Source organism: Scyliorhinus canicula, chromosome 14, assembly GCF_902713615.1.
Source record: "Scyliorhinus canicula chromosome 14, sScyCan1.1, whole genome shotgun sequence".
NCBI classification, from domain to species: Eukaryota; Metazoa; Chordata; class Chondrichthyes; order Carcharhiniformes; family Scyliorhinidae; genus Scyliorhinus; species Scyliorhinus canicula.
In genome coordinates, this window is record NC_052159.1 from 124738514 (window position 1) to 124882692 (window position 144179).

Consider the following 144179-nt stretch of genomic DNA (forward strand, 5'->3'; position numbering starts at 1 on the left):
GCACTGTGTGGCTGGGGTCTGGGCAGGGTAGTACCCTAGCACCCCATGATACCACCTTGACATCTGGATGCCACCCTAGCAATGCCAGGGTGCCCAGGTGATACTGCCAGCCTGGCAGGAGCATTGACAGGAGGCACGCTGGCACTGCCTGTGTGGCATTTTCAGTGCACCTGGGATTGACCATGGTGATGCCCTGCACTTATTCGGTCTGGTGCGGGGGGGCTTGATGACCCCTGTATACTAATAATCTTTATTGTCACAGGTAGGCTTCCATCAACACTGCAATGAAGTTACTGTGAAAAGCCCCTAGTTGCCATATTCCGGCGCCTGTTCGGGTTCACAGAGGGAGAGTTCAGAATATCCAAGGTGAGTTGGGGGGCTCTGGGGTCGTATTTGGGGCCTTGAGATTGGGGCACAATTTTAAAATGGCTCTTTGATCTCTTCCAGCACCTCATGAGATTCAATGCAGCCTTGACAGGTCATTCGCCGCTGAGGCCCCGAAATAAAACAGAGTCCTGTTTAATAGCGGGGTGTCGGTGCTGCGAGTGCCGGGAAACACCCAGCTAAACACTCTTGACACAGGACTCATTTCCATTAGATCGCACCCAGAGTTAACGTTTCAAGTCCAATATGACTCTTCAGATTTTTTAAAAATCTGATCAAGGATTTCACATGTTCGTTTTTGACTCCTACGTCAAGAGTTTATCTCTGGCAGCAATTTGCAATTGAAATTTTTCCTTCAGTTCCTCTAACTTATTTATGCAGAGAGTAACACGGGCGGCATGGTAGCACAGTGGTTATCACAGTTGCTTCACTGCATCAGGGTCCCAGGTTCAATTCCTGGCTTGGGTCACTGTCTGTGCGGAGTCTGCACGTTCTCCCTGTGTATGCTTGGGTTTCCTCCGGGTGCTCCGGTTTCCACCCTCAAATCCAGAACGACGTGTTGTTAGGTGACTTGGATATTCAGAATTGCCCCTCTGTGTACACGAACAGGCGTCGGTACATGGCGACTTGGGGCTTTTCACAGTAACTTCATTGCCGTGTTAAGGCAAGCCTACCTGTGACGATGAAGACTGTTATTATTATTATTAACACAAAGGCTTCTCATGCAACAAGTGAAAATTGTGTAGGAGCAGAGCGATACTTCAGTCGGCTGCCATGAGCGAGAGGCTATGTGCGCCCGCTTGTAGGTTGTTGCATGGGAAATGTGGCCAGACGGCCAATCCACTTTTGACAAATTGTCAGCCAAAGGTGGGATTACGGGCAGCACATTAGCATAGTAATTAGCACAATTGCTTCACAGCTCCAGGGTCCCAGGTTTGATTCCCAGCTTGGCTCACTGTCTGTGCGGAGTGTGCATGTTCTCCCCGTGTGTGCGTGGGTTTCCTCCGGGTGCTCCGGTTTCCTCCCACAGTCCAAAGATATGCAGGTTAGATGGATTGGCCATGCTAAATTGCCCTTAGTGTCCAAAATTGCCCTTAGTATTGGGTGGGATTGCTGGGTTATGGGGATGGGGTGGAGGTGTGGACTTGGGTCGTGTACTCTTTCCAAGAGCCGGTGCAGACTCGATGGGCTGAATGGCCTCCTTCTGCACTGTAAATTCTATGATTCTATGATGTGGAGATGCCGGTGTTGGACTGGGGTGGGCACAGTAAGAAGTCTTACAACACCAGGTTAAAGTCCAACAGGTTTGTCCTGAAGTGATTTGAAACAAACCTGTTGGACTTTAACCTGGTATTGTAAGACGTCTGACAGGATCAACAGAGGCAGAAGTACAGGCGCGGTGAGTTGATAGGAGTCGGTGAGAGTTTGGTGTAGAGTTATTGTACAGATTTCTAACAATTCTCTGTACTATCTTGTCAGCTGTTTGCAGAAATAAACTTGTTCTTGGGACTCACTGGTTTGGTAAGATATCTTTGAGCATTTCAACCCATTGGCATGTGCCACGGACAGGTCAGCCTCATCTGCAGTTCAGCAGATGGGAATGTTTATTCAGCAGGGGGCATCTCCTCTAAGAAGGAAGAGATGGACTGAAGGGATAGGAGGCCCGGTGTCTGCAGGTCTTATCCCTAGGGGAGACCTTCAGGAGGAGAGGCCGAGGGTATACAGCACCAGCAGAAAGGGCAAGGAGGACCTGTCTGCAGAAGATGCCACTATCCAGCTGGCTGGGTGTACAGGCAGTGATCCAGTTACCTCAACATGACAGAGGTCATGACAGAGTGCCACATCTCCAGGGAAACAATCACTTCATTATGCTGGATGATTGAGCTGGAGATTGCCTTGAGCTGTGTAGGTGGACAAATGTCCATGGCTCTATAGGTATCAGTAGCCCTGACATTTTATACACCAGATCTTTCCAAATGTCAGTAGGTGATCTTTGTGGAGCATCCCAGTCAACTGTGTTTAGCTGCTTCAAGCTGGTGACTGATCCTCTGTTCAGGCAGATAGTGATGTTCATCCATTTCAGGATGGATCAAGCCAGCCAAGAGCCAGAGGCTTCACAGCTATTGGCCAGTCAGGCACCTTTATCAATAGGAAGGGGTATCAATCCATGAATGTACAGATTGTCTGCAACCACAGGACCCAGGCTCTACATAACCTTTGTTATGATGAAACAGGTTGGTGCAAGGTTCCCTGTCAGTTCCCACAATGTCTACCTACTGAGACACTCACAAGTGCTAAGGCTTGATGGGTGGTTGCTGGGCGACAAGGAATATCTATTGAAAAGGTACTGGGAGTGCAGGTCTACAGATCCCCAAAAGTGTCAGCACAGGTGAAAATGGTGGTAAAGAAAGCATATGTCATGCTTGCCTTCATAGGATGGGGTATTGAGTATAAAAGCTCACAGATTATGTAACAATTATATAGAACATTGGTTAGGCCACGTTTGGAATACTGTCTCCAATTCTGGTCACTACACTATCAGAAGGGCATGGAGGCTTTGGAGAGAATACAGAAAAGGTTTACCGCGATGTTGCCTGGTATAGAGTGTATTAGCTATGAGGAGAGATTGAATGAACTGGGATTGTTCTCCCGAGAGAGACGGAGGCTGAGGGGCAAACAGAAGTTTATAAAATTATTAGGGGTATAGATAGAATGAACAGTGGAAGGCTGTTTCCCAGGGCGGAAATTACAATTACAAGGGGGCCCAAGTTCAAGGTGAGGGAGGAAAGATTTAGCGGAGATGGACGGGGGAACTTTTTTACATAGAGGGTGGTCGTGGCCTGGAATGCACTGCCAAGTGAGGTGGTTGAGGCAGATACGTTAGCGACCTTTAAGACTTATCTGGATAGACACATGAACAGAATAGAAGAATATAGGCGGTTGGTCTAGATAGGACACGTGATCGGCACAGGCATGGAGGGCCGAAGGGCACGTTCATGTACTGTACGTTCTTTGTTCTTTGTTCTTTGTTCACACTATGAGCCTAACTGATATTGTTAAATTGTTTGTCAGTGTAATTCGCAGCACACTCAGGATTGTTATCAAATGTTATCCGATCATGGAATCGCATCTATTTATAGAAGCATAGAATCACTACAGTGCAGAAGGAGGCCATTCGGCCCATAGAGTCTGCACTGACCCTCTAAAAAACACCCTACCTCGGCTCACTCCCCCACCCTACCCCTATAACCCTCGCTAAGGGACAACTTAGCATGGTCAATCAACCTAACCTGCACATCTTTGGACTATGGGAGGAAACTGGAGCACCCAGAGAAAAGCTACACAGCCACGGAGAGAAAGTGCAAACTCCACACAGTCACCAAGGCCAGAATTGAAACCGCATCCTTGGCGCTGAGGCAGCAGTGCTAACCACTGTGCCACCTAATCTTGAACACAATGGGCTGGATTCTCCCACAATGGGGCTATGTCCCCACGTCGGTGTAAAAATGCAGGCGTTGCACTCCTGACTTTCCTGAACATAATACCAACCGATTCGCTTACCTTCAGGGGGCTAGCAGGGACCCGGAGTGCTTCATGCAGCTTTGGCTGCGGATATGTGCCCCCGTACTTCTGGTTTTGAGCCCGCGCATGCACACAGCGGCGGCCTCCAGTGGCCGCGCCGAGCACCATGGTGGACTCAGACCGCGGAGACAGCTGCAAGATGTAGGCCCTCCCGATCGGCCGCGTGCCCGAGGATCCGTCCGGCCCGATCTCTCCCACAGCCGACCATAAGGCCCCTTCCCCCACAAGGTGCGCGATCTCCCCGTCCCCCCACCAGGGCGACCGCGGTTTTGGTGCGGGGCTGCAAAGAATCCAGCCCTATGTTTTGAGTTTTGTAAACACGGGCTGGTTGGGTATGAACAGTACTTTGTCTATTGCGACTCCTGAAGGGATGTATTATTTGATACGATCCGCCTGTAATTGGAATCGACGTCCGCTCAAGAATTGACAAAGCAGCATAAGTCTTCCATTGGCCCACACACTCACGGCACCAAATACCATCAACACAGCCATGAAGCTGCGTCTCCACATGCCCGCCGTAAGTACTATGCTAACACAGCATGGAAGAAAACTGCAAACGTTCAAATAAATGGGATATATTTCACCAGTATTGCCAATGTAAAATCCTGGGCATCATATAGAGAGATAACAACACCATCGGGGCCTCACGGTAGCATGGTGGTTAGCATCAATGCTTCACAGCTCCAGTGGTCCCAGGTTCGATTCCCGGCTGGGTCACTGTCTGTGTGGAGTCTGCACGTCCTCCCCGTGTGTGCGTGGGTTTCCTCCGGGTGCTCCGGTTTCCTCCCACAGTCCAAAGATGTGCGGGTTAGGTGGATTGGCCATGCTAAATTGCCCGTAGTGTAAGGTTAATGGGGGGATTGTTGGGTTACGGGTATACGGGTTACGTGGGTTTAGGTAGGGTGATCATTGCTCAGCACAACATTGAGGGCCGAAGGGCCTGTTCTGTGCTGTACTGTTCTATCTATCAATAAAGTATGACAGAGAACTGGTCAGAGGTGCTTGCGGGACATCATGACAAAGGAGACTGAGGCTGTAGAACATGCATTTCACCATCCGGACGACTGACCAGAGTGACAGTAAAATGGACACCAGCAGATGGAAGAAGAAGATGAGGTCGGACAAAGACAACCTGGGAAAGTACATTTAAGGAGGATCTTCAAGAGCAGGACACCACCTGGACTGGAACAAAAGAGATTGTGATGGATGGACCATGGCTGGTGGCGGAGTCTTGCTACTCATTGTCCTACACAAATCCAGAGGAATTACTTCTCAGTCTTCCCCCCCCCCATGATGCAGCGCTTCGAGGAAGTAGTTCCATTGATGGTACACTTTACATTTGTGAAGAAGCCTAGATTGAAAGGCCCAGCCAGAAATGTGGAGTTCTGGTGTGGTGCAGTAAAATAGGAGCAGAGTGGTAACATGACAGTGATTTCTGCTCCTCGGAAGACTCAAGCTTATCAGGAATATTCTCTCAAAAAGAGAAAGGTTGGAAGAATCATCTGAGCAGTTCTTACCAATTTTATCTGTAGTATATTTAGGAATGTGTCCTTTTCTGACGAACTACAGTGAGGTTTGATCTTTAGAAACTAAATTAATTAGTTTATTAGTAATTGATGCTGCTCTTACAAAAAAAAAATATATGCGCATTACTGCCTAGGGGCTGATATACCTGAGGTAACAAATAGATATGGTTCATTGGATAATTTCAACACAGAAGCCAAACTGCAAATGTGATCTTCTCCTGTATCTATTCTCATTTTAATACATTACGTCTCTAACCATCACAATGCCTTTAGGCTACCCTCTTACCTCTTGGATGTTGAAATTTTTTTGAAGATCATAGCATTAGATCCCTTAAACCTCTGAAGTAATGTGACGGCGGATGTGAATAGCAATAAAAACAGGTTTCTTAACCTATCTGATGAAACAGAATTAATACTTGTATAAAAATAGATTCTGTGCATATGGGCACAAATATTGCAGTGAAGAAATTTAACTTCATTTAATTAGAAAATGTTAGATAGTCTCGTGAAATATATCTTGGTTATTTAGGATTCAAATTGTGGATCAATGCTTTTTTGTAATATTTAAACATTTTAATGTTTGATTACAGCAGACAATATTCAACTCTTATTCACTGAATGTGAAAGTGGAGCTGCATTTTTGCTGAATAGCCTCAAGGAATTCCAATGTTTCCTTCTATGCCAGATGTCTCTGAGTTCTTAATTTTACATTCTCTGAGTGAAAAATGTTATAAATAATTTTTGCTGCTTGTTAAATGTCGGTTTTAAACTTTTGGTTAGCAAAATGGTTGGAAGTAAAGTAGATGTTTTCCTCCTCTGTTTAATTATGGTGTTCTGGAGACCCATTCATTTTAAATTACAAGTTTGTTTTAGAGATTTCTCTTTGTTTTTTCTAAGAATTTTAAAGGAAGCAATGAATCATTGTATTTTCCTCCTGATTAATGGTGTGTCAATGCAAAACCACTGTGTTGAACCAAGTAATGTTAAAACACAAGCATGTTCATATCAACAAGTTAGTGCATTGATTGATTATTATTGACATTTAACATTTGTAGGTAAACATTGCTGAAGTTTGTCTTCATCTGTTATTGTACAATGTGCCAAAATGCCCATGAATGATTCTTTTCAATCAGCAAGGACTAGAAGTTCAGTTGTCATGTTTCCTCAAGTGAGAAGCTGTAAGGCAATTTTGAAGAAAATAATAAGGTTTTTCTTTGTTTCAGTTACAGTAAATAGTTAACTTGAAACCTTGGGTTTCCTATCTGTGTAACTCTTAATTAGATGGTTCCATAGAATGGCAAATTCAATTTGATTTGAAATAAAGCATGGCCCTTTTGAACAGATTCAAGTTGTAAATCTACAAATCTGTTTACATTAATTGTGACTTTACACTAAACCTCGCATACACACATCATGGAAATGCTTTTGAGCGCCTGTGTAAGTAATAAGTGAAGGATAGTTGCGATGCCATTTAAAATAGAAAATCAGTCTCTGGAATTCTTCCCTTATAATTCTCAAGCATTAAATATTTTCTCAGCTGCAGTAACTGAACACTTTGGCTCATTGCGTAGTCAGTAAACATCTCAAAATGCCCTGCCTAAAACTTGACATTCAAAACCAGGTCCTGATGATTTCCATGTAGAAAATCACTTTCTGTTGCTTCCCAATTTATAAATCTTCCAGTGAAGTAAAAAACGCTTTTTTCCCAGTAATCTGAACCAATTTATTTATTTCATTGTAGCAGTTCTACCTATTCGGGCAAATCTTACATTCCTAACTCCACCATTTTGAGTCCACCGCTGTCTTTCCACAATTAATTCTGGCCATATTGTCATGGCAAGACTCCTGAACATGAGCTGATTTTCTAGAAAAATGTTTTGGGTGGGGTCAGGGAATGGTGGCTTGTCACTTGCATAATTTTAAAAACCAGCTGGAAAGTATTACAATTAGTATGAACATGTTGGGACGGTACGTTGGCACAGTGGTTAGCATTGTTGTCTCATAGCGCCAAGGATCCAAATTCGATTCTGACCTAGGGTGACTGTCTGTTCGTTTCGAGTGCACGGGGAGACGGTAGAGCGGGAGGAGAGGGCAAGGCTGGTGGATGAGATTTTGAGGGTGGACAGGAGGTACTCGGAGGCGCCGGAGGGAGGGTTTTTGGTGAGGAAGGGACTTCAGTTGGAGTTTGGGCTAGTTTCCATGGGGAAGCTGGTGTGACAATTGCAGAGGGCCAGAGGGACAGTGTATTAGTATGGGATAAAGGTGGGCAGGATGTTGGCATCAGTTGAGGAAACAGATGGCGGTGAGGGAGATTGGTAGAGTTAGGGATGATAAGGGTAAGGTGGTGGTGGACCTGGAGGTGATGAATGGCATGTTTCAGGCCTTTTATAGGAGGCTGTATGAGTTGGAACCCCAAACGGGGAGGAGGGGATGTGGCGGTTCCTGGATGGGATGGAGTTTCCCAAAGTTGAAGTGGTTCAGGACCTGGGGGCCCCAACTGGGCTGAGAGAGGTGATGGATCGTATGGGGGTGATGCAAGCAGGGAAGGCCCCAGGGCCGGAAGGGTTCCCGGTGGTGTTTTGTGGTGGACCTGGGGTCACTGCTGGTGAGGGCGTATAATGAAGCGAGGGAGGGGGGGAACTCCCCCCTACATTATCGCAGGTTTCTATTTCCCTGATTTTAAAGAAAGATAAGGATCTGGAGCCAGTTTGGATTGTACTGCCCGATATCATTATTGAATGTAGATGCCAGGTTGTAGGCGAAGGTGCTTGCATGGCGGATTGAAAGCTGCGAGCCAATCAAACATGGTTTTGTTGAGTTAAAGAAGGAGCAAATTTATGAACCGCTAAACCCAAGAAAAAAAATGAAAATGTGACACAGGTATCAGAAATAAGGGAAGGGAGAGTCTAATAAAAAAAGTTAAAAGAATATACACTTTGGTATCCTTTGCTTGTTCTTGAAGCATAGGTTGTTAAACGTTCTGGCCAATTTGGGTTTGCTGGTTTAATTGATCCAGCCAGATGTAGACGATGTTGCAATTATTAAGAGGTCTCAGTTCGCTAGTAGATTTAGACATAGACATAGAACAGTACAGCACAGAACAGGCCCTTCGGCCCTCGATGTTGTGCCGAACAATGATCACCCTACTCAAACCCACGTATCCACCCTATACCCGTATCCCAACAACCCCCCCCCCCCCCCCTTAACCTTACTTTTTAGGACACTACGGGCAATTTAGCATGGCCAATCCACCTAACCCGCACATCTTTGGACTGTGGGAGGAAACCGGAGCACCCGGAGGAAACCCACGCACACACGGGGAGGACGTGCAGACTCCGCACAGACAGTGACCCAGCCGGGAACTGAACCTGGGACCCTGGAGCTGTGAAGCATTTATGCTAACCACCATGCTACCGTGCTGCCCTTTTTTCTAGCAATTCTAGCAAAGTTGCCAACCAAACTGGTTAATACCTGTTCCAAAAGAGTGAGGGGGAGAGATTACACATCTTTGGCCTGTTTTCTCTGCTGAAAACTTTTTTTTTTTAATAGACAATTTTATTCCGGTATTTTTGGCATATAAAACAATGACATTGTCTATTGATGCACAAAAGTAAAAGCAAATAGCGCATAGTGCAAACCACGACTCCATTCTCGCAAGGACCTGCCGAAACCACCCCCTACTCTACACTACTCTAGCCACCCCCCTCCCCAGCCCCCCCTGCTGACGATTAATTCTCCGCGAAGAAGTCAATGAATGGCTGCGACCTCCGGGTGAACCCCGATAGTGAACCTCTCAAGGCGAACTTAACCTTTTCTAGACCAAGAAAGCTTGCCATGTCCGATGGCCATGCTTCGGTCTTCGGGGGCTTTGAGTCCCTCCATGCCAACAGTATTCGTCACCAGGCTACCAGGGAAGCAAAGGCCAAGACGTCGACCTCCTTATCCTCCTGGACTCCCGGGTCCTCCGACACCCCAAAGATTGCCACCTCAGGACTTATTACCACCCCAGTTTTCAAAACCCAGGACATGATGTCCGCGAATCCCTGCCAGTACCCCCGAGTCTGGGGCATGACCAGAACATGTGCACGTGATTGGCCGGCCCACCGTCGCATCTGACACACTTGTCCTCCAGCCTGAAGAATTTACTCATCCGGGCCACCGTCATGTGGGCCCGGTGCCCGGTAAACTGGATCAGACTGAGCCTGGCACATGTTGTGGTCGTGTTTACTCTGCTCAGAGCTTCTGCCCAAATACCATCCTCCATCTCCCCCCCCCAAGCTCCTCTTCCCATTTAAGCTTCAGGTCCTCAGTCTGTGTATCCTCTGCTCCCATTAGTTCTTTGTAAATATCTGAGACTCTACTCTCACCTACCTCTCCTCTCGATACCACCCTGTCCTGCCTCCCCTTTGGCGGGAGGCGTGGGAAGGACGCCACCAGTCTGCGCACAAAATCCCGCATCTGTAAGTATCCAGTCATTCCCTCCAGGAACAGATCACCCAACCTCACAATCCCCGCCCTCCGCCACAGTCGATACCCACCGTCCATGTTCCCGGGGCAAATCGGTGATTGCCGCAGATTGGGGTCCACACCGATGCTCTCACTTCCCCTATATACCTCCTCCATTGGCCCCAGATCCGCAAAGCCGCCACCACTATAGGGCTGGTGGAGTACCATGCCGGCGGGAGCGGCAGGAGCGCCGTAACCAGGGCTGCCAAACTGGTGCCCCTGCATGAAGCAGCCTCCACCTGCTCCCAAACCGACCCCGTGCCCACCATCCATTTCCTTATCATTACTATGTTGGCCGCCCAGTAGTAGTTGCTAAGTTCGACAAGGCCAGCCCCTTCCCTCCCCTCTGTTCCTTTCGAGCATCACCTTCCTCACCCGTGGGGACTTCCCCACCCAGACAAATCCCAGGATAATTTTGTTCAGCCTCTTAAAGAAGGACCTCGGGATGAAAATGGGGAGACACTGAAATATGAACAAGAATCTCGGGAGAATCGTCATCTTAACAGTCTGCACCCTCCCCGCTAGTGACAGCGGGAGCGCATCCCAACTCCGAACTTCCTCCCTCACTCATTCCACCAATCGGGACAGGTTGAGCTTATGCAACCTGCCCCAGTCCCTGTATCGCCAAGTATCTGAAGCTTTCTCCTACCTGCCTGAATGGCAACCCCTTCAGCCTACTCTCCTGCCCCCTTGCCTGAATTACGAACAACTTGCTCTTAGCCATGTTCAATTTATATCCTGAAAACTGGCCAAATTCCCTCAGGGTTTCCATGATACTGTCCATCCCCGCCATTGGGTCCGATACGTATAACAGCAGGTCATCCGCGTATAATGAGACTTTTATGTTCCACTTTCCCCGGTCCAGCCCTTTCCAGTCATTTGAAGCTCTCACAGCAATTGCCAGCAGCTCTATGGCCAGCGCGAACAGCAGTGGGGAGTGAGGCCAACGCTGGCTTGTCCCGCGGTGCAGTCTGAAGTAATCTGATGTTGTCCTGTTCATCCTTACACTAGCCTCTGGGGCCTGATATAACAGCTTAACTCAGTCAATGAACCCCTCCCCGAACACAAACCTTCCCAGCATCTCCTACAGATAGTCCCACTCGACCCGGTCAAAAGCCTTTTCTGCATCCATAGCTGCCACTATCTCTGCCTCCCTGCACTCCGGGGGCATCATGATCACATTAAGCAGCCTTCTTAGATTGGCCGCCAGCCTTTACGAACGCAGTTTGGTCCTCCGCAATTATGCCTGGTACACGGTTATCAATTCTAGTAGCCAAGATCTTGGCCAATAATTTAGCTTCTGCGTTGATCAAAGAGATCGGCCAATAAGGCCTACAAGCCTCTGGGTCTTTGTCCCGTTTCAGAATAAGCGAAATAGTGACCTGCGACATTGTCGGGGTAGGATCCCTCTTTCTTTTGCATCGTTAAAAACCCTGACCAGCACCGGTCCCACTATGTCGGAAAACGTTTTGTAAAACTCCACCAGATACCCATCCGGCCCCGGGGCTTTACCCGACTGCATGACCTTCAGGCCCCACGATACCTCTTCGATCCTAACGAGGGCCCCCAGTCCATCTACCAACCCCCTACCCACTCTTGGGAAGGTCAGTCCGTCCAGGAATCGTCTCATCCGCTCCGGTCCCCTGGGGGGTTCCGAAGTGTACAGCTTTCTATAAAAGTCCCGAAACACCTTGTTCAGCCCTGCCGGGTCCCCCACCAGATTTCCCTCCCGATCCACTATCCTTCCTGTCTCCCTAGCTGCTTTTCTCTTCCATCGTTGTTGCGTGAGCATTCTGCTGGCTTTCTCTCCATGCTCCTATATCGCGCTTTTACCTTTCTAAGCTGCTCTACAGCCTTGCCTGTAGTCAGCACCCTGAACTTGGCCTGCAGCCTCTGTCGTTTCCTGAGTAACTCTGGCCTCAGGGACCCTGCGTAGCTCCTGTCCGTCCGTAAAATTTCCTGAACCAGTCGCTCTGTTTCTGCCCTATCTGTCCTGTCCCTATGGGCTCGGATTGAGATCAGCTCCCCTCTCACCACCGCCTGCAGTGCCTCCCAGAGCACCGCTGCTGAGACTTCTCCTGTATCATTTACCTGCAGGTAATTCTGCATCTATCTCCTGAGTCTCTCACACACTGCCTCGTCCGCAAGCAATCCAACTTCCAGCCTCCACTGTGGGCACTGAAAGCCGTCCTTTCAATTCGGGAATACACATTATGGACGTGGGAATAGTACGAAAACTCCCTCGCCGACGGCCGGCTAAATCTCCACAGATCAGCTCCCCCCATTTGCTCCATGAACCCTCTCAGTTCCTTTGCCATCGCTGGCAACCTGTCCGTTTTTGAACATGACCGATCCAGGCTCGGGTCCAGGACTGTGTTAAAGTCCCCAGCCATGATCAGTTTGCGTGTGTCCAAGTTGAGGATCTTACCTTGCAACCTCCTGATAAAATCCACATCGTCCCATTTAGGGGCATACACACTAACCAAGACTACTCTCACCCCTTCGAGCTTACCCCTAACCATAACAAATCTGCCACCCTCATCCGCAACTGTACCCTCCGCCTCAAATTGAACCCTTTTATTAATCAGGATCGCAACCCCCGTAGTCTTAGTGTCGAGCCCCGAATGAAAGACCTGACTAACCCAGCCCTTCCTTAGCAAAACCTGGTCTGCCACTTTCAGGTGCGTCTCCTGCAGCATGACTACGTCCGCCTTCAGAACCTGCAACTACGCGAACACACACGCCCTCTTCACTGGCCCGTTTAGCCCTCTAACATTCCAGGTGATTAGCCTGTTTGGGGGGCACTTCGCCCTGCCCCGTTGGCCGATCAGCCATTCCCTTTCTTTGGCCAGCCCCCCAGCCATGCGTTGCGCTTCCTCTGGCCCGCCTCCTGGCCGGCTCCACCCATAACCTCCTCACTGTTGCCATGTCCAGTTTCCACCCTCGTCAGCAGATCAACTTTCCCTCTCCCCATCCCACCACCATCCCACCACCTAACCCCTGCTCTAGTCTAACTATATGCACCCCCCCCCCAAACCTGGCTTCCGTTGACTAGCCCACCCAGCCAGCCTGGTGGCTCCCAGTTTCGGCGCCAGCGCATCTCTCACCCATTGTTCCCTGACTCCCCTTCCCCTGGCCCATCCATACCACTTCCCCAAACCAGCCCTGCTTAAACACATACCCTATACAAGTCTGCAGAGTTACCCAGTGCTTTTCAAACTTTTTATCCAGGGACCCACTTTTGCCAACCCACTGACCTTTGGGACCTTTGCGACCCAGGCCGGCTAACCTTAATATGAATGGGAAGCCTGCTTGATCCTCATGATCTCACTCCAATCAAGTTTACAGGGGGAGAAGGCAATGCGCATATCAGATGCAGAGCTTAGGCAGTTCCTTTGTGCCGTCTTCTTCTTTGTGAGAACAGGAAACCCAACCTCGCACATTTAGGTCGTCGTGATGGGCGATAGCAACAAAATGCTTGTTTTACTCAGCACTGCATACTCCTGGGAGATACTACTCCAGAATGCTGACAGCCTCATGGACTTTTGCTGTGTTTTTAATGTGCGTCACACGTCAGCTACAGAAACTTAGTCTTTTCATTTGGAGTCAGCTGTGACTCTGGGCTCTCAACCTCAAAAGGAATTTTTCACCCACACAAAAGGTTGCTGCATAAGATAAAGATGCATGGCATTAAGGGTAAAGTAGTAGCATGGATAGAGGATTGGTTAATTAATAGAAAGCAAAGAGTGGGGATTAATGGGTGTTTCTCTGGTTGGCAATCAGTAGCTAGTGATGTCCCTCAGGGATCCGTGTTGGGCCCACAATTGTTCACAATTTACATAGATGATTTGGAGTTGGGGACCAAGGGCAATGTGTCCAAGTTTGCAGATGACACTAAGATGAGTGGCAAAGCGAAAAGTGCAGAGGATACTGGAAGTCTGCAGAGGGATTTGGATAGGTTAAGTGAATGGGCTAGGGTGTGGCAGATGGAATACAATGTTGACAAATGTGAGGTTATCCATTTTGGTAGGAATAACAGCAAACGGGATTATTATTTAAACGATAAAATATTAAAGCATGCCGCTGTGCAGAGAGACCTGGGTGTGCTAGTGCATGAGTCACAGAAAGTTGGTTTACAGGTGCAACAGGTGATTAAGGCGGCAAATGGAATTTTGTCCTTCATTGCTAGAGGGATGGAGTTTAAGACTAGGGAGGTTATATTGCAATTGTATAAGGTGTTAGTGAGGCCACACTTGGAGTATTGTGTTCAGTTTTGGTCTCCTTACTTGAGAAAGGACATACTGGCACTGGAGGGTGTGCAGAGGAGATTCACTAGGTTAATCCTAGAGCTGAAGGGGTTGGATTATGAGGAGAGGTTGAGTAGACTGGGACTGTACTCGTTGGAATTTAGAAGGATGAGGGGGGATCTTATAGAAACATTTAAAATTATGAAGGGAATTGATAGGATAGATGCGGGCAGGTTGTTTCCACTGGCGGGTGAAAGCAGAACTAGGGGACATAGCCTCAAAATAAGGGGAAGTAGAAATAAGGGGTTGTGAATCTATGGAATTCCTTGCCCAGTGAAGCAGTTGAGGCTCCTTCATTAAATGTTTTTAAGGTAAAGATAGATAGTTTTTTGAAGAATAAAGAGATTAAGGGTTATGGTGTTCGGGCCGGAAAGTGGAGCTGAGTCCACAAAAGATCAGCCATGATCTCATTGAATGGCGGAGCAGGCTCGAGGGGCCAGAAGGCCTACTCCTGCTCCTAGTTCTTATGTTCTTATGTTCTCTTTCAAAATTGGAAACTTCTCTCATTTGCTTGTACTTCTCTGCATTTAACACAAATGGGCTTTGCATCCTTATTTGCGCTGGCACGATTAGAAAAACCATACCTTAAGAAATGATCTTTGCACTGTTTTTTTCCCTCTCGTTAAGTTTCTTCTTTGTAGGTTGTTCACCAGAGGCCCTGGAGCTCAGTACTAGCACTGCTCTGTCTTGCCCTGGATTCTCCTTAGCAGCCCTCTCCAGTAGATTCAGCTGTGAGGTTCTGGCCTGCAGGAACACTGCCTATTTGTGTCCCTGGCCATCTGTTCCTTGTAACAAAATGACCCATCTTCAGTCAGAAAATGGAAGAATATCTCCTCTGTGATTTTGCACCGAAAGCATGTACATCCAGGGTGCTTGATGGCAAGTGTATGTACAGGGTATGTACAGGGCATGTGACCTGCTCACTGCTGCCACTTATGGTCGGAAGACTGCACACGGCCTCATTTTGTTCTCATTTAAAAGCTGGTAGCGGCTGCCATTCTCAAGTTAATTGCTGGTGGCGATCTTGGGGTGCTTCTCCCAGGGTCTGGACCACCATGGGATCGACTCTCCCAAACCCCACCCATGACTCGCACTTTCCGACCCACCAGAGCCGCTTTCTGGTGTGGCAGCCGGCCAAAGGGCTTTCCCATTGTGGCCATGCCATTGGGAAATCCGCGAGCATGAGTGTGCTGCCGGCAAAGGGGAGGATCCCACTGCCGGACAATCCCGTCCCATGAGTGTGCTGCCGGCAAAGGGGAGTATCCCACTGCCGGACAATCCCGCCCCATGAGTGTGCTGCCGGCAAAGGGGAGGATCCCACTGCCGGACAATCCCGCCCCATGAGTGTGCTGCCGGCAAAGGGGAGGATCCCACTGCCGGACAATCCCGTCCCATGAGTGTGTTGCCGGCAAAGGGGAGGATCCCACTGCCGGACAATCCCGTCCCATATGTTAGCCTACCATTAATAACAAACTGAAAGAAGAAACTGTATTTATATAATAACTTTCATATCCTTAAGATGACCCAAAAAGCAATAACAACTTGGAGTGTCACAGTACCTTTAACATAATAAAACATTGCCAAGTAATTCACTGGAGCCAGGAGCATATAAACTAAAATATGACACTGAGACACACAAGAAGATAGTGACTTTGATCTTCCCAACAGGGAACAAAGTCCTCGAGCGAGCTAGTTTATCCACGTGATTTCTGGCCCTCGCAGTGCCGAGAAACACGTGGCTATTCAACACGACCCGTGTTGATTAAGAGGCCTAAACGAGGAATGCACAGCCATGACCGCACATAACCAATTTTGTTACAACAGGGAACACCCCATATAGCACACCATTTTTAAATGGCATCCCGATCTCCAACACCCCACCCCCACCCAATCACACATGCACAAAATTACCAGCTTTGCACCTTGGTAGTGCCAGGCTGCCACCCAGGTGGTAGTGCCAGGGCACCACCGTGCCCAAAGGACATGCAACTGGGGGCCTCTGATCCCCTTGGAGACCACCACAAGTGCCAACCCATCTTGTTCACATTTGTGGGGACCAGTACCACATCACGCTCACCTGAGGTCCCCAAGGCAAAGGGATTGAGTCCCAAAGCCTCAGGTACCTTTGGAACCTGCACATTAGAGTAAGGCTTACTGCCTCGCTCTAATATGCAGATTTGCCAAAATGTGATCCAGCCTATTATGGGAGGGATTTCCTTTGCAACATCTCGCGAGATTGCATTGAATCTCGCACGGCGTTAGAGCTGGGTGGATCCCAGGAGCGGAGTCTCCTGGCTTTCACTGGCCATGTTGCACCGCAGCAAGCTGCTTTTCCTCTGCAACCTGGCCCACTGGGCTAAATCGCTGGCTTTGAAAGCAGACCAAGGCAGGCCAGCAGCACGGTTCAATTCCCGTACCAGCCTCCCAAACAGGCGCCAGAATGTGGTGACTAGGGGCTTTTTACAGTAACTTCATTGAAGCCAACTCGTGACAATAAGCGATTTTCATTTCATTTCATTAGGTTAAATGATCAAAGGCTTCGTCAAAGAGGTAGGATTTAAGGTGTATCTTAGATAAGGAAAGGGAGGTAATCTCAGTTTAGAATCTTGAAGGTATGGCCACCAGTGGTGAGGTAATTAAAATCACAGATGCTGGCTGGAATTCTCTGGCCATTGTGATTCACTTTTCCCACCGGCAGCGCGCCCCCACCCATGGATTTCCCAACAGCATGGGGTGGTTTCAGTGAGAAATCCCATTGACAAGCAGCGGGAAGACGGCATCCCGCCACCAGTGAACGGCGTGCCACTGACAAACACACGGCTGGGGAAGCGGAGAATCAGTCCGCTGAAAATAAATACGGGTCTATAAAGTCAAGACGTTGCTTCTTTGGGATCCATTGTGGGTCAGGGAGCACGGGAATGATGGGTAATGGTAGTTGACGCGAGTTGGGACATGGGCCGCAGAGCTTTTGGATGACCTCCAACATGCGGTGAGTAGAATGTGGGAGATCAGCTAGGTGTGCTTTGGAATAGCCAAGTCCGGAAGTAATGACTGAGAGTTTCAGCAGCAGATGGGCTGAGGCAGGGCCAGAGCTGGTCAATGTTACAAAGGTGGAAATAGGAAGTTTTAGTGATGGTGCGAACATGTGGTTGGGAGTACACCTCGAGGTCACATATGATCCCAAGATTGTGAATATGAGCAAGAGCAATTAAGGATGGGAAATAAATGTTGGACTAGCCAGTGATGCCTGTTTCCCATGAGCAAATATATATAAAAAAAAGAAACTCCCATTAAATACCCATGTGCATTAAAGTCTCTGCACTTCTCCAGTGGAAGGTTAACAACATCATAGTTGTGGTAATTGGAAACAATTCCACTGCGATTTTATGATGGTTGTCATTTGGTTGAACGCGCAAAAGGAAAATGAGATGAAAACTCTGCTACTGTGTTTGTTTCAAATATTTTTAATACAAATTGAATGACTTTGGTTTGCACAATTTCTGATTTGTTACTGCTAAATATTTGATCTATTCACTACATGAATGTTATCTATAATAACTTTTATTATCATTTTAATAATAAATGGTGCTGAGAAAAGACACGTATTCAAAGCTCTTGGGGGGGTGGGGGATGTTGGTTGAGGGTTGGGGTGGGGGAGGGTGGGGGTTGCAGTGCGAAGGTCTTTCTAGATATAGTAAGGCGGCGGCGGGGGTTTGGGGGGGGGGCAGGGTAACGAACCGGCCTAGAGTAGGGGACCTTTAGATACTTGCCACTTACCACTGCTTCATAGATCAGTTATTTCTTTTGTTGCAGAATAAGAGGGCAGAGAACATGAGGAAGATGTGCAAATCTGGAAGGTCATCCACAGAGTTGGAGCTCATAAATGCAGTGGAGGAGCTTTGACATCTGGATTCGAAATGTTAGCTCTTTCCTCTCCCTACCAGACCTGCTGAGATTTTCCAGCATCTGCAGTTTGCTTTTAACCGAGACACAGATGTTGGACCCTTGGAACTATCGATGGGAAAGTGAATCATTGAGCAGTAGCTGAGAATGTATGATGCACTCTTGACCATTGAAGCACCTTGAGCTTGATTGCAAATAGAATGAAGAAGTTCACTTCAAACATAAGGGAATGTGATGCTGTCCACTTTAGCAGGAAGAATAGAAAAAAAATGTTATTTAAATGAGAATGACTGCAGAATGCTGTGGTCAGAGATGTCCTTGCACATGAATTATAAAAAGTTAGTATGCAGATACAACAGGTAATTGAGAAAGCAAATGGAATGTTGGTCTCTGTTGAAATGGGGATGGAGTTAAAAGTAAGGGAGTCTCCCTACAACTGCACTGACATTGGTGAGACCACACCAGAAGTATAAAGTTTTGGTCTCAATTAAGGAGAGTTGGAGACAGTTCAGAGAAGGTTCACTGGATTGATTCCTGGGATCAAGGATTTGTCTTATGAGAAATGGTTGAACAAGTTGGGCCTTTACTCACTGTCTTTTAGCATAATAAGAAGTGATCCTATTGGAACAAGTAAGATTCTGAGGAGACTTGACAGGATAGATGCTGAGAGGATATTTCCCCTCATGGGGTAAATCTAGAATGAGGGTGCACAGTTTAAAATAATAATAATAATCTTTATTAGTGTCACAAGTAGGCTTACATTAACACTGCAATAAAGTTACTGTGAAAAGCCCCTAGTCGCCACATTCCGGCACCTGTTTTGGGTACACCGAGGGAGAGTTCAGAATGTCCAAATTACCGAACAGCACGTCTTCCCAGAGCACCCAGAGGACACCCCACGCAGACACAGGGAGGACGTGCAGACTCCGCACTGATAGTGACCCAAGCTGGGAATCAAACCTGCGACCCTGGAGATGTGAAGCAACAGTGCTAACCACTGTGCTACCGGAGACTCCTATTTGAACAGATGAGGAGAACTGTCTTGCAACAGAGGATGATTAGACTTTAAAATTCTCGTCGGCAGAGAGCTGTGGAGGCTGGATCACTCAGTATATTCAAAGTTGAGTTTGGCAGATTTTTGATTTTCAAGGCAGTCAAGCATGTAGCATATTGGGTGCATAGAATAGCTATGCAGACTATGGTGTATCTGTGACATCAGCTGTCATGTTCTGAAGACTCAGTACAGCAGAGAAGATGTGCCGACTCAGGAATCCGCCTTGTTCATACTGTACTACAGTAGTTTTAAGTAAATACCTGAATCTGGCTAGAGTCCCTCTTCCCAAAGTACAAGGCCTAACATGTCCATCAAACAAAGGGTAATGGATGGCTTTGCAGGAAAGTGGTGTTGAGGCCAAAATCAGATCAGCCATAAGACCATCAGACAAAGGAGCAGAATTAGGCCATTCGGCCCATCGAGTCTGCTCTGCCATTCAATCATGGCTGATATTTTCTCATCCCCATTCTCCTGCTTTCTCCCCATAACCCCCAGTCCCCTTGTTAATCAAAAATCTATCTATCTCTGTCTTTTTAAAAAAATAATTTTTATTGGAATTGTTTACAGAAAATATAACAACAAACAATGAAAAGCAACAATAAAACACCATAATAACTGTAACACCCCCAAGACCGTATCAACGCATGTATCACACCCCCTCCACCCCCACCAAACCCAGTAAACAACAAGAGAACTTAAAAATAAATTAAAATTAAATAAGCAAACATAGTCAACGTCGACGTCCCCCTTCCCCTCACCCCCCCCCCCCGTGTTGCTGCTGCTACTGACCCAGTACCCTATCGTTGAAAGGTTGTCACTGCCTAAAGAACCCTTGTACCGATCCTCTCAGGGAGAACTTGACCTTCTCTAGCTTAATAAAATCCGCCATGCCATTGATCCAGGTCTCCACGCATCCTTCCACTGTAGCAAGATCCTCCGCCAGGCTACTAGGGACGCAAAGGCCAGCACACCGGCCTCTTTCGCCTCCTGTACTCCCGGCTCCACCCCAACCCCAAAAATCGTGAGTCCCCAGCCTGTCTTGTCCCTGGATCCTACCACCCTCGACACCGTCCTCGCCACCCCCTTCCAGAACTCCTCCAGTGCCGGGCATGCCCAGAACATATGGGCATGGTTCGCTGGACTCCCCGAACACCTGACACACCTGTCTTCGCCCCCAAAGAACTTACTCATCCTAGACCCGGACATGTGGGCCCGGTGCAGCACCTTGAATTGGATGAGGCTAAGCCGCGCACATGAGGAGGAAGAGTTAACTCTCTCCAGGGCATCAGGCCATGTCCCATCTTCGATCTGTTCCCCCAGTTCCCCCTCCCACTTAGCTTTCAGCTCCTCTACTGACGCCTCCTCCACCTCCTGCATTAACTTGTAGATATCAGATATCTTCCCCTCCCCGACCCAGACCCCCAAAAGCACCCTGTCACTCACCCCCATCACGGGGAGCGAAGGGAATCCCTCCACCTGCCGCCTAGCAAACGCCTTTACCTGCAGATACCTGAACATGTTCCCCAGGGGGAGCCTAAATTTCTCCTCCAACTCCCCCAGGCTCGCAAACCTCCCATCAATGAACAGGTCCCTCAGCTGTCTGATGCCCGCTCTGTGCCAACCCTGGAACCCCCATCAATGTTCCCCGGGATGAACCGATGGTTCCCCCTTAATGGAGCCTTCATCGAGCCCCCCCACTTCCCCCCTATGTCGCTTCCACTGCCCCCAAATCTTGAGGGTAGCCGCCACCACCGGACTCGTGGTATATCTCGTAGGAGGGAGCGGCCACGGTGCCGTTACCAAGGCCCCCAGGCTTGTATCTCCACAGGACGCCCTCTCCATCTGTTTCCATGCTGCCCCCTCCCCCTCCATCACCCACTTGCGCACCATCGGCACATTGGCCGCCCAATAATACCCCGAGAGATTGGGTAACGCCAGCCCCACACCATCTCTACCCCGCTCCAAGAAGACCCTCTTCACCCTCGGGGTCCCATGCGCCCAGACAAAGCTCATGATGCTGCTAGTCACCCTCCTAAAAAAGGCCCTAGGGATAAAGATGGGCAAACACTGAAAGAGGAACAAGAACCTCGGGAGAACCGTCATTTTGACGGACTGCACTCTACCCGCCAGTGATAGCGGCACCATGTCCCACCTTTTGAATTCCTCCTCCATCTGCTCCACCAGCCTGGTAAAATTAAGCTTATGGAGAGTCCCCCAACTCCTGGCCACCTGCACCCCCAGGTATCTGAAACTCTTCACTGCCCTCCTGAAGCGGAGCCTCCCAATTCCCTCCTCCTGATCACCCGGGTGTACTACAAATACCTCACTCTTGCCTAGATTTAACTTATAGCCCGAGAAGCTCCTACTGATCTCCGATCTCCTTCCATTGATAACTACACTCGCCATCGGGGCCTCATAGAGCAACCTCACCCATTTGATAAACCCCTCCCCGAATCCGAACCGATCCAGCACCTCCCACAGGTACCCCCACTCAACTCTATCAAACGCCTTCTCTGCATCCAGCGCCACCACTATCTCCGCCTCCCCCTCCACCGCCGACATCATAATAACATTTAACAATCTCCGCACATTCGTGTTGAGCTGCTGTCCCTTGACAAATCCTGTCTGATCCTCGTGTATCACCCCTGGCACACAGTCCTCTATCCTGGTGGCCAGGATCTTCGCCAACAACTTAGCGTCAACAGTGAGAAGCGAGATTGGCCTGTATGATCCACACTGCAAGGGGTCCTTATCCCGCTTCAGGATCAGAGAGATCAGTGCCCGTGACATCGTCGGGGGCAAAGCCCCCCCCTCCCATGCCTCATTGAAGGCTCACACCAACAGGGGGCCCACCAGATCCGCATACTTTTTATAGAATTCCACCGGGAACCCGTCCGGCCCCAGGGCCTTACCTGACTGCATTTGTCCAATCCCCCTGACTAGCTCCTCCAACTCTATCGGCGCCCCCAACCCCTCCACCAGCTCCTCTTACACCTTTGGGAAACGTAGCTCATTCATGAAGCTCTCCATCAACACCCCCCCCCATCCCCCACCCCATCGGTGGCTCCGACCGGTACAGTTCCTCGTAGAAGTCCCTAAAGACCCCTTCACCTCTGCCCCCTTCTGCACCACATTCCCACCCTTATCCGTCACTCCACTAATTTCCCTAGCCGCATCTTGCCTACGGAGCTGATGCGCCAACATCCTGCTCGCCTTCTCCCCATACTCATATACCGCGCCCTGCGACCTCCTCCACTGTGCCTCCGCCTTTCTGGTGGTCAACAAGTCGAACTTGGCCTGCAAACTACGCCGTTCCCCCAGCAACCCCTCCTCCGGTGCCTCCGCGTATCTCCTATCCACATCCAGGAGCTCCCCCACCAGTCTCTTCCTCTCCTTCCTCTCCTTCCTTTCCCTATGGGCCCGGATGGAAAACAGCTCCCCCCGGATCACTGCTTTCAGAGCCTCCCAGACCACCCCCACCCGGACCTCCCCCGTGTCGTTGATCTCAAGATACCCCTTAATACTTCCCCGGACCCTCCTACACACCTCCTCATCAGCCAGCATCCTCACATCCAGGCGCCACAGCGGGCGCTGGTCCCGCGCCTCCCCCATCTCCAGATCGACCCAGTGCGGAGCATGGTCTGAAATTGCTATGGCCGAATACTCGGCATCCTGCACCCTCGGGATCAATCCCCTGCTCAGGACGAAAAAATCTATTCGGGCGTAAACCCTATGGACATGGGAGAAAAAGGAATACTCCCGCGCTCTCGGCCTCCCAAACCTCCAGGGATCCACCCCTCCCATCTGGTCCATGAATCCCCTCAGTACTTTGGCCGCCGCCGGTCTCCTACCAGTCCTTGAACTGGACCGGTCCAGTGGGGGATCCAGCACTGTGTTAAAGTCTCCCCCCATGATCAGGCCCCCTGCCTCCAGGTCCGGAATGCGGCCCAACATGCGCCTCATAAAGCCAGCATCATCCCAATTCGGGGCATAAACATGAACCAGCACCACCTTCTCTCCCTGCAGTCTACCCTTCACCATAATATATCTGCCCTCCTTGTCCGACACCACCTCAGACGCCTCGAACGCCACCCTCTTCCCCACCAGAATCGCCACCCCCCGATTCTTCGCGTCCAATCCTGAGTGGAAAACCTGCCCCACCCACTCCTTCCTCAGACGAACCTGGTCCGCCACCTTTAAGTCGGTCTCCTGGAGCATAGCCACGTCCGCCTTCAGCCCCTTCAGATGAGAAAATACCCTAGTTCTCTTAACCGGCCCATTCAGCCCCCTCACGTTCCAGGTGATCAGCCGGATCAGAGGGCAACCCACCCCCCCTCCCCCCGCCGACTAGCCATAGCTTATTGACTGCTCGCCCCAGGCCAGCACACCCCGCCTGACCCTTTCCCCATGGCGATAACGCCTCTCCTCTACCCCCCCGGCCCACACCAGCAGCAACCCGGTATCCCCCCTCACCCCCCCCCCCCCCCCCACCCCCCAGGCTTGGGCCCCTCCTAGCCACGACGCACCCTCCATGGTACTTCCGTGAGTCAGCTGACTTCTGCTGACCCCGGCAAATCCCGCCAAAACCCGGCCCCTCCCAGCATGGGGTCATCCCCCTCTTGCCACACCTCCTTGGCACCGCTTCAGCGCGGGAAAAAAACCAGTAGAGGCCACGCCCCCACCGCCAGCTCCACCCCCCCCCCTGCCCTGCAGCACGGGAAACCAGAGGAAAGCCAGCGTTTTCACACTGGCCCACCCCACCCTTCTGACGCAGCTCCCCCAAATTCCAGCTCCACCCCATCCCCCAGCCCCGTACAGAAGAGAAAATTTAAAAAACCACAAACCCCCAACATTCCCCACATAACCCAAAACCATACCCAACAGACCCACCCGGAAACAGAGCAAAAAACCAGCATAAAAAACACATGTCAAAGTTACAAAAACAGCAACAGCAAAAACAGCAACGACCATAGTGTACCGGACCCCGCAGCCCCCAGACCCTAGTTCGAGTCCAGCTTCTCTGCCTGTACAGAGGCCCACGCCTCCTCCGGGGACTCGAAGTAGTGGTGCCGGTCCTTGTATGTCACCCACAGACGCGCAGGCTGCAGCATTCCAAATTTGACCTGCTTCGCATGCAGCACCGCCTTCGTCCGGTTAAACCCGGCCCGCCGCTTAGCCACCTCAGCACTCCAGTCCTGGTAGATTCGCACTACCGAATTCTCCCACTTGCTGCTCCTCTCTTTCTTGGCCCAGCGCAGCACACACTCCCGGTCGCTGAATCGATGGAACCGTACCAGCCCCGCCCGCGGGGGTTCATTTGTCTTGGGTCTCCCGGCCAGCACTCTGTGAGCTCCCTCAAGCTCCAGTGGCAAATGGAAGGACCCCGCTCCCATCAACGAGCTCAGCATCGTGGTCACATAAGACGGAAGATCCGACCCCTCCAGCCCCTCCGCCAGGCCCAGGATCCTCAAATTATTTCACCTCGTGCGAACATCCAGCTCCTCCAAGCGGTCTTGCCACTTTTTGTGAAGTGCCTCGTGCAACTCCACTTTCCCCACGAGGACCACGGCCTCCTCCTCCCGCTCAGCGGCCTGCTGCTGCAACTCCCGAATAGACACCTCCTGGGCCGCCTGGGTCTCAAGCAGCCTGTTGGTAGTCACATTCAGGGAGTCCAGCAACTCAGCCTTCAGCTCCGCAAAACAGTGCAGAAGAGCAGCTTGCTGCTCCTGCGCCCACTTCCACCAGTTGAATGCAGCAGGGCCTTGTCGATGATGTGTTCTTCCATGTATATAGTTTCCACCTCTGTAGAATGTCACGTGTTCCAGTCAAATGAGGCCATGCCACCTTGACCATGGCTGTGCAGACTCTGGGCGTGGTTCTCCCAAAAAGGAACAAAGTCCCTGAGCGAGCCCGTTTAGCTGTTTGACTCCCGGCGCTCGCAGTGTTGAGAATACATGGCTATGCAATGTGCCTCGCACTGAATGAGGAACGCACGGCCGAGGCTGTACATAACCCTGTTTTGTGCAGTAGGGAGCTCCATTCGCCGGGACTCCCCAATGTAGCAAGAGATCGGGACTCCATTTTTAAATGGCATCCCAATCGCTAAGGCCCCCGAAACGATTCCAAACTTCCCCCTTACCCTGACTGCACTACGGAAGGATCCCCTCCCCTCCATTCACACCCACACCAGGCACCCCAGCCCAATCACACATGCCCAAAAATGCCACCTGGGCACCTCAGCAGTGCCAGGCTGGCACCCAAGTGGCACTGCCACAATGCCAGCCTACCCAGATGGCAGCAGCAGGGTAAGAGACACCAGCCTGCCCAAAGGGCATGCAGCCAGAGGCCTCCGATCCTCTAGGAGACCCCCACAAGTGCCATTCCATCTGATCCCTGTTTGTGGGGACCAGTGCTGAACACTTGCCTGAGATTTCTGAGGCAAAGGGTTGAATCCCAAAGCCTCAGGTACCTTGGGAACCTGTACATTATAGTGAGGATTCCTGCATCGCTCTAATATGCAGATTTGCAAAAACTCATTGTAGGCGGGATTTACATCACAATATCTTGCGAGATCGCGTTAGATCTTGGAAGGAGTGGCGAGCCGGGTAAGTGCCGGGGGCAGGGTGTCCTGGCTTTCATTGGCCGCACTGCACTGTGGAGAGCTGCTTTTCCGGCGCAGCGTGGCCATTGGATCCCGCCCTCTGAATAACAAGTCTGACATGTTAAAGAAGATGGCAGATACTTTAGTCTTCGCCTTACAAAGTGCCACACTAATCGGCAATAAAGTGCTCACCGGCATGATGAGATGTATGGGCATGGGTTTGGAAACGCCACATCTCAGTCATTTCCCCCATCCCTGTGGTTAGTATCTGGCATGCTGCCTCGTCTCCAAGTGGTTGAGCCTGTTCCTGCACTGGTCGATTTAGAGCTATTTTTGATGGGACCCTTATGGGCTTCTATAGCAAGACATTGTCAGTCAAGAGCGCCTCACTGATTAGAGCAGAGACTTGTACAGCCTGCTACCTCTTCTCAAACCACAGGGGTTGCACCACACGGAAATACTCAGAAACTTTATAATTTCATAAGAGAATGCCGATGTGTGTTGGAGAAACTTTAATGTTGTTATATTTCTGTTTAATAAAAGCAGATTTCTGTTTAATAATTGTAAATCGAGTTAGCCCATCAACTCTACGCCCATCCTGAGCAGACCCCCATAATATCGTGGATCAGTAAGACATTGTGGCACTAACAATTGCACACAAAAGACTCGATGAGGTACAAGAGAGGCTTTATTACAGTGAGATGCTATTCCTCTGGCTGCAGCTGTAGAATCGCATCTCAGGGAAACTCATGCATATTTATACGGCTCCCTGGGGGTGGAGCAAGCCGGCAGGGGCTTACCAGCAAACCTGTAATACAGGTACTGTCATACATCCCCTGATGCAAGCACACACATATATACAGCGGTAGAGATCACCACAGACATCAAGCAATAAACTTATTTAGGCCTGTTGAGGATATTGAGGAGCTTATCTGGCCAATAACATGTTAGGCCAGGGTAGACGGAACAAAGGAGGTCAGCCAGTCCATCTCAGGCAAAACAGGTAGGAGGGTATTATCTCCTTTGGGGTTGCCCTGTGCTTATTGGGCACCCCTTTGTGATTCTGCCCCTCTGGACTCCAACATCTGACCACTGCATACCCTGCTCCCCCACTATGGTCTCCTACCATGATGGGCGGCAGGCTGGCATAGTAGTTTGCACTGATGCCTCACAGTGTCAGGGACCCAGGTCCGATTCCGACCTCGGGTCACTGTCTGTGTGGAGTTTGCACGTTCTTCATGTCTGCGTGGGTTTCCTCCAGGTGCTCCAGTTTCCTCCCACAGTTCAAAGAAGTGCAGGTTAGGTTGATTGGCAGGTGGATTGGCTATGCTAAATTGCCCCTGGATTGAATTATGTGGATATGGTGGCGGATTGGGCCGAGCTGGGGTGCTCTTTCAGACGCTTACTCGATGGACCAAATGGCCCCCTTCTGCATTCTAGGGATTCTCCAGTATCCATCGATCTTCTTGGGACTTCTTGCTGTATGAGTGGTACTGCAGAGTCGTGGTTATGCTGGGTCTACTCATTTGCTGGCCAATCAGATTGCCTGGCAGCTCTAGTGGGTGGGATTTCCTTTCACTGAGATTTAGAAATCTCACAATTACCTCACAATTCATAGGCAAATGCCAATGAATTGTCACTGGGGAAAATTGTTTTAATGTTAGTCAAGTCACTGACGAGCAATATGTCCCCTTAAAATTCAGTCCAATCACATTGTGAGATGGATGGGGGCTGTAGGAAGACTACCCATTTTATGTGCCTATGACTTGGATCCAGAGAAGCAATCAAAGTGAATCTTACATTAATGAAAGGAAAGAAGGGGGGCACAGTGACACAGTGGTTAGCACTGCTGCCTCAAGGCATCGAGGACCTGGGTTCGATCCCGGCCCTGGGTCTCTGTCTGTGTGGAGTTTGCACATTCTTCCCCTGTCTGCGTGGGTCTCACCTCCACAATCCAAAGATGTACAGGGTAGGTGGGTTGGCCACGTTAAATTGCCCCTTAATTGGATTTTGTTTTAACATAAAAGAAAGGAAAGAGATTTCCAGTGGTGGCTATATGGTGAACAGCCGCACACACAATGGCTCCCACCAGGATACTTAGATTTTGGCCCTTTTTTCCCAGTTTCTAGGCAATATTTGGGAGGAATTTAGTTTAGTTCGACTGGATAAGATCCCTTCATGTAAGTAGTGTCCGATAAATAGAATACAAGGCAGAAGTCGGGCAAGTGATTGTCATCAGGCTAAGAGGTTCCTCGAGCCATAGGAGGGGGAATACGGCAGAGGCCTCTGCTGTGTTGTTCAGCCCTCTGCAGTCAACTGTGACATTGGCTAGCCTCTTGACAAACTAATTTAAGAAGCAGCGGCAGGCGGTCGCTGAGGACCTGGAGAAGGCAATGGAGGGGGGTTTGGCCCCTATTCGGGTGGCTTTGGAAAAGATGGACTGGTGGATAGAGGTACAAAGTGCATCAGAAGGTGGAGGTGGTGCTCTCTGATCATATTAATCGATTGCCTCCCTGGAGGCAGAGATGGCTTTCTGGCTGAAGAGCGCAAAGCTCAAGGTTGATTATCTGGAGAACTGCTCCAGACAGCAAAACATAAGAATCGTTGGGATCCTGAAGGCCTGGAAGGCTTAAATTCCACAGACTGCATACCTAAAATGTATGGAAAGTTATTGGGGGGGGGGGTCTTTCCAACCCTTCCTGAATTGGACCAGGCCCATCAGTTGCTGAGGCGGAAACTTAGATTTCGGAAGCCACCTCAGGCGATCATCGTCAAGTTTCATAGATACCCGGACAAGTAGCGAGTCCTGAGCTGGACAAAGGACCATTGAGACTGTAGATGGGAGGGCCATACCATCAGAATATACAAGGATGTTGGGGCACAGCTGGTGAGATGGCATGTGGCATTCAATAAGGCAAAGGCCAAGCTGTACAAGAGCTGTGTGAGGTTTGGTACGATGTATCCAGCTTGTCTTTGGGTGACCTTCAAGGCCAGAGATTATTATTTCGATGTGCCGGAAGATGCGAATGTGTTTGTCAAGAAGTATGAGCTGGGGGTGTTTAAGGACTAAGGGGTTTGTTGATTGCTCACTGTTAGATTCATCTGTTTCTGTATATTTTGTGGGACTTTTCTACTGTGGGGAGGGCATTTAATAATAATAATTTTTAAAAAATCTTTATTGTCACGTGTTACATTACCACTGCAATGAAGTTACTATGAAAAGCCCCGAGTCACCACATTCCAGCACCTGTTCGGGTACATGGAAGGAGAATTCAGAATGTCCAAATTACCAGACAGTGACCCAAGCCAGGAATCGAACCTGGGGCCCTGGTGCTGTGAAGCAATAGTGCTAACCACTTTGCCTCCATGCCGCCGCATGAGGTTCTTATTGGGCTTTTTGGTGGGTGTATTTTCTGGGCGAAGTTGGGGGCTTATATATTGGATGGTTGGAGTTGGTGACGGAGGGGGGGATGGATGATTATTTTCCTCTATTGTTCTGTATTAAAGTTTGGTATGGGTGGGGGTCGGGGAGACTCACGGCTGATAGACTGTTCATTTGTCTTTTATTTTTACCCTTTGCAGGGGCCACCTTGCTACCATTATAGGTAGGTAATGGGAGCAGAGAAGAGGAGATGTCTGCAGCTTGTTACTTTTAAGATAATGAGCTTTGTTTGGGATTGGGGACAGGAAGTGGGAGGGGGTGGTGGTTGGCTTCTGTTCTTCTGTTGGTTGTTGGTTTGGTGTTCTGGGTAGAATGGGGCTGGGAGGATGGGGGAGGGGGAGGAAGCTGACGGTGACGTTGCCTTTGCTTTTGGGCTGGCATTTTGGGGGATGTGGCTGCCATCTGGTTTAGCTCACTGGGCTAGACAGCTAGTCTGTGATGCAGAACAAGGCCAGCAGCGTGGGTTTAATTCCCGTACCAGCTGACTTGAACAGGTGCTGGAATGTGGTGACTAGGGGCTTTCACAGTAACTTCATACTTGTGACAATAAAAGGTTATGATTGTTATTATTACGTTGGGTGGACCCGGAGCTGACGCAGCTGGGACACTGATGGATTTCCCCTCAGGGCGGACATGGCTGATCCTGGGTCGGGGTGATGCGAGGCCCCTACCCAGTTGATAACTTGGAATGTAAGAAGTTTATAAGGCATGGTAGAAAAGCCCCAAATTTTGCACACCCGAGAAGTTTGAAGGCAGATGTGGTTTTTCTACAGGAGACCTCTCTCAAGGATTTTTAGATTCAATTTTAGATTATATTTATTGTCACGTGCACTAAGGTACAGTGAAAAGTATTGTTCTGCAGATTGTTTCATGGATGAATAAAATACCAGACATGTAATAAATACACAATGTAAATAAATAGACATCAGGTGAAGCATATGGAGAGCAGAATAGTCGCACATTCCAATCCCACTTTTGTTAAAACTGGAAGAGGGTTTGGAGTATTAAGTGCGGTTCTAGTCACCACATTATCAGAAGGATGTGGAAGCTTTGGAGAGAGTTCAAAGAAGATTCATCAGCATGTGCCTGACCTTGAAGGTGTTGGCTATGAGGAGAGGTTGAATAAACTAGGATTGTTTTCACTGGAAAGACGGAGGCTGAGGGGAGACCTGATGGATGTCTACAAAATTATGAGAGGCATGTACTGGGTGGATAGTCAGAGGCTTTTTCTAAGGGTGGACGTGTCAATTACAAGGGGCACAGGTTCAAGATGAAAAGGGAAAGTTTAAGGGAGATGCGCGGGGTAAGTTTTTCACGCAGAGTGGTGGGTGCCTGGGACGCACTGCCAGAGGATGTGGTGGAAGCAGGCACATTAGCAACATTTAAGAGGCATCTGGATGGGTACATGAATAGAAATAGAGGGATATGGATGGGGTAAGGGCAGGTTTCTTTTTGGTTCGGGCATCATGATCGGCACAGCCTTGGACGGCACACGGGCCTGTTCCTGCGCTGTACTTTTCTTTGTTGGTTGTTCTTCGGACAGGTTGGAGACAGGTTGGGGTAGGGTTTGGATTTTTTTTTAAAATTTGGTCTTAAATTTTAGCCTGAGTTCGACTTGAATGGAAAAGAAAATTCAGCAGCACATAACTCACGATCACCCATTTTCTGCTACCACTGAAGACCAATTTCACCCACCCCCAATATCCATCATTTTATGGCTGATTGTTTTTCACAATTGGGATGATTTCAGTTGCACACCCAATGTTATTCTCTATTGAAATACTTCTGAGAATACAGCTGAAGGATTTCAGGTTATGCGACTGTCAATGAGATTGCCTGAGAAGGAAACAGAAAATAACCAGCGTCAGCTAGCTGTGGAGCAGCACTTGGGAATTCTTCGCTGCCTGGGCCATATGTAAAAGGTGGCAGCATAGATGTGAAATATGCACATTTAAAGAAAATATTGGTTTAAAAAAGAACAAATTTTGTTGAGCTGAAATCAAATTCAAATGAACATGGAGTGCTGCAATTTTCTTCTTTTCCTTTGGTAGGACAAAACTTGAGTGGTGCTGAAAAAGACACATGCCGTCAACACTTTTTGCTTTGCACTCATCAAGACAATTTGCAAGAATACCAAATATAAAGGGAACAACAATTTATACTTCTTTATACTTTATGCAAAGGGAATGCTGATTGGTTGGCAAATGGATTATGAACGATAGAGGTGTTGCCAGGGAGAATGCACCAGTTCACTGACAGTTAACTGCCGAGCTTTGTTGAATTCAAACCAGGCAGATTGCACTGGAGAATGAACCAGGTTGCACTGGAGAATGAACCAGAGAAAGGCTGTCTCTTATTTTGCGTAATTGTGACAGGTGCAATGTCTGTACATGTTATTTCTCTCTGCAAAGAACTGGGCCCTGTGTATTAATATATGTAGCTTCTAGAATGTATAATTGCACCACACTGCGAGCCTGACTGACACTCTTAAATTGATTGTCAGTATAATTCCGAGCACACTCAAAAATCTATTTGGCAAATGCTGTCCAATTGTGGAATCAATCTAATGCTGGACACTTTGTTTTGAGTTTTCCAAGTATGGGTTAATTAGGTTTGGTCTGGGCAGCACGGTGGCGCAGTGGTTAGCATTGCTGCCTCACAGCGCCGAGGTCCCAGGTTCGATCCCAGCTCTGGGTCACTGTCTTTAGAATTTAGAATTTAGAACAGTACAGCACAGAACAGGCCCTTCGGCCCTCGATGTTGTGCCGAGCAATGATCACCCTACTTAAACCCACGTAACCCGTATCCCAACAATCCCCCCATTAACCTTACACTACGGGCAATTTAGCATGGCCAATCCACCTAACCCGCACATCTTTGGACTGTGGGAGGAAACCGGAGCACCCGGAGGAAACCCACGCACACACGGGGAGGACGTGCAGACTCCGCACAGACAGTGACCCAGCCGGGAATCGAACCTGGGACCCTGGAGCTGTGAAGCATTGATGCTAACCACCATGCTACCGTGAGGCCCCTGACGTGTGGAGTTTGCACATTCTCCCCGTGTTTGCGTGGGTTTCACCCCCACAACCCAAAGGTGTGCAGGCTATGTGGATTGGCTACGCTAAATTGCCCCTTAATTGGAAAAAATTAATTGTGTGCTCTAAATTTATTAAACAAAAATTAGGTTTGGTCTGTATCTTCTCGGTTGTGAATAGCCGAATGAACATGCTATTTGATACAATCTGCCAGTCTTTGGGATGGATGGCCTACACACCAGCACTGAAATCCATATACTACATTACCCATTTACATGATTGGCATAACTTATTTTCAGCTTGGTGTTAGCATTGTGTTAGTGAGGAACACCACTTGTGTTTCTGCTGCATAGTAGCAGTGTGGAACAGCTCGCTTCAACTGCTGTTCAACTTTTTTGACATACCTTTCCCTTCCAGGGTAACACTTTTCGGACCAAACATGGCAGTTTGAGGCCCACTCATGAGGTTGCGTGATACAGTGTGTGATGATCTATTTATGATCGCCATTATTCTGCAGGATGCCATTTTTGCACGCTATTTCAGCATTAAGTCTGCATGATGAGCAAATGACTTGGACCCTATTTACGAGGTTGCTGATAAGGCCAATCTTATAGTGTGTGGAATCCCATTGCGTGTATTGACCACTGAAGATAGGTTTGCAGTAGATGGTAGTAGAGAATGCCCTGGCAGAGTTATCAATTAGCACGTGAAGGGAAGGGAGCTTATTTGACTGCTCCATTTCAAACTAAATTTGAGTGTTACATGGAGCCCATTAAGGTTTGTAAGGACCATATAGCTGTGGATTCAAATATAGTAAACTTTTGATCTACGTATCAGAAATATGCGAGGGGTAGGAGGTTAGGTATCATTCCATCAAAGATGCGTTTCTTGTGGAACCCAACAAAGATGTTTACAAGAGCTGAGCATAGAGAGAATCCCATAGCAACACCATCTATTTATGCGAACATAGTGTTGTTAAAACTGAACCCAACTGCGTGAGTTGCTGAGTTCATAAATTCAACTAATATAAATTCACATAATGTTAGCGGGTCTAGTCTGCCATGATACAGTGCAGTGCAAATGTCTGTGGCTGATCGGTACATTGGTGAACTGGCTAGCAATGACACACAGACATGGCATCGATATTGATAATCGATATTGATATGGGCTTCGCAAATGTGAAGGATCCTTCATCGTGTAAGTGGAAAATTTTCATAAAACTGGTTGTCGCAACCATTTGGCCAATTCAACTATTTGCTGCTGCACTCTGAGACTTAAACTCCAGGGACTGCTTGTCCTGCCCCAAACATCTCCCAAGAGCATCAACATTGAGGCTGGGTGGGAAGTGTTCCTTAAGGGTCTCAACTGGGGGGCGAGGACAGCCGTACCACTCTAGACCTCCCTCACCTCATGTATAACTAAGGATAGGCCAGGGGCAGGAAGGTGGTAGCCTGCCTGAAAACCCATTCTGCTCCAGAATACGAGAGTAAACTAGTGAGAAATATAAAATTGAATTGATCTAGGCATTTTGTTATGGTGCCCTCTCTGCTGTCCCACCTGCTGTGGAGATGTCAATAAAGTTAGTTCAATAATGGCTGCCTGCAGTTGTACATGTATTGCTCAGTGTGCAATACACAACTGAAATCGTACGAGAGTTTAGGAGTATGTAAAAAGGTAGAGGTGCACAAAGACAGGAAAAATTATAATCGGGAATAAGGAAATGGCATTAAATGAATATTCTGAGCTGTGTTTCCCACTGGAGATATAGCAAAGCGAAGCAATTGTTAGTTCAGTTGTTTAGTGGTAGCAGCGAGAGCAGTAACCAGGGGTCTGTCGGGAAGGTAAGTTTCTCTCTTTAAAAACGTACCTTACAGGAGAAGCGGTCTTTGTTTTTTAACTAACTTTTTTTCGGAGTTGTTTTTTTTTTGTTTCAGAGCAGCAGGAAACTGGAAGTCGGCTGTGGGGATTTCTGGGAAGGTGTGTAGTACCTGTATATAAGTTGGGCAGTTGCTAAACCCGAGACACTACACTTGTAGTGTCCCCCATCCTTCCACCTCCTCTAACCCAAGGGGTTAGAGTGAATATCAGGTAAGCTCTTCCTTTCTTTTTCTTGTTTTATCTGGAGGGGATGGCAGGGAAGGCAGTACAATGTTCCCCCTGCAGAATGTTTGAGGTGAGGGACGCCGTCAGTGTCCCTGCTGGTTTCACCTGCGGGAAGTGCAACCGTCTCCAGCTCCTCAGCAACCGTGTTAGGGACCTGGAGCTGGAGTTGGATGAACTTCGGATCATTCAGGAGGCAGAGGGGGTCAGAGATAGAAGCTTCAGGGATGTAGTTACTCCGAAGAATTCAGATAGATGGGTGACGGTGAGAGGGGCTGGGAGGAACAGGGATCCCCTGTGGTCATTCCCTTTAGTAACAAGTATACCGCTTTGGATACTGGTGGGGAGGGGACTTACCAGGGGTAAGCCATGGGGTACAGGTCTCTGGCACAGAGTCTGTGCCTGTTGCTCAGAAGGGAAGGTGGGAGAGGAGTAGAGCATTAGTCATTGGAGACTCCTTGGTTAAGGGGATCGGTAGGATATTCTGTGGGAACGAGAGAGATTCGCAGTTGGTGTGTTGCCTCCCAGGTGCCAGGGTCCGTAATTATCATAGAATTTACAGTGCAGAAGGAGGCCATTCGGCCCATTGAGTCTGCACCGGCTCTTGGAAAGAGCACCCTATCCAAGGTCAATACCTCCACCCTATCCCCATAACCCAGTAACCCCACCCAACCCAAGACTTAGGGCAATTTTGGACACTAAGGGCAATTTATCATGGCCAATCCACCTAACCTGCATGTAATGTCTCGGATCGTGTTTTCGGGATCCTTCAGGAGGAGGGGGAGCAGTGCCAAGTCGTGGCCCACATAGGCACCAACGACATAGGTAGGAAAAGGGATAGGGATTCAAGGCAGGAATTCAGGGAGCTAGGGTGGAAACTTATAGCTAGAACAAACAGAGTTATTATCTCTGCATTGTTACCCGTGCCAAAAGCTAGCGAGACGAGGAATAGGGAGAGAGAGCTGTTGAACACGTGGCTACAGGGATGGTGCAGGAAGGAGGGTTTCAGATACCTGATAACTGGGGCTCATTCTGGGGTAGGTGGGACCTCTACAAAATGGGATGGTCTACACCTGGACCAGAGGGGTACCAATATCCTGGGGGGGAAATTTGCTAATGCTCTTCAGGAGGGTTTAAACTAATTCAGCAGGGGATTGGGAACCTGAATTGTAGCTCCAGTATACAGGAGGTTGAGAGTAGTGAGGTCATGAGTAAGGTTTCAAGGTTGCAGGAGTGTACTGGCAGCAGGAAGGTGGTTTAAAGTGTGTCTACTTCAACGCCAGGAGCATCCGGAATAAGGTGGATGAACTTGCAGCATGGGTTGGTACCTGGGACTTCGATTTTGTGGCCATTTCGGAGACATGGCTAGAGCAGGGACACGAATAGTTGTTGCAGGTTCCGGGGTTTAGATATTTCAGTAAGCTCAGGGAAGGTGGTAAAAGAGGGGGAGGGGTGGCATTGTGAGTCAAGGACAGTATTACGGTGGCAAAAAGGACATTTGATGAGGACTCGTCTACTGAGGTAGTATGAGCTGAGGTTAGAAACAGGAAAGGAGAGGTCACCCTGTTGGGAGTTTTCTACAGGCCTCCGAAAAGTTCCGGAGATGTAGAGGAAAGGAGCAAAAGTAACAGGGTAGTTGTTATGGGGGACTTTAACTGGAAACGCTATAGATCGAGTACTTTAGATGGGTCCGTTTTTGTCCAATGTGTGCAGGAGGGCTTCCCCACACGGTATGTAGATAGGCCAACAAGAGGCGAGGCTACATTGCATTTGCTACTGGGTAATGAACCAGGACAGGTGCTAGATTTGGAGGTAGGTGAGCACTTTGGTGATAGTGACCACAATTCAGTTACGTTTGCTTTAGCAATGAAAGGGATAGGTATATACCATAGGGCAAGAGTTATAGCTGGGGGAAAGGCAATTATGATTGAGGCAGCACGGTAGCATGGTGGTTAGCATAAATGCTTCACAGCTCCAGGGTCCCAGGTTCGATTCCCGGCTGGGTCACTGTCTGTGCGGAGTCTGCACGTCCTCCCCGTGTGTGCGTGGGTTTCCTCCGGGTGCTCCGGTTTCCTCCCACAATCCAAAGATGTGCGGGTTAGGTGGATTGGCCATGCTAAATTGCCCGTAGTGTCCTAAAAAAGTAAGGTTAAGGGGGGGGTTGTTGGGTTACAGGTATAGGGTGGATACGTGGGTTTGAGTAGGGTGATCATTGCTCGGCACAACATCGAGGGCCGAAGAGCCTGTTCTGTGCTGTACTGTTCTATGTTCTATGTTCTATGATGTGATGAGGCAAGACTTAGGATGCATAGGATGGGGAAAGAAACTGTAGGGACAATTGAAATGTGGAGCTCGTTCAAGGAACAGCTACTGCGTGTCCTTGATAAGTGTGTACCAGTCAGGCAGGCAGGAAGTGGTAGAGCGAGGAATCACTTGTCAAGAGGAAGAAGGAGGCTTTTGTAAAGATGAGACGTGAAGGTTCAGTTAGGGCGCTCGAGAGTTACAGTTAGCTAGGAAGGACGTAAACAGAGAGCTAAGAAGAGCCAGGAAGGGACATGAGAAGTCTTTGGCAGGTAGGATCAAGGATAACCCTGAAGCTTTCTATAGGTATGTCAGGAATAAAAGAATAACTAGGGTAAGAGTAGGGCCAGTCAAGGACAGTAGTGGGAAGTTGTGTGTGGAGTCCGAGGAGATAGGTGAGGTGCTAAATGAATATTTTTCGTCAGTATTCACGCAGGAAAAAGACAATGTTGTCGAGGAGAATACTGAGATACAGGCTACTAGACTAGTAGGGCTTGAGGTTCATAAGGAGGAGGTGTTAGCAATTCTGGAAAGTGTGAAAATAGATAAGTCCCCTGGGCCGGACGGGATTTATCCTAGGATTCTCTGGGAAGCTAGGGAGGAAATTGCTGAGTCTTTGGCTTTGATCTTTATGTCGTCATTGTCTACAGGAATTGTGCCAGAGGACTGGAGGATAGGAAATGTTGTCCCCTTGTTCAAGAAGTGGAGTGGAGACAACCCCGGTAACTATAGACCAGTGAGCCTTACTTCTGTTGTGGGGAAAGTCTCGGAAAGGTTCATAAGAGATAGGATTTATAATCATCTAGAAAGGAATAATTTGATTCGGGATAGTCAACAATGTTTTGTGAAGGGTAGGCCGTGCCTCACAAACCTTATTGATTTCTTTGAGAAGGTGACCAAACAGGTGGACGAGGGTAAAGCAGTTGTTGGGGTGTATATGGACTTCAGTAAAGTATTTGATAAGGTTCCCCACGGTAGGCTATTGCAGAAAATACGGAGGCGTGGGATTCAGGGTGATTTAGCAGTTTGGATCAGAAATTGGCTCGCTGTAAGAGGACAGAGGGTGGTGGTTCATGGGAAATGTTCAGGCTGGAATCCAGTTACTAGTGGAGTACCACAAGGATCTGTTTTGGGGCCACTGCTGTTTGTCATTTTTATAAATGACCTGGAGGAGGGCGTAGAAGGATGGGTGAGTAAATTTGCAGAAGACACTAAAGTCGGTGGAGTTGTGGACAGTGCGTAAGGATGTTGCAGGTTACAGAGGGACATAGATAAGCTGCAGAGCTGGGCTGAGAGGTGGCAAATGGAGTTCAATGCAGAAGAGTGTGAGGTGATTCATTTTGGAAGGAGTAACAGGAAGACAGAGTACTGGGCTAATGGTAAGATTCTTGGTAGTGTGGATGAGCAGAGAGATCTCGGTGTCCACGTACATAGATCCCTGAAAGTTGCTACCCAGGTTGATAGGGTTGTTAAGAAGGCGTACGGTGTGTTAGCTTTTATTAGCAGAGGGATTGAGTTTCGGAGCCATGAGGTCATGGTGCAGCTGTACAAAACCCTGGTGCGGCCGCATTTGGAGTATTGCATGCAGTTCTGGTCACCGCATTATCGGAAGGATGTGGAAGCATTGGAAAGGGTGCAGATTTCATTATAGTTCTTGTTGTAAATAAGCAGTAATTGTGTTTAAACTTCCAAACCTGGTGACTATAATTATTGGACAGGCAAGGACCAACAACTTTGGGTATTTTGGGACTGGAATTCACCTTGCATAGCCCAGGGTGTCGTAACAGTACGTTGATGCTGGGTACGCTGGTTTGGGAGAGGATGTTACAGTTGGACCATCTTTCATACCACTGGATTTGGAGGATCATGGGAAGCACCCCTGGCGGTGCTTTGAGGTATCTGTTGTAGTATGTGTTTGTCATCAAAGAATAAAGGAGCTCAGTATCATTGCTGCCTATAAACCATGACCTTCGTATTGGGTTTGAGATCCTGGTCCTCAAATAGTCTTTTCCTCAATCGGCCTGAGGCAAATTGAAGGTGATGAATTTCCTCCTCTATGTCTTCAAGAAGAGGCTCGCAAGATATGGAAAATGATCCATATTTTTCAGGATCTTGCCATTGTTGTTCATTGATGGGGAGGTGTTTTGCTGTCAGAGCTGGTTAGAAGGTGAGCTTTTTTTGGGGTGTTTAGCGAAAGTAAACTTTTCTAATGTTTTGAAGAAACAGTCGACAATGACCTGGAGTTCAGTTTCTGGCTGTGCAGACACAGAAGCATTATTTTCATGCTTATGTTGGCGTGATTTTAGTTTTGGACTAGTTTTGGGGAGGCAATGGCGCAGTGGTATTCTCACTGGGCTAATAATCCAGAGACCAAAGCAAGATCTGGGGACTCAGGTTCAAATCCTGCAGCAGCAGATGATGAAATTTGAATTCAGTAGCAATCTCGAATTCAAAGTCTAATGATGACCGTGAAGCCTTTGTTGTAAAACCCACCTAATTCACTCATGCCTTTTCAGGAAATAAATCTGCTGTCGTTACCTGGCCTGGCCTACATGTAACTCCAAATCCACAGCATTGTGGTTGCCTGTCTGACTGTCAAATGTCCTCAGAAATGGAGGGAAATTAGGGACAGGCAATAAATGCTGGTCCAGCCTGTGATGTCACGCCCTGTAAAATGATTTTTAAAAAAGGACAGAAGGCAACGTAGGCTGAACAGTTTTCATCCTGATCCTTAATTTGCCAGAGCTAAGATGCAGTTTTGAAACCAGAAAAGTGGAGACGAGAATTGGTGCAGCATTGCTGCAATGACAAGAAGTTGTTTGACCCCAGTGCATTGAGATAGGATTTATTGATGGTACCGCTGTGAGGAGCGCAGCTTTGTGGAGTAGTTGGAAGAGGGTGGCAAATTTGTGAGGACAGCCAAATTTGAGGAAGATACTGAATAAGCTCTTAACAGCCTTGTGACAGTCAACGGCTTTTGTCAGGTCGCAAAATGTCATGTACAGCAGTTGGTGCTGCTCGATGTTTGGATTTGCCACACAGAAGATCCTGTGGTACCTGTCAACGGACAAACACCACAGTGAAACCCTAAAAAGAGATCTTTGTTCACTGAGAGAAGGTGATTGAGAAGGATCCTTGTAATGACAGCAGGGACACCCTCTGTAGTTACCACAATCGGACTTGTCTTCCTTCTTGAATATAATCATAATCGCAGCATCCCTGAGATTTCACCGGCATCCTGTTGTGTACAGATGTGTTCACCTCTATCTTTAAATATTGTGCTCAGGGCAGTGTCTGCTTCTCCTTTGTGGCTCTCACCCCTCTCTACCCTCTTGATGCCCAGTTTTCTGCACTTCCTGTGAAACTGCTATTGACTGGATTCAAACACACTTTGGGTGAAGCAAGCCACCGATACTGAAGTCTTTTTAAAAACAAAGAAAATTGACTATGATTGTGCGCACACACTCTAAATGGCCGGAAGGCATGATCATGAAATCCATGCTGACCAAAGAAACCATTGAAAAGCTAGACGATAATCAGCTCGGAACTTCTTCCACCACTTCCCAAAAAGGAAAAATGAACGTGTGTGTGTGAAGATATCCTTTAAAATAAGGAAACCTCTTAATTACTGTGAAAGGAAAATTGATGAAACTAGATTAACTGACTAAACTAAAAAATCAAATGATACTCATTCCTGGTTGAATGGTGCTATTAATCAATGAGCCAGTCAATTGAAATTATTAATTGCATCTTTCTAGATTGTAATATTGGTTGGATATGGCCTTCACGCTGAAAGGTTTAAGTTACATTTACTGAATCATGTTCCGATGTGGTTAAACTACAATGGGGGTCATGGGCGCAATACTCAGTGATGCGATGAAGGATACAGGGCGGGATTCTCCATTTCTGAGACGATAAGTGTTGACGCCGACACAGAATTTCACGACAGCAAAACTGACACCACACCTGGACCGATTCCGCTACTGTTAAGGGACTCGCACCGGCCGGGAACACAATCAAATAAAATGAGAAACGGTGCTGGATTCGGCAGATTCACGATTGACACTCAGGAGGCTGACAAGCTGCAGCCGCATATACACACTTCACTCCCCACACACACCATCCCTGCTAACAAGATGGCAGCGAGAAGAGCAGCCCCAAGGTTCACGGACACAGAGCTTGCGACCCTCTTGGACACCGTAGATGGCAAGAGGATGAGCCTGTACCGTGGCCAGCTATGAAGGCTGCCAGGGGCACTGTTCGGCGTGCCTGGGCGCAGGCAGCAGAGGCGGTCAGTGCCATGAGCAACGTGGTTCAGACTGGCCAGCAGTGCTGCAAAAAACTGAACAACCTTCTCAGGGCAGCCAGGGTGAGTGGGAAGCGCTGTGCCCCTGCACCAACCCGTGTCCCACACACACGTAACCGGAAACCCCCCCACCCCCTCACCCGGAGGGCGGGCGTACCCCCACCCTGCAGCACATGTTGGTATCCATACCGGCCGCCATGGACGGGTGCCCTAGCCAATAAGGCCACCAACTACCCACCCTCTGGGCTGCATGCGTCGGACTGTCGTTTTCTGTTTCCCTTCCACCAGGAGAAGGCTGCGGACAACTGCCGTGAGCGGGGGGAGACAGGAGGGGGCTGCCGGAACTGCGGCCCCTCACTGTGGCTGTGCAGAAGAGCCTGGGCAAGGTCGGCGGCTCAGAGGAAATGGAGGTTGCTGAGTCGGAGTTTGGCCGCGGGCAAGGAAGTGAAACCCTGCTGAGTTGCAATTCCCCGTGACACGTGTGCCAACACCCACCCCCCCCCCCGCCAACAGCACCCCCCACACCATCCTCATCCCCACACCAACTCAAATCACCCCCACCGCACCCTCACCCTACATCACCCCCACCCTCACAACCCCCCAGCACCCACCCACATGCTCACCCCCATCACCACCCAGCCCGCGGTCTAATCATGTGTCTTGTAGGACCTGCTGGTGATGGAGCGGCTCCATCTGGCGTCCCCTGCTTCTAGCCACAGCTGGAGCCCCCCCCCCCCTCATGAACAGAGCAGCGATGGAAGCAGCTCGGACACCAGCCCTCCGTTCGAGACTCAGGAGGCCCCGAACTCGGGTCGGAGGATGACAGTGATTTCCCGTCACAGCTGTCTCCCACACCCTCCGCCGTCCCAGAGACACTCACCTCGGTTGGGCACTTGAAGAGGCTCCTGGGACACTATCTGGTGTGCACCGCACAGCTGACCTGGTACAGCAGGTGGAGGTAGGAACTCCCGAGGAGGAGGACGGTGGAGGGCAGGCCGGCCCAGGGACTACTTGCTGCCGTCCAAACGGGTTTCGGGCTTCTGGAACAAACAGTCCCATCAATCGTGGAGATGCAGTCGCAAAGCCAGAGACCACATGAGGGGCTGTCGGCGAGATTCCAGTACCTGCAGGTGCAATTGGAGGAGTCCAAACACCCGCAGTGGCAGGAGGTAGTGCTGACCATGCATGCCACCCAGACATCCACTGACCTTGGCTAGCACTGAAGACCCAGACCCTGAATATTCCCCCGCATGTCCCCCCCCCCCCCCCATTCCCAAACCAACGCCCGGCCATTATCCCGGACACATTGTCCTCTGCACCACACCCTTGCCCCATCAGGGCCTGGCACTGGAGGGGGTCTCTGATCCGTCCCTGCCTGCAGGGGTACCGGTGGCTGGTGCTACCCATGCCAGTTGTACGCTCTGCGGCCCCTATCCTGCACCACCCTGTGGGATCCACTATAGCTGTCTTCATCGGGTGGGCGGTGTGATACCCCGCCAGTAGGGTGGTGCCAGGGTGTGAAGGGGGGGAGGAGTGAGGAGTTGGGTGCAGTGCGCCACCGACCGGCATCATGCTTGGTGGCATGTATGTGGGCATGGGTGGGACTAGGCCGGGAGTGGCACCTGTTGGGATGTAGGGAGTCACGGTAGCACATTGGTTAGCACAGTTGCTTCACAGCTCCATGGTCCCAGGTTTTATTCCTGGCTTGGGTTACTATCTTTGCGGAGTTTGCACATTCTCCCCGTGTGTGCGTGGGTTTCCTCCGGGTGCTCCGGTTTCCTCCCACAGTCCAAAGATATGCAGGTTAGGTGGATTGACTATGCAAAATCGCCCTAAGGTTAGATGGGGTTATTGGTACGGGGATTAGGTAGAGGTGTGGGCTTAAGTGGGGTGCCCGTTCCAATAGCCGGTGCAGACTCGATGGGCCGAGTGGCCTCCTTCTGCACTGTAAATTCTATGACTAATGATCGAGGTGCGGTGTGCTGTGGATCCTTTGTGCGGCGCACCGGTTGTGTCTACCTGTCTGGGGGCAGGCTGGATGGGGGCAAGGCAGGGCTTGGTGGTCCTGCAGGGTGGGCTAGCTGAGGGTGGCACTGGTGGGACATCTGCCCTGCGAGGGGCAGTATGCCAGGGAGGGTTCCGACGTCTATGGTGCATGCGTCCGCCGGCCGAGACGTGCTCCCCTGCGCATTGCGAGTGGGGCAATGCCTTGGATTGGTGCACTGTGGTGTGCTAATACCTGGTGGCAAATGGGCTGTGCTGGGCCAAGCCCATGTTATTGATGGGTCTGCTGGGGTCTATGGGCTCCTCGAGGGGTGGCCTTCGTGAGGGAGACACTCATATGACCAGTGGCACTCTGCACATCTATGGGACACAGTGGGCAGTCAGTGGGGTGCGCAGCCAAATGGCTCCCCCTAGGTCGCGGCAATGTCGTTCTGTGCCCGAACACCCTGGTTCCAGGGAGACACCATGAATCCAAGCCCCATCTCCTGGTCTCCCCCCGCCACTCACTGATAAATGCACCCCCAGCTAGTGGCACAACTGGCAACCCACTATTGCATCTTTGGGAGCTTGGCTTACCTTCTCTCTCTCTCTCGCATAGGCCACGCCGCCTGTTTCCTGATTTCAAATATCACAAGTCAGGCAGCCAACATCATTTCCGCCTGGCAGAGGTGGCACATTGCAGGAGGCTGGAGAATAACGGGTCAGATCCATTAATGATATGGTAATGGCCGCTACTGTACAATTTTCATGCCCACGCCGGGCCTTGCTGCTTTCCATGTACTGGAGTGTTCCATTGGCCACCTGGCACCGACCTCGGTTTTCGATTGACGCACGATCACGATTCACTATTCTGATGTCGCTGGACAGAGAATTCCTCCTTCTGTGTTTAAATTGGTTCTGACCCTCATTTGATTTGCATTATTTGATGTACAGACTGCAAATCTAGTTGCCACTTGCGATATGGAAAGATAACCTGGAAGTTCACTCTCTACTTTCAAACCTCTGCATCCTTCAGTTGTACTTTTGCGAGGGTGGTCTTGTAATTCAGTTGGGAGTGCCCTCGAGTCAGATGCTCTGACACCATATTCCACTGCAGAACATGTTGACCACAAAAGGGATGTTCATGATGTTGTTCAACAGGTTGATAATCAGCCTGTTAACCCTTCCAACACTTCCCCGCTATTCCCCAAAGGGGAAAGAAGTGTGTGAAGATACAAAACAAACTTTTACTGGACACAGAGACATTGTTGAAGCACATTTCACTCTTGCACTCTGAGAATAGTGCAGAGATTGTCTGTATTCGGGGATGTAAGGTAGGACCTGTACCACAGGGTCGCCGGTAGCCCCTGCCGGCTGCCTCCGCCCACCAGGAGCTGTATAAATATGTGTGTCCTCCATTGATCTGCCATTTCGCCAGCGAGGCCACGCATCTGACTGCAATAAAGCCACAATTGTACACAATCTGAGTCTTTGTGCAATTGATCGCGCATCAATTTATTGCAGTCAGATTTTCAATGAAATGGATATCAGAATCAAACCACATTGCCTGCAGCTGGATCCGCACTCGCCCGACTCCAGAAAGGACTTTAATCACTGGCTAGCTTGTTTCGAGGCTTACATCAACGCAGCGACCCCCACACCGACGGAGGCTCAGAAGATACAGGTCTTGTATTCCAAGTTGAGCTCCAGCGTGTTCCCGTTGATCCAGGACGCCCCGAATTACGCGGAAGCCATGGCTCTCCGAAAAGAAAACTATGCGCAGAAAGCGAACATGCTCTTCGCCAGGCATGTACTCGCCACTTGCTCTCAGCTCCCTGGTGAGTCCATCGAAGACTTCTGGCGGGCCCTAATCCCACTCGTCCGGGACTGACTGTCAGGCCGTTACGGCCGTTGAACATTCTAATCTCCTCATGCGCGATGCGTTCATAACGGGGATTGCATCAGAGCCTATCCGACAACGGCTGCTGGAAGGGGCCACACTCGGCCTAGTGGAGACAAACACTTTAGCGCTCGCCATGACGGTCGCATCCCGTAATGTCCACGCCTACCCCCCTCGCCGCGTGGCCTACCCGTCCTACCCCTCCTGAACCCCACAAACGACCCCCCAGCTGGGGCCCTGCCTAGTCAATACACCTGCGTCGCACACCAATCCGCGCATCCAGAAGCTGCTACTTCTGCGGTCAACAGAAGCACCCCCGCCAACGGTGCCCGGCCCACGCCGCCACTCCTGTAGTAAAAAAGGCCATTTCGCAGCAGTGTGCCTGGCCTGCGCACTCGCCGCTATCGCCCTCTCCCCCCGACCAAACGCACAATAGGCGCCGCCATCTTCTCCTCCAGGGGCCGCGTGCGGCTAGGGGGCGCCGCCATCTCCTCCCCCTCAGTCCATGTGCGGCCCATGGGCGCCGCCATCTTGCCCAGCACCACCAATGTGCGCCCCATGGCCGCCACCATCTTGTCCCGCCCCCGCAATGTGCGTCCCACAGGCGCCTCCATTTTGTTCGCCATAGGACTTCCGGACACCGTCACCTTGTCTTCCCCCGGGGCTGGAATGCCAACTACATCTCACGATCTGGATCGCTGACGCTTTCCATCTGAAACCCCTGACGACCACCCGCAGCTCGCCTCGATGATGCTGGACCAGTCTCGTCCACACAACCTGGCCACGGCTTCGGCAACAGTGAAAATCAACAGCCACGTGATCTCCTGCCTGCTGGACTCCAGGAGCCCCAAAAGCTTCATACACCCGGCTACGGTAAGGCGCTGCTCCCTCGCGGTTCACCCCGCCAATCAACAGATCTCCCTGGCCTCCGGAACCCACTCTGTCCCGAACCGAGGATTCTGTACGGTCACTCTCACTGTCCAGGGCGTAGAATTCAGCGGTTTCCGTCTCTACGTCCTCCCCACCTCTGCGCTGCACTATTGCTGGGCCTGGATTTCCAGTGCAATCACCAGAGTCTCACCCTCAAATTCAGCAGGCCCCTACCTCCACTCACCGTTTGCGGCCTTGCGACCCTCAAGGTTGACCCCCCCTCCCTCTTTGCCAATCTAACTTCGGATTGCAAGCCCGTCGCCACCAGGAACAGATGGTACAGCGCCCAGGACAAGGCCTTCATCAGGTCCGAGGTCCAGCGGCTGCTTCGGGAGGGGATAATCGAGGCCAGCAATAGCCCCTGGAGAGCCCAAGTGGTAGTAGTTAAAACTGGGGAGAAACACAGAATGGTCGTGGTCTACAGCCAGACCATCAATCGGTACACGCAGCTCGACGCGTACCCCCTCCCACGCATATCTGATATCGTCAGTCAGATTGCGCACTACTGGGTCTTCTCAACAATTGACCTGAAATCCGCCTACCACCAGCTCCCCATCCGTAAATTGGACGGTCCATACCCTGCCTTCGAGGCGGACGGTCGGCTCTATCACTTTCTTAGGGTTCCCTTCGGCGTTACTAACGGGGTCTCAGTCTTCCAAAGGGAGATGGACCGAATTGTCGACCGATACGGTTTGAGGGCCACGTTTCCGTACTTAGATAATGTCACCATCTGCGGCCATGACCAGCAAGACAACGACGCCAATCTCGCTAAATTCCTCCGCACCGCCACTCTTCTCAACCTTACGTACAATAGAGAGAAGTGTGTGTTCCGCACGACCCACTTAGCGATCCTCGGCTATGTAGTCCAAAACGGACTTCTGGGGCCCGATCCCGACAGCATGCACCCCCTCGTGGAGCCCCCCCTCCCCCACTGCCCCAAGCCCCTCAAACGCTGCCTGGGGTTCTTCTCGTACTATGCCCAGTGGGTCCCAATCTATGCGGACAAGGCCCGCCCATTCATACAGTCCACTCAATTTCCCCCCATGACCGAGGCACAACATGCCTATCAGAGCAGACATAGCCAAGGCCGGGATGCCGCAGTAGACGAGACATTGCCCTTTCTAGTAGAAAGCGACGCTTCAGATGTCGCCCTTGCCGCCACTCTATACCAGGCAGGCAGACCCGTGGCATTCTTTTCCCGCACCCTTCATGCCTCTGAAATTCGGCACTCATCCGTCAAAAAACATGCCCAAGCCTTCGTTGAAGCTGTGCGGCATTGGAGGCATTACCTGGCCGGCAGGAGATTCACTCTCCTCACTGACCAACGGTCGGTAGCCTTCATGTTTAACAACACGCAGCGGGGCAAGATCAAAAATGATAAAATCTCGCGGTGGAGAATCGAGCTCTCCACCTATAATTACGAGATTTTGTATCGCCCCGGCAAACTCAATGAGCCCCAGATGCCCTCTCCCGAGGTACATGTGCCAGCGCACAAGTAGACCAAATCCGGGTCCTGCACGACAGCCTTTGACACCCGGGGGTCACATGACTGTACCACCTCGTCAAGGCTCACAACCTGCCCTACTCCGTCGAGGAAGTACGGACAGTCACCAGAGACTGCCAGGTCTGTGCGGAGTGCAAGCCACACTTCTACCGGCTGGACCGTGCGCGCCTGGTGAAGGCTTCCTGCCCCTTTGAATGCTCCCCTCCACCGACTGCAACACGTATATTCTCAGTGTGGTCGATGAGTACTCCAGATTCCCCTTCGCCATCCCATACCCCAGTATGAAGTCTGCCACCGTCATCAAGGCCCTCAACACAATCTTTGCTCTGTTCGGTTTCCCCGCCTACATCCACAGTGACAGGGGATCCTCATTCATGAGTGATGAGCTGCGTCAGTTCCTGCTCAGCAGGGGTATCACATCCAGCAGGACAACCAGCTACAACTCCCAGGGAAACGGGCAGGTAGAGAGGGAGAATGGGACGGTTTGGAGGGCCGTCCAACTGGCCCTACTGTCCAGGAACCTCCCAGCCTCTCGCTGGCAGGAGGTCCTCGTCCTCCCTGATGCACTACACTCCATCCAGTCACTGTGCACCACCACAAATAACACACCCCATGAACGTGTTTTTACCTTCCCCTGGAAGTCCACATCCAGGGTGTTGCTCCCGACTTGGCTCGCAGCTCCAGGACCGGTCCTGCTCCGTAGGCACGTCCGACTCCACAAGGTGGATCCCTTGGTGGACTTGCTCCACGCCAACCCCCAGTATGGCTACGTGGAGTTCCCCTATGGCCGCCAAGATACTGTCTCCCTCAGGGACCTGGCACCGTCAGGTTCCAGCCAAACACACTTCCCCACCCATGCACCACCCTCTACTCCACCGGCGCTACCAATATTAACCCCACCAGGTCCATCCCTCCTTCCCCTGCCCATGCAAGAGGACGAAGAAGATTGTGGCACGCTCCCGGGGTCATCCGACTACTGGCCAGCACCAGCACCGACATTGGAGATGCCAGCACCGACATCGCCGCCACCTTTATGTCACTCCCAGCGAATTGTCAAAGCACCGGATCGACTGAACCTCTGACGGGCACCGGACGGTCAAAATGGACACTTTTGTTTCTTCCCCACTCATTTTATAAGACTCTACATAATTCGCAACATTGTCTATAGTTCCACACCTCCCCCGCCGGACTCATTTTTAACAGGGGGTGAATGTGGTGAACCACTGTGTACACCTGTATTAGGGGATGTAAGGTAGGGCCTGTACTACAGGTTCGCCGGTAGCCCCTGCCGGCTGGCTCCGCCCACTAGGAGCCGTATAAATATGCATGTCCTCCATTGATCTGCCATTTCGCCACCTGCAGTCGGAGGCCACGCATCTGACTGCAATAAAGCCACAGTTGTACCCAATCTGAGTCTTTGTGCAATTGATCGTGCATCACTTTGATGCAATGTCCTTTCTTATGTTAGAAGAACATAATGACCAGACTGCTGAAATACTGCATTGAAAATAAGTCTCTCTCGAACTTCCGGTTACGGCTATGCGGAGCTAAGCCGCACGTTCGGCATCTCCCGCTAAAAACGGACATTGGGGCTCTTTTCAGGGCCCCCAATAGAACTTTGTCGGCAAATCCCGACGTGGGAAGAGGACAGGAGTTGATCCCTACGGTCCTATGGTCCGGAGCAGGAGTGGGGTAAGAAGAAAAATGGTGGAAGCACCCCTGGAAAAGCGGGGGAAGAAAAACAAAATGGCGGCCGGCGGAGGCCCGGAGGAGTGGAGGCAGTGGGCGCGGGAGCAGCAGGAGACTCTGCTGCGCTGCTTCCAGGAGCTTAAGGTGGAGCTGCTGGGGTCGTTGAAGTTTACCACCAGAGAGCTGATGGAGGCTCAGACAGCCCAGGGAGCTGCAGAAGCAGGCCTCCGAGGATGAGGCCGTGGCCGTCGCGGGGAAGGTGGAGATGCACGAGGTGCTCCATAAAAGGTGGCAGGAGCGGTTCGAGGAGCTGGACAACCGGTCGAGGCAGAAGAATTTGCGGATCCTGGGCCTCACGGAGGGGCTGGAGGGGTCGGATCTGGCAGCCTATGTGGTTGCTATGTTGAACTCGCTGATGGGGGCTGGGTCCTTCCAGGGGCCCCTGGAGTTAGAGGGGCCCACAGAATTCTGGCTAGCAGGCCCAAGTCGAACGAACCGCCGTGGGTGGTGTTGGTGCGGTTTCATCGGTTCGTGGATCGTGAGTGCGTGCTCCGGTGGGCCAAGAAGGAGCGGAGCAGCAAGTGGGGGAACACGGAGGTGCAGATCTTCCAGGACTGGAGTGCGGAGGTGGTGAAGCGGAGGGCCGGGTTCAACCGGATGAAGGCGGTGCTCCACAGACGGAGCGTGAAGTTTGGCATGTTGCAGCCGGCGCGTCTGTGGGTCACCTATAAGGATTGGCACCATTATTTTGAGTCCCCAGAGGAGGCGTGGGCCTTTGTGCAGGCCGAGAAACTGGATTCAAACTGAGGGTCTAAGATGGGGGATGTTGTATAATAATGTAATTGTGTTTGCTCTGTTTAATGTAAGATGTGGGTTGGCCTTAGGGTGGGTGGGGTGATGTTGTTATGTCTTTTTTGTATGGGTTTTTCTGTATGGGTCTGGTGGTCGGGTTCGGGCAGGGGGGTAAACGGGGAGTTCGGGGAGCTGGTGGGGGGGGACTGACAATGGGAGTTGCACTAGAGGAGACGGGGCTGGGCAGGGCGAAAGCGCGGGCTTTTCTCGGGTTTCCCGTGCTGTGAGATGGTGGGGCGGAGTTGGGGCTGAGAAGCGCGGGCCGTTGCTGGCTGTTTTCTTTTCCCGCGCAAGAGCGGGGGCGGGGAGGAGGAGGAGGACCCGCTGTTGGCACGAAGGAGGAGGGGTAGTCCCACGTGGGGAGGAGTTGAAGGTAGGGCGGGAGTCGCCGGGGTCAGCAGAGGTTAGCTGACTCACGGGAGTGCTATGGAGGGAGGGGCGCGGCTAGGAGGGGTCCTAGCCTTGGGGGGGGGGGGGGGGTTACCGGGTTGCTGCTGAAATGGTCAGGAAGGAGCTGGAGGATGCAGGGGGTGCTGGAGGGGGGGAGTTGCCGCCGTGGGGAACTGGCAGAGCGGGGGACGCTGGCTGGTGGTGGGCAAGGGATGGGTTATGGCTAATCAGCAGGGGAGGGGGGCAGGGAGCCCTCTGCTCCGGCTGATAACCTGGAATGTGAGGGGGCTGAATGGGCCGGTCAAACGGGCCCGGGTGTTTGCGCACTTGAAGGGGCTGAAGGCGGATGTGGCCATGCTTCAGGAGACGCACCTGAAAGTGGCGGACCAGGTTCGACTGAGGAAGGGGTGGGTGGGCCAAGTATTTCACTCAGGGCTGGATGAGAAGAATCGGGGGGTGGTGATCCTAGTGGGGAAGAAGGTGACGTTTGAGGCGTTAAATGTGGTGGCTGACAGTGGCGGGAGATATGTGATGGTGAGTGGTAAGCTGCAGGGGGAGCGGGTGGTGTTGGTGAATGTTTACGCCCCAAATTGGGACGATGCGGGGTTTATGCGGCGCATGTTGGGCCACATACCGGACCTGGAGGTGGGGGGCCTGATCATGGGGGGGGGAACTTCAACACGGTACTGGATCCCCCATTGGATCGATCCAAGTCCCGGACGGGTAGGAGGCCGGCGGCGGCTAAGGTGTTGAGGGGGTTTATGGATCGGATGGGAGGGGTGGATCCCTGGAGGTTTGCGAGGCCAAGGGCCAGGGAGTACTCGTTTTTCTCCCACGTGCATAAGGCCTATTCGAGGATTGATTTTTTTTTCCTGAGCAGGGGGCTGGTTTCGAGGGTGGAGGATGTGGAATACTCCACCATTGCCATTTCAGATTATGCCCCACACTGGGTGGACCTCGGGCTGGGGGAGGAGAGGGACCAGCGTCCGCTCTGGCGCTTGCAGGTGGGGCTGCTGGCAGATGAGGAGGTGGCCGAGGGGGTTCGGGGGTGTATCGAGAGGTACCTTGAGGCCAACGACAACGGGGAGGTCCGAGTGGGGACGGTCTGGGAGGCATTGAAGGCGGTCACTAGAGGGGAATTGATTTCCATCCGAACCCATAGGGAGAGGGGGGAGCAGAGGGAGAGGGAGAGATTGGTAGGGGAGATGGTGAGGGTGGATAGGAGATATGCGGAGGCTCTGGAGGAGGGATTGCTGGGGGAGCGGCGTAGCCTTCAGGCCAGGTTCGATCTACTGACCACCAGAAAGGCGGAAGCTCAGTGGAGGAAAGCACAGGGGGCGGTGTATGAATATGGGGAGAAGGCGAGCAGGATGCTGGCACACCAGCTCCGAAAGCGCGACGTGGCCAGGGAGATTGGGAGAGTGACGGATAGAGCTGGGAAGGTGGTGCGGAGGGGGGTAGATGTTAATGGTGTCTTCAGGGTCTTCTATAAGGAACTGTACCGGTCAGAACCCCCGGTTGGGGGGGGGGGGGGGGGGGGGGGGGGTAGAATGGGGCGCTTCTTGGACAAGCTGCGATTTCCGAGGGTGGAGGAGGGGCAGGTGGAGGGACTGGGGGTGCCGATCGAGCTGGAGGAGGTGGTTAAAGGGATAGGGAGTATGCAGTCGGGGAAGGCGCCGGGGTCGGATGGGCTTCCGGCGGAATTCTATAAAAGGTATGTGGACCTGTTGGGCCCCCTGTTGGTCCGGATCTTTAACGAGGCAAGGGAGGGGGGGGCTCTGCCCCCAACTATGTCACGGGCGCTGATTTCCTTGATCCTTAAGCGGGACAAGGACCCTCTGCAGTGTGGGTCATATAGGCCGATTTCGCTGCTAAATGTCGATGCCAAGCTGCTGGCAAAGATCCTAGCCACAAGAATAGAGGATTGCGTGCCGGGGGTCATTCATGAGGACCAGACGGGGTTTGTGAAGGGAAGGCAGTTGAATACGAACGTACGAAGGCTCCTCAATGTTATTTTGATGCCAGCTGTGGAAGGGGAGGCGGAAATAGTGGTGGCATTAGATGCGGAGAAGGCCTTTGATAGGGTTGAGTGCGGGTATCTGTGGGAGGTGTTGGAAAGGTTTGGGTTTGGGGAGAGGTTTGTCCGTTGGGTGAGGCTGCTTTATGAGGCCCCGATGGCGAGTGTAGCCACGAATAGGAGGAGGTCGGAGTACTTTCGGCTGTACCGGGGGACGAGACAGGGTTGTCCCCTGTCCCCCTTGCTCTTCGCGTTGGCGATTGAGCCCCTGGCCATGGCGTTGAGGGAGTCAGGGAACTGGAGGGGCCTGGTGCGGGGTGGGGAGGAGCATCGAGTGTCGCTGTACGCGGATGACCTGTTGCTGTATGTGGCGGACCCGGTGGGGGGGGGATGCCGGAGGTGATGAGGATTCTTAGTGAATTCGGGGGTTTCTCTGGGTATAAGCTGAACCTGGGCAAGAGCGAGTTGTTCATGGTGCACCCGGGGGATCAAGAGGAGGGGGTTGGTAGGCTCCCACTGAAGCAGGCAGGGAAGAGCTTCAGGTACCTAGGAGTCCAGGTGGCTGGGATTTGGGGGGCCCTGCACAAGCTCAACCTCACAAGGTTGGTGGAGCAGATGGAGGAGGAGTTCAAGAGGTGAGATAGAACATAGAACATAGAACGATACAGCGCAGTACAGGCCCTTCGGCCCTCGATGTTGCACCGACATGAAAAAAAAAACTAAAGGCCATCTAACCTACACTATGCCCTTATCATCCATATGCTTATCCAATAAATTTTTAAATGCCCTCAATGTTGGCGAGTTCACTACTGTTGCAGGTAGGGCATTCCACGGCCTCACCACTCTTTGCGTAAAAAACCCACCTCTGACCTCTGTCCTATATCTATTACCCCTCAATTTAAGGCTATGTCCCCTCGTGCTAGCCACCTCCATCCGCGGGAGAAGGCTCTCGCTGTCCACCCTATCTAACCCTCTGATCATTTTGTATGCCTCTATTAAGTCACCTCTTAACCTTCTTCTCTCTAACGAAAACAACCTCAAGTCCATCAGCCTTTCCTCATAAGATTTTCCCTCCATACCAGGCAACATCCTGGTAAATCTCCTCTGCACCCGTTCCAAAGCTTCCACGTCCTTCCTATAATGAGGCGACCAGAACTGTACGCAATACTCCAAATGCGGCCGTACCAGAGTTTGGTACAGCTGCATCATGACCTCATGGCTACGGAACTCAATCCCTCTACCAATAAAGGCCAACACGCCATAGGCCTTCTTCACAACCCTATCAACCTGGGTGGCAACTTTCAGGGATCTATGTACATGGACACCGAGATCCCTCTGCTCATCCACACTTCCAAGAATTTTACCATTAGCCAAATATTCCGCATTCCTGTTATTCTTTCCAAAGTGAATCACCTCACACTTCTCCACATTAAACTCCATTTGCCACCTCTCAGCCCAGCTCTGCAGCTTATCTATGTCCCTCTGTAACCTGCAACATCCTTCCGCACTGTCTACAACTCCACCGACTTTAGTGTCGTCTGCAAATTTACTCACCCATCCTTCTGCGCCCTCCTCTAGGTCATTTATAAAAATGACAAACAGCAACGGCCCCAGAACAGATCCTTGTGGTACGCCACTCGTAACTGAACTCCATTCTGAACATTTCCCATCAACTACCACTCTCTGTCTTCTTTCAACTAGCCAATTTCTGATCCACATCTCTAAATCACCCTCAATCCCCAGCCTCCGTATTTTCTGCAATAGCCGACCGTGGGGAACCTTATCAAACGCTTTACTGAAATCCATATACACCACATCAACTGCTCTACCCTCGTCTACCTGTTCAGTCACCTTCTCAAAGAACTCGATAAGGTTTGTGAGGCATGACCTACCCTTCACAAAACCATGCTGACTATCCCTAATCATATTATTCCTATCTAGATGATTATAAATCGTATCTTTTATAATCCTCTCCAAGACTTTACCCACCACAGACGTTAGGCTCACCGGCCTATAGTTACCGGGGTTATCTCTACTCCCCTTCTTGAACAAAGGGACCACATTTGCTATCCTCCAGTCCTCTGGCACTATTCCTGTAGCCAATGATGACCTAAAAATCAAAGCCAAAGGCTCAGCAATCTCTTCCCTGGCTTCCCAGAGAATCCTAGGATAAATCCCATCCGGCCCCGGGGACTTATCTATTTTCACCTTGTCCAGAATTGCCAACACTTCTTCCCTACGCACCTCAATGCCATCTATTCTAATAGCCTGGGTCTCAGCATTCTCCTCCTCAATATTATCTTTTTCTTGAGTGAATACTGACGAAAAGTATTCATTTAGTATCTCGCTTATCTCCTCAGCCTCCACACACAACTTCCCACCACTGTCCTTGACTGGCCCTACTCTTACCCTAGTCATTCTTTTATTCCTGACATACCTATAGAAAGCTTTTGGGTTTTCCTTGATCCTACCTGCCAAAGACTTCTCATGTCCCCTCCTTGCTCGTCTCAGCTCTCTCTTTAGATCCTTCCTCGCTTCCTTGTAACTATCAAGCGCCCCAACTGAAACTTCACGCCTCATCTTCACATAGGCCTCCTTCTTCCTCTTAACAAGAGATTCCACTTCTTTGGTAAACCACGGTTCCCTCGCTCGACCCCTTCCTCCCTGCCTGACTGGTACGTACTTATCAAGAACATGCAATAGCTGTTCCTTGAACAAGCTCCACATATCCAGTGTGCCCAACCCTTGCAGCCTACTTCTCCAACCAACACATCCTAAGTCATGTCTAATGGCATCATAATTGCCCTTCCCCCAGCTATAACTCTTGCTCTGCGGGGTATACTTATCCCTTTCCATCACTAACGTAAAGGTCACCGAATTGTGGTCACTGTCTCCAAAGTGTTCACCTACCTCCAGATCTAACACCTGGCCTGGTTCATTACCCAAAACCAAATCCAAAGTGGCCTCACCTCTTGTTGGCCTGTCAACATATTGTGTCAGAAAACCCTCCTGCACACATTGTACAAAGAACGACCCATCCAATGTGCTCGAACTATATCTTTTCCAGTCAATATTAGGAAAGTTAAAGTCTCCCATAACAACTACCCTGTTACTTTCGCTCTTTTCCAGAATCATCTTCGCCATCCTTTCCTCTACATCTCTAGAACTATTAGGTGGCCTATAGAAAACTCCCAACAGGGTGACCTCTCCTTTCCTGTTTCTAACCTCAGCCCATACTACCTCGGAAGAAGAGTCCCCATCTTGCATCCTTTCTACCACCGTAATACTGTCCTTGACTAGCAGCGCCACACCTCCCCCTCTTTTGCCCCCTTCTCTGACCTTACTAAAGCACCTAAACCCCGGAACCTGCAACAACCATTCCTGTCCCTGCTCTATCCATGTCTCTGAAATGGCCACAACATCGAAGTCCCAGGTACCAACCCATGCTGCCAGTTCCCCTACCTTATTTCGTATACTCCTGGCATTGAAATAGACACACTTCAAACCACAGACCTGAACACTGCCGCCCTCCTGCGAAGTCAAAACTGTGCTCCTGACCTCTCTACTCTCAATCTCTCGCACCCCAAAGCTACAATCCAGGTTCCCATGCCCCTGCTGAATTAGTTTAAACCCCCCCAAAGAGTACTAACAAATCTCCCCCCCAGGATATTGGTGCCCATATGTTACCGCTGTCACTTGCGGGGAGGGTGCAGTCCGTTAAGAGGTGGAGTTTTTTACGTAAAGAGTGGTGAGGCCGTGGAATGCCCTACCTGCAACAGTAGTGAACTCGCCAACATTGAGGGCATTTAAAAGTTTATTGGATAAGCATATGGATGATAAGGGCATAGTGTAGGTTAGATGGCCTTTAGTTTTTTCCATGTCGGTGCAACATTGAGGGCCGAAGGGCCTGTACTGCGCTGTATCGTTCTATGTTCTAAGATGACGGTGCTCCCGAGGTTTTTGTTCCTGTTCCAGTGCCTCCCCATCCTTATCCCGAAGGTCTTTTTTCGGAGGGTCAAAAGGAGTATTACGGGATTTGTGTGGGTGGCGCATGGGAGGCGCATGCGGAGGCGCATGGGACTCCGAGGGCGGGAAGAGTGTTCCTGGAACGGGACAGGGATGGGGGGGCTGGCGTTGTCCAACCTCTGTGGGTACTATTGGGCTGCCAACGCAGCGATGGTGCGTAAGTGGGTAATGGACGAGGAAGGGGCAGTATGGAAGAGGATGGAGGTGGCGTCATGTGTGGGCACGAGCCTGAAGGCGCTGGTAACGGCGCCGTTGTCGCTCCCTCCAACGAGGTATACCACGAGCCCGGTGGTGGCGGCTACCCTCAAAAGTTGGGGGCAATGGAGACGGCATAGGGAGAAGTGGGGGGCTCGATGGAGGCCCCGATACGGGGGAACCATCGGTTTGTCCCAGGGAGCATTGATGGCGGATTTCTGGGCTGGCACAGGGTAGGGGTTAGGAGGTGAGGGACCTGTTTGTGGAGGGGAGGTTCACGAGCCTGGGGGAGTTAGAGGGGAAGTTTGGGCTGCCCCCGGGGAACATGTTTAGGTACATGCAGGTTAGGGCGTTTGCCAGGCGGCAGGTGGAGGGGTTCCCCTTGCTGCCCCCACGTGGGGTGCGGGACAGGGTGCTCTCGGGGGTGTGGGTTGGAGGAGGGAGGATTTCGGACACATACCGGGTAATGCAGGAGGTAGACAAGGCCTCGGTGGAGGAACTGAAGGTGAAATGGGAAGAGGAGCTGGGTGACGAGATCGAGGAGGGGACGTGGGCTGATGCCCTGGAGAGAGTGAATTCCTCCTCCTCCTGTGCGAGGCTTAGCCTCATACAGTTCAAGGTGCTGCATAGGGCCCACATGACCGAGACGAGGATGAGTAGGTTTTTCGGGGTCGAAGACAGGTGTGCTAGGTGCTCGGGGAGCCCAGCGAACTACGCCCATATGTTTTTGGCGTGCCCAGCGCTGGGGGAATTTTGGAAGGGGGTAGCAAGGACGGTGTCGAGGGTGGTGGGATCCAGGGTCAAGCCAGGCTGGGGACTCGCAATTTTTGGGGTTGCAGTGGAGCCGGGAGTGCAGGAGGCGAAAGAGGCCGGTGTTCTGGCCTTTGTGTCCCTCGTAGCCCGGCGGAGGATCTTGCTTCAATGGAAGGATGCGAGGCCCCCAAGCATGGAGGCCTGGATCAATGATATGGTGGGGTTCATCAAATTGGAGAAGGTGAAATTTGCCCTGAGGGGATCAGTACAGGGGTTCTTTAGGCGGTGGCAGCCTTTCCTGGACTTCCTGGCGGAACGGTAGGGAAATAGGCCGGCAGCAGCAGCAACCCCGGGGGGGGGGGGGGGGGGGGGGGGGGGGGGTGGGGGGGGGGGGGGGTTGGTTCGGTGGGAAGGAGAACTGTGTATATGGGTTTGTGAGATGTGGCGGGTGTTATCTCTTTCCCTTTTTCCCTTTTGTTGTTTGGGTGTTCTTTTGTTTTTTTCTTTTGTTTGCAGTTGTTTTGAAGTTGAGTGGGTGTTCTTGGGTTTTTACCGAGGTTGTTTTGTTAATATTGTTGTGATGTTTATATTTTGTAAAAATCTTAATAAAAATTATTTAAAAAAAAGAAAATAAGTCTCTCTCTTGCTTGTCTTTTCGCATCCTTGTGAACAATGGTCCAGGAGAAAGTCAGGCTTGATGAACTATCTCAGTTTAGTACATGGATTGAACCTGCACTGTCGCTGTCATTCTGTGCAACAGAGCCGTCTAGCTAACCAACTTCCCCTCCCCTAGCCATTTGTCGTTCCATGTGCTTTGACTAACTAAAATGTGCACCCGGCAAAAGGTGTGCAGATAACATTGAATAGCAGTCTCTAGATTAGTGGTGAATGCTTGAAAATCTATTCCAAATGTTGTTTGATCTTATGGAGTCACTAAAACCTCTGAGACATCAGTGTAATCCTCAAGCGAGAGATTTGCATGGTAATCTGTATCAAAGAAGACTGTCAAAGATGAAAATTGGATTAACAATAAATATGATTCCATTCACTTATGATGCAATATAACAATACTTGAGAGCATGTCAGTGTCAGATTGATTTATACCCTGTTCTGTGAAAAAGTCGATTAAATGTGTCTGTGTTGGGGCACACACCATCATGCATACTATGTAACACGAAGTTCAAGTATGATGCTGGATTTTCAGAACTTTAGTTAATTCTAACCAAGGGATGCAGCTTGTCAAAGGCTCAATCTAATTCAATTTGAAACTCATGAACATTTACTATGATAGCTTACCAATTATTTTGAGAGCAATACGGATATAAATTCATATTTCGTAATTTTGCACTCCTGGAATGTAACAGGCACATTCAGAGGTTAATTCAGGTCCAATCACTATCGTAGATGTGAGATGGTTTCTAGATTTGCAGATGTTTTATAAATAGTCGGCTTCGGGCCACATGGTGGTGCAGTGGTTAGCATCGCTGCCTCATGGTGCCGAGGAAGCAGGTTCGATCCCAGCCCTGGGTCACTGTCTGTGTGGATAGATATAGAGAAATACAGCACAGAACAGGCTCTTCGGCCCACGATGTTGCGCCGAACTTTTGTCCTAGGTTAATCATAGAATTTTGGACAATTTTTCATGGCCAATCCACCCAACCTGCACATCTTTGGACTGTGGGAGGAAACCGGAGTACCCGGAGGAAACCCACGCAGTCACGGGGAGGATGTGCAGACTCCACACAGACAGTGACCCAAGTCGAAATCGAACTTGGGACCCTGGAGCTGTGAAGCAATTGTGCTATCCACAATGCTACCGTGCTGCCCCTAAGAAGTTAACCTACACTCCCTTATTCTACCCTAATCCAAGTACCTATCCAATAGCCGCTTGAAGGTCCATAAATTTTCCGACTCAACTACTACCACAGGCAGTGCATTCCATGCCCCCACTACTCTCTGGGTGAAGAACCTACCTCTGACATCCCCTCTATATCTTCCACCATTTATCTTAAATTTATGTCCCCTTGTAATGGTGTGTTCCACCCGGGGAAAAAGTCTCTGACTGTCTACTCTATCTATTCCCCTGATCATCTTATAAACCTCTATCAAGTCGCCCCTCATCCTTCTCCGTTCTAATGAGAAAAGGCCTAGCACCCTCAACCTTTCCTCGTATGACCTACTCTCCATTCCAGGCAACATCCTGGTAAATCTCCTTTGCACCTTTTCCAAAGCTTCCACATCCTTCCTAAGGACTGCGTGGGCCTCACCCCCACAACTCAAAAAGATGTGCAGGGTAGGTGGATTGGCGATGCTACATTGCCCCTTAATTAGACAAAACTAATTTTGAATGCCTCTATATTGCAGAGAGTATACACAAAGATACCAGTTGTTCATTGGCAGGTTCCCTGTCCAGTTGTCTCAATCAGTCAGGTGCAACTTCCAAGTGTGTTGACACAATAGATGTAAGATTTCTATGTTTAAATTTGGGAAAGCAAAATACTGTGGATGCTGGAAAATCTGAAATAAACACATGAAATGCTGGAAATAAATATATTTGTGAACTTGGAGTTTGCAGTGGTTATTCCATTGCTCCAATATTTTTTCTCTCTGCTGGCTGTTGTCCCACAGATATTAATGCCTCAGATAGCTATACATTGCACAATGATGCGCTCTCTCAATGACTGGCAATAGACAGATGGAATCATAAATTTGTTTATGATTAGCTACATTTGGTAACCTAGAAGTAAACTTTGGTAGGTATCAATAAGCTGAAAATAAAGGACTTGGTTTTAGCAACTTTCCACAGAATCATAGGTTCATAAGACATAGGAGCAGAATTAGGCCATTTGGCTCAACAAGTCTGCTCCACCATTTGATCATGGCTGATCTCATCCTGGCCCGAATGCCACCATCCTGCCCATTCTCCATATCCCTTCAACCCCTTATTAATTAATAATCTGTCTAACTCATCCTTAGGGGCCTCACGGTAGCATGGTGGTTAGCATCAATGCTTCACAGCTCCAGGGTCCCAGGTTCGATTCCCGGCTGGGTCACTGTCTGTGTGGAGTCTGCACGTCCTCCCCGTGTGTGCGTGGGTTTCCTCCGGGTGCTCCGGTTTCCTCCCACAGTCCAAAGATGTGCGGGTTAGGTGGATTGGCCAGGCTAAATTGCCCTTAGTGTCCTAAAAAATAAGGTTAATGGGGGTTACTGGGATAGGTATACGTGGGCTTGAGTAGGGTGATCATTGCTCGGCACAACATTGAGGGCCGAAGGGCCTGTTCTGTGCTGTACTGTTCTAAATTCTAAATTTACTCACTGTCCCTGCATCCACCGCATTCTGGGATAGCGAATTTCATAGATTCACAACCCATTGGGAGAAGTAGTTTATCCTCAACTCCCTTTTAAATTTGTGACCTCTTATCCTAAGACTATGAAGCACAGAACTGTTACGCTGCAGAATGAGACCATTTGGCCCATCGTGATCATACCGACTCCAAACAAGTGTTATGAATTAGCGCCATTCCCTGCCTTTCCCCCATACCCCTGCAGATTGTTTTTATTCAAGGAATCATCTAATGCCATTTTGGGTGCCTCGATTGCTGCCACCAGCACTGCGAGGGCATCCTCTGCAGGATCGACACCACCATCCATTCTGGTCCCTGTAAGGAATTGGCGAAGTAGAGAGAGACCGACAATCAGATAGGGCATCCGCCCGGGGACCCTCAAATCCCCGAAACCTCTCTCGACCTGATGTGTCCCACTTTCTTTCAGAGTGCCATTCGCTGAGCCAGTTGTGCTAGAAAAGCTGGCTCAGCACACTCCCCAGCCACAGTGGGAGTCCCAATGCCCCCAGGGAACATTAGGTATCCTCCTCTAATCTACGCACTTACCCTTTGATTGCAAGGATATCCCCAGTACTAAAGCCCAACTCTTGAGTGTTTGATTGTTGGCTGCTGCCTCCACGGTGCTGACACCTCTAGAGTTCAGGCTGATTGAAATCATAGAATTTACAGTGCAGGAGGAGGCCATTCAGCCCATCGAGTCTGCACCGGCCCTTGGAAAGAGCACCCAACCCAAGTCCACAGCTCCACCCTATTCCCGTAACCCAGCAACCTCACCTAACCCTTTTTTGTGGACACTAAGGGCAATTTTGAATGGCCAATCCACCTAACCTGCACATCTTTGGACTGTGGGAGGAAACCGGAGCACCCGGAGGAAACCCATGCAGACACGGGGAGAAAGTGCAGTCTCCACACAGACAGTGACCCAGCCGGGAATCAAACCTGGGACCCTGGAGCAGTGAAGCAACTGTGCTAACCACTGTGCTACCTTGTTGCCCACTATTCAAAGTACCACACCATGGTCAAACGACCTTGAAATGTTGTGTACATCTCTTCACTTGTGCGGCACTGATATATTCGCTGCAATAACGTCTCTCGATTTCAGTCAATGACACCATCTCGATCGGACAGATTTAAAAAAAACACTTTGCAGGGCTCGTCCAGGATTTGAACCCAGTACCTTTCGTATTTTATTGCAACAGAAGCCCCAAAGCGAGAATCATACCCCTCGACCAACAAGCCAACCGAAATGCGATGCAACAATCATTGTCTGAGATATGGCACATGTACCCATGAGAAGCCACTTGAGAATATGTTGTTTATTAAATGATCAACAGTAACAAAGATTTGAAAATCAATGACTTAATAATCCACATATCTCACTGACCATTAAGCAACAAGAAAACATTACCGTTCCATATTGGTACAAATACAAAACTATATCAGTTATTTTCACAAAGAAAACCAAGCACATGGTATCATCCCTCGCAGGTTCCTCAACAGAAGGGTAGAAGAAGCCTGAGAATGTGTTGTCTAGAACTTTGTTGTAGAAATGATGTGCCCACCAGTGTGTTACTTATTCCACGTATCAGTGCTATCCTCCGTCCAGGAACTACAGCCATGCAGGCCCTTCCCACATGGCCCAATCTCACCACAGCCAAATCCTGGCATCCACATATTCCACTGGCTCTCAAGGTACGGTTGAACATCCTTGACTTCCAGTATATTTAACCCGCGGGGACGTGCCAGTTATATGCAGCATTCACCACACCGGCAACAAAAGCATCTGCAATTCTGCAAAAGCATTTCTTCAACCATGTCATCAGGTGGCCCATTTGGATCAATGTCATGCCCATTTTCTCATCTTCTCATTTCAAATTGGGAATCCGGACTCACATGTTCCCCCTGATCCCAATGTTCCACTATCCAGGTGTCTTAGAAACAATTATCATTCTTTCTGGCTGCAGAAAAGGAAGGAAACAGCAACAGCAGCCTCCAGGCATCTCATATCATAGAATTTACAGTGCAGAAGGAGGCCATTCGGCCCATCGAGTCTTCACCGACTCCTGGAAAGAGCACCCTACCCAAGGTCAACACCTCCACCCCATCCCCATAACCCAGTAGCCCCACCCAACACTAAGGGTAATTTTGGACACTAAGGGCAATTTAGCGTGGCCAATCCACCTAACCTGCTCATCTTTGGACTGTGGGAGGAAACCGGAGCACCCGGAGGAAACCCACGCACACACAGGGGAGGATCTGCAGACTCCGCACAGACAGTGACCCAAGCCGGAATCGAACCTGGGACCCTGGAGCTGTGAAGCAATTGTGCTATCCACAATGCTACCGTGCTGCCCCGTGCTGCATCTGCAGTCACCAGCAGGATCAAATAGCAACCTCCAGCTGTGAAGTGCTCTCACAACTATCAAGGCCAATTCCTTATCAGCAATAGCCTTCAACTGTGAAGCTAGAGTCTGCTCACAGTCAGAGGGAGTTAAAGTGACCTTCAGCATATAACCAAGAACAGGGCTCTGTCTTGGAAGTGTTTGGTAGGACAGACAGACAGCAGCTGTGGTTGCCCCTATTATGGATATCCACAATATTGAAAGATGGCTTGAAGACCTCACAGGAGGAAAGCCCCTCAACCCCCACTCCCACCAACCTGCGGGCAACCCCCGACCTGGAAGGCTTCAGCCCCCCTCCCGACCAAGCTCAACCCCCCAAAAAAGGAAATGGCTACTCATCTCCTCACTTTCCCTCAGCGCCCATTGCGACGACAGGTTCATGTTTTTGAAAAGGAGTGTTGAACGACGCCCGAGTGATTTCTCGTTGGGGAGCCGGTTAATTCCCTGAGGCCGTTACATTCGATTTCAAACTGGCTAATTGTGGTGAATGTGATTCACACGGGATTATAATCTGTATATACATGTGTCTATATTGTAAGTGCAGTTGCACTACCTGACCACCAGAGGGAGTAGCTCTGGGCATGCTCGAGAGTTGTATTGGGCTTCTCCCTTGGCTCCGCCCAGGACTCCTCCCCCAGGAGCTGCTGTATAAAGATCAGTGCCACAGGGTCAGCCGGCCAGTTCACTGAAAGTTCAACGGCTAACAGGCTGGCACTGTTGTAAGTATATTAAAACCACTATTCTAATCCTACAGGCACGTGTCCGTAGAATTGTTGGTTCCAACACTAATAAGATGGAAATTGATGCAAATTGGGGTCAATGATATGCTCGCCATATTTGGGTGACATTCGGAACTCACCATCAGGAGCGGGCCGTTAGATGGCAAACTGAATCACGTCGGGTGCAAATTTCAATTTTTTTTCCCCGCTATTTAACCATCATGCCCAGATCCGTGATGGGTGCAACACGGTGGTTAAATTGTGTCCAACACAAACTACTTTGGTTGAAAGTACATCGTTTGAATATGATTTATTTTGAATGTAAAGGTAGCACAGATTTTGAGTTGGTTTACGTACGCTCGGATTAATGAGGCAGTCCGTCAGGTCTTCCTCACCACTTTCTATTGTGTATATCGGTATACACTTCAGTAAGTTTCCCTCCTCCTTACCCAAAACCTGTTCAGATCTGACCTGCTGAGAAAATAATTGAATGTGGAGGAGCACTGATTGATTTTTCCAAGAACAATTTCAGAACTCTGAAAAGAAAGTTAAATTGGCACAGAACTGGCCATTTGATCAGATATGAGCAGTTTTGAGATCAATGGCCTTAGCTGAATTCACATCAAGCTAAAGAAAGGTAGAGCATTCAGGTGGCTAACTCATTGCTAACTTAGTCTGAGCTTATTACATTGTTTTACTAAAAAAACTGTGAGAAGTGATAATCATTGGCCAGCAGATATATTATTTTTTATGAACAAGAAATGGATGAGGCTGAATGAAGAAAGTCACAAGTTTACTTGAAAATTAAACTATGAGCATTGAGGCCACAACAACTCTCATTGTGAACACATTCTTATAATGGAAGCTGGCTTTAGAAGCATTTTTTCATTTGGTTTCAACAGCAGATCAATTAAACTTGCAACAGGGGCTTAAACTCCAATAAGGGGAAAGTGAATAAAAACAGTTCTGCTGGTCTCCATGCTTGTAAGGATATTTATTTAACAAAATTATGCAAAACACAAATGAATATTTTTGGACAGCAAGCATCCATTTTGAAGGGGAGCTGATCATGTCGACGTGAAAGGAAATGCTGAGGCCTGGGGGAAATTATAATACGTTTTACAGCAAATCATTCAATCCTTTCAGGGAAAAGAAAAGAGAGGATTATTTAATTTATTGACATTTGAAATCAATAATCCACATCAGCTAGGAATTTACCTTTGGCAGACTAAACAACACGGAACATAAATCAAATGCTTACTGAGGCATGGACCCAGGGAATTCTAACTCCCATAAAACTGTCTGTAATGATCCAATTTGGTCATGTTGTTCTGTCCCAAACCATTAATTTTGTAAATGTCTCCAGGTTAATACGTTTTCTTTTGAAGATGCGTCTCGTGGCTCCTTTGTTTTCCACACTTTGGCCTCACAGGACATACTTGAGGCCAAAAGCTACTGCAGCACAGCTTGGTGGGTGGCAGCCCACTTCAAAGACATCATTTAGCCATCTGCTAAACACATAATAAGAGTCCCTTGGGGACATCCAACGTTCTCCTTACCTTGAAGTGTCCTGCTCTCTATACCCTACATTTAGGTACATCTGAGATGGGATTGGAATGTTAAAATGATATCGCTGAACTCTTAAGTGCTAACCTTTGGCAGACAGTGCAGCTTGATGGAATTTTATCCAATTAAAAGTATTATATGCTGATTTTCTGAGGGCACTAAATAAATTCTGGAAATGTTTTTGTGCTGAATAGAGTGGCTGATTTGTCACTGGCTGATTTCCTCACTGCCTCAGGAAGGAAGTCCAAGGTATTTTATTCTGCCATAGTCATTTAAAGGGAGAATGTACCGAAGGACAGAAGAAATAGGAGCAGGAGTTAACCACGTGGCCTCTCAAGCCTGCTCCACCATTCAATAGGATCCCGGCTGATCTAATTATGGCCTTAACTGTACTTTCCTACTGTCCACCACTCCCCCCACCTCTCCTCCCTCCTCCTCCCTTTTGGGGCAGCACGGTAGCATTGTGGATAGCACAATTGCTTCACAGCTCCAGGGTCCCAGGTTCGATTCCGGCTTGGGTCACTGTCTGTGCGGAGTCTGCACATCCTCCCCGAGTGTGCGTGGGTTTCCTCCGGTTTCCTCACACAGTCCAAAGATGTGCAGGTTAGGTGGATTGGCCATGATAAATTGCCCTTAGTGTCCAAAAATTGCCCTAGTGTTGGGTGGGGTTACTGGGTTGTGGGGATAGGGTGGAGGTGTTGACGTTGGGTAGGGTGCTCTTTCCAAGAGCCGGTGCAGGCTCGATGGGCCGAATGGCCTCCTTCTGCACTGTAAATTCTATGATAATAATAATGATAATTCCCCCCCCAATTCCACACACAATGATTTGTCTAACTCAGCCATGAATATATTCAATGACCCAGACCCCACGGGGGTAGAGTATTCCAAAAGAATGCCAACAACCCGTCTGAGAGAAGACATTTCTCCTCATTTCCATCTTAAATTGGAGACCCCTTATTTTCAAACTGTGCCCCCTGGTTCTTGACACCCTCCACGTGGGGAAACATTCTCTCAGCATTTACCTTGTCAGACCCCCTCAGAATCCTGTATAATATTGTAATATTTATTATTGTCACAAGTAGGCTGACATGAACACTGCAATGAAGTTACTGTGAAAACCCCTAGTCGCCACATTCTGACGCCTGTTCAGGTACACAGGAAGAATTCAGAATGTCCAATTCACCTAACAAGCACATCTTTCATGACTTGTGGGAGGAAACCGGAGGACCCGGAGGAAATCCATGCGGACACTGGGAGAACGTGCAGACTCCGCACAGACAGTAACCCAAGCGGGAATCGAACCTGGGATCCTGGCATTGTGAAGCAACAATGCTACCACTGTGCTACCGTGCTGCCCAAAATATGTTCAAATAAGATCACCTCTCATTCTTCTCATATGTCTGACCTGCTCAACCATTCCTTATAAGACAGTCCCTTCATCCTGGAATCAACCTAGAGCCTTCTCTGGACGACTCCCAATGCAGGTATATGCCTCCTTACATGAGGAAACCAAGAATGTGCGCAGTACATTCGTTTTACCAATGCCCTTTGCAGTAAGACTTCCTACATTTAGAGTCCATCCCCTTTGCAATAAAGGTTAACGTTACATTTACCTTCCTAGTTACTTGCTGTACCTGTATGCTAAATTTTTGTGATTCATGTGCAAGAGTATCCAGATTCCTCAGCATTGCAGCGCACTGCAGTCTCTCTCCACTCAAATAACATTTTGATTTTCTATTCTTTCCTTCAAATTGGACAACCGCATAGTTCCCCATTTAATGCTCCATCTGCCTAATTTTTCTCACTTGCTTCACCTATCCATATCCTTTTGCCAACTCTGTGTCATCCTCACAACTCGATTTCTAACTTATCTTTGTATCATCAGAAAATGTGGCTACAACACACTCAGTCCTCTATTCAAGTTATTCATATAGATTGTTAATAGTAGAGGCCCCAGGACTGATCCCTGTGACATTCCACTAGTTGTAGTTTGCCAACCTGAAAATGAACCATTTAGCTTGATCCTGATTACTGTTAGGCAATTCTCTATCCATGCTGATATATTATCCCCAATATCATGTGCTCTTATATTGTATAATAACCTTTTACTTGGCACCTTATCAGATGCCCTTTGGATATCCAAATACACTGTACCTCTTAGAGCAAGGGTACCTCCCATTCTACAAGGTTGTTCAGTTTCCTTCTTGGCAAAGGAAATTATTTAGGAAAGAGGAATATTCGGCCCTCAGGTTCCCTGGGACCTCCTGGCAGAACTTTCTGGAAGAATCAAAGAGTGAAATGTTATTTCCAGCTCGTGGCTGGAAGAGCGAAAATACCATGTTCATTAGCCATGGAGAGAGGGGTTCCTTAGACCATTAACTCTTGGAGCCATCATTCCCCAGGTCCAAGATGCCTCTAGAGTAGCAATTTGGTTGGATCTCTTGATTGATCCATCTGTCTAAATACATGGCAACAAACTTTTCTTCCCTTCCCCCCACCACTCAATAATTCTCTCCCCTCCAACACATCCTTCACCAGCTGAAGAGTGCATTCTTCTATTTCTAATGGACAATACACTCTCAGTTCTTCTTTGTTCCCCTTCTGGTTTCTATGAGCAGAATTCTCTACTCAGTTGATGGACCATTGTACAATCACCAACTTCCATCATGGCCCTTCATAGCATAGCTCCACAAACCAAATTTCAATTTAACATCTCCCCGGCGGGATACCATTTTTCTGCTTCTCCCCTTCAACATTGGGCCGACAAGCCGAAGCTCCTCACATCTGGACTGTCCTTTGTATGAGACGTTCAGTGACTCACCTCCTGTCTTTCTGTTTGACAAGACAGTGTTTAACACAAGCAAGAGGAACAAATACTGGGGAGGAGCTAATGACACTGCCAGAGCCAGAGTAACACGTGCTGTAGATCAATAGCTCCTTCAGAACCAATAGTTTAGAGACTTGGCTTTCCGTGAACAAGGCCTCTGAGTATTATTTATATCCATGAATCTTTGCACACAAAATTGCACAGCTTCAAGCTGCATTATGATAGTTGACACTTAGATTTCAATCTTACTACACTGTCCAAATTCTTGCCCCATTTCACTTTCCTCTAGGTTTCGTCTCAGCAGTCATGGCTCCCCAAAATGGAGACCACAACCCAGAAGGAAGAAAACAGTTCAGACCAGTATTCCTAATTTCCTGTTTTACTGTTTTTTTCCCTCTGGGAAAGACGGAGAATCCTCCTGAGGAAGCACTGTCAACATGGGTATTCATTTTCAATCAGAAGCGAAAGAGGTTGAGACCTCAAATGGAATATAGAGTGAGTAAAAGGGGCCTCCACATGGTCTGAAAATATGAAAATGAAAATCGCTTATTGTCACGAGGAGGCTTCAATGAAGTTACTGTGAAAAGCCCCTAGTCGCCACATTCCGGCGCCTGTCCGGGGAGGCTGGTACGGGAATCAAACCGTGCTGCTGGCCTGCCTTGGTCTGCTTTAAAAGCCAGCGATTTAGCCAAGTGAGCTAAACCTGCCTGAGCTAAAATAGCCACTGAGCAGCAGTCAGTTTTGCTTGCAGGGGCAGCACAGGTGTATATTAACTACTCTCCCAGACCTGCTGTGGAGTACAAACTCAAGAACATAACATTCAGAAAACTGCTGGCCTTTTAAAAGTTACATCAGATACTGAAGTCCTGTAAACGATTTTCAACAGTATGGCTGAAAGTGAGGAGCGGTCCTGATTCCAGCCTCTTTAGTGTCACCTCGCTTGACATCGGTACCTGGCAGTCCACTTGGGTGTGCATGGCCATTTCCAGGGACTTTGCAGTTCAACCCTCACAACAGGAGCCATGTGCGTAGCATTGGCAGCTTTGGTGGAAACACAAATAGCTGCCAGCGTACTCTGGACTCCAGCCTGTGCTCTGCCCTGGAAGGGAGAGATCCACTTTGGATAGATTGGTGCAGAAAATGAATGTGTGGTTTACAAGTCTTCAGTCATCGTCCTCAGTCTGTTTCCCCACAGCGCAGATCGCCACAGTGTGTGCGATAATGTTGCTCTCTCTCAGACGCCAGCATATCTCTTATGTCACCATCTCCTCAGCCAGCACAGAAAGCCAGCTGGACAAGATGATCCCAATGCACTACAGTCTACAACTGGTTCCTCAGAGGCTCGAGCTCCACAAGTTCTTGGCCCTGAGGTTCTCAAGTGCCTCCACAAGAGAAACAGCAGCCTTTCAACAGCTCTGTCGAAGTCACTGCAAGAACATCCTATTGGAGTCAAAGAGCTTGTGAGCCTTATTTTAAGAGAATCGCAATGAACTGGTCATGTGGCGACAAAAGAATTTACTACAATATTACAGAATTAAAATCAACACTTAATTATGTTTGTAACTTGAGAGGACAACTTGCGCCTGTGAGATACCCTCAATTACGTCTCAGGAGAGAAGGTTGGTAATTCAAAGGCTTTAATTACCAGAGAACCGGACAGCTGCCGAGAAGTGTGGTCACAGCATGCTGCCCAGTGAGCATCACCTTATATACAGTTTCCTGGGGGCGGAGCCAGAGGCGGAGTCCCCCAGGGTTCCAAGCCCAGTCTTAAAGGGCCAATGTATTAAAGGCAAGGTACAGTTACAGCAGTTATACCAATACCATTCATCATAGTCACCCCCTGTTTTAAAAAATCACATAGTCCGTCGGGGGTGAAGTGGAGTTATAAGTTCAGTGTTTTGGGTGGTCCGACTGTCTGTGCTGACCTTCTCCGCTCCGGTGGTGGTGCCGTGGATACGTTCGGTTTCGGTGGTGGTATATCGGGGAGGTATCCAGGGTGACTAGGGTGATTGTGCCGGCGCCGGCTGGGGGGAAGGGGGCACTATGGGGGGGGGGCGCTGTCGGGGTCGGCAGTTGGTGCGGGGAGGGGAGCATCGGTAGGTGGGGGGGGGGGGGGGTTGGTGGGGAAGCCAGCGGGGTCGGTGGGAGAGCCAGCGGGTGCCAGGTCTCGCAGGGAGACGGTGTCCTGCCTGCCGTCGGGGTGCTCGACATAGGCGTATCGAGGGTTTGCGTGTAGCAATTGGACCCTCTCGACTATCGGATCTGTTTTATGGCTCCTCACGTGTCTCTGGAGTAGAACTGGTCCCGGAGTCGTCACCAACGTGGAAGCGAGACCCCAGAGGTGGACTTCCTGGGGAAGACAAACAAACGGTTGTGGGGGGGTCTCGTTCGTGGCCGTACAGAGGAGCGACCTAATGGAATGTCGAGCATCGGGTAGGACCTCCTGCCAGTGGGCGATTGGGAGACTCCTTGACCGTAGGGCTAGAAGGACAGCCTTCCAAACTGTCGCGTTCTCCCTCTCCACTTACCCATTTCCCCACGGGTTATAGCTCGTCGTTCTGCTTGAGGCGATGCCCTTGCTGAGCAGATACCGACGCAGCTCATCTGGCATGCCTTGGTCATGGCCTTGACTTCCTCTGTGGAGTAGGGTAGGTTGCGGTAGTTGATGAAATGGGCAAGCCGGGTGACCCACCGGGTGGCAGAGGTCATCGTGGATGGCTCTCAGGCGGTCTTTGTGCGCGTTGGCACACGTGCCGCGGGACAGGGCATCCGGGGACTCGTTGAGCTTCCCCAGGTGATATTTAATATCGTACGCATAGGTGGAGAGCTCTATCCTACACCTCAGAATTTTGTCATTCTTTATTTTGCCCCGTTGTGCATTGTCGAACATAAAGGCGACCGACCGTTGGTCGGTGACGAGGGTGAACCTCCTACCGGCTAGGTAGTGCCTCCAGTGCCGCACGGCCTCCACTATGGTTTGGCCTCCTTCTCGACTGCAGACTGCCGAATTTCCGAGGCGTTGAGGGTTCAGGAGAAGAACGCTACTGGTCTGCCCGCCTGGTTGAGGGTAGCAGCCAGGGCGACGTCTGATGCGTCGCTTTCTACCTGGAAGGGAATGGTTTCGTCCACCGCGCGCATGGCGGCCTTGATGATGTCGGCCTTGATACGGCTGAAAGCCGACTGGGCCTCAGCCGCCAGGGGAAAAGCCGTGGTCTTAATGAGTGGCCGGGCTTTGTCCGCATATCTGGGGACCCACTGGGCGTAATAGGAGAAGAGCCCCAAGCACCGTTTGAGTGCCTTGAGGCTACGGGGGAGGGGGAGTTCCTTAAGGGGATGCATGCGGTCGGGGTCTGGGCCTAGGACCCCGTTTTCCACGATGTAGCCGAGGATGGCTAGCCGGGTTGTGTGGAACACGCATTTCTCTTTGTTATATGTGAGGTTGAGGGCCCGGGCAGTCTGGAGGAACTTCCTCAGGTTTGCGTCGTGGTCCTGCTGGTCATGGCCGCAGATGGTGACGTTGTCGAAGTACAGGAAGGTAGCCCGTAAGCCGTGCTGGTCCACCATTTGATCCATCGCCCTCTGGAAAACGGTGACTCCGTTTGTGACACGAAAAGGGACCCTGAGGAAGTGAAACAGTCGACCAGCTGCTTCGAAGGCCCTGTAGGGGCGGTCCTCTGGGCGGATAGGGAGTTGATGATAGGCCGGTTTTAGGTCGACCATGGAGAATACCCGATATTGGGCGAATTGATTCACCATTTCCGCTATGCGGGGAAGTGGGTACGCATCGAGTTGCGTAAAGCGGTTTATGGTCTGGCTATAATCCACTACCATTTGTGGCTTTTCCCTGGAGTGGACTACCGATACTTGAGCCCTCCAAGGGCTGTTGCCCGCCTCTATGACCCCCTCTTTTAGTAGCTGCTGAACCTCTGACCTGATGAAGGTCATGTCTTGGGTACTGTACCGGCGACTCCTGGTGGCGACGGGCTTACAGTCGGGAGTGAGGTTCGCGAAGGGGGGGGGTGGCGCAACTTTGAGTGTCGCCAGGCTGCATACTGTGAGTGGGGGCAGGGGTCCGCCGAACTTCAGTGTCAGGATCCGGTGGCTGCACTGAAAGTCCAGACCGAGCCGCAGGGGGGCGCAGAGGTGAGGGAGGATGTAAAGTTTAAAGCGGGTGTATTCAGCGCCTTGAATCGCGAGGTCCGCGACACAATACCCCGTGATTTGGACGGAATGGGACCCCGAATCGAGAGCGATAGTTTGGGAGGCGGGGTGGGTGCGCAGGGAGAAGCGCCTTACTGTATCCAGATGAATAAAGGTCTCCGTGCTCCCGGAGTCGAATAGGCAGGGAGTGTCGTGGCCGTTGATTTGTACCCGCATCATTGAGTTCTGCAGGTGTTTCGGCCGCGATTGATCGAGCGTTATCGCTCCTAGTTGCGGGTAGTCAGAGTCCTCGGTTGAGTCAGACTCACAAAATGGCCGCCGGGAGTCACAAAATGGCCATCGCCATCAGTCGCACGTGTCGGGATTCGAAGATGGCTGCCGCCAAGATGGCCGCCTTTGCCCCTTCTTCTAGGAGCCGCTGCCGGGTGTACGAGGACCTGACACCGGACACGAAAGCATCACGAATATGTAAGTTCATGTGGACTTCTGCCGTCACTTCTTTATGATTGCAGTTCCTCGCGAGCGCGGTGAGTCTCTCCACGTATTCGTCTAGAGTTTCCCCGGAGCGCTGGTGGCAGGTCGAGAGCAAATGTCTGGCGTGTACCTCGTTAATCGGCTTTACGAAGTTTTTCTTTAGTATTTCGACCGCAGTTTCGTATTTTGTAGCGTTCTCGATCACGGAGGAGAGTCGGTGGTCCACCCGGGCATGTAGTAATCCCAGCTTGCGAGCGCCGTCGACTTCAGTCTCTGAAGAATTTAGATAGGCCTCAAAACACGGGAGCCAATATTTAAAGATTTCTGGGGCCTCCGGTGACCGAGCGTCTAGGTTGAGTTTCTCCGGCTTTAGAGCGCTGTCCATCTTGATGTGTTCTGGTAATTAAATTGAGATACCCTCAATTACGACTCAGGAGAGAAGATTGGTAATTCAAAGGCTTTAATTACCAGAGAAACGGACAGCTGTCGAGAAGTGTGCTCACAGCACGCTGCCCAGTGGGCATCACCTTATATACAGTTTCCTGGGGGCGGAGACAGAGGCGGAGTCCCCCAGGGTTCCAAGCCCGGTCTTAAAGGGCCAATGTATTAAAGGCAAGGTACAGTTACAGCAGTTATACCGATACCATTCATCACAGCCTGAATCTTGCGCTCGTCAGACGGGGCAATCGGTGGAGTCAGAAGTGGACGCGATCTGCACTTGCTGATGTGGTCGGCCCCTGGTCGTTATTTCACATTGCCTGGCCAATTAACAGGCAGCCAGCGTGAACACATGATGAGAAACGCTGCCGGGGTGGGGTGCGGGTGGGCCCTGAACAAAATGAAGGGGAGTGTTGGCGTTTCCAGCGAGCTCCCTGAAGGCTGACATGTTCCGTGGAGCTCCCTCAGGGAACTGCTGGACTGTATAAATGGATAAGCTCAAAGAAATGCTGCAAACTGCATCTCTGCTGCAAATTGAAGCACCATGACAACAGACCTTAACAGAGCTCATTCCTCACAAGTCTTGTTTTATTTTACACCAACCCAGAGGTTTTACCTGCCCTCGAATGTGTGTGTTATGAAAACATAAAGGTTGCCTGGCCGATTGGCCAATCCACCAACTTTAAAGTGTTTAAATTAGACTGTATAAAATCACCACCAATTGCCTACGCTTGGGCTCAATAGCCCACATGATTATCAGCTGGCAGGCTTCAGAATCCCGGCTTCTCTCTGACTGTAATGATATGCGTGAGCATGATGATGTTGGGATGCACACCTGATGTCTTCTTGCAGGATTTTGCATGCTTCCCAGTCGGGAACGTGCCCGCTCAATCAATGGAACAATTCAAGCCTGATATAGAGGGAATCTTTCACATCTTCAGAATATCCCAAAGTGCTTTAACAGTCAATGAAGCACATTTTGAAGTGTATTCATTATTGTAATGTGGCAGCCAATTTGTGGACAAACAACAAGGTAATATGACAAGATTATCTGTTTCTGATGATGTCGATTGAGGGATAAATATTGACACTGGATTAACTCCACTGCCCTTCAAAATAATTTGTCGCGAGTAGGCTTCAAATGAAGTTACTGTGAAAAGCCCCTAGTCGCCACATTCCGGCGCCCGTTCGGGGAGGCTGTTACGGGAATCGAACCATGCTGCTGGCCTGCCTTGGTCTGCTTTCAAAGCCAATGATGTAGCCCTGTGCTAAACAGCCCCAATTTAATGCCATGGGATCTTTTGCAACCAGTTGAGAGGGAAGTTTCAATGTCTTATACTAAAGATGACAGACTGGATTCTCCGATCCCCGACACCGAAATCGCGTTCGGCGAGGGGGCGGAGAATTCCCCGATGATGTCAAAATCAGGGGCGGCACCGCTTTCGTGATGCTCTGTAGCCTGAAAAGCGGCTTACTCTGGGAGTACGCTTCATGCTGCATCCACGGCCTCAGGCCATTGTCTCCGTCCTCGATCGGCCGGGTTCCCAACGGCGTGGGAGACGTGTGGTCTCACACATCGTGAACTCAGCGTAGCAGCTGCAACACCGTCACAGTCGGCGGAGGGCCAATCCGTGGGCAGGGGGGCCTCAATTCGGGGCTCGGGGCACTGTGGGGGTGGAGGCGGTCTGTGGTGCGTGAGCGGCTGAAGGGGGGGGGACTATTTTTGTGGTCCAGATCCGCGGGTTGCGTCCGCCATGAAGCACGGCGCAGCCGCAGCAGGCCGCCGCCGTGTGCTTGTGTGGCCATGGAGCCGGCAATTCTCCGGGCTGTATCGGCAGGGAGAGCTGGGAGCTGCCTCACTGATAGCCTCCCCCCTGCCCCCCACAGAGGTGGCCATTTTGCACCAATTTTCCTGGCGTAAAACACCATGTTTTCATGCCGGAGTGGGGACTTATTCTACCAAATAGAGAATCCAGCCCAACATGTCCAACAGTGCAGCACCTCCTCAATATTGCACCTTCAAACGTGTAGCATTCTCTCAGTACTGCTCTGTGGTTTCTTCACCTTACAGCTTGTTAGGCTGCATTGTCCACAGGTCTACATTAGAAGTTGAATTCATGTTTTTCAATGTTCTTCAATGCAAAACCTATTGCCCTGTGCAGTGTAACATTCCCTGATAGACCAATAGCTTTTGTGATGATATTTAGATTTTCAGTGACTGACGTAAAGGAATTGTACAACCAAATTTCAGGTTTTAAGAATTTTACTGCAACAGATTAAAAGCAACATCGACTAAACATTACTTAGTAAACAACTAATACTCTCACCTACAGAAAACATACTCCTTACTCATGTTTAATGTGGACTTTCAGTGGCAGCATATAGGGAGAAGTTGCACACGAGGTAGCTCCCGCCAGAATACTTGTTTTTTGGCCCTTTTCGCCCATTTTTGGGGAATAATTTTACGTAAAATCCTATCTAATCAATGGTATAAGGTGCCCACATAAGGGAAATGCAAGAAAGACGAGGCCAAAAAGATTCACTGATAGAAATTCTGATGGATTCGGAGGCTTCATGAAGCTCCTTTGTAGAGAAAATGGTGGCCTTTGACTCCGGTCACTTCAATAATGGCCAAGATGCTTGCCGCCGGAATCTTGGCGGGGAGGGTTGTGTCCGGGGACCTTTGTAAGTCAATAGAAGATGCCCTGGCTCCCATTCGATTGAAGTTGGAAAAGACCCGCAAAATGGTAAAAGCACATGGTGTGGTGATTAAGGACATGGAGATAGATCTTTCGAAGCACAGAAAACAAATCTCCTCACTGGAGGCTGAGGTCTCCTGATGTACCATCAATTCGACTCAAGACACATTTAGGATCCGAACTGTGGCTTTAATCAGCTAGTTGTTAGCCCGGTGGTCGACTACAGAGAATGGCCGACCGCCGGGAACTCTGGGTACTTATACCCTGCCTCGGAGGCGGGGCCTACTTGCCTCTCGACCAATTGGAGAGCAGTCACATGACTAGTCCCAACCAATCGGACGAGAGGCACATGACCAGCCAGAGCCAATGGGAAGCCAGTGCTCTGCACCAATGGCAGTGCTCATATCCATACCACCACATCTCCCTGATGGCCGGTGAAAATAAAGCATTGTGGGCCAAGGCAGATAACCTAGAGAATCGCTCTAGGAGGCAGAATCTCAGAATTGTGGGTTTATTGGACTGTATGGAAGGCCCGACTCCCACGCAGTACGTCTCAAAGATGTTTGGGAAGATGGTGGATTCACGTCCCTCCCGAGCTGAATCGAGCCCATCGGATACTCCAGCAGAAGCCCCGACCCAACGAATCACCAAGGGCTACTATTATACAGTTCCATAGAGGGGAATGGTCGAGAAAGATTTGGGGACTTTCATGGAGGGAAGGTTTGCCAGTTTTGAGGAGCTGTCGATAAAGTTAAACTCCCTGGGACTAATTTGTTTAGTTAGTTCCACATTCAAGACATTTTGCGGAAGACATTTTCTTAATTTCCCTTGTCACCACCATTCTCTTTGCTGAAGAGGATTTTATCTTTGGCTAGGTCCAGTGGCTGGAGTATTTTGGATATCCATGGGCAGATACTATTGGCATAGTCGGTCCCATTAGATGAGGTGAAGACAAAGTGAGGCTCTTTGCAGGGTAAACTCCACGTCCACCTGTGCTCGGCTCAATTTGATCCAGTTCAAGGTGGCGCATTGAGCTCATCGACCCAGGCGAATGGATTTTTCCCAAGGGTAGTTGACAGCTGTGAGTGATGTTCTCAGGGCCTCCTACTCCACCCAGTGCCTCGGCTTGGCTGGGTGACCTCATGGAGTTTTTATATTTGGAGAAAGTCAAGTACACCATTAGGGAGTCAGTCCATAAGACCATAAGACCATAAGACATAGGAGTGGAAGTAAGGCCATTCGGCCCATCGAGTCCACTCTGCCATTCAATCATGGCTGATGGGCATTCCAACTCCACCTACCAGCATTCTCCCCGTGGCCCTTAATTCCTCGCGACATCAAGAATTTATCTATCTCTGCCTTGAAGCCATTTAGCGTCCCGGCCTCCACTGCACTCCGCGGCAATGAATTCGAGGGATTCTACCTGAGATGGCGGCCATTCATTTTCTATTTTAAAAAGTTAGTTACTGTCAGTTGTTAGGAGGTGTTTTAGTTTTAGTTTATTGTTGGGGGGGTTAGATTTGGATGTGCTATTAAGTGGTGATTGCATTTCTTTTATATTGTAATGTGTTGCATTGTTTTATATTACATTGTTATAAATGAAAAACTTTTCAATAAAAATGTTTTAGAAAAATGAATGTCTTAATGCGACTGAGAACCTCACTATAATATTCACAATTCAGCCACATCCGGCCAGGAATGGTGATGAATTCATATCTCCTGGTTTTGCCGAGTAGTAATGGCCAGCCATTGTCAAAGTCCTCTCCCTCAGTCCTCGGTGAATTCCCAAACTCAGCTGCTTTTTAAAATTCAGGTCATGCTCCCTTTCCCCTCCAGAAAAAGTGGTATTTGTTGGAAATGGGGGTGAGACTTGATTGACTGGTAGCTCTCCAAGTCAGGGCGTCTGTCCAAATGAAGTCGAACCCCCACCATTGTAATAATTCAGCCCCGGTGTCTGTACACCTTTAGGAGGAGAGGAAGTTTGGAAAACCAGAGAAAAAAATATAGAACAAAGAACAAAGAAAAGTACAGCACAGGAACAGGCCCTTTGGCCCTCCAAGCCCGTGCCGACCATGCTGCCTGTCTAAACTAAAATCTCCTGCACTTCCTGGGTCCGTATCCCTCTATTCCCATCCTATTCATGTATTTATCAAGATGCCCCTTAAATGTCACTACCGTCCCTGCTTCCACCACCTCCTCTGGCAGCGAGTTCCAGGCACCCACTACCCTCTGTGTAACAAATCTTGCCTCGTACATCTACTCTAAACCTTACCCCTCACACCTTAAACCTATGCCCCCTAGTAATTGACCCCTCTACCCTGGGGAAAAGCCTCTGATGATCCACTCTATCTATGCCCCGCATAATTTTGTAGACCTCTATCTGGTCGCCCCTCAACCTCCGTCGTTCCAGTGAGAACAAACCGAGTTTATTCAACCGCGCCTCATAGCTAATGCCCTCCATACCAACGTCCTGGTAAATCTCTTCTACGCCCTCTCTAAAGCCTCCACGTCTTTCTGGTAGTGTGGCGACCAGAATTGAACACTATACTCCAAGTGTGGCCTAACTAAGGTTCTATACAGCTGCAACATACCTTGCCAATTCTTTTACTCAATGCCCTGGCCAGTGATGGCAAGCATGCTATATGCCTTCTTGACTACCTTCTCCACCTGTGCTGCTCCTTTCAGTGACCTGTAGACCTGTACACCTCGATCTCTCTGACTTTCAATACTCTTTAGGGTTCTACCATTCACTGTATATTCCCTACCTGCTAAAATGCAATACCTCACAATTGTCCAGATTAAACTCCATCTGCCATCTCTCCGCCCAAGTCTCCAAACGATCTAAATCCTGCTGTATCCTCTGACAGTCCTCATTGCTATCCGCTGTGTCGTCTGCAAACTTACTAATCAGACCAGTTACATTTTCCTCCAAATCATTTATATATACTATGAACAGCAAAGGTCCCAGCACAGATCCCTGTGGAACACCACTAGTCACAGCCGTCCAATTAGAAAAGCACCCTCCATTGCTACTCTCTGCCGTCTATGACCTAGCCAGTTCTGTATCCACCTTGCCAGCTCACCCCTGATCCCGTGTGACTTCACCTTTTGTACCAGTCTACCATGAGGGACCTTGTCAAAGGCCTTACTCAAGTCCATATAGACAACATCCACTGCCCTACCTGCATCAATCATCTTTGTGACCTCTTCGAAAAACTCTATCAAGTTAGTGAGACACGACCTTCCCTTCACAAAACCATGCTGCCTCTCACTAATATGTCCATTTGCTTCCAAATGGGAGTAGATCCTGTCTCGAAGAATTCTCTCCAGTAATTTCCCTACCACTGACGTAAGGCTCACCGGCCTGTAGTTCCCTGGATTATCCTTGCTACCCTTCTTAAACAAAGGAACAACATTGGCTATTCTCCAGTCCTCCGGGATATCACCTGAAGACAGTGAGGATCCAAAGGTTTCTATTCTTGTTCATTCTATGTAGTACAGTTGACGTTGTATGGTTTCTATTAATCTTTCAGAACAATAATACTTCTTCACTGACAACTTCCCTCTAGTATTGGTCTTTAGTGCAAACTATTTCAATTTATTATTACAATGTACAATATCTATGTTGTTCTCTGCTTTCATTTATTATTCTGCACCTCAGATTTCCATCACAGAGTAGCCTGAAAGCCGAAATGGACCATAGAATGTTGCATTTTACTTATAATCTGGCACATTCTTTCACTGAATACAGCTGATATAAAGCATAATGTGATCATTTAAAGGCATGCATGGTTACCTTCAGAGACATTAATTTAGGAACTGTAAATAGAACCAGAAGAACTGAGCCTAGAAATTGGATAGTGCAGCATCCGTTTTACGGATGCAGAATGGTATATAAGAGTTCAAGGTACCTTGTTTTTAAGGTACAGATAGATAGTTTTTGAAGAATAAAGGGATTAAGGGTTATGGTGTTCAGGCCGGAAAGTGGAGCTGAGTCCACAAAAGATCAGCCATGATCTCATTGAATGGCGGAGCAGGCTCGAGGGGCCAGATGGCCTACTCCTGCTCCTAGTTCTTATGTTCTTATGTTCAGCCTGTGGGTTGCATTTGCGTGCCCATTCTCTGCTGGTTGGGCTGCTAATCATATTGTTAAAGATTCCAACACACAATCGGTTTTAAATCACTTTTGCAAAATTGGATTGTGCGATCCACAATCAGTTGTTTTAGGTGCTCGGCAGCCAAAGAGATGGCGGGATTCTCTGTAGCCCAACGCCAAAATCGGGATTGGCAATCCAGCAGAGAATGGCTTCCGATCCCAGAATCGGGCAGGTGCCGGTTTGACGCCGGTTGGCAATGCTCCGCCCACTCCAAATCAGCCGTCATCAGAATGCGCGCCACACGCAGTCATAACGCCGCTTGCGTGTCATCAGCTGGCCCACCCACGATGCTCTGTCCCCAATGGGCTGAGTTCCCAATGATGAGGGCCACATGTGGTCCCAGCGGTCGGCTGTGGACAGTATCTAGCGCCGCCACACTCAGCTGGGATCCGTCCCACTGCCCGGGGGGGACTTCTGCTAGGTCTGGGAGCAGTGGGAGGGGGTGGCCAGGTGGTCGGGGTGGGCGGGTATGCAATCCAGCACGGCCGGCGCCATGTTTCCTGGCACAACCGGTGGGGACGTAGGCATGTGCGACTGCAGCTCGTCGGGGTCGGACACTGGAGTGGTGAGAGCTGGCTAATCTGTGGTCCCTGAGCCAAACCCATCCCCAAAATCCACCAATTTCTCCCTCCCGTTCTGCAGCCGAGCAGACCAGCCCACCCCTCACATCCATCTGACAGAGAACCAAGACAGGTTGTAACATTGTGCACAGGTGTAGCACAGTGGTTATCACTGTTGCTTCACAGCTTCAGGTTCGATTCCCCACTGGGTCACTGTCTGTGCGGAGTCTGCACTTTCTCCCCGTGTCTGCGTGGGTTTCCTCCGGGTGCTCCGGTTTACTCCCACAAGTCCCGAAAGACGTGCTGTTAGGTAATTTGGACATTCTGAATTCTCCCTCTGTGTACCCGAACAGGCGCGGAATATGGCGACTCGGGGATTTTCACAGTAACTTCATTGCAGTGTTAATGTAAGCCTGCTTGTGACAATAAAGATTATTAAAAAAACATTTTTTTTAATGTGACAACATAAATATAGATTTGTGCCCTTGCACCTATCACTAAACTGTGCCCTGCACCCGTGCCAACTTAATTGGTGTTGTGTTTTCTGGCCTTATGGGCTCTAACGCTACGTCTAGGTGGTTCCCCAGATGGTACATCAGGAGTGGGGGCAGTCTGCTGTGATTCCCGCCCTGCGACCTGTGTCCCCTTTGGCAGCCGTCTTCTGGGGCGACCCTGTTCTGCCCACATATGCGCTAGGGAAAGGGGGGGAATCCAAGATGCTGCGGTGTTCCGGCCCCTCCCCCGAGGGAGTCACAGGCACAGGCCCCATCGCCTCCTCCTCCCTCGGGGATCCCGATGGCCCCCAGGCTGCTCCGTGGGACGGGGGTGTGAGTGGGGCTATCCCCTGAGGCTCCCTCACCATCTGCCACAGCCAGTCCTGGAGGCCCTTTGCCGTCTCGGCCACGGTCTGCATTCTTGCAGCCATGGAGCACAGGGAGTGGATCAGCTCCGTCTGGAACTGCACCACACCACGCTGCGACTGTGCCATCACCTCCTGGGTCTGCGTCACATCAGCCAGTGACTGCGCCATCTCCCTCTGGGGCTGTGCCTCCTGGCCCAGTGTCAGTGCAACACTGGCCAGCACCTGGCCAATGCCGCCGACGCTCTCAGACGTGGCCCACTGTAATTGGGCCACACTCAGGAACGCTGCTGCAATGTCCAGGTTGCTCTGGCACATGACTGCCTGTGAGTCGGCAACCCTGTCCTGGGCCTCGGCCATCGCCTGAACAGAATGCCCCAGACCCTGGACATGTCGATCCATAGCCACAACCCTCGCCCTCATGGCCTCCACCATGGACGCCACTTGTACGGTGCTGGCCTGGATGGCATGCATAGCCGTGACCACCTCCTGATCCTGTATGTGGTTGAATTCCCCCACCTGCGCTTGATCGCCGACAACCCCTCATGTGGTCCCTGGTTCTGCGAGTGCAGAAGTGCAGGTTAGGTGGATTGGCCATGCTAAATTGCCCTTAGTGTCCAAAATTGCCCTTAGTCTTGGGTGGGGTTACTGGGTTATGGGGATAGGGTGGAGGTGTGGACTTTGGATATGGTGCTCTTTCCAAGAACCGGTGCAGACTCGATGGGCCGAATGGCCTCCTTCTGCACTGTAAATTCTATCATCTCCATGATTGATGGGACCGTCTGTTCTGGAAGCTCAAAACCTGTATGAGCGGCAGCTAGTCCCTCCCATCCTCCGACTGTCCGTCCTCTCAGGAGTTCCTACCACCACCTGATGTACCGGAGCATTTGTGTGGTGAGCACCAGAGAGTATCCGAGGAGCCTCTTCACGAAAGTGCCCAACCGAGGTGAGTGTCTCTGGGATGGTGGAGGGTGTTGGAGACAGCTGTGATGGGAAATCGGTGTCAACATTAGACTCGAGCTCAGTGGTGCCCTAGGTCTTTGGCATATGGGTCACCACCGTGTCAGTGTCAGCATCGCTGCTCGGCAGCCAGAGTTGTGGCTGTGGCTGGGGATGGGGGACACCAGAAGGACCCACCCCATTATTAGTGGGTCCTGCAAGACACAAGACAAGATACATGATTAGCCCACAGGCCGGGGGTAAGTGGGTTGGTGAGGGTGATGTGGTATGAGGGTGGTGTGTGGGGTGAGGGCGGTGTTGGGGGTGAGGGTGGTGTGTGGGGTGAGGGCGGTTTGGGGGTGAGGGTGGTGTGTGGGGGTGAGGGTGGTGTTGGGGGTGAGGGTGGTGTGGGGGTGAGGGTGGTGTGTGGGGTGAGGGTGGTGTGGGGGTGAGTGTGGTGCTGGGGGTGAGGGTGGTATGTGGGGAGAGTTGGTGTGGGGGTGAGGGTGGTGTGAGGGTGAGGGTGGTGTGTGGGGTGAGGGTGGTGTGGGGGTGAGTGTGGTGCTGGGGGTGAGGGTGGTATGTGGGGAGAGTTGGTATGGGGGTGAGGGTGGTGTGAGGGTGAGGGTGGTGTGTGGGGTGAGGGTGGTGTTGGGGGGGGGTGATGCACGGGAACCATAGCTCAGTGAGGTCTCACTTTTTGGTCTGAGGTCGATCTCCACCCCGCGACTGCCCTTTCCTCAGGCCCACTGACCACGTCCAGGTCCAGCTGCTCTGCCGTGGTGAGGGGCCGCAGGTCCGGCAGTCCATCTCCAGTCTTCTCCCACTCCTTGCAGTTATGAATGGTCTTCTCCTCGGGGGGGGGGGGGGGGGGGGGGGGGGGTGTTCAGCCAATCTCCTGGTGGAGGGGGGTGGGGTTCCGGTGTGTGTGGGACGGGGGTTGGTGCCAGGGGCACAGTGTTGCCTACTCACCCTGGCCTCTTTGTGGAGGCTTTTATGGCACTGCAGACCGGTCCAGATGATGTTGCTGTTGGTGCTTCCTGCCTTTGCCACCTGTGCCTAGACATAGCGAATGTGAGCGGCTGGCAGCCTGCTTCACGGGCCGAGGTACAGTGTGACCTGCCTTTCCTCCATGATATCCAAGGGGGTCTCAAGCTTGGCATCGGTGAACCATGGGGCTGCTCTCCTTGCTGCCTTCCTGTTGGCCGGGATGGTGTGGGGGAGTGAAGTGTGTATGTGCAGTTGCAGCTTGTCAGCCTACTAAGTGTCAATCGCAAATCGTTTGTGTTTCACATGGCATCGGTGCTCGCCCCTCAACAGTAGCTAAATCGGTTCAGGTATGGTGATAGACTTGCTGTCGTGGAAGTCAACACTGGAGGATTCCCCGATTCTGTGACTATGCCTGCAGGATCCGTCTGATCTCTTGACCAAAATGTCGGTGCTGCCCCTGCACCAATCCTCTGCCCAGGCTAGCAGCCATGAAAGGGCCGCAGAATGGCCGGATCCGTGGCCGCGCATGCGCATGGCGGCAGCCTGCAGCAGCTGTGCCTGCCCAAACCTGTCCCCCTGTAACCAGTCTCCCCACCCCCGGACCACTCCCTGTCGAGGCCCCCCCCCCTGCCAGCGGAACGGCATCCCCCCCCCCCCCCCCCCCCCCACCCCCCGACTGCCGCAGCGCTGGATACAGACACAGTCCGCAGCCTCCACGCGAGGTCCCTGAACGTTGCGAGAACATGTCTCCCACGCCATCGGGGACTCGAGTATGCCGTTTTTGAGGGGGTGGAGCATTGGGAAAACGGCGCCTCCTCCGATTCCGGCGTAAAACTGGATTCACCGAACGCGATTTCGGTAGCGGTGATCGGAGAATCCAACCCTTAGTCTCAGGAGCGGAGAATCCAATTATCTTCTTTTAAAAAAAATTCAATTAAGGAGCAATTCAGCATGGCCAATCCACTTGTCCTGCACATCTTTGGGTTGTCGGGTTGAGACCCACGCAGACACGGGGAGAACGTGCAAACTTCATACGGACAGTCATTCCGGTCCGAAATTAAACCCAGGTCCTTTTCGCCGTGAGGCAGCAATGCTAACCACTGCGCCACCGTGCCGTCCTAATCATTACTATCTAAGAGCACTTTTGAGAGGCATTCTTCACATCAGACCCCAGGACATTGTCGCCACGTGATTTATCTTCCACAATTGAGGATCCATCAGATCAAAAAGCCCATCACCTGCATTCAATCCTCTCAACCCCTTCCAAATGGAAAACACTGATGCAATTACCATGATCACTGTTTATCTGCAGTAATATCAAACAATGGAAGCATCAGAAAAATAGCAAGTATTATCCTGATGTTTAACATCAAAAATGCTCTTTCATAAACCCAGATCTTCTATGAAGTTGAACCACTATAGTCGCAGCAGGCCAGGGCGGGGGGGGGGGGGGGGGGGGGGGGGGGGGGGGGGGGGGGGGGGGGGCGGTGGGGGGGGGGGGGGGGTGGATGATGCTGAATTCTTATGTCCTCCTGGAATTCCTTGGAGTGAATGAAGTCTGTGATGGCCCTATTTCTGATATCAGCGTCTTTCAGCAATCTGGGCTGCTTGGCTGCCAGGCAACTGCAAGGGAATGGTTGGGGAGGGCGCAGCAATGGCAGCATCTGGAATGAGGCCAGTAGGCCAGTCTACACGATCATCTTTGAAGTGATAGAAATGGTCAACAATACTATCAAATAGCACTTGCTTAGCAATAACGTGCTCACTGGCGCTCAATATGGGTTCTGCAAGAGCTACTCAGCTCCTGATCGCACTCGCCTTGGTTCATACATAGACAAAAGAGCTGAATTCCAGAGGTGATGTGAGAGTGGCTGCCCCTGACATCAAGGCAGAATTTGACTGAATGTGGCATGAAGGAATCTTAGCAAAACTGGAGTCAATGGGAATTGGGGAAAACTCTGCACTGGTTGGAGCCACACCGAGCAAAACGGAAAATGGCTGTTGTAGTTCTTGGAGGACAATCACCTCAGCTCCAGGACATCACTGCAGGAGTTCCTCAGTGGCCCTACGCCCAACTATTTTCTGCTGCTTCATCAATGACTTTCCTTCCATCATAGGATCAGAAGTGGGTATGTTTGCTGATGATTAAACAATGTTCAGCACTATTTGCTGAATGTCCAAATTACCTAACAGCACGTCTTTCGGGACTTGTGGGAGGAAACCGGAGCACCCGGAGGAAACCCACACACTCAAAGGGAGAACGTGCAGACTCCGCACAGACAGTGACCCAAGCCAGGAATCAAACCTGTTGTGAAGCAACAGTTCTATCCACTGGGTTTACCATTGATCAGAAACGAAACTGGACTAGCCATATAAAAGAGCAGGTCAGAAGCCATGAATCCTGCAGTGAGTAACTCACCTCCTAACCACCCCCCCTCCGCTCCCCCCCCCCACATACACACACACACACACACACACACACAGTGCCCCCAAAGCCTGTCACCATCTACAAGGCATAAGTGATGTAGTACTCACCACTTGCCTTGATGAATACAGCTCCAGCGATACTCAAGAAGCTTGATACATTCCATGGAAAAGCAGCCTGCTTGATTGACACCCCATTCACAAATAACCACTCCCTCCACCATCAACGCACAGTAGCAGCAATGTGCACCATGTACAAATGCACTGTAGGAACACACCAAGGTTCCTTAGGCAGTGCCTTCCAAACCCACAACTGCTACCATCTAGAAGGACAAGGGTGACAAACACATGGGAACACCATCAACTGGGAATTCCCCTCAAGTCACCCAAAATCCTGTCATGGGAATATATCGCCGTTCCTTCACTGTGGATGGGTCAAAATCCTAGAACTCCTCCCTAACAGGACTGTGGATGTAACATTTCAAGAAGCCAGCTCACCACAAATGCTGGCCTAGCCGCCCACAGCCGCCCACATCCCATAAATTAACTTTTAAAAAGCCTCCCGTGTCATAATTTCCACACTTCTGTTATGTCCAGCCAGTGATCAGAGGCACACTGCCAGATCATTTCAACTGAGGAACCCAGAGTCATCATGGCAGCTGCCTGAGCTTCCATATTGTCATCCATATTGTTATCAGACGCTGCATGATGACAGGCTGCACAGGTTGCTGGCTGAAGTTCACTAGCCTCTCCATGGGTTTCAGGATCTACTTTAAGCCATGGTGGACTCCATTTCCCCCCGCCACACAGTTAAAGGTTCTCTATTGCAGAAAGTATTTGTTTAGTTGTACCCATCAGCCTTTATCTGAAAGCAAGGACATCGCTAGCAATCAGCTGCTACTGGATCCTCCTTTTTCCCTGTAGGTGGAAGATATCCCTACTATTCTGTACCTCCTTAACCCAAGCATTCAGTGACATGCCTGAGAACTTGTGCATTGTCTCTCTGAATCCCTGAGCCCTCCTAATGTGCTGAGAAACACACTCCACACCGTCAGTGGAAGTGGATGAATGCACGCTACGCATACAGAAAATTACAGCTAATTAGTGTTCGCACGCTAAACCTCCAAATGTCACTTGCAGTGCCTGTAGGCATTTAGATCATGATAATCATCAATTAGTCAGAAAATTGCATGCTAAATCCACAATTTTAAACAGGCATTTCTTATTGTACAGCACCTAATTAGTGCTTATTTTCAATTTTTGGCCAAAATAGTCCCTGAACTCTCCATGATCAACATAGTAAGAGAGCAACTGTCATTCATTCAAGTGATGCACGCCATCATATTAAGAATCAATCGAAAGGAGTGAAAGGTTGGAATGTATATCATAAAGAATAATAAAGTTTCAGAACATCATGCCAAATCCATTTTTACTCAACCACAGCGACAGAAATCCTGCTAAAGATTTTCAAGTAAATTAGTTTTGATCTTTTATCCAAAATTGCAGACTTCTAAGAGCACATCAATACTATATTGACATCCTGGATTGGCCAAACAGGATTACTTTGGAGGTTAAGCTTTGTCCTATCTGAACCGGGCAGACACATTAATACTGGAGCCAGAACTCAATTGGAAGTGGCTGAAAACATTTCCAATAGACAATGTACAAGAATGTTTTACCATTGACATGACCCGCGTTGTTCATGAGCTGGAAGCATTTGATGCGGCAAAAGGTAAACTGTTCTTGTTTTCAACCTTGTTCAAATATGAACAAAATAAATCAACTCCAGCAGCTATATGGATTTATATATTGTCTTTAACATTGAAAATTGTTTCAAAGCAATTCACATGGGCCTAAAAACATTGATGCACAATAAAAGGAGTTATTATGTCGGGTGATCAAAATTCTGATCAAAGGTATAAGTTTATGAAGGCATTCCTTGGAAAACACCCAAGGGAGTGGGATGTGGATGGTGAGGGACGCAAGGGAGCAGTTTAACTTGGTCTTGTCACTGAGCAATACTATGGTGGTCAAGAGATGGGGGGAGGGGGGGGGGGCGGATTCTCCATTTTCTGATGCGGGTTATCCCCACTGGCAGACAGCCACTGGGGTTTCCCATTGTGGGCACCCCCACCCCTTTGGGAAATCTGCGGGCGTGAGTGGGCTGCCGGGGAAACGGAGGATCCCATCGACGGAGAATCCAACCTGAGAAGTTTGAAGAGGTGGCTGAGAGTTTTGAGTAGGAGAGTTTATGTTGAGGAGAGGGAGAGATCTAAGAACAACAAGAGGGCTGTAAATTCAGAGGAGAGAAGGCAAATGGAGGTGAGATGGAGATGGAGGATGAGGAACTGTTCAGTTCAGAGGCTGAAGAATTGAATTAGGATGGATAGCTCAGGGAGAAACTGGAGTGGTGCTTCATAGTGACAGAAAACAAAATCTGCTTTTAGTGATAATATAAGTGGAATTGGCTAAGATTGGGTAAGACAAAGGAGAAAAAGATACCACAGAAGGGGGAAGAGGCCAATGTGAAACTTGGTAATCAGGGTCATACTACCACAACAGTAATTTGGGCATTTCAGGTGTTGGAAAGTATAGCCAGGTGGGGAGATTTTAGCAAGGGGTGAGGCCTGCAAGCCTGTTTTCAGTCCGAGACAAATGTCATTGACTCTTAACTTCCTGACTCCCCAGTGTTGGATTTGGGGCAGGCCCCAAAGATGCGCTGGGAAATCCCTTGTCCAGAGCACTAACTTCCCCTGGACTGGGAACCATCTGACAAAGTGATTTAAATCGCTAACATTGGATAGTTCTGCCAGTGCTATGCTAATAGTTACTTCGAAAAAGTTAGAGGAAACAAAACCTCATCTAACTTCTGTGTGACTATTTTAAAATACCCAAATTGATCCCCTCGCAGGAGACCCCAATCCCGCCCCCCAGGGGACTTCCACAACACCCTGACTAATCACGCCCCCGGAATACGACTCATCCCCTGACCCACACACAAGATTCACTCAACCCCGACCCCCAGCTTCACAGGACACCCCCACTCCCCCAGCCTAACCACAGGCCAGACTCTCATCCTCCCCCCCCCCCCCCCCCCCCCACCCCCCGACCCAAACACCCCCGTTGACCCTACCACCCCTCCCTGGCCCCACCCAACCCCAACTCAGCCTGAACTCCCCCATACCCGAACCCCCGACCTGACCCGATCACACCTTAGCCTCCCGGACTGGCCAGACCCTCACTGATCCGAACCCTGACACAATCCCCCCACATCCCAGCTAGAACCCCTCCAATCCGAACCCTAAAAACAGCCCCAAACTGTCCCAACCCTCACAACCTGAACCCCCTTAACTGACTAGACTCACCCCCCGACCTGACGCCCTCTGACCTGCTGAACACCCTCTGACCTGAACCTTCGACCTGACCCCCACCTGCCCCCAACCAAATTGTAAGCCTCTGCCTACCTGTACCTCCAAAATAACTGACCTGACCCCCAATCTGATCCCCTTCCGCAGGGAGGATCAGGAGTGACAGTCACATTTGGTATGCAAAAGGTTACAAAGATACAGAGATTAGAAAATGACAGGTCTTCATTGTAAACTTACTTTGAGTACATTGTGCTCGGATGGATCAAAAATTGCTAAATTCAGAATCTGAATGTTGCAATAAATGTTACAACAACTGACTTAACCAATTTTCATCCTCCAGATGTAAAACTTCACATAATCACCAACCTGCCCAAATACTACAGCACTCCCCAGAGCAAAGTATAAATTGACCTATGATTAGTGGGCCTCCCTCTTTGGGTTGACTGGGTAAAGGCACTCATTCTAGATATGCCAATACCCCAATCAGTTTCTGGTTAAAGACACCGATCCCTGTTCTGTGGTTTAGTGGACAAACATGTAATAGTACCGTTTCTCAGCATCGATATACATCATCCTGAGCAGTATGGCAAATAAATTGATATTTGTGACATTCCTATACATTTTATATTTTGGTAGCTGATAACCACATGGCCTGCCTCTCACTGAGCCACAGACTGACATTCATGTGCGGACTGACTGTTCAAATACATTTTCAGGGCATTGAACCAGACAAAGCTAAATGAAACTTCAATCAGTTATTCAGATTTATTTAATCAACATATGTATTATAAATTCAAATACTTTGACTTTTCCCCTCATTTTCCATCATGATTAAGTATTTAGTGCTAAAGGACATGATCGTGCACTTCCATCTGTCGCCTACTTTGCCAATATCCGCCTGTGCCACCTTTGCCCACAGCAGTCTATTATCGTTTTAGTGGGTTGGCCAGAAATGTCCATGGAGGCTCCCATGATCTCCTGCCATAAGTTTGGAGAAATGTAAAAAGCCTGTTTACATAATGTATTACAGGTTTCAGCCAATCTTCTGCTGAACGTTTGTTCGGAGATTAGGAATCAGAGAGCCTCTATTCCCGGATGTCATTTTGCCTCGATATCTGTTGCCAACCATGGCCTGAGCTCTGAAAATCTGCAACAAAAGTAAAAATTGTGAAGTCCTCTCGGCAAGCTACTGGGCTCTTCCCAGTCATAATCACTTCTCATTTATAACAGAGCCGCGGAAGTTCAATTGTACAATTACATGTTCTCCTGAGTTCTGTAAAACTGAACAAGAGAAATGAAATAAAAACACATTGTACTAATTACGTGGGATAATAATGGGAAGGCGGCCAGAGATTTGACCGTTATATCCGCATGTGTCAACGAACAGCTGCTTCATTTACTTCCTGTACAGAAGAGGTCAGCCATTTCTGTGGAAGTGACTTGACATGCAGTTGAGGGAACAAATGCATTCTATGCACTGTTATCGTTCGACAATTAAAATGAATATTATGCCAAGCTAAGGAACATAAATGCTTTCCCACAGCTAACATCCCCATGGCTTCTTCCAGGTTAGACAGACTCCTGTTATACCATGAAACAGGGGTGTGAGAGGAGGGAGGGCAATGTCTATCCCTGATGTGTTGGGTAAGCTGGGTCTGCGAGGATAGCACGGTAGCATAGTGGTTAGCACAATTGCTTCACAGCTCCAGGGTCCCTGGTTTGATTCCCGGCTTGGGTCACTGTCTGTGCGGAGTCTGCACATCCTCCCCGTGTGTGCGTGGGTTTCCTCCGGGTGCTCCAGTTTCCTCCCACAGTCCAAAGATGTGCAGGTTAGGTGGATTGGCAATGCTAAATTGCCCTTCTTGTCCAAAATTGCCCTTAGTGTCATGTGGGGTTACTGGGTTATGGGGATAAGGTAGAGGTGTGGGCTTGGGTAGGGTCCTCTTTCCAAGAGCCGGTACAGACTCGATGGGCCCAATGGGCCCCTTCTGCACTGTAAATTTTATGCTCTATGATAAATTCTATGATCTATGACTGTGTTTACTGCAGCAGTGAGAGAGACAGGCTTCCAACACTTGAAGTAATGCAACTCGATTTTATTGAACTCTTAACTATCATACATACTTTAACTGTGGGTTGACACTAAGCTGAGTTGTCTGGAGACCTGAGGCTAACCTGACCAGGCTATCTTACTACCACATGGTGTATGTTCTAGTTGCTGCTCACAGGCTCTGACTGTCCCAGAGGCTGGATCCCGAGAGCCCGGGGAAACTAGTGCCCTCTGGCTTTATAGTGGTCGTGTCCTGTTTGGTGATTGGCTGCTGTGTTCTGTGTGTTCACTGGTCATCCTGTGTGTCAATCACTTCCTGTCTGTGCACCATCATATGCCTGTGTGTATATTATGACAATCCCAACTGGAGAAAGCGCCTCCTGAGGACAAAATTATTCAGATCACTTCTTGAGCTCAAGGCATGTCCATAGTGCTGCATCAATTGAAAATCAACACCAACAGGAAGTACAGCACCAGCAATGATCTTGAAAAAAATTGACAGGGCTTGTCCAAAATGAGGTTGTTTCTAATATCGGTTTTTCAGTGTTGCAATATTGGTATTGATAATTTTTTTGGAGTGTCATAGTGAATACTACCATTCACTTGTTTGCAATTATTCAGATATAGGCAAAAACGTGACCTCTGCAGCACTGGTGCAATAGGAGGTAATTGACTGAGATTGAATTTCCCTCCCTATAATACTCACACCAACAAACATAACTATCTCTTGTGTTGGGGAGTAGTTTTCTCCCAATGTATGTGTTAAGTTATGCTTGGAACAGTGTGAGATGCGTGAGGGTTTTTGGTAGGAAGAATGGAGGCTATTTTATAAAAGGTTTAGAAAACCAGAAGCACAAAGGGACTCAGGAGTCCCAGTTCAAGATTCTAGAACATAGAACATACAGTGCAGAAGGAGGCCATTCGGCCCATCAAGTCTGCACCAACCCACTTAAGCCTTCACTTCCACCCTATCTCCTGAACCCAATAACCCCTCCAACCTTTTTTGGTCACTAAGGGCAATTTATCATGGCCAATCCACCTAAGGATAGAAAATGTTGTCCCCTTGTTCAAGAAGGGGAGTAACTATAGACCAGTGAGTCTTACTTTGTGGGCAAAGTCTTGGAAAGGTTTATAAGAGATAGGATTTATAATCATCTAGAAAGGAATAATTTGATTAGGGATAGTCAACACGGTTTTGTGAACGATAGGTTGTGCCTCACAAACCATATTGAGTTCTTTGAGAAGGTGACCAAACAGGTGGATGAGGGTAAAGCAGTTGATGTGGTGTATATGGATTTCAGGAAAGCGTTTGATAAGGTTCCCCACAGGCGGCTATTGCAGAAAATACGGAGACATGGGATTCAAGGTGATTTAGCAATTTGGATCAGAAATTGGCTCGCTGTAAGAAGACAATTGATGCGAAATGTTCAGCCTGGAGTCCAGTTACTAGTGGTTTACCACAAGGATCTGTTTTGGGGCCACTGCTGTTTGTTATTTTTATAAATGACCTGGAGGAGGGCATGGAAGGACAGATGACACTAAATTCGGTGGTATTGTGGACAGTGCGGAAGGATGTTGCAGGTTACAGAGGTACGTAGATAAGCTGCAGAGCTGGGCTGAGAGGTGGCAAATGGAGTTTAATGCAGAAAAGTGTGAAGTGATTCATTTTGGAAGGAGTAACAGGAAGACAGAGTACTGGGTTAATGGTAAGATTCTTGGTAGTGTGGTTGAGCAGAGAGATCTCGGTGTCCATGTACATAGGTCCCTGAAAGTTGCCACCCAGGTTGATAGGGTGTTAAGAAGGTGTACGGTGTGTTAGCTTTTATTGGCAGAGGGATTGAGTTTTGGAGCCATGAGGTCATGTTGCAGCTGTACAAAACTCTGGTGCGGCCGCATTTGGAGTATTGCGTGCAGTTCTGGTCGCCTCATTATAGGAAGGATGTGGAAGCATTGGAAAGGGTGCACAGGAGATTTACCAGGAAGTTTCCTGGTATGGAGGGAAGATCTTATGAGGAAAGGCTGAGGGACTTAAGGCTGTTTTCTTTAGAGAGAAGAAGGTTAAGAGGTGACTTAATTGAGGCATACAGATGATCAGAGGATTAGATAGGGTGGACAGTGAGAGTTATCCACTTGTGCCACCCGGCTCCTGGAGGTTGACTGAGCGCACAGGGCGCTGATGAGGAGGCCACAGGCGAGTGAGCTGCCAAAGGTGATGGTGGTGCGGTTGCACTGCTTTCTGGACAAGGAGAAGATTCTCTTAAGGATAACATGCAGGGAGTCTTCTGGTGGCGGCCATGGAGTGAGAGGTTGCATGTTGGTGACTTCTGTTCAAGGTGGATTATTTCAGTCTTTTCCACACCCAAAAGGTGAAGCATTTGAGTGGAAGAGGTGCAGGAGTGCCTGGGGAAGGTTTTGCTTATCTGGTGTGGCTGGTGGATGGATCCACGGACTACGAGTGGGACAAGGAGAAAAGATTTGCTGGAACAGGAGAGACTTTTTGGTGCACCACAGGATAAGATGGCGGAGGGCAAGGGGGCTGCGCTGCCCACCCAGTGGTTAACGGAGCAGCTAATAGAGTCCCTCAGTGGAACGTTCTGCCAGTAGAGGAAAGAGGCTCTGGAAAACCTGGCCACGGTGGTGGAACCAATTGAATTGGGGATCGAGAGAATGGAGTAGAGGCTAGAGTCCCAGGGCCGGGCGGTCTAGAAAGTGGAGGAGGTGGTGGGGGAGCACGAGGAGCAGTTTGCCTGATTGGTGGCTGAGACGGGGGTGATGCGGGAGACCCAAAAGAGGATGTAGGAGAATGTAGAGGATCTGGAGAATCACTCTAGAAGACAAAATCCAAGGATTGTGAGGATGCCCGAAAGCATCCAAGGTGCGGAGGCTAGCACATATGTAGCCAAGGTGCTGGAGAAGCTGATGGAGGAGGGGGCCTTTGACCGGCTCCTGGAGGTTGACCAAGCGCACAGAGTGCTGATGAGGAGGCCACAGGCGAGTGAGCCGCCAAGCGCGACGGTGGTGTGGTTGCACCTCTTTCTGGACAAGGAGAAAATTCTCCAATGGGCGAGGCAGACTAGGAAATGCGCCTGTGAATGAAAAAAGCTACGGGTGTACTGGGACCTGGGCGCAGAACTGGCAAAGAGGAGGGAACTGGGTCAAGGCTGCCCTTTTTAAAGGGGGGGGAAAAGTTCGGAGTACTGTGCAGCCCGTCTCTGGGTGACTTTCCAGAAGCGGGAGTATATTTTGGCACACCAAGAAGAGGCGATGGAGTTTATGAGGGGCAATGAACTTTGAACTTTGGAGGAGTTGTGCGTGTGTTTGTTTGAAAAGTCTTTCTTTAACAAATTCTTTAATGGCGGATTCTCTGGAAGGCAGGCTTTTCATGGGGAACATCAAGGGTGAGTGCACCTTTTGTTGCTCTTTAGGGGAGTGTGGTTAGGCGGGAGGGGGCTGGCGGCGGGAGGGAATTTGGAGGGCTTGGGCAGGGACCACCATGCTAGCTGGGTGGGCTGGTTAATGGGAGCGAAGAGGGGGGTTGTCAGGAGCCAGGCGTTGGGTGAGGGTGTAGGGTTGATGTCTTGTTCAGCGGTTGGGGGGGGGGGGGGGGGGGTTGCTGACAAGAGTGTGGTTGGTGTGGGTGCAATTGGAAAGGGATCGATGATGGTGTACATCCGAGGGTGGCCCTGGAGGGTTACGTGACACAGGCTGGAGGTAGGCCCAGAAAGGGTTAGGGCTGATTAGCAGGGGAGGGGGACAGAAAGCTCCCTCCCCCAACCAGGCAGATTTAGATTTAACAACTGTTGTAGCTTAATAAGACATATATTTAAATGTGTGGATTTACCACAAATAATGGTCCAAATTGGCTAAACATGACAAGAGCATGGGCTTCAAAACTTTTTGATACTGAACTGGAGGCTTTGGTGCCAATCTTGGAGAGGAAGAAATAGAGAATCTATTGTAGTTTGCCAGGAGAACCTCCAGCCAAAATTTATTAAATCAGTGGGACCTGGGGGCTGTTTAGCACAGGGTTAAATCGCTGGCTTTGAAAGCAGACCAAGCAGGCCAGCAGCACGGTTCGATTCCCGTAACAGCCTCTCCGAACAGGCGCCGGAATGTGGCGACTAGGGGCTTTTCACAGTAACTTCATTTGAAGCCTACTTGTGACAATAAGCGATTTTCATTTCATTTCATTTCATTTCATTTCATGCAGTCATCAGAAGAATGTGTTTGCTTTCTGAGGAGATAGATTGGTTAGAGAGTTGGCAGGTCATGCTGCAGCTGTATAAAACCTTAGTTAGGCCACTAAAGCCACTTGAGAAGAGGTTGGATAAACTCAGTGTGTTTCACTAGAATGACGGAGGTTGAGGGGAAACCTGATAGAAGTCTACAAAAATGCGCAGGTTTACAGGGAGAAGGTGGCAGGATGGCACTGGGTAAATTGCTCATTAGAGCTGATGCAGACACAACTGGCCAATGGGATAGCTCTGAGCACGGTGGGATAGCTGAGCATGCTGGGATACCTAGGTGTGAACCACCACATTTGATATCAAATTAATTCCAAATGAGCACTGTCGAACTGTCATTGAGAGAATTGAGGTCAATATTGTCTCTTCTGCTCCTCTTGACCCACAAGGAAATGAAGAAACAATTGCCTTACCTTGTGATGCACTATCAATTACACAAAGACGAGAGTAGGATGTAACCGAGGCTTTATTACACTGAGATGTGTGGCCTCCTACAGCAGCTAACGAAATGGCTGCTGTACGGGGAGCACACATATTTATACTCCGCCTACTGGGCGGAGCCAGCAGGCATGGATCTACCCACATACCTGTAGTACAGGGTCCATACCGTAAAGCACCTGTAACAACATCCTCTATATACAATATATACATCAGTGGTGACTACCACATTCACCCCCTGGTAAAACGAGTCCGGCGGGGGTGGTGGAGAACTATATACAGGAAATTGTGTTTTAAAAGTACAGATAAATTTATAAATTCAGGCGGTCTGGTGCCTTAATCTGTCGTAGAGAGCGCCGTAGTGCTGGTGGCGACTCCGGCGGCGGCTTGGTCTTCGGAGACTCCGGCGGCGGCTTGGTCTTCGGAGACTCCGGGAGCGTGTCAAAATCCTCCATCCCCGGGCAAGGGGAGGGCAGAGTGTCCCAGAGTGGGGGTTGCAGTGGGGTGCGCCGGGTGGTCGCTGATGGAGTCCACGATGGGCCGGTCGTCTGCGGAGTCCACGATGCACAGGAGGGGTGGGCCGCGCGGTTGGGGGCATAGGCCTGAATGTTGAGTGATGCGACCGTAAGCGAGAGCGCTAGCTTTTTGGTCACCGTGAGGTCGAGCGTGACACCTTCTAGGAAGCCCTGGCGGATGTAGTCAGACCCTATGCCTGTATCAAATGCGTCTCTCATCAGTAAATTCAAGTGTTCTGTGGCCGAAACGGCCTCACAGTCACATTCTCTAATTAGGGCGAGAAGGGCGAGCCAGAAATCTTCCACTGACTCACCGGGAAGCTGGTGCCGCATGGAGAGGAGGTGTATGGGATAGATTTTGTTAGTCCGCTGAGCGTAGTTTTCCTTCAGGAGCGCAATGGCCTCTGAATAGGTTGGCGCGTCATGGACGAGTGGAAAGACGTTGGAGCTCAGCCGCGTGTAAAGGATGTGGAGCTTCTGGGCTTCTGGAACTGTGTCTGGCGCAGACCCGATGTACGCTTCGAAACAGGCTAGCCAATGTTCAAAGCCCTTTTTGGCGTTGTCTGCTTGAGGATGCAGCTGCAGGCGATCCGGTATCTCTGAAAACTCAATGTAATAAATTGATGCACTATCAATTATGCAAAGAGGAGAGTAGGATGTAATCGAGGCTGTATTACACTGAGATGTGTGGCCTCCTACAGCAGCTAACAAAATGGCTGCTGTATGGGGAGCACACATATTTATACTCTGCCTACTGGGTGGAGCCAGCAGGCAGGGATCTACCCCCGTACCTGTACTGTAAAGCATCTATAACAACATCCTCTATATACAATATATACATCAGTGGTGACTACCACACCTTGCTTCTGTTCTTAGCTGGTTTGATCTCAGTCGAAAAATCAAACCTCGTTCCCTGGTCAAGCCTTAGATTTGGATTACGGACACCATTATCATCCCTCGATCTGCATAATTGTATCAGATTCCTGGGGCAATTTTGATGCTCTGTTTACCTGGTCTCTTGGCCATTGCCACCAGGCTAGAGAAATTAAAATCAAATCCAAACCAATACTATCAGCATGGTCTGGATAGGATTTCTCTGAGCTCATTAACTCATCAGGCCCCTGGCCTAGTGAAAAACATTTTGTTATCAAGTTGGAAGGTTGTATATACAAGCCCCCCCCCCGCCCTCTAGATCATTGAGTGCACAATCTAACCTGACATGCCAGCACAGTGCTGAAAAACACTGTTCACATTCCTGCAATTATTTCCCTGTAACTGACAGAAAAATCTGGAGTTCTCACATGCAGTTCAATGTGAAAACCTCAGGGCTGGATTCTCTGATTCCGCAACTATGTCCACAGGATCCGCCTGGGCTTATGACCAAAACATCGGCGCCGCACCGCCCCCTCCCCCGCCCCGATCCTCTGCCCGGTGGGGGACACGTACAGCGTGGCGCTGGTCGCACAGGGACATGGTCTGCCAAAAACTGCCCCCCTGTAACCCCCTCGCCACCCCCAGACTACCCCCACCAGTTCTTCCAGCCCCCATCGAAGCCCCCCCTGCCAGCTGAATGGCTCCCCCCACCCCCCCACTGGGCAGCACCGTAGCACAAGTGGATAGCACTGTGGCTTCCCAGCGCCAGGGTCCCAGGTTCAATTCCCCACTGGGTCACTGTCTGTGCGTAGTCTGCACATCCTCCCCGTGTGTGCGTGGGTTTCCTCCGGGTGCTCCGGTTTCCTCCCACAGTCCAAAGATGTGCAGGTTAGGTGGATTGGCCATGATAAATTGCCCTTAGTGTCCAAAATTGCCCTTAGTGTTGGGTGGGGTTACTGGGTTATGGGGATACGGTGGAGGTGTTGACCTTGGGTAGGGTGCTCTTTCCAAGAGCCAGTGCTGACTCGATGGGCCGAATGGCCTCCTTCTGCACTGCAAATTCTATGATATCTATGTGGGCCCAGTGGACGACCTTAAATTAAATCAGGCTGAGCAGAGCGCATGCTGCGGTCGCGTTTACCCTGCTCAATACCTCTGCCCATAAGCCCTCTTCTATCTCACCTCTGATTTCCTCCTCCCACTTAAGCTTCAGCTCTTCGGTCTGTGACTCCATGCTCCCATAAGTTCTTTATATATAGCCAAGACCCTCTCCTCCCCCACCCATCCACTGGACACTACCATGTCCTGGAATCCCCCTGAGTGGCAGGCATGGGAAGGACGGAATCTGTCTGCGTAGAAAGTGCCGCACCTGCAGGTACCTGAACTCATTCCCTCTCGCCAACCCAAATGTCTCCTCTAGTGCCCTCATGCTCGGGAAGCTCCCTTCCAAGAACAGATCCCCCATCCTCTCAAACCCAGCCCTCCGCCATGTTCGGAATCCACCGTCCATATTCCCTGGGGCAAACCGTTGATTGTCGCAAATTGGAGACCAAACCAATGCTGCCATACCCCCCACGTGCCTTCTCCATTGATCTCAGATCTGCAAAGTCGCCACCACTATGGGGCTGGTGGATTACCGTGCTGGCGGGAGCGGCAGGGGCACCGTAACCAGGGCTACCAAGCTGGTCCCACTGCACAAAGCGGCCAACATCCGTCCCCAAACCAACCCCACACCCACCATCCGCTTCCTTATCATAGCTATGTTGGCTGCCCAGTAGGAATTACTGAAGTTTGGCAGCGCCATCCCCCCTTCCCCTCAGTTCCTCTCGAGCATCACCCTCTTCACCAGTGGGGACTTGCTCGCCCACACAAATCCCATAATCATTTTATTAACCTTCATGAAAAAAGACCGCCGAATGAAAATGGGGAGACACTGGAAAACAAACAGGAATCTCGGGAGGATCGTCATTTTAACCATCTGCATTCTCCCCGCTAGTGTCAGTGGGAGCACATCCCACCTCCGGAACTCGACCCTCATTTGCTCCACCAACCGAGACAAGTTCAACTCGTGCAGACGGCCCCAGTCCCCTGTATCACTATGTATCTAAAACTGTCCCCCACCAACCAGAACGGCAGCTCCTCAACCTACTCTCCTGGCCCCTCGCCTGGACTACAAACAACTCACTCTTTGCCATGTTCAGTTTGTACCCCGAGAACCGACCGAATTCTTTCAGGATTCCCATGATTTCATCCATCCCAGCCACTGGATCCGTGATGTATAAGAGCAGGTCGTCGGCGTACAATGAAATCTGTGTTCCACCATCACCCCCCCCCCCCCCCCCCCCCCCCCCCCCCCCCCCCCCGTACCAGACCCTTCCAGCCCCTAGAAGCTCTTAGGGAAATTGCCAGCGGCTCTATTGGTAACGCAAACAGCAGTGGGGAGAGGGGACACCCCTGTCGTGTCCCACATACAGTCTGAAATAGTCAGATGTCGTCCTGTTTGTCCTCACACTCGCCTCCAGAGCCTGATACAACAGTCTGACCCCTCCCTGAACCGAAAACGTCCCAGCACTTCCCATAGGTAGTCCCACTCAACCCGGTCGAAAGCCTTCTCAGCATCCATTGCCACAACTACCTCTACCTCCTTCCTCTCCGGGGGCACCATAATCACATTCAGTAGCCTTAGGTTGGCCACCAGCTGCATGCCCTTGACGAACCCGGTTTGATCTTCCATGATGACGTTTGGCACACAGTCCTTAAACCTAGCCGCCAAGAGCTTGGCCAGAATCTCAACATCTACATTGAGCAGAGAGATCGGCCTATAGGACTCACATGCCTCCGGGTCTTTGTCCCATTTCAATATCAGGGAGATGGTGGCCTGTGACATCGTCGGGGGTAGTGCCTATCTGTCTCTTGCCTCATTAAAAACCCGAACCAGCACCGGCTCCACTATCTTGGAGAACTTTTTATAAAACTCCACCGGATACCCATCTGGCCCTGGGGTTTTACTCAATTGCATGGCCCTCAAGTCCACCAATATTTCTTCAGTTCTGATCAGGACCCCCAACCCGTCCACCAACCCCCTACCCACTTTTGGGAAGGTCAGTCCATCCAGAAAGTGCCTCATCCCCTCCCGCCCCGGGAGGAGTTCCGAGGAGTAAAGCTTGCTATAGAAGTCCCTGAACACCTTGTTCAGCCCCGCCGAATCCTCTACCAAGTTTCCCCCCTCCGTCGACTACCTTCCCTATTTTCCTGGCCGCTTCCCTCTTCCTCAGTTGCTGTGCCAGCATTCTACTGGCTTTCTCCCCGTGCTCATAGATCGCACCCCTCGCTTTCCACAGCCTTACCTGTGGACAACACCCCAAACTCAGCCTGTATCCTTTGTCCTTCCCTTAATAGCTCTGCCCTCGGGGTCACCGCATATCTCCTGTCTATCTATCTGTATGATCTCCCTTCCCAGTCAGTCCATTTCTGCCCTGTCTGTCCTGTCCCTATGTGCTCTGATCAAAATCAGCTCCCCTCTCACTACTGCCTTCAGCGCCTCCCAGAGCACCGCAGCTGAGACTTCCACTGTATCATTGGCCTGTAGGTAGTTTTGAATACATTTCCTCACCCTCTCACACACCGCCTCATCCGCCAACAAACCACCCTCCAGCCTCCATTGAGGGCGCTGAAAACTTTCCTTGCAGACCTGCAGATCAACCCAGTGCGGAGAATGGTCCGAAATAGCGATCGCCGAATATTCTACATCTGTCACCCCGCTAGCAAATCCCTGCTCATGATGAAAAATTCAATTCGGGAATACACCTTATGGACATGTGAATAGAACGAAAACTCCCTCCCCGTCGGCCGACTAGCCCTCCATGGATCAGCCCCCCCATTTGCTCCATAAACCCCCTCAGTTCTTTCGCTATTGCCTGCATCTTACCCTTTCTTAAACACAACCGGTCTTGGACGGGGTCAAGGACTGTGTTAAAATCCCCTCCCATAATTAGCCTGTGCAAGTCCAGGTCAGGTATCTGCCCCAGCAGTCTCTTTATAAAATCCACATCGTCCCAATTTGGGGCATATACATTGACCAAAACTACACTCACCCCCTCAAGCTTGCCACTCACCATGACAAATCTGCCTCCCCCATCCGAGATTGTGCTGCACGCCACAAATTGTACCCGTTTGTTGACCAAAATCGCGATCCCTCTGGTTTTAGTGTCCAGTCCCGAGTGGAAGACCTGGCTAAACCAGCCCTTCCTCAATCTGACCTGGTCAGCTACTTTCAGATGAGTCTCCTGAAGCATTATCATGTCCGCTTTAAGCGCCCTCAGATGCACGAACACACGCTCCCTCTTTATTGGCCCATTTAACCCTCTAACATTCCAGATGATCAGCCTGGCTGAGGAGCACCGTGCACCCCCCCGTCGATCAGCCATCCCCTTTCTTGGGGCCGCCCCTAGCCCCTGTGTCGCGCTTCCCCTGGCCCGCCCCCTGGCAGCCCCCACCTCCGGACTCCTCCATGATCCCACACCTAAGTCCCTCCCTCGTCAGCAGAACAACTACCCCCCTCCCTCCCTACCAACAACACCCTGTAACCTAACCCCTGCCATAAACTAACTAAATACACACCTCCCACCTGGCTTCCGTAAACCAGCTCACCCAGCTAGCCTGATGACTCTCGACTCCGGCGCCAACAAGTCTCCCACCTATTGTTTCCTCTGACCCATCCCCCTGTCCATCAAAATAACTTCCCCAAACCAGCCATCCTTGAGCAATTGATCTGAAAAGAAACAAACAAAATGAGAAGCAAAGAAAACCCCAACGCTAGTGGAAATCAAACAAAACAGAATAAGTAATAGGCACATCTAACCCCCCTGATCTGAACACAAAAAACCCCCAGCACCACATATCTTAACCTCCCTCTTTTATCCCAACAAATATTCAAGCACTGTTGCTCTATTAATAATGTTGGTGAACCACAAGCCTCCCCTTATATCAATCAAATGACCACACAACCAGTTAGTTCAGGGGTGGGCAAACTTTTCCGTGCAAGGGCCACATTCAGAAATTCACAATTCACAAAGGGCCGCATAGTATATTAAGTAAAATAATTACTTCACCCGGTTATGATTCTGGGCGCCTCATATAGAACATAGAACAGTACAGCACAGAACAGGCCCTTCGGCCCTCGACGTTGTGCCGAGCAATGATCACCCTACTCAAGTCAACGTATCCACCCTATACCAGTAAGTAACCCAACAGCACCCCCCCCATTAACCTTAAAAAAATTTAAAAAAAAAAAAAAAAAAATCTTTTAAAAAAAATTTTTTTTTTTTTTTTTAATGACTTGGTGGGCCGCAGAAATACCTTTGGCGGGCCGCATGCGGCCCGCGGGCCGTAGTTTGCCCACCCTTGAGTTAGTTAGTTCAAAAGATGGTTTATTTACATACACAAGTGTTACCTCGATATGCACACAGAATATCTAATGCGAGTTAAACTACACCTATCAGCTACAATAACTTATACTTAACTTCAGGGCGACTGGCACTGTGCAAATGGATAAGGCCTTTATCTGGATTTCACTTGGCTAGTTCGAAGAAAGCGGCTCTGCCTCTGCTGGGCACATCCGTCAGGTAGCGATCGTTGGTCTTAAACTTAGCTGGCTGTTCCTGCTGCAATTGGGTTGACACAGGCCGGATCCAAAAGAGACAGAACACATGGCTGTGCCCTCTTTTATATCTCTGGGATTTCGCGCTCTTTGGGGCGGTCCTTAACGTTGGACCCAATAGTTAGACAGGGCTCTGATCACTGTCTTTGATTTCGGCCAATAAAGGGGCAGGTGCCTTGGTGACTGGGTGGGTCGTTAGCGGCCATTGACCTTGGCAGTTGGGCTTTCAGTCTGTGGCTGTACCGGCTGCTTGATTGGAGTTCTATTGTCTTGGGAAAATGGGCCATTAAAATGCAAACGAGCAGGAGTTTCGATCAGGCCTGGTTACCTGTGTTTCAGATACATATAGGCTCTGTATCTGTCTGAGTCTTGGGTTGGCCATAATTCCCTTGGTCCTTTACAGGTGGCCAACTTAGCTGGCTGCACCACGAAAGTTGTGAGGGCACGCACCCCACACCGTCGGGGGCTGAGCCCATCGGGGGCGGAGCATCGGGGGAGGGCCTCAGGTGACATCCTAAGGCCGTCCCGATGGCGTGTAATATACTCCTCGAGTACGCCGTTTTTGAGGGGCGGAGCATCGGTAAACAGCACTGCCACCGATTCCAGTGTAAAAATACATTCTCTGGCCGATCGCCGAACGCGATTTCGGCATCAGCGATCGGAGAATCCAGCCCTAGATGTTTCCGTCAGTGGTTCCATGTTTCTCCCTGGAGTTATCATCATGAGAAGGGAAAACTATTGAAGCCAATGTTGATTCAGCAGAAATTGAATGGAATTAATGAGAGCGATTAAATGGGATTTAGGAATATTGGTAAAAGATGTACCTTGTGTGCCACATCTTAACATGCAGAGTTATGAGTATGCTGAACATGGAGATAGAGAAAACTTCTCCCATTTCTGGCTGGATAGATGGTTGATCCATGTCAGAGAAATAGACTTCTCAGATCATTGGAGCGTTTCCCTTTCCTAATAACATGCTATCACAAGTCATTTCAGTTTACTAAATGGTTCTTCCCAGCAAAGGATGAAACTGACCACTGACCAGCTACGTTTTCAAGCTTCAGGTGTCAGCTTGTCCCAGTGGCATCACTCTCACCTGCCAGTGGAAGATTGGGGTTTGGAAGATTCTCACCAGGCCAGGAGAACATAACCTCGGCTAATACTTCACTATGGTACGGAGCAAGTTCATTCTCTGGCTATGAGCTTTCCCGGCTAGGCTGGCATCTCTGCCTATCCCAAGTTGCCTTGAGAAGGATGTGATGTGCCTTCTTGATGCATTTCAATCTAACCTTTGAAGCAGTTTGTTACAGTTGAGTGGCTTTGATAGACCACATTGGTGTGGGGCTGGAGTCACATGGAGGCCAAGCCAATAAGGACGTCAGCTTTAATGCCCCAAAGACCAATAGTGAACCAATTAAGTTTGTGTAATAGTCAAAAGGCTTCAGGATCACTTGTCTGATGTCAGCTTTTCTTAAATTTTTATAGCTGGATTCAAATTTGCAAACTGCCATGAGGGACTTGAAATCACATTTTCTATATAATTAGAGCAGTAACATAATCACTGCGCTGCTGCTCAAAACATCCCATTGGCCCTCTTGGAAAAAGAACATTTCTGCTTTCCTTTATTAATTGTTCTACAGCTCAATTACATTTATAGTGAAAAAATCCCAACTGGCTTCTTTTCTACATGAATCTATATACCTGATGTTCCCCCTTTTTGAACTCTACCATAGTGAATAATCTTTGAAGACATGTTTTCTCCTAAAGAACGCAGCTCCTTTTTCTTTCTTTTTAATTTAACCTCCCAATACCCTGGACCCGTTACTCACAGATGCACCGTCTCAAAGCAGCATTATCCTTCCAATGATCTGGTGAGTAGAACTGAATTTTGTTCTTATGGTGAATCCGATCGATACGTCTTGAACTATCTCTGCAGCACAGGTTTTCTTGTTGAGATGGGAAAATACTTTTTGGATCTTCGTAATGTCTTTTCAAGCAGTTTAGCTGGGAAAGACCAGAGTAAACTAGCTTCATTTTGGCTCAAGCAAGTACGATCATTTCTATTAATTTATATGTGCAGGGATCGCTTTGACGCGTGGATGTTATGGTGGCCATGAAGGACTCAGGGGATTGCTAATAGATCTCCCAATGGGTTTCGTGGAATATTAATTCACCTATTTGCCCAAAAGGAAATGTTTTTAACTGTTTTCAAGAGAGATATAGATATGTTTTTGATTTAATAAACGGGTTAAAGGGACATGGGCAATATCATAGAATTATCATAGAATTTACAGTGCAGAAGGAGGCCATTCGGCCCATCGAGTCTGCACTGGCTCTTGGAAAGAGCACCCTACCCAAGGTCAACACCTCCACCCTATCCCATAACCCAGTAACCCCACCCAACACTAAGGGCAATTTTGGACACGAAGGGCAATTTATCATGGCCAATCCACCTATCCTGCACATCTTTGGACTGTGGGAGGAAACCGGAGCACCTGGAGGACACCCACGCACACACGGGGAGGATGTGCAGACTCCGCACAGACAGTGACACAAGTAGGAAGCGAACCTGGGACCCTGTGAAGCAATTGTGCTATCCACAATGCGAGGTGGGGAGATGGATTTGTGACCAGGAAGAGATCAGCTATGATCTGATTGAATGGCGCAGCAGGCTCGAAGGGCTGAAATGCCTGCTTCTGCTCCTAATTCCGATATTCCTATGGATAGTGGGAGCTTAAAACCTACTGTTCCAACCCAGACTGGCATCTCCATATGTTCCCGGGCTTGGACCTGCGTATTGTAAGCAGTGGCAGTGGCCATTATCGTTACTGTAATAAAGGAGTTGGTTATTGGAAGACTTGCCTTGGTGAAGTTATGACAGTGGGAAAATGTTTGGCTACATTTAACACCGACAATAATTTGTTCGTTCAAAGGGAGTTTTCGATCATTAATTCATTCAGGTTCCATTTTGAGGTGTTTAAAATGAAAAAAAAAATCATTGTTATGTATTGAGTCTAATTAACTGTTTATTGCCTGTAATAATTTGTTCAGTGCTTTAATAACAAACTAGAAAATCTCGCAAACTGTGCTGGTAACAAAACCTCTCCTCTATCTCTCTGCCATCCTTACCAGGCCTACCTGTGACTCCAGAAAGACTGTAATATGGTTGACTGTTAATTGCCCTCTAAAATGACCCAGCAGGTGACTCAGATCAAGGGATGGGCAATTAAGGATGGGCAAGAAATGCTAGCCCTTGATAAGAACATAATAAGAACTAGGAGCAGGAAGAGGCAGTTCAGCCCTCGAGACTGCTCTGCTATCCAATCTGACCATGGCTGATCTAATTCCACTTCCCTGTCCTTTCTCCATAACCCTTCAAACAATTACTAATTAAAAACCTGTCTCTCTATTCCCTCCTTAAATCTACTCAATGTCCTGCATCCACCACACTCTGGGGTAGTGAATTCCACCGATTCACGACCCTTTGAGAGAAGTAATTTCTCCTCATCTCTCTTTTAGATCTGCTACCCCTTATCCTAAAACTATGACTCTTGGAATCAATCTAGTGAAACTCTCCTGAATTGCCTCCAATGTAACCTCAGGTAGGAGGACTAAAACTGTACACAATACTCCAGGTGTATACTCACTAATGCCTTGTACAGTTGCAGCAACAAGTCCCTACTTTTATACTCTACTCCAAACAAAGAATCATCGCTTGGTACACGGACGATTTTACTGAAATCTGACTCAACCACTTCCAACTACTCCAGAAACTGTTGATCAGAGTGCTACTGTGAGTAAAACTGACAATTTTGAAACATGTGTATAGCTCCAGTTGAACAAAATAGTGAATTGATGCAAAATGCAAACAAGGTTGAATCACCACCGTCATGGCCATTTGCAACAGATCCTTCTTCGGCAGGCGAAAAGGCCCAGATTTTTGTCCAATTCTTGCAGGTGACTAAGCTCCTCAAATCCAATTAAAACTTTTCCATGACATCATTGAAAGCCGAAAAATGTAATTGCTATAAATCAACCTACAAATTGCCAGCATTTCCTTTGTGGATATCCAGGTCTTTGGGCATGAAAGGAATCCATATAACAACCCAGCCCTGATCTGCAAACAGGCTTCCCTGATGGCGAGCTGAAACTCTAAGTGTGGCCATGGCGGGGAGGACCAAAATAAATGGCAAAATGCCATTGGATAGCAGGATGGTTCTTGGCACATCAGCAGCAGAGTAATACCCTCCTACGCGCCTGACCATGGACTTATTTTGAAGTCCGCTGAATCGCTGCCCATATTTCAGAATAACATTGATTAAACATAGGCACAAAATTGCCAAAATTACAAATAGACACAAAATCGTGAGTTTGGAAGGTGCTGCCTAAGTCAGTGTTTTTCAAAGTGCAGGTCGCGACTCACGATGGTCACGGAGCGCTCAGTCGCACTGTTCCCGCGATGTTCCTGATCACGGCTGCTACCGGCTTTTATACAGTATTGAGAATGGTGGCCGCTGCCGCATTTTAAATGAAAATAAATTAGGTTGTGTCGAGTCTTCTGGCCAGAAGCAGCAGCAGAGAGCAGGTCACACACCCAGCATGCACACCTGACGTTAACACCCTCCATGTATGTGATTTTGGCGCCAAATTACAGAGCAGAGTTGCTTCCAGTATCCAGTCGCTGGCAAGAGAACTGTGAAGAAGAATTGTTTTCTTAAAAGTAAGAGATGACCAGAGAATCAAAGAGGCAGTGTACCTATCAGACAGAATCTCACAACAGAATCTGCTGAAGAGAACTGCTCAGATGAGTCTAGGGTAGGAGACAGCAGTGCTAGTCTTAGCTCTGTACAGAGCTTCAGAGCCTCTGGTTAGCAGCCTGCAAAGAGGAAACTTAACTTGTGAATACAGCAGAAAAAGAACATTTTTGAGGTGTGGTTTTGTCAATTATGTCAATGCAAATAAGGATGCAAAGCCCATGTGTGTTATATGCAGGGAAGTACTGGCAAATGATTTTGAAAGAGAAGTGGTGGGTTATACCCCAGAGTCTGTTATTTACTTACAGCATACTGAAAATTAAAGACTATTCTGCTGTAACTGACCTGTGATGCCACATTAAAAATACACCAAAAGCCCATGAGGCTGTCATATTTCTGGAGTAACATTTGCCAGGAGTATCCAGTGCTGAGTAAAACAAATATTTTGTTGCTATTTCCCTTCATGGTGACTGACATGTGTGAGGTTGGAGTTTCCATTTTATAAAGATGAAGGCGGCACGAAGGACTGGCTGATGTCTGCTCCTGATAGGCTCATTGCCCTCTCCTTCTTTGAACCTGATTCAAGTGAGATCGTGAGGACCAAGCAGGCTCCCCTTTCACATTAAAGGTAAGCAAACGTGGTGTATGCCGCAAAGATTAGTTGGCATAGGTCGCGAATGTCGGCCGATTTGCAAAAGTGGGTCCTGGGGAAAAAGGTTTGAAAAGCAATGCCGTAAGGATCCTTAGTGAGTTTCTGCAGTGCGCCTTGTAGATGGTGCAAACTGCTCCCACTGTTCGTCGGTGGTGGAGGGAGTAAATATTTGTTGAAATGGTGCCGATCAAGCGGGCTGCTTTGTCTTAGTTAGTGTTGAGCTTCTGAAATGATGGTGGAGCTGCACTAATCCTGGCATCTGGAGAGTATTGCATCACACCCGTGACTTGTGCCTTGTAGATAGTGGACAGTCAGGTGGTGAGTTACTTGGCGCAGGAATCTTAGTCTCTGACAAGCTCTGGTGGCCACATTATTTATATGGAGTGTCCAGTTGAATTTCTGGTCAATGGTAAATCCCAGATGTTGATAGTGGAGGATTCAGCGATGGTAATGCTGTTGTATGTCAAGGGGCAATGATTAGGTTCCCTTTTGTTGGAGATCATTATTGTCTGGCATTTGTGTAACATGAATGCTCCTTGCCATTTTTCAGCCCAAATCTTGGCCTTGGCATATTGCCCTGGTCGTGCTGCATTTGGGCATGGACTGCTTCAGAATCTCATGAGTTACGGATGGTACTGAACGTCCCTCTTCTGACCTAATGATGGAAGGGAGGTCATTGATGAAGCAGCTGAAGATGGTTGGGCCGAGGATACTACCTTGAGGAACTCCTGCAGTGATGTCCTGGTTAAAACTTCCAAAATTGGCCAGTTCATTCTCTTAAATTAAAAACCGCTCAAATGAGGAGGGGGTAAACATTAGATTCCTCCATAGCTGGTCATAATTTCAGCCACACATTTCTTGTGTAACTCCAATGTAATTAACATGAAACATTTTGAGAGCACAAAGGTTCATCAAATTTAAATTTCACTTGTAAATATTTCACATTTCAATGGTTTTACTTTATTCACAGGTGCATCATTATTATTTGTTAAGACAAGCTTAACGTGAGAACTAAATGTACTGACACACCCCATTATTGACGCTCAATGATGGTTTCAGGGAAGTTAGTCCATTTCTTTATTGTGGAACAAACAATGATGGCCCAGAATTTCCGATCTCCGGATAGTTTTACCCCGGAAAACAGAAATTAAAAAGGTAAAGCCATAGTCCCGGATGACCGGAGGCTGCTTTCTCCTTTGAGGGGGAGAGCTGACTGGTGGTGATTTAACTTGAGGATCACCACACCTCAGGTGAGGAGCAAGGTTGAGAAGGCCTCAGCTGATACAGGAATTTAATCCACGCTACTGGCCTCCCTCTGCATCACAACCAGCTGTCTAGCCAACTGAGCTGAGCCTGCCCCCAAACATCGGAAATAGGAGCAGGAGGAGGCCATTTGGCCCATTCATGCCTGCTCCGCCATTCATTATAATCATGGCTGATCATCCAACTAAATAGGTTAATCCTGTCTTCTCCGCCATATCTTTTGATCTCCTTCTCCCTAAGTGCTATACCTACTTGCTTCACAGTGTGTTTGCCTCAACTGCCTTTTGTGGTAGCGAATTCTACAGGCTAACCACTCTCCTCATCTCAGTTCTAAACTGTCTACCCCATGTCCTCTGACAATGACCCCTGATTCTGGCCACCCTCACCATCGGGAACAGCCTTCCTGCTTCTACTCTGTCTAGTCCTGTTAAAATTTCCTAGGTTTCCATGAGATCCCCTCTCATTCTTCTGAACTCCAGCAAATACAATCCTAACCGATTCAATCCCTCCTCTTACATCAGTACTGCCACCCAGGAATCAGTCTGGTAAACCTTTGCTGCATTCCCTCTGTATCAAGAACATGTTCCTCAAAACCGCACACAGTATTCCAGGCGTGGCCTCAGCAAGGCCCTGTATAATTGCAGCAAGACATCCCTGCTCCTCTACTCGAATCTTCTCACTGTGAAGGCCAACATATCATTTGCCTTCTTTACTGTCTGCTGTGCTTGCATGCTTACCTTCAGCGACTGGTGTACGAGGACACCCAGGTCTCATTGTGCATTCCCCTCTCCTAATTTATGGCTAGTCCGATAATAACCTGCCTTCCTGGGCAGCACGGTGGTTAGCACTGCTGCCTCACAGTGCCAAGGACCTGGAGTTCGATTCCTGCCCCAGGTTATCATCCGTGGGGGGTTCACACGTTCTCCCTGTGTCTGCATGGTTCTCACCCCCACAACCCAAAGATGTGCATGGTAGGTGGATTGGCAACTCTAAATTGCCCATTAATTGGAAAACGTTTGAAATAACCTGCCTTCTTTCTTTTGCTACCAAAGTGGATAACCTCACATTTATCCAAATTCTACTGGATCTACCATTCATTTGCCCACTCACTCAACTTGTCCAAATCACAATGGAGCATCTATGTTACCTCCTCACAGCTCACCCTTCCATCCAGCTTTGTATCATCTGCAAATTTGAAGATATTACATTTTATTCCCTCGTCTAAATCATTAAAAATATTGTGAATAGCTGGGGTCCCAACACCAATCCCAGCAGTACTCCATTAGTCGCTGCTTGCTATTTGGAAAAATACCTGTTTATTCCTGCTCTTTATTTTCTGTCTGCCAACTACATTACATCCCACTGCACTACTCCTAATCCCACGTGCTTTAATTTTATTTGCTAATCTTTGACGTGGGACTTTATCAAAAGCCTTCTGGAAGTCCAAATAAATTATATCCACGGGCCCCCCCTTCATTAACTCTACTAATTACATCTTCAAAGAATTCCAGTAGATTTGCCAAGCATGAGTTCCCTTTCATAAATCCATGCTGGCTCTGCCCCATCCTTGCACCGTTTTCCAAATGCTTTGATACAAAATATTTGATGATGGATTCCAGAATTTTCCCTACTGCCAATGTCAGACTGACTGGTCTTTAATTTCTTGTTTTCTCTCTACCTCCCTTGTTAAATAGTGGGGTTATATTAGCTACTCTCCAGTCTGTAGGGACTGTTCCAGAGACTCTAGAATTTTGGAAGATGACCACCAATCCATCCACTATTTCCAGGTCCACTTCCTTAAGTACTCTGGGATGTAGATTATCAGGCCCTGGGAATTTATCAACCTTTAATCCCATAAATTTCCCCAATACCATTTCCCTATTAGTCCTGATCTTCCCTTTCTCCCTGTCGCTAAACCCTGTGTTCTTCTTGTATGTTATTTGAAATGAAATGAAATGAAAATTGCTTATTGTCACGAGTAGGCTTCAATGAAGTTACTGTGAAAAGCCCCTAGTCGCCACATTCCGGCGCCTGTCCAGGGAGGCTGGTCTACCTTTGTAAAGACAGAAACAAAGTATGTATTTGATTGGTCAGCCATTTCTTTGTCCCCATTATAAGTTCCCCTGTTCCTAGGGCAGCACGGTGGCACAGTGATTAGCATTGCTGCCTACGGCACTGAGGACCTGGGTTCGAATCCCGGCCCTGGGTCACTGTCCATGTGGAGTTTGCACATTCTCCCCGTGTCTGCGTGGGTTTCACCCTCACAACGCAAAGATGTGCAGGATAGGTAGATTGGCCACGCTAAATTGCCCCTTAATTGGAAAAAATAATTGGGTACTTTAAAAAAAAAGTTCACCTGTTTCTGACTGTAAGTAACTCCCATAATGCACTGAGGGACCTCAGACCTCCCAACGTACTGATTATATGGGAACTGCAGGAGGTCTGGACATCCGATGGTTAATTAGCTTGCATCCGGAAACCTCTGAATCTCCCGAGTTAAAGTTGGTGACTTCGGTTCTGACTCACTTACCAGAATAGTTACTCCAGGATAAGTTGGAAGGATCAAAACCAGTTTTTAAAACCAGTTTAAATTTCTAGGCAACAAGGCTACTGATCTCTGCTCTCCCCACTCCCCACTCCCCACTAGGCCTCACGGTAGCATGGTGGTTAGCATCAATGCTTCACAGCTCCAGGGTCCCAGGTTCGATTCCCGGCTGGGTCACTGTCTGTGTGGAGTCTGCACGTCCTCCCCGTGTGTGCGTGGGTTTCCTCCGGGTGCTCCGGTTTCCTCCCACAGTCCAAAGATGTGCGGGTTAGGTGGATTGGCCATGCTAAATTGCCCGTAGTGTAAGGTTAATGGGGGGATTGTTGGGTTACGGGTATACGGGTTACGTGGGTTTAAGTAGGGTCATCATTGCTCGGCACAACATCGAGGGCCGAAGGGCCTGTTCTGTGCTGTACTGTTCTATGTTCTATGAATCCAACAAAATAGAGAGAGAGAAGAATAAAGAGGGACATAAAAATATAAGAGCAGGAGGAGGTTGTTTTGCCCTGTTTTGTCATTGAATAAGATCATGTTCTTGACTGATCTACATGCCTTGCTTCCATAAGGCTTTAAGCCCTTGCCCAACATAAATCTATGAATCGTGGGCAGCACGGTGGCACAGTGGATTAGCCCTGCTGCCTCACGGGGCTGAAGTCCCAGGATCGATCCCGGCTCTGGGTCACTGTCCGTGTGGAGTTTGCACATTCTCCCCGTGTTTCTGTGGGTTTCGCCCCCACAACCCAAATATGTGCAGGGTAGGTGGATTGGCCATGCTAAAATGCCCCTTAATTGGAAAAAATTAATTGGGTACTCTAAATTTAAAAAAAGTAAAAATAAATAAATCTACGAATCGCAGATCAGAAATTTGTATTTCACCTAACTACAACTTTGTTAGAGAGTGTTACAGATTTCACAACTCCTTGCCTGAAAACATGTTACTTTAACATCGCATTGAAAGACCTTGCTTTAATTTAAAAGTTATACATCTTGTTCTGGACTCCTCCACCAGAGGAAATAGCTTCTCTCTGGTTATCTTATCAAATCCCTTGATCATCTTAAACATCTCAACATCATCCATTAATCATCTGTACTCAAGGGAATAAAATTCTAGTTTAAGCAAACGGTCTTCACACTTTACCAGATTTCGGCCATCAGTCTGGTGAATCTGACCTGTAACCCCTCCAAGGCCAATATAACCCGAGTACTATACCCAAAACTGAACACGGTACTCAAAATGGGTTTGATTCAGGGTTTTATATAATGTCATAGATTATCATAGAATTTACAGTGCAGAAGGAGGCCATTCAACCCATCGAGTCTACACCGGCTCCTGGAAAGAGCACCCTACCCAAGGTCAACACCTCCACCCTATCCCCATAACTCAGTAACCCCACCCAACACTAAGGGCAATTTTGGACACTAAGGGCAATTCATCATGGCCAATCCACCTAACCTGCACATCTTTGGACTGTGGGAGGAAACCGGAGCACCAGAAGGAAACCCACGCACACACGGGGAGGATGTGCAGACTCCGCACAGACAGTGACCCAAGCCGGAATCGAACCTGGGACCCTGGAGCTGTGAAGCAATTGTGCTATCCACAATGCTACCGTGCTGCCTAATGTAGGGCGAATAATGTAGGGCGTGGCCAATCCACCTCCCCTGCACATCTTTGGGTTGTGGGGGTGAGACCCATGCAGACAAGGGGAGAATGTGCAAACTCCACACGGACAGTGACCCTGGGCAGGGAAACAGGCAAATAAAGGCGATGTTAGAATCTGGGTCAAAACCAGAAAATTCTGGACAATTTCAGCAAGTTTGTCAGCATCTGTGGAGAGAGAATGGAGAGAGAATGGAGAGAACATTTCAAGGTAGACAAATCCCCAGAGCCGGAAGGCAGCTATCCCAGATTACTGAGGGAGACAAGAGAACAGAAATCTTTGTTTCCTCGTTGGCCACGGGTGAGATCCCAGAGGATTGGAGGATAACCAATATTGTACCGTCATTTAAGAAGGGTTGCAAGGATAACTCTGGTAATTATAGGCTAGTGAGCTTACACGTCAGTGAGAGTGAAATTGTTGGAAAAGGATCTATGCACATTTGGAAGTGAATGGTCTTGTTAGCGACAGGCGGAATGGTTTTGTACAAGGCAGGTCATGTCTCACTAATTAAATAGAGTTTTTTGAGGAAATGACAAAAATGATTGACGAGGGAAGGACTATGAATGTTGTCTACATGGGCTTTAGTAAAGCATTTGATAAGGTTCCTCATGGCAGGCTGGTACAAAAGATTAAAGCACAAGGCGTCAGGGGTGAACTAGCTGTATGGATTCAGAACTAGCTTGGCCATAGAAGGCAGAGCGTAGCAGTGGAAGGTTATTTTTCTGAATGGAGATCTGTAACTAGTGGTGTTACGCAGGGATCAGTACTGGGACCTCTGCTGTTTGTAATATATAAATGACTTGGAAGAAAAGGTAGTGGGTCTGATTAGCAAGTTTGCAGATGATACTAAGATTGCAGAAGTTGCGGATAGTGATGAAGGTCGTCAGAGAATACAGCAGGATATAGATAGGCTGCAAAATTGGGCAGAGAAATGCCAGATGGAATTTAACCAGACAAATGCGAGGTGATGCATTTTGGTAGATCCAATTCTGATGGGAGCTACAAAATAAATGGCAGAACCATCAGGAGCATAGAGGCACAGAGAGATCTGGATGTGCAGGTCCAGATCCTTAAAATTGTCAGCACAGGTGGAAATGGTGGTAAAGAAAGTATATGCATGCCTGGCTTCATAGGACAGGGTATAGAGTATAGAAGCTCAAAAATTATGTTATAGTTATATAGAATGTGGGTGTGGCCACATTTGAAATACTGTGTCCAATTCTGGTCACCACACTACCAGACGGAGGTGGAGACTTTGGAGAGTGTACTGAAAAGGTTTACCATGATGTTGCCTGGTATAGAGAGTATTAGCTATGAGGAGAGATTGAATAAACTGGGATTGTTCTCCCTAGAGAGATGGAGGCTGAGGTGCGACCTGATAAAAGTTTTTTTTAATTATTAGGAGTATAGATAGGGTGAACAGTTGGAGGCTTTTTTCCACGGCTGAATAGAAAATTACAAGGGGGTCACTGTGGCCATCTAAAATGGCCGCCCACAAAGGATGAAGGGAATTGGGACACAGACAGTACGCAGCCCCTGTGTATTGTGCAAAGGAGAACCAGACCGAACTGAAACTTGCACCTGTTAAAGGTCAATCACCGATTTCCCCAGGACAATAGACTCAAATTATGGAATAACAGCAGTAGCAGACTGCCCGGCGCCACCTCCCCTTATTTGGAAAGGCATACGTACTTGGGACAATGGTGGCTTGGACCCGCCCAGCCATCGTGGTACCCGCCCCTAATTGGCAAGTATCGATTACGATGATCGAGACCCTACCTATCCATTGGATCCTGAGTTAACCCCGCCCAAAAGGGCACAAAAGAGGAGAAGGATAAGAGGCCCTGCACACTCGGGATCAATATCTTTTGGGACTGGCCTGTGCCCACACCAATCGCAGCTTAACGACCAGCCAAGTTCAAGACCCGGGATCTCTACCTGAGAGAGACGAGCCCCAACCGAGACGAACCTGATGATTTCCAGCCGACACACGTGGGGACTCGGATAAAGGCCTTATCTACCTGCGCAGAGCCGGTGATCCAGAAGTTAAGTAAAGGTCATCTTAGTTGATAGGTGTAGTTTAATGCGTAGCCACGTGTATCATTGCACAGAGGGATAAGTCTTGTGTTTAATAATAAACTGTCTTTTGAACTAACCTACTGGTTGTGTGGTCATTTGGTCAATACAAGAAACATACTCGCTGCTGCGGTTTATTAATAAAAGTAGCAACAGCACAAGTTCAAGGTGAGTGGGGGTAGGTTCAATGGAGATGTGCGGGGAAAGTTTTTTACACAGTGGGTGGTAGTGGCCTGGAAAGCAGTGCCAAGTGAGATGGTTGAGGCAGATATGATAGCGATCTTTAAGACTTATCTGGATAGGCACATGAACAGACGGGGTACAGAAGGATACAGTCGGTTGGTCTAGATAGGACACGTGTTCGGCGCAAGCTTGGAGGGCCGAAGGGCCTGTTCGTGTGCTGTATTGTTCTTTGTTATGTGTTCTTTGAGTCAGAATGACTCTTTGTCAAAGAGAATATAGTAACCCATTTGTGCATGGAATTGTTGTATTGGTCCTTGGGAAGTTAGTGAGCGAATGGAAGGGTAGTAAAAACAGTACAGATCCATTAAATATAGAAGCAGCACAATTTGAAACAACCAATGAGTACACTATGGCATTGCATTCATCAGTGCATATCTAAGATTTATTTAATTCTCCTACCATCCTGTTAGCTACATGATGGAGTTGTTGACTCATCACAGCAATCAAAATCTATCAATTAATGTACAAGCCAACAAATGACGAGGTGTATTGAATATCTTAGCAGAATCTTAACTCATTACCATGGTATTCTCCAGTTTTAATTGTTGTGCCAGGAAGTACTTCGATGGAAATCGCATAGCTACCATTTTCATAATTGCCATTAAGTTCAATGTGGAACCTAATGACAAGAACAAACTTCGATTGGCTTTCACACAGCTAATGTCACTAGATTTTTCAAAATTAATAATGTTGGACACTGTTAACGGTTCATTCTAACAGCATAAATTCCGAGAATTCTTTTGGGCCCTTATCTGTTCTATAAAAATGATTTTTTGTTCAAGACCCTGATAAGGTGAACAACGAAGATTAACGTTTTTATTGATTGTATTTACCAGAAGAAAAAGAATCCATATTTTGAGAATGAACAGCAAGATCAGCTATCGAGTGCAGCAGAATCTCATGCTTGTAGATCATACCTGTTCTTTCATAGAATTTACAGTGCAGAAGGAGGCCATTCGGCCCATCGAGTCTGCACCGGCTCTTGGAAAGAGCACCCTACCCCCTACCCAAGGTCAACACCTCCACCCTATCCCCATAACTCAGTAACCCCACCCAACACTAAGGGCAATTTTGGACACGAAGGGCAATTTATCATGGCCAATCCACCTAACCCGCACATGAAAATGAAAATCGCTTATTGTCATGAGTAGGCTTCAATGAAGTTACTGTGAAAAGCCCCTAGTCGCCACATTCCGGCGCCTGTCCGGGGAGGCTGGTACGGGAATCGAACCGTGCTGCTGGCCTGCTTGGTCTGCTTTAAAAGCCAACGATTTAGCTCAGTGAGCTAAACCAGCTTATGACTGTGGGAGGAAACCGGAGCACCCGGAGGAAACCCACGCACACACGGGGAGGACGTGCAGACTCCACACAGACAGTGACCCAAGCCGGAATCGAACCTAGGACCCTGGAGCTGTGTTGCCCTCTAATGTTCATGAACTTTACCCCTTTACCTCTTTTTCCCAGTTATTGAAAATGTACAGCAGACAAAAGACAGGGGGAAGTTCCAGATCAGAATATCAAATTGAATTTTATTTTTTTGCTTGAAGATTGGAAACAGCATATATGGGATAAATTGGATAACTTCTGAAAACAGCCACGGATTGGAATACACAAATTAACCCGCACTCTTGCATTGTGCTGCAGGTCTATCTGCCCTTTTAAAGAATTCAGCACTCCCTGTACTGTTCATGCATTGCCAGGGAACCCAATATCACCAGTGATTAGGACAATTTAAAGGCTGCATACATCTAAAGCAAAGGTGCTTTGAGGCTGCAAGAAATAATGGGAGTTTTCTCCCCCTAAAATTCAATTTGAAGAGTGGCTGATGAATAGTGAGGCTTTCAGACAAGGCACTGGAGGTATTGGTGGAAGTGGTGGGAAGGAAAGATGCCCTGGCTGGATTCTCCGAGTCTACGCACCAAAATCGCGTTCGGTGCAGGGGCGGAGAATGGCCGTTTACCCAGAAATCGGGACCGGCGCCCGGAGAATCGCTCGGGACTCACTCGCGCGCGTTCCATGCGGCGCGGGTAGGGGGACTGGACCCGCGGGCGGGTGCGTTTTTGCGGGTGCCTCCGTTTTTGATAACGTTCCGCAGTGCAAGTACACCATGTCCCACGGGGCGGCCACCACAGGCCGCTGCTGTGCGCATGCGCAGACTCCCACCAGAAGTGCAGAGTCCCGTATCTGCAGCCAGAGCTGCGAGAAGCACCCCGGGGACCTCCTAGCCCCCTGCAGGGAGGAGAATCGCTCTTAATCATTTAAGGAATGTCCAGAGTGAAACACCAGTGTTTCCACGCTGGCGTGGGGACATAGCCCCATTTTTGGAGAATGCAGCCCCCTGTATCAGCAGGTGTTCACGCGACTCTCCTGATCTATGCTCGGGAGACATTGGAATGAGAAAAAGTAGCAAAGGTCAATGCCGTGAAGTTGCTCCAAGAGCATGTGCAGGAAGAGTTTAATGAGCTTGCATGGGTTGTCAATGTTAGTGAGTTTACCTTCAAATTACATACCCCACCAACTGCTCTATTAGCCTCATCCAATGCTCAATTCAGTATACCCCATCACCTGCCTTTCAGTTCTCTACCAAGCCATACTCCACTCTGCAATTCATTCGCCTGACATCAAATTTACACTTAATGCACACATCACATCCACAACTCACAGCTCACACACAATAGGGACTATTCAACCATGACCCCACATCACCTAAACATATTGCAGGACACTCACTGACACACTGACCTCTTGTAAGAGAAGGTAGTGCAGAATAGCAGGAATAGCAAAGAACTGAAAGAGGGCAAACATGTCTGCATGTTTTAGGACCCATGGAGGAGACCATACTGATCATCAATGAGGCTGTGGCCATTAGCAGAGCTAAAGAGATCAATGATGGAAGTATCTACAAATTTAATCCTCCTTTTATTATCTCACTTGCCCCTCATTCCACGATCTCTTTTTAAAAACTGCAGATGAAAGAAGCATGTACTTCTTAATTTGTTCTCTCCAGCTCAACCTTTGTCCCTTTTTAATTTCAGACACCCAAGAACTAGAGCCTGCCCAGTTAGTAGAAGAAGTGGAAGATGACAGTAAAGATGACAGTGAAGATGAAGAAACTCCATCACTTGATCTCAAGACCATGAGAAATAAGAACAGGAGTAGACTGTTCTGCTCCTCAAACCTGCTCTGCCATTCAAGAGGATCATGGCTGATCCGGCGTTCCTCCTATCCACTTTCCTGACTTTTCTCCATAAACCTTGATTCCCTTACCGATCATGAATCTATTTATATCAGCCTTAAAGATACACGAGGATTCTGCCCCCACAGCTCTCTGTGCCAAGGAGTTCCAAAGACTGACAACCCTCGCAGAGACAAAATTCCTGCTCATTACCTAGAATTTACAGTGCAGAAGGAGGCCATTTGGCCCATCGAGTCTGCACCGGCTCCCGGAAAGAGCTCCGCACCCAAGGTTAACACCTCTACCCTATCCCCATAACCCAGTAACCCCACCCAACACTAAGGGCAATTTATCATGTCCAATCCACCTAACTTGCACATCTTTGGACTGTGGGAGGAAACCGGAGCACCCGGAGGAAACCCACGCACACACGGGGAGGATGTGCAGACTCCGCACAGACAGTGACCCAAGCCGGAATCGAACCTGGGACCCTGGAGCTGTGAAGCGATTGTGCTATCCACAATGCTACCGTGCTGCCCATCTTAAATTGGCACCATTTTATTCTGTGGCTATACCCTCTGGTCCAAGACTTTTCCATGAGGGGGAACATCCTCTCAGCATTTACCCTGTCAAGCCCCTAAAGACTTCTATATGTTCCAATGCGATCACCTCGCATTCTTCTAATTCCAATGAGTAGAGTAACAGCTTGTTTAACCTTTGCTCATAAGACAATCCCTCCAGACTGGGGATCGATCATCCCAGTGAAACTTCTCTGAACCGTTTCCAATGGGAATAATATATTTCCTCAAATAAAGCGACCAAAACTGTTCACAGTTCTTCAGATGGTCTCACCAGTACCTTGTACAGTTGCAGCAAGACTTCACTACTCTTCTACCCCAACCCTCTTGAAATAATGGCTAACATTCCATTGGCCTTCCTGATTACCTGCTGCACCTGTGTACTGGCTTTCTGTGTTTCCTGCACAAGCACCCCCCAAGTCTCTTTGTTGTTGCAGTTTTCTGCAGTTTTTCTCCATTTAAATAATACTCTGCTCTTGTGTTCTTCCCACCAAAATGAACTTCACATTGCCCAATATTATACTCAATTTATCAACTTTGTGCCCGCTTTCTTAACCTATCAATATCTCTTTGCAAACTGCTTGTATCCCTCTCGCAACTTACCTTTCCATTTATTTTTGTGTCGTCTGCAAATCTGGCTACAGTACATTTGTTTCCTTCCGCAAGTCATTAATTTATATTGGGCCTGATTCTCCCAAAACGTTTCTAAGTTAATTTGTGATGAGTTTTTCAGGGAGTTCGTTTTATTTGTAAAACGTTATTTTATTTGTTTTATTTGGGTTTTTTTTTTTTTGTTTTTATTTACCTTGGGGACATAATTGGTCAGGGTTTTTGTCATGTTCGTTTTTGTGTGTCATCTGCTGTGGTATTTTGTTGTAATATTTATTGGAAAATTGGAAAATCTTAAATAAAAATATTCTTAAAACAAGTCACAAATCCGTAGCTTTTTGCCATTTTTCATCACAAAACATTTCTTTGTACTATTTTTGCCCTATTTGCCCCTCGTCCTTGATTATCCTGTCTATCATGTTTGCATTTTACTGTTCTTTCTTTCATTACTGCCCTTGTTTCTCTTTTCCTTGTCAACCAGCTTAGGTTCCCATCCCACTGCCATCCCAGTTTAAACACTCTCCAATCACACCAGCAAATACTCACCTTAGGACATCAGTCCTCGTCCTGGTCAGATGTAACCTGTCCAGTTTGGACTGATCCCACCTCCTCCAGAACCGGTCCCAATGTCCCAGATCTGAAGCCCTCCCCCTTGCACCATCTTTCTTGTTCTGTATTTATCTGATATATCCTGCTATTTGTGCTCTGACGTATACATGACTATCACTGGTAATGATCCTGAGATCACTGCCTTTGAGGTCCCACTTTATGGGCGGGATTCTCCTGTTGCCGACGCTGAAATCGCGTTCAGCGATCGGCCGGAGAATCCCCGTTTGTGCCGAAGTCGGGGGGGGGGGGGGGGGGGGGGGGGCAGCACTACTTTTGCGATGCTCCGTCCCCTCAAATACTCCACCCCCGATCGGAGCAAATCGGGGAATCAAGCTCCATAACAGACTTCCAAACTCCCGGTGACTAGTCGGAGAATCCCCGTTTGCACCAAAATCATGGGCGCCGCCGCTTTTGCCATGCTCCACCCCGTCAAAAACGGCATACTTAAGCAGCACGGTGACGCAGTGGTTAGCACTCTGCTTCATGGCGCCAGGTTCGATCCCGGGACTGGGTCACTGTCCGTGAAGTTTGCACATCTCCCCATGTTTGCATGGGTTTCGCCCCCACAACCCAAAGATGTGCAGGCTAGGTGGATTGGCCACGCTAAATTGCCCCTTAATTGAAAAAAGTGAATTGGGTACTCTAAATTTATTTTAAAAGAGCCCGGCGTCCTTAAGGAGTATGCTGCATGCCGTCGGGATAGCCTCAGGACGATACCTGAGGCCCTCCCGCAATGCGCTGCCCCTGATGGGCTGAGGTCCCGCCAACATGGAACACTTATCCTCTTTAATTTCATGGACCCCGTGTGGCGGCTGCGGACTGAGTCCAGAGTCGCCATAGTCCGGGGTGGGGGGGGGGGGGGGGGGGGGGCGGAGCCGTTCCGCTGGCAGGGGGGGCCTTGATCGGGGGCTGGGTGTATTGGTGGGGGTGGTCCGGGGTGACGAGGCTGGTTACAGGGGGGCAGTTTTTGGTAGGCCGGGTACGCACATGACCAACGCCACGTTGCACAGCGCGATCGCTGCAGGCCGCCAGCGTGTGCATGTGCAGCCACGGACTTGGTAATTCTCCGGTTATATCTGTAGATAAAGTCTGGGGCTTTACGCTTTGCAGCTGCTAGCCCCCCACCAGAAGGAGGATCGTTGCAGCTTTTGTGCTGTTTTTGCTGGTGTAAAATGCCACTATTCCCACGCCGGCATCAGCACTTAGTCTGCAAATCGGAGAATCCTATATTCGGCTTTTGGGATATCATTGCTACCAATGGTACCATGACCACTGACTGTTCATTGTCCCCCTCCAGAAGATCCTGGAGCCGCTCTGAGACATCTCTCACCCTAGCACCAGGGAGGCAACATATTATCCTAGAGTCACATTTGCAGCCACTGAATCGCCTATCTATTCCCCATGAAATTGAATACACTACAACAATTGCATTCGCACACTTTTTACTCCTCCCCTGTCCAGCATTGCCATCTGTTGTGCAATGAAATTGGTTGTTGCTGCTTTCCCCTGAGAGGCCATTCACCTCACCAGAATCCAAACAGTATATCTGTTTCTGGTTCCTGCACTGACTGCTTAGCCCTCTTGCTCTGCCTGTTGGTCACCCATTCCTTTCCTGCCTCTGGACTCTTCTCTATAGGTGCTATCCATGATACTGTGCCTGATAGATGCTCCACAGTGTTCCCAAACAGCGTGCCACTCTAAAATCCAGGCGTCCAGGAGCTGCAATTGGAGAAACCTCCAACATGCTTGACCCAGCCACTGGAAATGTGGCCGGCTTCCCACATAGAGCACGAGGAATAAACTGCAGCTTTGAGCTCTCCTCCTGTTCCTCATACTCCTGCTCCTCAGCTTCACACCTGTTCTCTGATGGCACGGACCATTGCCTCAGGATGGTCAGGTTGTGCAGTATGCAGCATGTTACAACAAATCTTGATTCCTACTGAATGGAACGGAGTATGACTCCTCCACAGTGGTCCAGCAAGCAGAAGAATTGCTGAGAATGCTCATGTGGCTCTATAATGTTCTTTGTGGAAGCATAGCTCCATTCTTTGCATGGCTCTGAACTAAAGCCATGAGCCGTGGTACAGCATGGTGGCACAGTGGTTAGCACTATTGCCTCACAGCGCCAGGTACTCGGGTTCAACTCTGGCCTCTGGTGACTGTCTGTGTGGAGTTTCAACTTTCTCCCCATGTCTGCCTGGGTTTCCTCCGGGTGCTCTTGTTTTCTCACACAGTCCAAAGATGTGCAGGTTTGGTGGATTGACCATGCTAAATTGCCCTTAGTGTCCAAATGGTTGGGTGGGGTTACTGGGTTACGGGGATAGGATGGAGGTGTGGGCCTATGTAGGGTGCTCTTTCCAAGGGTTGTTGCAAACTCAATGGACCGAATGGCCTCTTTCTGCACTGTAGGGATTCTATGATATAATGGCATGTTGCCAATAGCCACCCTGGTGGGTCACATATCGGCGGCACAGAGGATGACTGCCTGGATGACTGGTATTCACCTCATGATGTGCTGCCTGTAGTCACATACCAGCTGCACACTGAGAGAGTGGAAGTCCTTCCAGTTCAAGAAAATGGTCACGTTCACATGAAGCATGTGCAAAGCAATGTGTGTGGAGTCAATGACACCACAGGAACATAGGAGCGGGAGTAGGCCATTTGTATCTTTGATACTGCTCCATCATTCAATAATGGCTGATCTGGCAGTGGCCCAGCTCGAACCTGGGACCCTGGCGGTGTGAAGACACAGTGCTAGCCACTGTGCTACCGTGCTGCCCTTAGGTTCATCGAGTCTGCACCGACCCTTGGAAAGAGCACCCTGCCTCGGCCTAAATCCCCATCCTATGCCCCATTCCCCCTGACTCTCTTGCATAACAAAAATATGTTGAAACCTGCCTTCAATAAATTGATTGACCGGCCTCCACTACTTTCTTGGGAGCAGAATTCCACACACTAACGATCCTTTTGGGGAAAAGATTTCTCCCCATTTTTGTCTGAACAGAGGCCTCTTATTTTTAAACCATGGCACTTGTTTTTGTCTCCCCCACACGAGGAAACATTCTTCAGGCCACCCTATCCAGTCCCCTTATGATCTTTTATAGTTCAATAAAATAGTCTCATTCTACTAAACTCCAAGGAGTATAGGCCTAACTTGTTCAATCTTTCTTCATAAAACAAGCTCTTCATCCCAGGAATGAGCCCTTCTACCTCTACACCAAGGACAGCTCAGAATCCCTGCAAACCCTCAAACTCACTCTGCCTGCTTGTCTCTAGCAAGGGCAGCATGGTAGCTAGTGGATAGTCTAATTGCTTCACAGCTCCAGGGTCCCAGGTTTGATTCCGGCTTGGGTCACTGTCTGTGTGGAGTCTGCACATCCTCCCCGTGTGTGCGTGGGTTTCCTCCGGGTGCTCCGGTTTCCTCCTACAGTCCAAAGATGTGCAGGTTAGGTGGATTTGCCATGATAAATTGCCCTTAGTGTCCAAAATTGCCGTTAGTGTTGGGTGGGATTACTGGGTTATGGGGATAGGATGGAGGTGTTGACCTCGGGTAGGGTGCTCTTTCCAAGAGCCAGTGCAGACTCGATGGGCCGAGTAGCCTCCTTCTACACTGTAAATTCTATGATAAATTCTATAATGAAGTGGTCTTTCTGTCTATAGGGAGCTTCAGTGGCTAAACTGGGGGATGCTACTTATATCTCCAATAGCAGCCTTGAAGGAACTAGATGCGTAAAAATTATAAGGCAACACCACCTTGATAACAAAAGGCCTTGCGCTACCTTGAGGTTGTATTGTGACTCTTTTGTGAAGCAAGAACCTTATTCATTGTCCTTGCTGGAGTTGAAGTAATAGAATTACTCCCCAAAGACCCTTGATTTGATTGATTGATTGATTTACTGTGGCGTTCTGCAGAAAGCTCTTTGCCAAGATGGCATTTGGTGCACTTACTGTCAGAAATGCAAGCGTGCATCTGGGATCTAATTTTTGAGAATTAGGAGGCCCAATTTCCCACCCATACAATTTAGCATTAAGCTTATAATGAGGTAATTTTTTGTTTAATTAACCAGGTTATATTGGTTGAGTTTTTCAGTGTGAAGAAGAGAATAAAGCATAATTGTTCGCATATTGTTTGCTTACAATGTAAGGATCCTTCCTGTTTATTCCCTTATTTCCACTTTCTCTTATTTTTGGTGTGATATTTTTGATCCATGGATGATTTATGGGCATCTGACTTTAAGGCAAACAGCCTGTATCTTTAACACAAGCAGGACAAATTGGGAAGGCTGTATTGGTTTGAACTGGAGTTGTAGGCTGGCCGGCATCAATGACAGAGAGGTGGGTTGTGACTCAGTTTGATTGGATGGCTGGTGGGCAATAAATTGGCCCAAAAGACTGTGCTCTTTCGGGTAACAGGTAGTGATTGGATCTGATCCCACTGTATTATTTTTCTGAGTCCCAAGGTTTGAGTTTGGTTTCAGTTTTGATTCTGGCAGCAAGAAGGAGACTAGACTCTACTAACTCCAGAAAGATCCAGCTAACTCTCTCCAGAAGGCGATTGTGAGGGCTGACTCTCTCTCTAGAAAGCCTCTGGGTGCTGTTTTCCTGGACTGAAGGCAAACCTGCGAGCACAGTTTGATGAGAAATAAGGGGCTGGATTCGCCATTTTCGCGACTATGTCTCCACGTTGCCGTGAAAACTATGGGGCGCAATTCTCCCATTGGGAGACTAAGTCCCGACGCCGGAGTGAAAACCGGAGTTTTTCCCAGCATTCCCGCGCTGTTCCCGCCGGCAGCGACTAGGTGTGGAGGCGCCGGCGGGAACCCATCCGGGCCGGAGAATCGTCGCTTGCCCGTTACCAACGGTGAGCGGCGATTCTCCCAGTGCCCAGCCGTGTCTTGCCGCACCGGTTTGGGGGGGGTGGGAGAATTCCGTGCGGGTGCCGGGGCGGCGTGGCGGGACTCGCTCGGCACCCCGGCGATTCTCCCACCTTGGGGGGGGGGGGGGGGGGGGGGGGGGAGAGAATTCCGCCCATGGTCTTTTACGCCAGAAAAACTGGCATAAAAAGGCCACAGATTCGCTGCCTTGCAGGAGGCTAGCAGGCAGCTATCGTCGAGCTCACAGCTCCAGCTGCCGCTCTGGCCCCCTGCAGCTCTGGGTCAGAGGCTGTGCATGTGCATGGCGGAAATAGTGCCACCAATCGGCCGCTCACCCGACTCAGACCGCCTGCAAAAAAAAAGCCAGTCCCGAATGAGGCCCACCCTGCCCTCCAATCGGCCCATTCCCGACTGTGGAAGCCACGGACTGAGTCGGCAGCTGCCTCACAAGTTTCCCGAACAGCAGGACCAGATTAGAGCCACGCCATCGGGAATTTGGCTAGTCGGGGGTAGAGAATAGCGGGCCGGGCCTTAGGCAATGGCCTCAGGTGGTGGATACTTGGCACGGCGTACTGCCCGAGTACGCCGCTTTTCGGGAGGCAGAGAATCGCCAAACCGGCGCCGGTCCCGATTTCATGCGGGAAACTGGATTCTCTGCCCCATCGCCGAACGCGATTTTGCCGTTGGGTGCAGAGAATCCAGCCCAAGGTGCCTCTCCAAGGGAAGCAGTGAGTAACTAGGTTGGGATTGTTCTCGCTGGAGTTCAGCAGAATGACGGGGATCTCATAGAGGCTTTTAAAATTCTAACAGGACTAGACAGGTTAAATGAAGGGAAGATGTTACCAATGAACCAGGGGTCACAGTCTGTGGATTCAGGGTAAACCATTTTCGGACAGGGATTAGGAGACATTTCTTCACACAAAGAGTGGTGAGCCTGTGAAATTCATTACCAGGCGGATAGATATAGCACTTGGGGAGAATGGGATCAAAGGCTATGGGAGAAAGCAGGATTAGGCTATTGAGTTGGATGATCAGCCATGATCGTGATGAATGGCAGAGCAGGCATGAAGGGCCAAAAGGCCTCCTCCTGCTCCTATCTTCTCTGTATCTATGTATCTATGTAATACATTTCTAGCTTACAGAGTACCTGAATGAATGAATCTACAAAGAAGATCATCACAGGCTGTAAACCAAACACGCTTGCTGTGAAGAACAGTGTGCTGGACAAACAATCATCTGGAACAAAGACTCTTTCTTCCATCCACTTATGATTTTTTTACCCCTTTTCACCTCTCTGTGTTTGTCTTTCTTGTGTGTGTGTGTGTGTGTGTGTGTGTGTGTGTGTGTATGTGTGTGTGTGTAGAGGATGGGGCACATTAAAGTGAATATTAGGTATTAGCTTGCAGTTAACCAGTTGTATTTACTGCAGATTCAAGATAGTTATTGTGATAAATAAACAGTAATCATGTTTACATTTACAAACCATGTTACCGTGATTATTGGGCAGCCAAGGGCCAAAGACTTTGGGTATATTTATAATAATTATTGGTTAATTCACCTGTGTTGTGACTCTAGTGCACATGGGGCTGGAATTGATCAAGCAGAAGCCCAGGGTGTCAAAGCAATACAGTATTATCACTTGCTATTTTTATGCCCTTTCTCCTTGTAATCAATTGGAATAAACTAAAGATGTGCGCAATAAAAATAATTTTTGAAGAAAACATGGAATCATAAAATAAAAATCTGGGCATTTATCAGAGCTCAAATTTTCTGTCCAAAGATAAATTTTCAATCAGCACTGTGATGAACAGTAGGAATGACTGACAAAATCAAATTTTTCAACCTACGAGCAATCTTTTTGCAACACAAATCTTTGACAATTAAGGAACTGAATATTGACATTGTAAGTCAAGCTCAGAGGTCAATTTAAAGGACAAAATCTTGATCAAATCCTGTGGTTTTTTGCATTAGTGCAGCATGTATTTTTTTCAGTTCTGTACCTCAGACCGTTCGAACGGGGGAGCATTGACTCCTTATTAAACAGAAGATCAATGTTGTGGTCATATGTAAACAGCTAAGGCTCAAATAAAAGGCACACTGGCTATATTTCACCTGGCTAGATACATCACATGGCCTCAAGCGGTCGTCTTGAACTCTACACTCTACACAACTGACACTACTGTGCTGAAGCCAGTCAATTGTCAGATTTATTAAAGCTGGATTTTTTTTAAGAACTTTCCATTCAGTTGTTAGTCACAAAAGGTGCATTTTCTGCATTGTCCATGAGTCAATATAATTGTCTTTGTCTAATTAATGTCAAGGTTCTCAGGGTTTAATTGTTTTTGGCAAGGTTCAGTGCTCATTCCTGGTTACCGGGCGATGGTGGCATTGGACTTTTCTGGCGCATTGGTTTGAAATAATTGTGTGGCTTGCTTGGGGTGACAGCTGAGAATCAATCACGTCGGTGTGGGACTGGCATCAATAGGAACCAGGAAAAAAGGGCAGGTCAATGGGTGGCTCAAGTGTTGATGCAAGAGGGAGGATTTTGGATTGCTGGGATGGTTTCTAGGGAAGGTGAGACGTGTACAAGAGGGACGCTCGGCACCTGAACCACATTGAGACCAACATCCTTGCAAGCAGGTTTGCGAGTGGTAGGGAGGATTTTAAACTAGTTTGGCAGGAGGAGGGGACACGATGGGCGGGATTCTCTGACCCTGGGGTGATTCTCTGCCCGGGATGGGCCGAGTGGCCACCAAGAAAGCCCGAGTCCCACCGGCGCCGTTCATATGGAGTCTTACCCGGCGGGTCGTCGCCGTCTAGCCTGCGGGGGGGGGGGGGGGGGGGGGGCGGCCTGGTGTGGGAGGCGGAAGGGGGATCCCACCCTGAGGGGGGCCTCCACCGTGGCCTGGCCCATGATCGGGGCCTACCGCTAGGTGGGCCGGCTTCTCCTGGTGGGGGCCTCTTTTACTCCATGCCGGCCCCTGTAGCTCTCCGCCAGGTTGCGTCAGGGCTGGTGCGGATAAGAAAGCTAGTGCGCATGCACCAGTTCGCGCTGGTTGCAGTGGCACGTGCCCGTTCGGTCCGGCTGTAGTGCGCATTTGACGCCGGTATCAGCAGCTGGAGCTGCGTGAGTCGCTGCAGTGCAGTGCGCGCCTCCTGAAGGGCTCAGAACCGTGACAGCGTTTATGATGACGTCATCACTTAGCCTCAGGATCAGAGAACCCCACCCAGAGTATTAGTGAAATAGAGACACATCATGTTAGTAAAGGAAGTAAGTCAGAGTGAGTTCAGCTAGGTTGAATGCCAAGAGAGTTAGACAAGGCTGGATGGTCTTTACTTTAATGTTCGAAGTGTAATAGGTAAGCCAGATGAGTTAAGGATGTGAATTGACACATGGAATTGTGACATTGTTGCAATTACAGAGACGTGGTTAAGGGAAGGGCAGCGCTGGCAAATTAGCATTCCAGGGTATAGGCGGCTGGATTCTCCCAAAATGAGGCGAAGTGTTGACGCCATCGTGAAAACCGTGGAGTTTCACGACGGTGTCATTGGGCCCCCAGGTGGAGCTATTCAATGGCCCACAAGGGGCTAGCACGGGCGCATTGTGCAATGTGCGATGGACCGGCCGCTGATTCGCCGGCTCCATCATTCATGCAACGCCGTGGCTGAAGTTAATTATTCTCCCCCCACACACAGCGTTGCAGGCAAGATGGCCACCAGGAGAGCAGCACCACGATTTTGGAATGGTGAACTTGAGAGTCTCCTGAATGCCGTGGAGGAGAGTGGGCTGGTGTTGTACCCCGGCCCGGGCAGAGGTGACCGACGCCGTCAGCACTGTCGGGTGGTGGCCCGGACTGCAGACCTCCGGTGGCACGACCTCCTCAGGACAGCCAGAGTGAGTGCCCAGCACTGTGCCCCTGGCACCAACCACCCTGCCCGCCACACACATGTGACCCCCCCTCCAAGGGGACGGTCCCACCCCAACCTGACCCACATGGCTGCACCCACCCATGTCAGCCGCAATGGCCAGGTGCCCTGTGCACCAATGCCATCAGAGACCCAATCCCTGGGGCTTCATGTGCCAGGACGTCTAACACTGTTGCTGTTTGTGTTCGGCGCTGCCCCAGGACAAGACCGCTCATAACCGCCGGGAGCGGGGGAAGACCGGAGGGGGACCGTAAGACCTGCGTCCCCTCACTGTGCCGGAGCAGAGGGCACTCAACATCGTCGGCAGGCCAGAGGAGAGGGAGGTCGCCGACGAGGAGGTTGGAGGCGCGCCACCAAGTGAGATCCCCTGCCTGATTGTGGCTCCTCATGACACGTGTGTGCCCACCCCTCACCCCTCATCCCCTCACCCTTCATCCCCTAACCCCTTCCTCCTCACCCCACACCCCTCACCCCTCCATCCCTTACCCCACACCCCACACCATTTACCACCTGACCCCTCACCACTCCACCCCTCACCCCACACACCAACAGCGCTCACCACCTCACCCCTCAGCCCCGTCCGCCTGTCTAACCATACATGCTGTCTTGTGGCTTACAGGACCGGCCGGCGAGGGGGCTGCCCCATCCGGGGCCCCCCGCTCCCAGCCAGTGCCAGGGCCAGTGCCCCCCAGGACCGATGGGAAGGGCAGCCAGAACACCAGCCCTCTGCCCGAGACGAGCCAGGACATCACGACACAGGGGACGGTCACACAGGGAATGACCACACAGGGGACAGACACACAGGAGACACAAATACAGGGGACAGATACACAGGGGATGAACACACAGGAGACCAGACCCAGGGGACAGATACACAGGGGACAGACACACAGGGGACCACAACCCAGGAGACACCTGACTTCGGGTCGGATGAGGACATTGACGTTACGTCACTGCCGTCTCCTATACCCCCCACCATCTCAGCGACTTTAACCTCGGTTGGGCAAATTAGCGAGGAGGCTTCTGGGTCACTCACTGGTGCACCACACAGTTGTTCCGGTGCAGCAGGTGGAGGTAGGAGCAGTCGAGGGGCTGGACGGTCAGAGGGCAGCACTGCCCCAGCAAGCAGCTGCCAACCAGATGGGTCAGTCACAGCAGGCCATTGCTGAGAGCATCGGAGCCATTGCCCAGTTGCTGGCCGGCGTCGCACAGATCCAGAGGGAGGTGGCACAACCCCAGAGGGAGGTGACACAGTCCCAGAGGAAGGTTGCACAGTCCCAGAGGAAGGTGGCACAGTCCCAGAGGGAGGTGGCACAGTCCCAGAGGAAGGTGGCACAGTCCCAGAGGGAGGTGACACAGTCCCAGAGGAAGGTGGCACAGTCCCAGAGGGAGGTGACACAGTCCCAGAGGGAGGTGACACAGTCCCAGAGGGAGGTGGCACAGTCCCAGAGGGAGGTGGCACAGTCCCAGAGGGAGGTGGCACAGTCCCAGAGGGAGGTGACACAGTCCCAGAGGGAGGTGACACAGTCCCAGAGGGAGGTGGCACAGTCCCAGAGGGAGGTGGCACAGTTCTAGACAGGGAATGCCAACTCCCTGTGCTCCATGGCTGCTAACATACAGACCCTGGTCGATACCAGAGCGGGCATCCAAGAGTGGCAGCGCCAAGTGTCGGAGAGGCCTCGGGGATTGGCTCCGCTCACACCTCTATCCCATGGAGAACCTGGGGGCCACCGGGCACCCAGAGGGAGGAGGAGGTGATGGGGCCCGTGCCGGTGACTACTGCAGGGGAGGTCCCGGAACATCGCAGCACCTCGGACTCACCTCCTCCTGTCCCTGGCGCATCTGGTGGGCAGCGGGCAGAACAGGTCGGCACCACGCTACCCAGGACATCCGAGGAGCGGCCGGCCCCATCCAGGCCTGGCCGCCCCAGGAGACGATCGCCATTTCCTAGTCGCAGGAAAGAGGTCACAGCAGTCGGCCTCCACTCCTGCTGTACCATCTGGGGAATCACCTCGGTGTAGTGTTAGAGCCCGTAAGGCCAGAAAGTTACACACCAGCTAGGTTGGCATGGGTTCAGGGCTCAGTTTAGTTATAGGGGCTGGGGCACAGACTGCATATACCTCTTCACAATAAACACCTGTTAACACCGTTCAAAACTCCCTCTGTGCTCTGTCTGATGGGTGTGGGGGTGGGGGTGGTCAGTGATAGCCACTGGAGGTGAGGAGGGGTGGTGGACGAGTGAGGCCCAGTGGGTGGACCGTGCAGACCTCCCCCTCCCCCGACCGTACCTTCACTTCGTCGCCAGCTATTCAACAGGACCGTGTGATGGTTTAGCCAGCTCCCATTAAGGGATAACTCAGGTGAAAGCTGCTACTGTGGGCGTGATTCAGACATTGTCTAATGATGTGGAGCATGGAGCTCATTGCAGAGCGGGCTGTCATCATCATCCTCCTTCCCATGGACCAGACCCGCTGTCACTGCCAACCCAGTGCCCCCAGCTCGTTGTGCCGACTGAAGCGTCCTGTGCTCGCTTGTCCTGCTGATAGCATAGTGCAGCCTCCCATGCCTGGCCAGCCCCCATGTTCCCCTCATTGTTCCCCTCTCCCTCATCCTCCTCCAGCACATTGCCGCTCTGCTGGGCTCTATTGTGGAGGGCTCAGCAGACAGCAACACTGCAGCCAACCCTTCTTGCCTCGCGCTCAAGGGCCTCTCTAGAGTGGTCCAGGCACCTAAAATGCCCCGAAGCACCTCTCGACCTGGTCGCACAACGGGCATCATTGTAGCGGTTCTCCGTGTCGCTCTGTGGCTTCCATATAGGCCTCCGCATCAGCCACGACCGCAGCGGGTAACCCCTATTGCCCAGCAACCAGCCCCGCAGCGGTGGGGGGGGTCTGGGGGGGTGGGAGGGAGGGGGGTGTGGGGGAGGGGGCTGTACCTGCCCCTCTGCGGCCCGCTCCTCTGCTGCAGCCTTTGCCTACTCTCTGCACTGCCTCCGCTGATGCTGCCGCAAGGCTGCATGCAGGGCTGCGGCCCCCGCCAATGCGGCCAACACCGCTGGGTGGTTACTAAACATGATACTCTGCAGGGGGTGAGGGGAGAAAATGTTACCATGGCGCATACACGCATGCACAACCAGGTGCCATGGGCTACATGGTCACCCCGGTTGGCACCGCGCGCCACAGCCACACATGTCCCCATCCCTGCCGCGTTGGTGCCCCCACGACTGTCGCCCATCCCTGCTGCCAGGGCCATTGTTGCATGGGACTGCCTTCACTGGGGGCTGCCGTCGGTGTGGACCTGGGTGGTCCTCCGGTGGGTGTCGCCGGTTGAGGGTGGTGGCCGAGGAGGGGTCTGGCAGCCACCCATACGGCCGCCAACCCTTCGTTCACCCAGTGCCCGGGAATGGGTGGTCAACAAGATGACCGCCATAATGGCGCTCGTTACGTGGGCACCACCCCGTCATGTCGGGGGCTCCCCGACTGCTCGGCCTGTCCGCCACCCCCCCTTCCCCCGTGTCGCGTCTTTTCGTCCGACGTCACTTCGTCCAACGACACTTCGTCCATGTCTTTTGGTCCAACGTCTTTTTGTCCGCCCGTCTTTTGGTCCAACGTCACTTCATCCAATTATCCAATTACAAATTAACTCCGTATAAAACCATTTAATTGATAGAATGCAAGTACAATACAGCAAGTGAATTTAATTGCTAAAATGCAAGTAATTGATAAAATGCAAGTAAAATGCAAGCTGAAAAATGCAGTTAAAAAGTTAAAAAATCTAAAAATGCAGTTAAAAAGATCTAAAAGTTTACTAAGGGTGAATTCCCGAAATTACTTAAAATTGATGTAAATTGTAAGCAACATTCCTCAAGAAATCAATTTTCGCTGTAGGATCATATTCAACGACCAATCTTTTGAGGCGTTCAGTTATTTTCTTATATCGCGTACATGAAGTCGACTGATCTCCCCGAAGAATTTGAGCCTTTTTGCCTATTATTAGCCCTTCCTCTTCCTTCAGAGTTTTGATTAACCTCCAGATATTCAAATGAGCTCCACCCGCCGAACGCTTTATCGCAGAATGAAACCCCTCAGCGGCATTATTTGTTCTCGGTAGATCTTGTAGAACACGCTGATTAACATTCCATACAGCTGTCGGGAATGTAGGTGTTTCTCTCCTTCGTCTGGCACCACGTCCTCTCACAATGCCTATGTAAGTCAAGTCGAAGTAAACAATGAATTCAGCAGGTATTTCTTCATCGTCTATCAAATCTTCATAAGCCATCTTTCCATCAGCCACCTTCCGTTTACTCTTCGTTGACACAATGAACTTTGCCATTTCGGGATGGGCGAATTCGGGATTAGGAAAGAGACCGATAATATCTATCCTTTAACGAGGCTCGTTAAAGGAAAGAGACCGGTAATAAAGATCCTTTATTGTATATTATACCTTGCTATGTGCATTAGAGAAGATTTCTATTTACAAAAGTTAAAATGGAGTGGAGTGCTACTAAGCAAGTTACAAAAAGTCAAGTTACAAAAAGTCTTTCACAAAAAAAATCATCCGACAAAAAAACGTAACAAGTCACAAAAAGTCTTTGACGAAAAAAATCATCGGACAAAAAGACGTTGGACCAAAAGACGGGCGGACAAAAAGACGTTGGACCAAAAGACGTGGACAAAGTGTCGTTGGACGAAATGACGTCGGACGAAAAGACATAGCACCCCTTCCCCTCCCTTCCCCGGCCCTGGCAGGCCCCCCCCCCCCCCCGAAAGCACAGCTGGTGTCCGTTATGGGAGCCCGCAGTCCCCCCCATGCCAATTCCTACCTCCTCTCGAAGCCTCCTCAGCCAACACACTGGCATCACAATTTTTTATAGGTGGTTAGAACCACGCCGTTTGGAAATTGGCCCATCCGGGCTTTAGGATCACTGAAGCCCCGGGAATCGGGGCTATATTGTGATTCTCCGGGCCACGCGGCAGGCTCCGCGATTTTGCCAGGTTGGGTGGGTCCGGAGAATCCGAAATCACCGCGAAACCGGCGTCAAGCCCGATTTCGATGTCGAAGCCAATTCTCCGGCCGATCACGTTTCGCGATTTCGACGCAATGTCTCGGAGAATCCAGTCCAGGATCTTTAGGTCAGACAGAGGAAGGTGTAAAAGGGCGGTGGTCTTACATATTAATCAAAGAATCACTGCAATGAGGTGAGATGATACCTTGGAAGAGTCTTCAAACAAGGCTTCATGGGTAGAATTTAGGAATACAAAGGGAGCAGCCACATTATTGGGAGTGTATTATAGACCCCCGAAGGGTGAGTGGGAAAGAGAATAGCAGATATACAGGCAATTCACTGACATGTGTAAGAATAATAATCGGATAATTATACCTGGGGATTTCAACTTCCCCAACATAAATTAGGATAGTCATAGTGCAGAGGGTCTAGAGGGGGCAAATTTCTTAAAATGCATTCAGGGGAGTTTTTTGCATCAATATGTAGAAGGTCCAACAAGAGATGCAGCAGTGCTGGGTCTGGTTCTGGGGAATTAAGCCAGACAAGTGTTCAATGTGGCGGTGGGGGTGAGGGGCGTGGGGGAGGCGACATTTTAGTGTTGGCGGCTACAACATGGTACAGTTCAAGTTTATTATAGACAAAGAAAAAGATGACCTCAAAAAGATGGTTTTGGATTGGGGCAAAGCAGAAGATAAGGCAGGATCTGGCCAAAGTTGACCGGAAACAGCTTCTTGTGGGAAAATCTGCATCAGAACAGCGAAGGCATTCAACAAGGAAATGGAGAGAGTACAGGTCCAACATGTTCCCTCTTGTGGGAAATGTAGGAGCAATAAGTTTAAGGAACCCTGGATGTCTGGGACAATCCAGGACTGGATAAGGAGGAAGAGCAAGGTTTTTAGCAAGTCCAAAGGAAGAAATTCAACTGCGGCCCGAGAGGAGTTCAGGAAGTGCAAGGGGAACCTAAGAAACCAATAGAAGAGCAAAAAGGGGGCATGAAATAGGACTTCCGAATAAGATTCGGGAGAACCCTTAGATAGTCTATAAATCCAGGGCTGGTTTAGCACAGGGCTAAATTGCTGGCTTTGAAAGCAGACCAAGACAGGCCAGCAGCACGGTTCAATAAGGTTAAGGGGGGGGGGGGGTTGTTGGGTTACGGGTATAGGGTGGATACATGGGTTTGAGTAGGGTGATCATTGCTCGGCGCAACATCGAGGGCCGAAGGGCCTGTTCTGTGCTGTACTGTTCTATGTTCTATGTTCTATGTTCTAATTCCCGTACCAGCCTCCCCAAACAGGCGCTGGAATGTGGCAACTAGGGGCTTTTCACAGTAACTTCATTTGAAGCCCACTTGTGACAATAAGCAATTTTCACTTCAATACATTAAGGGGAAGCGATTAATGAGAGAAAGAGTAGGGCCCATTAAAGGGCAATCTGTGAAGCTGCAGGACATTGTTAGGGTGTTAAATAAATACTTCTTATACAGGAGAAGTAGGATGGAGGTATAGAATTCAGGAAATGGCACTGTGTGAACCTTGAGCAGTCTGACTTTAGAATTGAGGAGATAATGGAGGGTTTGACGAGTTTAAAAATAGACAAATACCCAGTCCCGGATCATGTTAGTGGTAGGAAACTATTGGAGAAAATTTGAAGGCAAGAATTTATTTTCATTTGGAAAAGCATGGGCTGATTCGGGACAGTCAGCATGGTTTCGGGAGGTTTTGGGAGGGTTGCAGTGCTCGGTTGCGACGTTCCTGATCAAGGGAGGAATGGCCAATGGCTTTGACCGGCTATTAAAATTGCCAGCCTTGACGGAATTTTGAGATTTCTGGCCAACCCGTGCATGCGTGTCAGATCAAGCAGTGCGCAGGCCCGGGGCCTAGCGGGATGGACAGACTCGTCCTGACCTCAGCTCGCTGTCGAGAGCCATTTTTTTTTCAGCAAATGATGGAGTCTTTCCACCGGAAGTGGTGGCAGAGAGCAGGTCACGTGCCCCGCACACTGGCATTACATGTTCTGGGGGCGAAGGAGGTTCCTTTATTTTGTAGCTGCTAGCACTGATGGTGTGAGCTCCAGGCCTCTGGTGTTCAACCCATTAGGGAGAAGCTGAAAACAGGAACAAAGCAGTGTAACGATGATATCTTGAGGTATGGCTTCATTAATTGTGCCACTGCATATCAGGATGCAAAGACCATGTGTGTTATATGCAGGGAAGCACTGGCAAATGAAAGATTAAAACCTTCAAACTTCAGAGGCATTTGAAGACTAAGCCTGGCGACGGAGGACAATCTTTTGTTTTTTTCCAACGGATGCTGAAGTCCTTAGCAGAAACGTAGGATTTAATGACAAAGCAAGTGAGATCAGGAGGACCAAGCAGATTCATCTGTCACATTAAAGGTGAGCATAAATGGTGAGTCGTGGAGTTCGGGTGGCGTGGGTCGCAAAGGTCGACTGGCGTGGGTCCCAAAGGATGGTATTTTGGTAAAAATTTGTCCCCGGCATACGTGTTTGAAAAACACTGATCCAGGCTCATTATCAGGAAGAAAATCAAATATGAAGGAATATGAAACTTAATTTGTTAGGAAGAATATGGAGAGGCAGAATAAATTAAAGGGAGAAACTCTAAAGAAGGTGCAGAAGCAAAGCGCCCACGGTGTACATGTACTTAAGCCATTGAAGGTGACAAGGCAGGTTGTGCGAGCAGTTAATTAAGCAAATAGTATCTTCGGCTTTATTAACAGGGGCATTGAGCATAAGAGTAAGGAGGTTATGTTGAACTTCTGTAAGATACTAGTTAGGCATCATCTGGAGACTGCGTCCAGTCTTGGCACCACACTTGAGTAAAGATGTGAAGACATTGGAAAGTGTACAGAGGAGATGCACAAGAACGATTCCAGGGATAAGGAACTGCAGCTATGAGGATGGAATAGAGACGTTGGGATTGTCTTCCCGGAGGAAAGAAGGCAGCATCTCTCTCCAGACAGCATCAAGAACTAGAGGAAACACATTCAAAGTAATTGACAAAAGGAGTGAAGGTAATGTGAAGAAAATCATTTTCACCCAGAGGGTGGTTGAAATCTGGAACAAACTTCCTGAGAGGTGCGTGGGCAGGTTCAATTGAGGTATTCAAAAGGGAATTGGATTGCTGTCTGAAAATAAAGAAGGTGCAGGGTTGCGAGGTTGTGGCAGGGGAGTGGGATTAGAGAGAATGTTCTTTCAGAGACTCATTGTAGATTCAATGGGCCGAATGGCCTCATTCTGCACTTTGAAGATTCTGTGGTTCTGGAAGATTCGTCCAACTTGGCCACAGGGAAAAATCTCCAATTCCTTCCTCCCCATGGAAGTAACTAATTTTGGAGTTTACCCAGCTGGTAAAGTAAAAGAAAGGAAGCAAACCCTTGGAATTTAAGCATTACTTTAAACTGGTTCCTAAAGAATAAAATGTCCACTTTAAGAGCAAAGTAAAGTATAACCATGGAGGGACTAAAGCTAAAGAATGTCTCCAGATCAGTGATGATTTCAAAGTAATACCTATTTTTGGAGATAATTTAAACCTACTGTCTGTTGTTTGGGAAGTTATTAAGGGTTACCTATAGAGTATTGTATCTGTGGGGTTACGTGTGTTGGTAGTTGATAAACTGTTTATTGTGTGTTTATAAAATGTCAACTGGATTCATAGAATAAACATTGTTTTTGTTTTTAAAATATTTTTAGCGCTCTGTTGCGTCACACCTGTAGAGTGGGCCGTGTGCTCCCCATAACCAAAATCTATTCAAAGTTGTGTGTCAGGTGAACTCCATGATATACTTTGGGATTATCTAAACCCTGGCCCTAATAAAATGTGAACTGTTATTAAACTAAAATGTACCCATGTGGTCCAGTGTGGGTAGGCGTGCCATGTAGCACATGGGAGTTATTGTCTAACATCCCATTCAGACCGTGATGTCTGGATACTGTGAGAGGCATCACCATGGACGCAAAAGCCAAAATCCGAACACCTAGCACCAGGGACATATGAGCGACCAAAGGATGGGTGTGTGCACCAGGGAGGGGATCAGCGACCGGTCCAGGTAACATTACGTACAGGTGTCTGGGATACAGGGTGTGAGGTCCGTCTCTACAGGGGCCTCTACAGTGGACAGGGGTTCATGGTCCGGGCGGGTTGGATGGCAGGGGATGTGGAGGGGTGGGGTGGGAGGGAGGAGCAATGGAGAATGGAGGAAGACACCACTAATTGCCAGTATCACACCTTCTCCAATTCCTTACTGCCCTAGTGGGCAGCACGGTAGCATGGTGATTAGCATAAATGCTTCACAGCTCCAGGGTCCCAGGTTCGATTCCCGGCTGGGTCACTGTCTGTGCGGAGTCTGCACGTCCTCCCCGTGTGTGCGTGGGTTCCCTCCGGGTGCTCCGGTTTCCTCCCACAGTCCAAAGATGTGCGGGTTAGGTGGATTGGCCATGCTAAATTGCCCGTAGTGTCCTAAAAAGTAAGGTTAAGGGGAGGGTTGTTGGGTTACGGGTATAGGGTGGATACGTGGGTTTGAGTAGGGTGATCATTGCTCGGCACAACATCGAGGGCCGAAGGGCCTGTTCTGTGCTGTACTGTTCTATGTTCTATGTTCTATGTTTTACAGATATTCCTTACAGATAGTCATGTTACAGTTGTATATATGACTTTGGTTCGGCCACATTTGGAATACTGCATGCAGTTCTGGTCGCCACATTACCAGAAGGATGTGGATGCTTTAGAGAGGATGCAGAGGAGGTTCACCAGGATGTTGCCTGGTATGGAGGGTGCTAGCTATGACGAAAGGCTGAGTAGATTAGGATTGTTTTCGTTGGAAAGACGGAGGTTGAGGGGGGGACCTGATTGAGGTCTACAAAATTATGAGAGGTATGGACAGGGTGGATAACAAGCTTTTTCCAAGAGTGGGGGTGTCAGTTACAAGGGGTCACGATTTCAAGGTGAGAGGGGGAAAGTTTAAGGGAGATGTGCGTGGGAAGTTTTTTACGCAGCGGGTGGTGGGTGCCTGGAACGCTTTGCCAGTGGAGGTGGTAGAGGCGGGCATGATAGCATCATTTAAGATGCATCTAGACAGATATATGAACGGGCGGGGAACAGAGGGAAGTAGATCCTTGGAAAATAGGCGACAGGTTTAGATAAAGGATCTGGATTGGACCAGTCTGGGAGGGCCGAAGGGCCTGTTCCTGTGCTGTAATTTTCTTCGTTCTTTGTATTACATAAATGGATGGTATTTTGGACCCTGCAGAAGCTGTCCTCATGGTGCTGCTGGCAGGCCAGGCGGTCAGACGCTGGAGGAGGTGGTGGCAGCTACGCTGACAGAGGCTCTAGATGGCAGCCCATGTGCAGTGCCCCCGACACCCCGGCCCACATCCTGAGACCCGGCCGCCCATCAGGCCAGGGAAGGGCCCAGAGGTGGAGGCTGGCGAAGGCCCAAGGTGCACAGGCGTTGCTGGTCTTTCGAAGACATGCTGGACAGCGTGTGCCGCAGGAGGCTCTGCCTCAACAAGGCGAAGGTGCGGCACATGTGCCATGTCCTTGCGGATGTGGCACCACCTGGAGGAGGAGGATACCCACTCCTGGTGACCGTCAAGATCACTGCAGCCCTGAACATTTATACCTCATGATCATTCCAGGCTCACACCCTGGTGGTGGTGGTGATTCACCTTGGCTGGCCTGAAACGGTCCTGCAGCTTCTTCCAGCCCATTTACAATGACGACATTTCAGAAGACGTGTTTGGCTGCTAATATTTTCCAGAATAATTTTTAGATTTTGGTCTCACAATAAATCATTAATTAATTAACCGTGCATAATAAAAATAATTCAATTATTGCCACAGAGCCTCATAACTTCATCACAATGTGACTGCCTTGATCATCTTGAATTCCTTATGATTGGCTGCCTTTTGGATCTGGTATCAGTTGTGTGTGTCACCCACAAAAGAGGAGATGATTCAGACAAATAATCAATCTGCAATGTTCGAGATAAAGAGCCTTCCATATTGTTATTCCTCTATTCCTCACCATATCGGAATTTTTGTCCCCATTCATTGAAATATCTCTCTTCAAAACTAAGCTTTATCAAATTTAAAAGTGGATCAATGAAGTGATTGAACAATAGGATAGTTACATTTTAAGTGAAAAGCTTTATTTCTAAGGCAAACATGTAAATTCAAGGGTGAGGTATACTTATAGCTGGGGATAAGTTCGCAGGTCACAGGCTGATTTGGCCTTTGACAGCACCTTCTAAGCCCACAACCTCTACCACCTTGAAGGACAATGGCAGCAGATACATGGGAATAACACCACCTGGAAATACTCCTCCAAGCCACACACCATCCTGCCTTGGAAATATATTGCCGTTCCTTCACTGTCGCTGGGTCAAAACTCTGGAACTCCATTCCTAACAGCACCAGGGACTGCAGCAATTCAAGACGCCTGCACACCACCACCTTCTCATTGACAATTAATGCTGGCCTCGCCGCTCACCAGACCATGAGCGAACTAAAAAAAAAGTAGTTTTCTATTCACCGCCAAGAGATGGTTTGAGTATTGCTGAAAAGAGTCATGCTTAGATAACAATTTATACTGATCCCTTTAGATTTTGTATTCTTGTAGATTTGTCCTGATGAGTGCACATTGAAAAGCTTCAACATCTGGGGTTGGATTCTCCGATTTCTAGTCTATGTCCGGAAGGTCCATGGCGTTTGATGTGGGAAACCGCGGTGTCGTCCCAGCACGGATGCTCCGACTGGTGAGGGGCTAGCAGCTGTGCCACGTAAAATGCCCTGCCCTCCCGATATAAACGCCTGGAGAATTGCCAGGTCCGTGGCCACACATGCAGACGGCGATGACCTGCAGCGGTCGCACCGTACAACATGGCACCTGTCATGCGCGGACCCGACCTGCCAGATAGTGCCCTCCTGGACACTCCCTTGCCAACTCCGGGTCACCCCCTAACGGTCCTCTCAGCCTTCGCCGAAGCCCCCCCCCCGGCCAGCGGCACAACTTCCGCCCGACTGTGATGATGCTGGACGCAGTCCACAGCCGCCATGCTGGGTTCCCCACACGTTGAGACCACACGTTCATAGAACATAGAACATAGAACATAGAACAATACAGCGCAGTACGGGCCCTTCGGCCCTCGATGTTGCGCCGACCTGTGAAACCATCTGAAGCCTATCTGACCTACACTATTCCATTTTCATCCATATGTCTATCCAGTGACCACTTAAATGCCCTTAAAGTTGGCGAGTCTACTACTGTTGCAGGCAGGGCGTTCCACACCCCTACTACTCTCTGAGTAAAGAAACTGCCTCTGACATCTGTCCTATATCTATCACCCCTCAATTTAAAGCTATGTCCCCTCGTGTTGGTCATCACCATCCGAGGAAAAAGACTCTCACTGTCCACCCTATCTAACCCTCTGACTATCTTATATGTCTCTATTAAGTCACCTCTCAGCCTTCTCCTCTCTAACGAAAACAACTTCAATTCCCTGAGCCTTTCCTCGTAAGACCTTCCCTCCATACCAGGCAACATCCTAGTAAATCTCCTCTGAGCCCTTTCCAAAGCTTCCACATCCTTCCTATAATGTGGTGACCAGAACTGCATGCAGTACTCCAGGTGCGGCCGCATCAGAGTTATGTACAGCTGCAGCATGACCTTGTGGTTCCGAAACTCAATCCCCCTGCTTATAAAGGCTAGCACACCATATGCCTTCTTAACAGCCCTATTAACCTGGGTGGCAACTTTCAGGGATTTATGTACCTGGATGCCGAGATCTCTCTGTTCATCTACACTACCAAGAATCTTGCCATTAGCCCAGTACTCTGCATTCATGTTACTCCTTCCAAAGTGAACCACCTCACACTTTTCCACATTAAACTCCATCTGCCACCTCTCAGCCCAGCTCTGCAGCTTATCTATGTCCCTCTGTATCCTATAACATCCTTCAGCACTATCCACAACTCCACCGACCTTCGTGTCATCTGCAAATTTACTAACCCATCCTTCTACACCCTCTTCCAGGTCATTTATAAAAATGACAAACAGCAGTGGCCCCAAAACAGATCCTTGCGGTACACCACTAGTAACTGAACTCCAGGATGAACATTTGCCATCAACCACCACCCTCTGTCTTCTTTCAGCTAGCCAATTACTGATCCAAACCGCTAAATCACCTTCAATCCCATACTTCCTTATTTTCTGCAATAGCCTACCGTGGGGAACCTTATCAAACGCCTTACTGAAATCCATATACACCACATCAACAGCTTTACCCTGATCCACCTGTTTGGTCACCTTCTCAAAAAACTCAATAAGGTTTGTGAGACATGACCTACCCTTCACAAAACCGTGTTGAGAATCGCTAATCAACTTGTTCTTTTCAAGATGATTATAAACCCTATCTCTTATAACCTTTTCCAACATTTTACCCACAACCGAAGTAAGGCTCACAGGTCTATAATTACCAGGGTTGTCTCTACTCCCCTTCTTGAACAAGGGGACAACATTTGCTATCCTCCAGTCTTCCGGCACTATTCCTGTCGACAAAGACGACATAAAGATCAAGGACAAAGGCTCTGCAATCTCCTCCCTGGCTTCCCAGAGAATCCTCGGATAAATCCCATCTGGCCCAGGGGACTTATCTATTTTGACATTTTCTAAAATTGCTAACACCTCCTCCTTTTGAACCTCAATTCCATCTAGCCTGGTCGACTGAACCTGAGTGTTCTCCTCGACAACATTGTCTTTCTCCAGTGTAAACACTGACGAAAAATATCCATTTAATGCTTCCCCTATCTCCTCTGATTCCACACACAACTTTCCACTACTATCCTTGATTGGCCCTAATCTTACTCTAGTCATTCTTTTGTTCCTGATATACCTATAGAAAGCCTTAGGGTTTTCCTTGATCCTATCCACCAACGACTTTTCGTGTCCTCTCCTCGCTCTTCTTAACTCTCCCTTTAGGTCCTTCCTGGCTAACTTGTAACTCTCAAGTGCCCTAACTGAGCCTTCATGTCTCATCCTGACATAAGCCTTCTTCTTCCTCTTGACAAGTGCTTCAACTTCCTTAGTAAACCACGGTTCCCTTGCTCGACAACTTCCTCCCTGCCTGACAGGTACATACTTATCAAGGACACGCAGTAGCTGTTCCTTGAAAAAGCTCCACATTTCGATTGTACCCA